Source organism: Macaca fascicularis, chromosome 15 (assembly GCF_037993035.2).
Source record: "Macaca fascicularis isolate 582-1 chromosome 15, T2T-MFA8v1.1".
Classification (NCBI taxonomy): Eukaryota; Metazoa; Chordata; class Mammalia; order Primates; family Cercopithecidae; genus Macaca; species Macaca fascicularis.
In genome coordinates this window covers 85,988,285-86,132,463 of record NC_088389.1, presented here as the reverse complement: position 1 = coordinate 86,132,463, position 144,179 = coordinate 85,988,285, and the positions used below count along the sequence as shown (strand labels likewise).

The 144,179-nt window shown below is 36.5% G+C and overlaps 1 protein-coding gene across 1 annotated transcript; it reads left to right on the top strand.

The window, feature by feature from the left end:
- Positions 1-33,394: 33,394 nt before the first annotated feature.
- On the top strand, positions 33,395-80,857 carry LURAP1L (leucine rich adaptor protein 1 like). The gene is made up of 2 exons (XM_005581731.5): positions 33,395-34,388; positions 80,110-80,857. The coding sequence occupies exons 1-2, from the start codon at positions 34,083-34,085 to the stop codon at positions 80,482-80,484; spliced, it is 681 nt and encodes a 226-aa protein (XP_005581788.2). The 5' UTR covers positions 33,395-34,082; the 3' UTR covers positions 80,485-80,857.
- The last annotated feature ends 63,322 nt before the right edge of the window (positions 80,858-144,179 follow it).

The following is a 144,179-nucleotide window of genomic DNA, read 5'->3' as shown; positions in this document are numbered from 1 at the left end:
ATTTTGTATCCCAACACTTTGCTGAAGTTGCTTATCAGTACAGGAAGATTTTTGGCTGAAATGATGGGATTTTCTAAATATAAAATCATGTCATCTGCAGAAAGAGACAACTGGACTTCCTCACTTCCTATTTGAATACTCTTTATTTCTTTCTCTTGCCTGATTATGCTGGCCAGAACTTCCAATACCATGTTGAATAGAAGTGGTGAGAGAGGAGGACATCTTTGTCTTGTATCAGTTTTCAAAGGGAATGCTTCCAGCTTTTTTGCCCATTCAATATGATACTAGCTGTAGATTTGTCAGAAATAGCTTATCATTTTGAGATCTGTTCTATCAATACCTAGTTTATTGAAAGTTTTTTAACATGAAGAGATGCTGAATTTTATCAAAGGCCTTTTCTGCATCTATTGAGATAATCATGTGGTTTTTGTCTTTGATTCTGTTTATGCGATTGATTACATTTATTGATTTGCATATGTTGAAACAGCCTTGCATCCCAGAGATGAAACTGATTTGATCATGGTGGATCAGTTTTTTGATGTGCTGCTGGATTCAGTTTGCCAGTATTTTACTGAGGACTTTCACATCAATGTTCATCAGGGATATTGGCCTGAAGTTTTCTTTTTTTGTTGTGTCTCTTCCCGATTTTTTGCTACAGGATGACACTGGCTTCATAAAATGAGTTAGGGAGGAGTCCCTCCTTTTCAATTGTTTGGAGTAGTTTCAGAAGGAATGGTAGCAGCTCCTCTTTGTATTTCTGGTAGAATTCGACTGTGAATCCATCTGATACTGGGCTGTTTTTGGTTGTTAGGCTATTAATGACTGCCTCAATTTCAGAGCTTGTTATTGGCCTATTCAGGGATTTGACTTCTCCCTGGTTTAGTCTTGGCAGGGTGTATGCATCCAGGAATTCATCCATTTCTTCTTGATTTTCTAGTTTATTTACTTAGAGGCATTTATAGTATTCTCTAATGATAGTTTGTATTTCTGTGGGGTTGGTGGTGATATCCCTTTTATCATTTTTTATTGTGTCTATTTGATTCTTCTCTTTCTTCTTCTTTAATAGTCTAGCTAACAGTCTATTTTGTTAAGTTTTTCAAACAAACAGCTCCTGGTCTGTTGATTTTTTGGAGGGCTTTTCATGTCTCCATCTCCTTCAACTCTTCTCTGATCTTGTCTGTGGATCACATAAATAGAACCAAAGACAAAAACCACATGATTATCTCAATAGATGCAGAAAAGGCCTTTGATAAAATTGAGTATCTCTTCATGTTAAAAACTCTCAATAAACTAGGTATGGATAGAACAGATCTCAAAATAATAAGCTATTTCTGACAAATCCATAGCCAAGTTGTCACTTGTCTTCTGATAGCTTTTAGATTACTTTGCTCTTGCCTCTCTCTCTCTCTCTATTTTTTTTTTTCTTTTATTTTGAGACAGAGTCTCTGTCAACCAGGCTGAAGTGCAGTGGCATGATCTTGGCTCACTGCAACCTCTGCCTCCCAGCTTCCACACCCGACTACTTTTGTATTTTTAGTACAGATGGGATTTCACCATGTTGGCTATGCTGGTCTCAAACTCCTGACCTCAGGTGATCCCCCTGTCTCAGCCTCCCAAAGTGCTTGGAATACAGGCATGAGCCACTGCGCCTGGCCTCTCTAGCTCTTTTAATTGTGATGTTAGGGTGTTGACTTGAGATATTTCTAGCTTTCTGATGTGGGCATTTAGTGTTATAAATTTCCCTATTAACACAGCTTCAACTGTGTCTGCAAAATTCTGGTATGTTGCCTGTTTGTTCTAATTGGTTTCAAAGAATTTGTTGATTTCTGCCTTAATTTCATTATTTACCCACGAGTCATTCAGGAGCAAGTTGTTCAATTTCCATGAAATTGTGTGGTTTTGAGTGAATTTCTTAATCTTGAGTTATAATTTGATTGCACTGTGGTCTCAGACTGTTTGTTATGATTTCAGTTATTTTGCATTTGCTTAGGAGTGTTTTACTTCCAATTATGTGGCTGATTTTAGAATAAGTGCCATGTGGCACTGAGAAGAGTGTATATTCTGTTGATTTGAGGTTGAGAGTTCTGTAGATGTCTACTAGGTCCACTTGATCCAGAGCTGAGTTCAAGTCCTGAATATCCTTGTTAATTTTCTGTCTTGTTGATCTAATACTGACTGTGGGTTGCTAAAGTCTCCCACTACTATTGTGTGGGAGTCTAAGTCTCTTTTTAGGTCTCTAAGAACTTTTTTGATGAATCTGGGTGCTCCTGTATTAGGTGCATATATATTCAGAATAGTTAGCTCTTCTTGTTGAATTGTTCCTTTTACCATTATGTAATGCTCTTCTCTGTCTTTTTTGATCTTTGTTGGTTTAAAGTCTGTTTTCTCAAAGACTAGGATTGCAACACCTGCTTTTTTTTTTATTTTCATTTGCTTGGTAAGTTTTCCTCCATCCCTTTATTTTGAGCCTGTGTGTCTTTGTGTGTAAGATGGGTCTCCCGTATACAGCACACAGATGGGTATTGACTCCCTATCAAATTTGCCAGTCTGTGTCTTTTCATTGAGGCATTTAACCCACTTACATATAAGGATAGTATTGTTATATGTGAATTTGATTCTGTCATCATGATGCTATTTTGTTATTTTGCATACTACTTGATGCGGTTTCTACATAGTGTCTTTGGTCTTTATATTTTGGTGTGTTTTTGCAATGGTTGGTACTGATTTTTCCTTTCCATATTTAGTGCTTCTTTCAGGGGCTCTTGTGGGGCAGGTCTGGTGGTTACAAAATCCCTCAGCCTTTGCTTGTCTGGAAAGGATTTTATTTCTCCTTCACTTATGAAGCTTAGTTTGGCTGGATATGAAATTCTGGGTTGAAAATTATTTTCCTTAAGAATATAGAATACTGGCCCCTATTTCTTCTGGCTTGTAGAGTTTCTGCTGAGAGGTCTGCTGTTAGTCTGATGGACTTCCCTTTGAATGTGACCTGGTCTTTCTTTATGGCTGCCCTTAACAGTTTTTCCTTCATTTCAACCTTGGAGAATCTGATGATTATGTGTCTCAAGGTTGACATTCTCATGAAGTATATCATTGGTATTCTCTGTATTTCCTGAATTTGCATGTTAGCCTGTCTTGCTATGTTGGGGAAGTTCTGCTGGATACTATCCTGAAGTATGTTTTCCAGTTTGTTTCCATTTTCCCTGTCTCCTTCTGGTACACCACTCAATCGTAGGTTCAGTCTTTTTATGAAGTCCCATATTTCTTGGAGGCTTTGTTCATTCCTTTTCATTCTTTTATCTCTATTTTTGTTTAAATGTCTTATTTCAATAAGGTGGTCTTCAAACTCTGATATGCTTTCTTTGACTTGGTCAATTCAGCTGTTGATACTTATGTATGCTTCATGAACTCCTTGTGTTGTGCTTTTCAGCTCCGTTAGGTCATTTATATTCCTCTCTAAACTGTTTATTCTACTTAGCAATCCTTCTAACCTTTTATCTAGTTTCTTTGCTTCTTTCCATTGGGGTATACATACTTCTTTGCACTGGGGTAGACATGCTGTCTTAGCTCAGCATAGTTTTTATTACCTATCTTCTGAAGCCTACTTCTGTCAATTTGTTCATCTGATTCTTTGTCCAGTTCTGCGCCCTTAAAGGAGAGACATTGCAATCATTTGGAGAAGAAAAGGCACTCCGGGCCTTTTGGGTTTTCAGCTTTTTTTTTTTTTTTTTTTTTTTGATGATTTTTCTCATCTTCATGAGTTTGTCTAGTTTTGGTCTTCGGGGCTGCTGACCCTTGGATGGGGTTTATGTGGGGGCCTTTTTGTTGCTGTTGTGGCTGTTGCTGTTGCTTTCTGTTTGTTTTTCTTTCGATAGTCAGGTCTCTCTTTTGTAGGGCTGCTGCAGTTGTTGGGGGTTCACTTCAGGCCCTATTCATCTGATTTTCTCCCGTGCCTGCAGATGCCACTCAAAATGGTGCCTTCCTTGCCTGGGGGAAGGGGGTTTCCCTTCCCCCTGTGGCTCTCAGATGGACTGCCACACCACACCATTCTTCCTTCTCTCCATGAGTCACACCAGCCTTTTAGTCAATTTTGATGAGATAACCTAGATACCTTGGTTGCTGGTGAAGGAGTCACATGCTTATTATGTTATTTGTTTTTTTTTTCAGTGGGAGCCTCCAAAGGTCTCTGCTTCTAGTCGGCCCTCTTCAGAAGGTGTTTTATAATGTGTGTATCCATTTATCTATTCCTCCGTCCATCCAGTAATTCATCTTCTTTGATGCATTTTAAAGTAAATTGTGGACTCCAGCATACTTCCTACTAGAGACTTCAGCGTGCATAACATTAAATAAAATGAATATTTGTCCATCTTTTTTCTTTCGATGAAAAAGTTCTTTACATAATATAAAATTCCTATGTGTACATTCTCTGAATGCTGACAAATGTATACATCTGGGTAACTCAAATCTCTGTCAAAATATAGACTATTATCATCACCACAGAAATATTCCTCATACTCTCTCCCATTAAATCTCTACTTTCACCTTCCCAGAAGCAACCACCATTCAGGTTTTTTCCATTCTAGAACTTCATATAATTGAATTCATACAATTTGTACAGTTTTGTTACAGATTTCTTTAGCTCTTTATGGTTGTTGCTTTCTATGATACAAGTAATCTTTGATTACCACCAAATCAAAAAGATCCCTCCAAGTTTTCCTCTAAAAGCTCTGTAAGTTTCTAGAGTAATATATATATATATATGTAGTTCATTTTGAATTCATTTTTGTGTATGAAGCAAAAGTCAAGGTTCTTTTTGTAATATGAATATCTAGTTATGCAGTATCATTTGTTGAAAAGACTTCTCTTTTCTCCAGCAAGCAACTACCTTTCCACTATGTATTGCTTACCTTGAATTGTACTACTTAAAAATGCCTTTTATTCATTTGCATATTTTATATCTTTATTTATTTTTAAGAGAATTGTAAAAGGAGCAGTTTTTTTACTTAGTCAGTTCTATAAAACCTGCCTCATTCCCTCTAGCAAAAGCCAGTCATAATTGACCAGCTGAATCTGGCATATGTTGTCATTTCCCTATAATGGACAAAGGATTTTTTATTACACAGAATACAACAGCATTATACACTCTGATGAGTCAGAGATCCAGGAAAATTATGATTTAGTGTTGATTCACATGATACTTTCTTTAGTGCTGCTTACTAGCTGTAGTTTTATGGCTCAATTCTTACCACTCCCTGAAAGTTACTCTGCCCTCAACAATTCTGAAGAACTTATTCCCAGAAAAGCAGGTTTCTCTCACCTCCAGAGATTTGTACGTGCTCTTATCTTTGCCTGTAATGCCTCTATCCTGATTTCGGAGCAATTCCTTTTACACCAAAGGAAACCTTTCTCAATCCCCCATCAGTGTTAAATATTCCCTCCTAGCTTTCCTTGTGGCTCCTTGGCATTAGATATATTTATTCATATTCCTCAAATTATTCTTCCTATCTTTCTCTCTCCTCCCCACACGTAGCCTCCTTAACAAAAGCCTCGGGAAAGCATAAATCTATTCTGTCTTTCTTTGCACCCCTGTAAATTACAACAACCACAACAATAGTAGATTTGCTGGATGAAAGAATTTGAGATTTCTGAGGTAGTTTAAATTTCAAGTCTCTTCTACCTTATCAATCAGTATATTTATATTTACAAGATCGCACAGCTTGATCACTTAGTTTGCGAATTTTAGGCATCTTTTTATATCAGAAACTGGCAAAAAAAATCTCCCTTAAAAGAATTTTAAAAAGACATTTGTAAATGTACCTAGTGCATAGTCTCAAGTTTCTTTATACATGGATATCGAACTAATGATTGTAGAAACACATTTCAAGTACATATTCTCAAAGAACTGTGTTAAATGTAGCCTACTGTTTTCCAAATGTTGTTTTCTCCTGGTATACTATTTGAGGTTCTGAAGAGAAAACACACAAATAAGTAGATGGGAGTCCCAATTTTGCTATTTATTCTCTGTGTGAATGTATCAGTGAGGACAGTCGGGGTGATGTTGCAATAACAGAGAAGCTGAAAAATCACAGTGGTCTCACTCCCACAAGACTAATCATAAGTCAGCTGCAACCCTATTTCTTGTTGCCATCACTCTGGGAATCAGGCTAGTGAAGAAGCCTGATTTTTAATTGATTTAAATTAATATTTAAAATATTGCCAGTCATCAAGACAAAGGGAAAAGAGACATGGAGAACCACACTGTTACTCTTAGAGCTTCCTGCTGGGAATGCTGCATGTCACTTCCATTTCTAGTAGCCACCTCTGAGTTCATCAGGGCAGGACACATAATCCTCATGCAGAGAAGGAAGTTGAAATACTATGTTTCACAAAAGCAATTTAGTCTACCAAATAAATAATCTTGGAGAAAACATGTATTCTGTGTCAGTTTCCTCATCGATAAAATGACAATAATGCAATGATGATAGTAACTACTTCATAGGGTTATGTAGATTAGCAGAGATAATGAATACAAAACACTTAGCATAGTACCTGGCATGTAATTATCACTCAGTAAGTGTTAGTTTAAAAAACAAAAGGGGAGGAATCTCAGTTTCTGTATCTGTCAAATAAGTAATAAACTAATTGATACCCATAATATCTGGGACTTCAGCTAGGTGGTTAGAACAACTAGAGATTAGTAGAATGGCTCAGTTGTGGACATATGTCTTGAATCTCTATTTTTCTCCATGTGGAGTCTGTTGGGGTTGAAAATATCCAAAACGACTCCCTCACTCACAAGTTCATTCCCTGATCTGGGATAGCTATAACAGCTGGGGGCTGGCCAACATGGCTCTCTAGCCAACACATGGTGGGCTCAAGGTAGCCTTACTTCTTATATAGCAGCTGGCTACCCTCAGAACAGATATTTCAAGAGAGAGTATTCTAAAAGGCCCAGAAAGATGTTATAAGGCTTCTTAAGACATAGCCTGCGTTCCAGAACCTCAGTCTCACTGCATACCATTAGTCAAGCATATCACTAAGGCCATTAGGGTTTTTATCTCTTTACCAAAGTTGAGTGAGGAACTTGAGTGGATGTTGTTAGGGGAATACACATTATAGTAGCTGTGTGGTGGTTTATTTAGTTTTTGTTTATTTATTTTGCATTCCTTGTGCTTACTTGTCATCTGTATATCTTCTTTAGTGAAGTGTCCATTCAGATTTCTGGCCCATTGTTGAACTGAGCTGTTTGTTTCCTTATTATTTTGAGTTTTCAGATGTTTTAAAAGGTATAGTCTAAATAGAAGTCTTTTGTCAAGTATATGATTTACAATTATTTTTTCCAGTCTGTAGTTATCTTTTCGCTCTCTTTGCAGTGCTTTTGTAGAACAAAAGCTTTTGCTATTGATGAAGTCCAGTTTGCCAAGATATGTTTTCTTTTTCTAGATCGTGGTTTGGCATTATATCTAAGAAAATTACTTAACTCGAGGTCACAAAGATTTTCTGCTATGTTTTCTTCCAAAAGTTTTGAGGATATATTTTAAAGTTAGCTCTCTAAACCATTTTGAGTTAATTTTTGTATAATGTGTGAGACAGAGGTTATGGTGCTTTTTTTGTGTTTGTGTATAGGATGGCCAATTGTTCCAGTACTATTTGTTGACAAGACTATGGTCTTTTCCATTGAATTGCCTTCACGCCTTTGTCAAAAATCAATTGCCCATATTGGGTATATTTTTGAACTATATTCTATTCATTGATTTATATGTCTATCTCTTTCCTAATATCACACTGTTTTATTACCATGACTTTACAGTAAGTTTTAAAATAAGATAGTTTGAATTCTCTAACTTTGTTTCTCTTTTACAAAAATGTTTTTGGCCATTCTAATTCTTTTTGCCTTTCCTTATAGATTTTAGAATCAGTTATTTAAATATGCAAAAAAGTACGTTGGTATTTTGATTTGAATTTCAATTAATCTATAAATCTACCTGGGAAGAATTGGTAGCTTAACTGTGTAGAGTATTCCAATCCATGAGCCCTCTATATCTCTCCATCTATTCAGGTGTTTTTTGTTTCTTTTTTTAAGTCAGAATTTTGTGCTTTTTTGTGCACAGATCCTGTACATTCTATTATATTTATACTTAAGTATTTCACTATTTGGAGCTACCATAAAAGATATTTTATTGCAGTTGTTCATTGTTTATGGCATGTAAAAAGAAATATGATTTTTATATACTGACCTTGTATAAGAGGAAATTTTTAGACTCACTTACTAGTTCTAGAAGTTTTTGTGTAGATTCATTTGGATTTTCTAGGGAGACCATCATGTCATCTGAGAATAGGAATAATTTCATTTTTCCCTTTCTTATGTGTAAATTTCTGATTTTTTCTTGCCCTATTGTACTGGCCAAGACTTCTGGTTAAATAAACATGAAAAGAGTGAGTATCCTGCCTTGTTCACCGTCTTAGAAGTAAAGAGTTTGGCCTTTCATCATTAAGTATAATGTTGGTTAAAGGTAGATGCCCTTTATCAGCTTAAGAAAGTCCTCTTCATTTTCCTAGTTTCTTCAGAGATTTTACCATAAATACATGATAAATTTTATTAAATACTATTTCTGCATGAATAGTTGTAATCATGTGGTTTACCTTTTCAACCCATTATCATGATAAATTTTATAAATAGGTTTTTTAGGCTTATTTATTTAAATAGAGACAAGGTCTCACTATGTTCCCCAGGCTGGTGTCGAACTCCTGGGCTCAAGGGAGCCTCCAGTCTTAGCCCCCAAAGTGCTGTGATTGCAGGCATGAGCCACCATGCCCAGCCTGTTTTTTATGCTGCATGCTGAACTACCTTGCATCTCAAGATAAATTTCACTTAGTTGTTATGTATTGTTCTTTTTATATGAGTCTAGATTTGATTTGCTAATATTTTGTTGAGGATTTTTGTGTCTGTGTCCATGAGGGTAACCTGTCTCTAGATTTCTTTCCTTGTACTGCCTTTTTACATAAAGGTCATTCTGCCCTCATAAAATAAATTTGGAAGTACTCGCTCTTTAATTTCCTGGAAGATACTATATAGAATTGGTGTGATTTCTTCTTTTAAAAAATTTAATAGAATTCACCAGTGAAATCATTTGGGATTAGAGATCTCTGTTTTGGAAAATTTTAAACTACTAATTCAACTCCTATAATAGGCATAGAACTACAAAGTGAGAGTGAGTTTGGTATCTTGTGGCTTTCAAGAAAATGATCAAATTTATGTTGTTGAATTTATATACTTAGAGTTCTTCTTGGTTTTCCTTTATTAGCCTTTTAATGTCTGTAGTGATACATCATCTTTCACTGTTGATAGTAATAATTTTGTCTTTTCTCTTTTTTTACCTGGTCATTCCAGCTATATGTTTATCAACTTTATCAATGTCTTCTAGAAAAAAAGCTTTTGAGTTCATTGATATTTTTTCTCTATTTTGTTCTTTTTTCTATTTAATTGATTTTGGACTTTATGTTTTTTTCTGCTTTTTTTGGGTTAGTGTTGCTTTTCATCTGCTAGTTTCTTAAGTGGATACTTATATTATTGATTTAAGACTTTTCTTCTTTTCTAATGCAATCATTTAATGCCATCAATGTCCCTCTGAATGCTGCTTTAGCTCCATTCCATACAGTTTTATATGTTATATTTACATTTTAGTTCAGGTCAAAGTATTTCCTAATTTTCTTTGAGGCTTTCTCTTAGATCTCATGAATTATTTAGAACAATATTTTAACTTACACTTATTGGAGGATTTTGCAGATATCTTTCTGTTATTGATTTCCAGTTTAATTATATTAGTATCAGAGAATATAGTTCATATGAATTCAATTTTTAAACATTTGTTAGGTTTTATTTTTTTGACCTAGACTTGGCCTATCTTGGTTAGCGTTTCACGGTCACTCAACAGGAAAGTATAATCTACAATTGTTTGGCAGAGTATCCTATTAATGTCGTTACATCCAACTGGCTGATGGTGTGGTTCAGTTTTTTATACTGGCTTTCCTTCTGTCAGCATGTTTCATCAACTACTAAGAGAGAAGTATTGAAGTCTTCACAGCCATAATTGTAGATTTACTTATTTCTTGTTTCAGTTCTCAGTTTTTGCTTCATGTGCTTTGAAGCTTTTGTTCTTAAGAACATACACATTTAAAATCACTAGGTATTTTTTGTGAATTAACTTTTATTGTTATGTAATGCCCTTTTCTATTCTTGAAATTTTTCCTTGCTCTGAAGCCTACCTTTTCTTATACGAATATACTCTTCCAGCTTTCTTTTGATTAGAGTTTGAGTTGTATATCTCTCTTCATGCTTTTATGTTATTTTTTTTTTTGAGACAGCTTCTTACTCTGTCACCCAGGCTGGACTGCAGTGACGTGATCTTGGCTTATTCTAGCCTTGATCTCTCATGTTCAGGTGATCCTGCCACCTCAGCCTCCCAAGTAGATGGAACTACAGGCACACACAACCATGCCTGACTAATTTTTGTATTTTTCGTAGAGATGGTGTCTCGCCATGTTGCCCAGACTGGTTTCTAATTCGTAGGCTCAAGCGATCCTCCCACCTTGGCCTCCCAGAGTGCTGGGATTGCAGGCATGAGCCAAGGCACTCAGCATCCTTTTATGTTTTAAACCTATGTAACCTGTTTAAATCTAACAGAGAATATTGATTTGTTGTTGTTTTAGCAGGTTGATTAGATTCTCCACATATTTTTGATTCACATTCTGTGGACTATGATTCCAAAGTTAGTTCACTATCCAAAGTGTTTGCAATGCAATTTGCATCTTTCTTATGTGCCTGCCACCCAGTGACCAGTCTGGGACCTAGACTGTAGTCTACCCCACAGTTCAGTTGTCAAAGCTTTTGATGTACTGTTTAGCATCAGACCCACCCTGGCTCTTGGATGAGCCCAGGAATTCATACACATTTCATGAGATTGTTTCCTCAAGCTGCTTCTCTTCTGGATCTTTCCAGCACTCCCCAGCACTCAGGGGCCCTCTTTTCTGGCCTTCTGGCTAGACAGCCTAGGGTTTCATCGTTCTGCTCTACTGCATACTTTCCATGACTCAATTGGCCTGCAGGGCCAAATGGCAAGAGGATAAAGAGGGAAAAAAAGTAACAGATTCTCCCCGTTCTTTTTGGATCATAAGTCCTCTGGTCAGAGATAAGAATCCTCCTTCCTTAGAGTTTTATGCTTTTGCTCACAGCTGACACCATCATTGCCCCATAACAACTCCAAATGGTGCAAACATCAGAGCTCAGCAAGTGGGGCTTCTTTGGAGGCAGGGGTGGGATAGAGAGAAAAGAACAAAACGAAATGAAACCAAAAACACCAGGTTTTATTTCCCAGTCTCTCTGTCCCTAGGAGCTCTTTTTGTCATTTCTTAGACAATAAAAAGAGATTTCTTTGGAACATTTAGGACTTTTACCTAGTACACAGTTTCCAATTTGGGCTTTGCTTAAAGTTCAAGCAGGAAATATAGAAAAAAAAATTAAGCAAAACAAGACAAAATAAGGAACTAACCATGAGATCATTTATACGGTGTATTATTTTCCTTCCTAATCTGCCTAATACCACCTGGGTCTGAGTTCTCAGAGGCATTCTGTTTAGATTTTCAGTTGTATGCAGTGGGAAACATGAAGTTAAATATGCTTGCTCTATCTTATCTTGAGCTGCAGAATATTATATCAAAAGCAATTTGAAAGTGTAAACTTTTGTTGCTCCTTGCAGGTTTTCATATATTTTGTTTTGACATGATATTAATTCCAAATATGAAACTGTTCGAGCTGCATAAACACAAAATAAATATATATTTTTTATTATTTTGATAAAATGTATCTCAAAATGTATTTAACAAATAGGATTCCTAACTCTACTTATTTGAATCTATGTTTAACTGTTTGGGTTTAACGTGCATATTTGTATTGGAAGGAGGGGAGAAGACTGAGCTCATTATCAATATTATGATTACTTTATATATTTTAGAGACCAGACTTATGTTTCTGAAAATCACATTCACCAAAATTTTAATAGCATTTAAAGTCAACTCATGTGCCTAATATGGATTAGAATACACATATTTACTCAGCTGGATGATAATAATATCAGCATTGGCAGTTTAGGATTGGGGATAACAGATTAACTTTAGTCTGTTTATCACAAAGCATAAGGGTTGTGTATCTAGAGAGTATCCTCTCTTTGTAAAGCTACTTATACATGAGCAAAAACATAACTAATGAATTATGTAGATCATATGAAGCTCAATTCATGATATCTGAAGTAAAACATTATATGCAATGCAGGGTTTATAAAAGAATCTCAAATTGGTTCCAAAAATAGGAGAAAATATTCAACAAACACCATAGCAGAATTTTAGGAGAAGTGTTAAACCTCTCTCCCTATAGGCTCAAATGACTTTTGCAGATTTTGTGGAAACGTTTTATTAAATGTTTTTATAGGAAAGTTAAACGCATTACATACAGTCTTTATTGTGTGTCTGAAAGAATACTAGCTAAGCACTCTTCAACATTTAGAAATGAAATGAATAAATTACATTTTCCATGGCATTTGTCTATTCTGAACCTCTTTTTGAGATTGAGTCCTTAAAAAACTAGAGTAGTCACTGATAAGTTTTGGCAGTTATAAATCTTTGGAAATTTTAGGCCCATTTTTGTTCAATTTTAAAAAGTTTGATAATGGGTTGACAGGTGCAGCAAATCACCATGGCGCACATATATCTATGTCACAAACCTGCATGTTCTGTACATGTATTCTGGAATTTAAAATAAAATAAAATTAATTTTTAAAAAAATGTCCATGTTGTACCATTTTTAATATTTTTGTTAATGAGTGGTCCCTAGTATTATCAAGTTCATATAACAGACATCCAAAGAATATTAAGAACTTCCTGTCCAGAGACAACATAGAATGGAACCATGAACACAACAAGGAGTCTTCATTTATTTTCCTGCTTCCATCTATTCATGTAGCTTTGGACAAGTTACTTTCCCAGGTTTTCATTTTCTTTTTTGGAATCCCTGAAAATCTCATAATATGGGTTCTACAACTTTACCTATATTCAGTGTCCTCTTTTCAAACTTGGACCTATAGCCTAGGCTTTCAACCTAACTTTCGGCAATACTTCCAATTTCTTTGTTTATTTTTCTTTTTAATCCTACCTAAGTAGCAAAACATCAACCTAACCATCCTTGTTCTTCACTTCAACTTCAGTTCTCCCGAGGCTGTTAGGGAAAATCACCAAACTTTTATATCTGTGCTTCATGATTTCCCACTAAATTCCACTATGGTGGTTAATATCGGGGGTCAACTTGATTGGATTGAAGGACGCAAAGTATTGATCCTGGGTGAGTCTGTAAGGGTGTTGCCAAAGGAGATTAACATTTGAGTCAGTGGGCTGGGAAAGGAAGACCCACCCTCAATCTGGATGGGCACCATCTAATCAGCTGCAGGCTTAACCAGGATATAAAGCAGGCAGAAAAACGTGAAAAGGTAGACTGGTGTAGCATCCCAGCTTACATCTTTCTCTCATGCTGGATGCTTCCTGCCCTTGAACATCAGACTCCAAGTTCTTCACCTTTGGACTCGGACTGGCTTCCTTGGTCCTCAGCTTGCAGATGGCCTATTGTGGGGCCTTGTGATCACGTCAGTTAATACTACTTAGTAAATATATATATATATATATATATATATATATATATATATACACCCACTAATACATCTACCCTCAATGCCTCTTAGGAATTTATTGAGTGCTTCCCTAGTCAGTTCCCTTTTCCTTTCCTCACGATGAAACTCTCCAACATCTCCAACAGAACAAACTGGACACTTTTAGTGACTTTTGCCTGACAATGACTTATTCTCACTTTCCCAATCAAGTTCATCAGAGGAAACGTAAGTTGACATCCCATTGGCTAATCTCTCACCTTTTTCATAGCCATGAACTGTTATTTTTTATGCACACTACACCTAAAAACCTACCATCTGAATATCGGAACTGGTCCTAAATGAGATGCTTCAGTGGGAGATTTGTCTTCAGTTGCCTGCTATATCCGCATTCCATTTGCAGTACCTTTTTCTGTCCTCTCAGCACTTTGCTCAAACTATTTAACTAGCCAGAATCCCCAGCCTTTCCAGTTCTCTTTTATAAGACAAGAAATTAATTTAGGACAAATGAAAGTATATTCAACTGCTAAAGTCATCCTCTTCAGGGAGCATTTGCATTTTAAAATAAGCTTGCCAAAACAGGTTGCTTCTTTGTTAGAGAATGAGTCCTCTATTTGGATTTTCTAGTATACTTACTTACAAAAAGAGGGGTAAGTATGAGGCAGAGGCACCCCTAAAATAAAAAAGCACCTCTTCTGCTAATGTAAAGGATTGAAAGTGAGAATATATTGTTTCGTTTCATTTTGTGGGGGGTTAGATTTTGTGTGATTGTATGAGAAAGATGATTTGTATATTTTGTTGTCCACCATATTCTAAGCTTTAAAATACTTATAAAATCAGATGGAGAAATGAGTAACACAAAATTATTATATTATCTAAATGCATCTCTGATTTACTTACTAAACTGCATAAAAACTCATCACATGCTGTGCACAGTAATAATACAATATAATAATGATCTATAATGATTCATCAAACACTTTCTATTCCTCAGTGATAGTCTTATAAACACAGAGAAAAATCCATTTCACCCCCAAAAAGCTATTATAACTACTTACATATGAGTCTTATGTGTTTTTACTTAAACTGTAGAAAAGTAGTACACAACATATTTTATATAGAACAATAACCTCACAAAAACTTCTAAGAAAAAGGGATTTCATGGCTATGTAAGCTTAGGAAGAGCTATAAACTACATACCCTCTTGGAAATTTAAAATGCACTTGACCCTATAAAATGCTCTGAATTGCTCTACAGTAAAGAAATCTATCTTTTTTGCTAAAACTTTCCCCAAATTGATTAGACCACTGAACTCTCCATTTCACATAATGCCCATTAACATTCTGAGCCAGTACACTTCATAACATATTTTGGGAAACATTCTGGTAGACTCTTGTCCATTGGGAGGGATATATTCTGGAACTCTCGTAAATCCCCAAATTCATGAATATCACTGTAGCATATAATTTCTATCATAAAATACACAAACGTCGATCCTTATTGCAAGTCACTGAAAGACTCTGCTGAATTGTTTTCCCTGTCTCTGTGAGCAATATACGGTAGATTCATTCATGTCATAAAGTCCAAATACCTTCATTGAATTAGGCACTAAACTCTTCATTTACCCCAAACTTCATTGGTTAAAACCTGCTATTTCCTTGACTTCTTTATTTTTCCTCTACTTGTACTACAAGGATTAGCAAAGGAGAGTTCTGAGGACAATTTCTCTCTCTTTCTCTCTCTCTCATAAACACACGCATACACATACCACACACAGAAACATACACACACACAGAGTTTTCTTTTGTTGTTTTTGTTTTGCATTGTATTCTGTGGGGCAAGAGGGTAAATTGTGATGCAAGGTCTCAAGGCACTACATGTCTATAAGTGGAAGTAATACATTAATATATATTATGTACATATATGTGGGGAAAAGAAAGAAAGATCAGACTGTTACTGTGTCTATATAGAAAGAAGTAGACATAAGAGACTCTATTTTGTTCTGTATTTGAGATGCTGTTAATCTGTGACCCTACCTCCAACCTTGCCCTTGCAAGAGACATGTGCTATGGTGACTCAAGAGGATTTTGGGCTGTGCAGGGTGTGCTTTGTTAAACAAGTGCCTGAAGGCAGCTTGCTGGTTAAAAGTCATCACCATTCTCTTAATCTCAAGTACCCAGGGACATGCACACTGCCAAAGGTCATAGGGACCTCTGACTAGGAAAGCTAGGTATTGTCCAAGGTTTCTCCCCATGTGATAGTCTGAAATATGGCCTCGTGGGAAGGGAAAGATCTGATCGTCCCCTAGCCTGACACCTGTGAAGGGTCTGTGCTGAGGAGGACCAGTACAAGAGGAAAGAAGGCCTCTTGGCGGTTGTTGGCAGTTGTGATAGAGAAAAGCATCTGTCTCCTCCCGGTCCCTGGGCAGTGGAACATCTCGGTATAAAACCCGATTGTATGTTCTGTTTACTGAGAAAGGAGAAAACCGCCTTAGGGCGAAAGGTGGGACTTGCAATGCTGCTCTTTATGCACTAAAAAGGTTTATGGAGATGTTTACATATGCATATCAACGCACAGCACTTTTCCTTAAACTTATTCATGTCACAGAGATCTTTATTCATATGTCTTATTGCTGCCTTTCTCCCTATAATGATCCTATTATCCTGCCACTTCCTTTTCTTTAAGATGGTAAAGATAATTATCAATAAATACTAAGGGAACTCAGAGACCCGTGCCGGCGTGGGTCCTCTGTATGCTGAGCGCCGGTCCCCTGGGCCCACTTTTTCTTTCTCTATACTTTGTCTCTGTGTCTCATTTCTTTTCTCAAGTCTCTCGTTCCACCTAAAATGAGAAACGCCCACAGGTGTGGAGGGGTAGGCCACCCCTTCACATATATGCATGCACACACATATATATGAAATCAAACTTTCTGTTTAACCCATGATGATAAACCAATGAAACAGGAATTTGGGGAAATGCTGGTGTCATACTGGAAAAGATTTTAGAATCAAAAGAATTGGGTGTACCCTAGGCAACCTTAAACAAGTTACTTTATCTCTTTAGGATGTATTGTCCTCATCTGCTAAACAGCATTACAATAGTTCGACAACTAGCCGAGACAAGGTATATAAAGTATCTGGCACATAAGAAATTATCAAAAGGTAGTAATAATTATATAAGGAACAGCCACATATCTGAAATGAAGTTGAAAGAGTTCATGTGTGCCCACCTATATAGACACCAAGGCTAATAGCATGTTTGATTTTTGCAACACCTTTTGCAAGCTAGTTCAGATTTAAATAATACGAAAAATTCAATAAACATCTCTTCCAGCCCTAAATAAAGGGGATGATATTCCCTAACCCAGATTCTGAAAGTAAATAGAGAATGACCTCTCAGAACCAGTGCTCTTCTCAGCATAGAGGCCAACAGCACACTAATTTTACATGCTTCTCCATATCGTGTATCATCTTCAGGAATTAGCAATCTTTTTCTTTGAAAACATAGCTGGATGCTAACTTTCTACTTATTCCTAGTTAGGTCAATGCTCAGTAAGTATTTTGTAAGAAATTAACATTAGATGAAATTACTGACAGTCCAAAGAGCAGAGATTTATAGCACTGACTGACAACAGACAAAAGAAATGACAGTCATATGCGTATTTTTCCATGTAGAAGTTATTCTTTTTTTCTTCTCATCCTCTGTCTGACCTCTCAAATACTCTCCATCTAGCCTGAAACAAAAGATGTGAATATAACATAATAGTAGAAAACTTTCATGTTCAGTCATCCTTTGTTCTACTCCCCTGTGTTGTGGCAGTGAAACAGAATCTCTATGAGGCAATGTGTCACAAATGGCAGGAATACAATACTTAATACACCGTCATCTCTCTGTCTTATAAACACACACACACAAGTGGAAACCCATAGTATAGTTGATAGTGTTTCGTGTGACTGAAATCAAACAAAACACAAACAATGGCTGGATTATTTGTGACAACAGAGTCCATGCCATGGTTTCTGGGAACCTTTGGCAGCTATTTGCAATTTTAAGTGCTTGTTTTCCTAACTTTATGTTAGCAGGACTGTGAGCTTCAAGATGCGTGCCTTATCCATTTAAAGAAGTTCCACTCATTCTGTGCTCTTCTCACCATATGAAAATAAGGCCAGAGCAAATAAATAATGCTCAGGGCTGAGTCACTTCACAAACCTCACTCAGAAAGAGTCTAGAAGGTCTTCTCACTTGCCCTGTATGGTATGGTAAAACCATAATATTAAGCTTGTTCTGTTTACCCTTTTTAAGATTAATTATTGCAGAAATCCTAATTTTGGAGGGGTATGGGGTAGGTTTTATTTGCTGTCATCTTGTCTTTTATAGATAGAACATTGATACGAAAGAAGAGGTCATCTTTCTTAAACAAGGTTAGGTAACATTTGACCCTCCAAACAATCCTGCGATATAGATAGTATTAGCTTTCTAATACAGAAAATGAAAATTTGATTCAACGGTTAAGCAACATGTACCAAACCCTTAGGAGAACCTAGATTGTAGTGTGTCTGGAATTGGTGGCTTCTTGGTCTCGCTGACTTCAAGAATGAAGCCGCCTACCCTCGCCGTGAGTGTTACAGCTCTTAAAGGCAGCCCATCTGGAGTTGTTCATTCTTCCTGGTGGGTTCGTGGTCTTGCTGGTTTCAGGAGTGAAGCTGCAAACCTTCGCAGTCAGTGTCACAGCTCATAAAGACAGTGTGGACCCAGAGCGTGAGCAGCAGCAAGATTTATTGCCAAGAACAAAAGAAAAATCTCCCACAGTGTGGAAGGGCACAAGAGCAGGTTGCCACTGCTGGCTAGGGCAGCCTGCTTTTATGCCCTTATCTGACCCCACCCACATCCTGCTGATTGGTCCATTTTACAGAGAGCTGATTGGTCCGTTTTGACAGAGTGTTGATTGGTGCATTTACAATCGTCTAGCTAGACATAAAAGTTCTCCAAGTCCCCACTAGGTTACCTAGATACAGAGTATTGATTGGTGTATTTACAAACACTGAGCTAGACACAAGAGTGCTGACTGGTGGGTTTATAATCCTTTAGCTAGACACAGAGAGCTAGACATAAAAGTTCTCCAAGTCCCCACTAGGTTAGTTAGATACAGAGTACTGATTGGTGTATTTACAAACCCTGAGCTAGACACAGAGTGCTGATTGGTGTGTTTACAATCCCTTAGCTAGACACAGAGTGCTGATTGGTGCGTTTACGATCACTTAGCTAGACATAAAAGTTCTCCAAGTCCCCACTACACTCAGGAGCCCAGGTGGATTACCCAGCGGATCTCCCACCCGGGTTGGAGGTAGAGCTGCCTGCCAGTCCCGAGTGGTGCCTGCACTCCTCAGCCGTTTGGGGTCAATGGGACCCGTCGCTATGGAGCAGGGGGCAGCGCCCCTTAGGGAGGCTCGGGCTGTGTGGGAGCCCACTGCGGAGGCAGGGTTCAGATATGGCGGGCTGCAGGTCCCCAGCCCTCCCCTACGGGGAGGCAGCTGAGACTCGGAGAGAATTTGAGCGTGGTGCATGTGGGCCGCCAGTGCTGGGGGACCTGGCCCAACCTCCGCAGCTGCTGGCCCGGGTGCTAAGATCTTCACTGGCCTGCCAGCAGCTCCGAGTGCAGGCCCGCCCAGCCTGCACCCACTGGAACTGGCGCTGGCCTGTGAGCGCCCCCGCGCAGCCCGGTTCCGGCCCGCTTTTCTCCCTCCACACCTCGCTGCAAACAGAGATAGCAGGCTCTGGCCTCGGCCAGTCTAGAGAGGGGCTCCCACAGTGCAGTGGCGGGCCTAAGGGTTCCTCAAGCACCGCCAGAGTGGACTCTGAGGTCAAGGAGGCGCCTAGAGTGAGGGCTGCTAGTACATTGCCACCTTTCAGTAACACAGGTAATCTAAAATCCAACTTAATTCTTCCCAATTTATGCCTTTGTATGCCTTTTACTGCATTCATGAGCATGGTTCAGAAAATGTTTAGGAAACACCTTTGCCTAAGAAATATTTAATGAGGGCAAACAGTACAACTAAGAATAGTGTTATTGTTGGCAACTTCTACTAAGTCTATGTGTATAGTATAAGAAGGTAAAAAAATCAGTGAACACTTTTGAAGGATGATAGTTGTATTTAAAAAGCGAATAATAATCTTCTTTCACAAACACCTCCAAAGGTGCTTAATGATAAATGAGAAGGTGTGAATGTTATGATCTCAGCTCACATTGAGGATTCTTGTAACTATACTGAAAAATCCTTGATAGATCTATGTATTAGCTTTCCTAATACAAAATCAAAATTGTACAACTTGGGTGAGTGGTAAAAAGAATGAGTAACTCCATGATGATACACTTAAGTTCACAATATTATTGCCTGTAAATTTCATGTGAATACACAATCAACTGACAATCCTTTATTGCCCACATCAGTTCTAGATGTGGTAAGAGATCAAAACAAACATATGACACACGTCATCCTGGAGGAGCCTACAGGAAGTTGGCGAGACAAAATTTACAGACATAAAGAATTAAAATGCATTAGAAGATAATATAGAGTTAAATTTTATGAAACATCTTGCCCTATCTAACCACTATTGTTATCCACATTTTTCCCCAAAAAACAACTAAAGTTTACCCTGTGAAGACTTTTTGAATTTTCTAGCTTATAGAGTCCTCTCTTGGGCACTTTCTAATTAAATCACATCTTTATCAATTAGCATATATCTTTGCCTTTTTAATTTTTTAAAAAATATACGATCTACTCCTCCGATTAGATTATGTCTCTTGCTCAAGGTCCATATATTATTCCTTCTCATATCTTCAAAGCCAGATGCTTTGTTTTGCAAAATGAAGGTACTACTCATTTTTTCCAGATTATCAGAAAAATGATGACGATTGTTAATGAAGTATAAATTCACAGAACAAAGCAACCACAAAGACAACAGCAGGTACCACTGAATTCACTTTACTGTGAGTTCCAGCAGCATGATAATTTTGTCATTTTCATGTCTTATCTCTTGTTTTTGTCCTAACATGATGCCTGACACATATTAGATATGTCAATTTTTGACAAAGGAAGAAGAGTAGAAAGGGAGAGAGAATTGAAGGAAGGGAGAAATAAATCTGGGTATTAACAAATGGACTGGAATATAAGACAAGGTGTGAATTCTAGGCAAGAGGAATATTATCAACAAAGGACAGGTGGTTGAAATTGACAGTGTGTGAGTATGTGTATGTGTGTGATGTTATATGGAGGTCATTCCAACTGGAACAAAAATTTATTTTATTATGGACATTATGTTGAACAGGTGAGATATGCTTTATGCTGTGGAAGTCATACTATGAAAATTAGAATAAATAATTTAAAATTGGAGCTAGAGGCAATAAAGCCATTATAGATTCTTAAGATGATGAAAAGTATTTGTTTTAAATTACTTAGAGCATCTTGCAAGTTAGATGAGAAGGCAAACATTGAAGGAGAAAAATACATTTAGATCAAAATGTGATCATGGAGTGATAAACTAGAACTACAGCAGGATTTCCAAAATAGAAAAAAAATTACTGAAAGAAAATCAGTGGGGTTTCATGATTAACTGAATGTAATAGTAAAAGAGATAGAGACATCCTAAATATTACCAAACCTCTAGATGGTGGGAGAGGTGGAACTCACAAATTGTGGTGCCCATATATTAAAATAAGGAAGTACAAAAAATAGTTGGTTTGAGGAAAGTTATAAATTTAATTTTGGATGTGGTGATTTTATAGAGTGATGCATAATTCAAAGGTATATACTGTGAATTTTAAAAATAAAGGGATAGATAGAATGAAAAGCCAGGGAATTGGGAGTTGCATGAGGTAGTAGAAAGGATGTCATATTAGAGATGAAATTAGCAAAACCACAAGTTCTGTTCAGAGCAACGGAGAAGGTATTTAGGGTTTGAATTATTATTTTCTTTAAGTCACTTAACATCTCTGAGTATTTATGTTTCTTAAAATATTAAAAGGGCACATTAATTTCTGCTACAATTATCACATTATGAGGATAAAATAAAATGGCGATTATTGGAATTCTTGGAAATTGTCAAATCTTATGTAAGTCAAAATTAGAGATCAGAAGCAGAGGTATGATCTATATAGAGGTGGATTATCTGCTTTTCCTAGGATCTTACAGAGGAATATTACTCTCCCACATCTACTTTCAAAGCAATAGAAGATAGCAAAACTATGGAAAACAAAGAATTTATTTTCTGAAAAAACAAATCCTAGGATTGGTTGAGTTTTCTTCTGTCAAGCAAACACTTTTATTTTCTTAATTATAAAATAAAAACAAGACACCCCTACACATTTATCGAAACTGTTTTACAGGCTTCAGCAAAGGGACCTGAACAGGTACAAAAACAGAGACCCTGAGTAGGTAGAAGAGAGAGGCAGTGGTGCTGGTGACAAGGCTACATGGCCCTCTGAAAGCACTGATCTACAAAGAGCTAGATCCACGTAGAGACCTGATCACTGGGGATTTTGACTAAGAAAGGGGAGAAAGCATTTAATAATTATTAAGCACATGAACTCTGGATTCAGACAGAGGGTGTTTATCCTCAGCTAAACCACAGCTTCTAGGTGTGTAGCAATGGGACATTTACTGGTGAGCTAAGCCACTAATTATAATATGGACACATAAGACAACCTACCTCCTGATGTTGTTGTGAAGAAATGAGATACAGAGTAAGTACTCCATATCCACTAGTTGACATTATTAAAAGGAAATAGAATTAAATCTGCATTGACCAGCATGATGAGGACATCACTCTTTTCTACTTGAAGTTGTTAAATATAAGAACAAAGAAAGGGAGAAGAGAGAAAATGGCAAGAAAGAAAGAAAGGAAAAGAGAGAGCAAGCAGCTAGCATGGGTAAATAAAGAAGGGGAAATGGGATAAAAATGAGAAAGAATGAAGAGGCAAATAATGGGAAAATTTGAAAAGAGCAATGATAAAATAAACCAGGGAAATAATGATTTAAATTAATACTTATAGCTTCAGATTTCTATATATTTTTCCTTGGCCATTATAATAGAAGCAGGACAAAATAAAATATAACTGGGAATGAAACTGGATACAAATTTTATGGGAAAATTCATGGGAAGCAGAAGGAAAGGGGAGAAAAGAGCCTTGGTGTTGGACCTATGGGAATTGATTGAAAGTGTAAAATATAACTTCATGTAGTTCTTTTCAAGGTCTTTTTTCATATCTCTATCACTATTTAAAACTATTTCTTAAATAATGTACAATGCAAGCCTTCTTAGTCAAATATGCCTTGGCCTTTATGCACTACTTTAAACAAAGTACACTTACATAATTAGGAATGGTGCTATAATACAAAGCAAAGGTATTATATTACACCAGGAAACTTCAGTTCTATAAAACAGAGGTTATATTTTAGCAAACTAGCAAATCTTTTTTTTGATCCCTATTCATACACAATTCAGAGTGATGTAATGCCAGGTTATATATCAACTAAACTATTCTTTTAAGGAATCTCTGACCCAAATGCCTATGGAATCTGTCTGGAGTTGATAGCATGCTGAAGAAATGAATAAACTCTGTGCTCAGTCTACTATAGATTACCACAGTTCTCATACAAGAACCAAAAATAACTCAATATAAGATGCTCACATTATGCTTAGAAAGTGAATACTAGTAAACGATGCAAGCTCATTGAGTTGGTACTTAATGCAGTTTTCTTATGAATTGAGATATCCTTCATATAGTCTGAGATTTACATATTTAGTAACCAAGAGACTTTTGGCTTTGTTTGTTTGTTTGTTTGTTTTTTCAGAGACAAGAGCATTTTTTTCAGAGACAAGGGCTCTCTATGTTGCCTAGGCTGAAGTGTCCTGCTATTCACAGGCGTGATCCCACTCCTGATCAGCACAGTTTTGACCTGCTCCTTTCTCACCTGGCCCAGTGTACCCCCCTTTAGGCAACCTGGTGGTCTTCTGCTCCCAGAAGGTCACATTATTGATGCCAAACTTAGTACAGACACCACATCAGCATAGTACACTACAGCTCAGAACTCCTGAACTCAAACAATCCTCCTACCTCAGCCTCCCCAGTAGCTTGGACTATAGGCAGACACCTGCCTTTGCAAACTTTCAGTATGTAAGATGTGTACATTTAAGGTTGGCCAGAGACAAAATTGTATAGTACTTGCAGTTGTATTTCATGACTCATTACCTCTCAAGCCCCTCTCTTACTCATATACCCAGACATATATACACATGAACTCATCTATCTCCTTCTACACAGGGCTCCCAATCAAGTCCCTACTCTATAGTTTTGGTTTTGGCCCTTCCCATGATACTATCTTCTATCTCATTCTCCCTCCAGCCAGTGATTTGCTAACTATGATGGCATGACACACACCAGGCAAAGAGTTCCTGAATATTCATGAATTGAATTTCTTTCTAGTTATTATATTTGCAATTGAAGGGGAAAGTTAACAAAAACAAAGTGCAATGGTAATACTGTGGGTGAGACAATATTACTAGATCATTTATTAAAAATACAGAGTTTTCATTATTTAATAAAATAACATGTACTCTACTTTTGATTATTTTAGTCCACGTAGTTATATTATGCATTTGGCAATCATCTTGCACAATTCATAGAGTTACCCTTTGTTCTCTACTTAGGTTATTCCAAAATCAAATAATGTGCCAGAACAGGTAGCTCAATTAACTATGGGAGAGATATAAAGCAAATTTGTTTTGAAGTACCCAGAGAATGACCATATTATTGGCACTTTATAGAGCTAGGCATTTTATATTTAGTATACATTTAATATTAACCAAGGTTATTTAGAAAACTCTTTATAATCATGATACAGAGTTGTCCAGTAATGATATTTTTACTTGTTAAACACTCAGGATTCCCCTTCAAAAATATACTACTAATTTCTTTCTTCAGGCTTAGGAAAAAAAAAAAAAACAGCTGTTAAATGTCACGTATAAGCATTAAACAATAAAGACTTTCCTTTATTGCAAAGAAGTTATAAGTCTATTTACAAATAATACAAATTTGTCTTTTCAGCATTCTATTATTCTCCTAAATCATCTCTAGCGCAAAACCAAAACTTAGAGAGAGAGAGAGACAGATGTGTTTCTGCTCCAATTTATACACAGCTGTCAAATGAGATGGGTTACTGTTGTAACAGAGTGACCATTTCTGTACGCATAAAATTGTTAGATGTTTACCTCTATCAGAAGGTCTCTCTCTATTTCTCTCTCCCCTCCATCTCTTCCCCACTCCCTCCCCTTTTCTTAAAACAAGCTTTGAAGTGTTTGAACAACCAAAGCCAAAGTTTATTATAGAATTGAGGGTCAGCCACTGCAAAATCAGCTACGGCACATGGTTGACTATAGGAAAATCACCAAAGACAGAAGGAGTTGAGCAATTGCACTTTCAGCTGCCTTTTGTCTTCTGGAGTGGCAGGGTGTCTGGGACTCCAGCCTTCCCCTGTGAATTTGCCTTGCCCGTGGCATTTGCCACGTAAGACTGACAAGGAGCAGTCACTGTGATCAAAAGGTCATAAACCCCTCTTTCCAGCTGCTTCTTGCATAAACTTTCATACAGCACCCTTTCATGCATGGGTTGCCTTCCCATCTTCACCTTTCTTTTAGAGCCATGACCTTGTGAACCAAAGAATGAATTCCCACATCTCTTCAGATCTGGGCTCCACCAAATGGCAGAATCAGTCTCAAATATAGGTCCTGTGTTAGAGGAAGGTGTGATAGTTCATACAAAATCAAAGGCAGAGAATGGGAACAGTCTTCTAGAACACTCTAATGAGTAATTATAAATGAATCTTCCAATAAAACATGTATCTCCTTTTTTCTTTTTTTCCTTTTGTTCATCTGTCTTTGACCTCTACCTCACTTGGAATATGAATTATCCAAAATCATCATTGGTAGTAACGACTGTGGCTTCTCAACTATGCAGTCATGTGCTATATAACATTTCATTCGAGAACAAACCACATATAATACGGTGGGCCCATAAAATTATAATGAAATGGCCAGGCACGGTGGCTCATGCCTGTAATCCCAGCACTTTAGGAGGCCGAGGCAGGCGAATCACCCGAGGTTGGGAGTTTGAGACTAGCCTGATCAACATGGAAAGGCCCCATCTCTACTAAAAATACAAAATTAGCTAGGCATGGTGGTGCATGCCTGTAATCCCAGCTACTCGGGAGGCTGAGGCAGGAGAATCTTTGAGCCTGGGAGACAGAGGTTGTGGTGAGCCGAGAATGCACCATTGCACTCCAGCCTGGGCAACTCCATCTCAAAAAAAAAAAAAAGGAAGGTGAAAAATTCCTATAACCTAGTGACATTGTAGCTATCCCAATGAGGTGGCACAATGCATTACTTTTTCTATATTTAGATATGTTTAGATACAAAAATACTTACCATTGTTTTACAATTGCTGACAGTACTCAGTATAGGAACATGCTGTACAGGTTTGTAGCCTAGGAGCAATAGGCCATCTCATATACCCTAAGTGTGCAGTAGGCTGTCCAATCTATATATGTGGAAGTATACTCTATGATGTTTGCATAGCAACTAAATCACCTGATGATGCATTTGTCAGAGTATATTCCTGTCATTAAGCGACATGTGACTATCTATGTTCAGAGGTAGAACTCTTAATAGTTTTCAAAGAGGACTAATGCCCGTTTGTGGGTAATGGGAAAAACATGGGTTTGCCAATAAAATATATTTATTTTATTTTTTAGAGACGAGGGTTCTCACTATGTTGCCTAGGCTGGTCTCAAACTCGTGGGCTCAAAAGATTCTTCGGCCGAAGCCTCCCAAAATGCTGGCATTACAGGTGTGAGCTGCCATGCCTGGCAGAAAATAAAATATAATTTAGAACAAATCTCAGCTTTCTCACTTGATGCCAGTGGAACATTGTATGAGTGATTTCACCTCTTGGAACTTCAAATGCATCTTATTAGAGGAGAGTTAATCACGTTCGTTTTCCTGGTTTGTTATGAGAATTAAGCAGTACAAAATAGTGCTCAATACAACCTTTCATAAAATGGTGCTCAATACGTAGCAGCTTCCCTTGTAGCCAGTACGTTTTCAGTTTCTCCCACATTATTTTATCATAGTGATTTATGCTACTTTGATGTGAAAGTGTTTTCTGATTTTAAAAAGGTCCCTGTTGATTTACCAAATGAATATGACCAGTAACTATCTTTCTTAATATTTTCAGGACCTAATTACAGTATTTATCTTTTATATAAGATGCATATACTCAATATGACTCATGATCACAAAGTATTCTCATTGAATCATGCATACTTCTGAAAGAAAATCACATACATACACACACACAGAGAATGAGGCTAGTTAATAGCTTAAGAAGGCTAATTTTCAAATGTAGAGTAATGCTCTTAAGCCGTAAGACTAGGATCTGCAATTCTAATATGGAGGGTTCTTGAGTTTTAACTCCCAAATAATGTCAGCTAATTCATGTATGTCTTTGCATAGAAATTTTGTGTTCTTTTTAAAATGGAAAAATGCATAAAGATTTTTGTTCCTTGTTCTCATTCTTCCAGGGCTTCTGAAAAGAAGTTCTACCCATCCTTCCAAGCCTATAGAACCAAGGATAAGGAGAAGCTGGGAGCCTAAAATATAGAAAAGAAACGATATATTCATAAGACACTGCCAGAAAAGCATAGTAATCACAAAATCATGACATTCGAGAGGGAATTTTATAGCATGTGCTGCATCCTGAGGTCAAAACCATAGTGGAATAGCATAGCTCCCTCTAAACCTCTTAGACACCACCCTCTCTGTGAGTAGTCACCATTGCTTTGCTTTTTTTCTACCCTCAATAGGGTTACAGTTTCAATTGCATAGCCTCTGTGTTACATTTATGATAACAATACTTCAAAAAAATCTGTCAAATCCTTTTTAAATCAAAGTTCAGAGGATTGCTTCTAAGCTAGGAGATAGAAATGGAGTGTTTCTTTAGGCCTTTTTATCTTTATTTTAATGATTATACTATAATTGTGAGGGCCATCTCAAATGCAATTTTAAACATCATCAACGTATTCGGTGAAAGATATCAAAGGTGGGTTGTGTGAATTGTCTATGACTGTGCCACTGGATGGCAAAATACGGATGTCTCTGTGATTAGTTTTCTAGCTCATAAAAGCACACTTTTCAAAAAAGGCTAACAGCGGTTATTACCTAATTTATAAGTAATTGTATGTAGTGATGTAAGGTAGCCTGTCATTTTTAATACTTGTTTTGTGATTAAGTAAAAGTTTGTTATCTATTCTTTGCAGTGACTTTAAGTGTTCTTGGCTGTTCTTTGTTTGTTTGTTTGATGGAGTCTTGCTTGGTCACCAGGTCACCAGGCTGGAGTGCAGTGGCAGGATCTCAGCTCACTGCAACCTCCACCTCCCGGGTTCAAGCAATTATCGTGCCTCAGTCTCCTTAGTAGCTGGGACTACAGATGTGTGCCACCTTGCCCAGCTAATTTTTGTGTTTTTAGTAGAGACAGAATTTCACCATGTTGGCCAGGATGATCTCGATTTCTTGACCTCATGATCGGCCCAACTCGGCCTCTTGAAGTGCTGGGATTACAGGTATGAGTCACCATGCCCGGCCCTTGACTGCCTTTATACCTCTGCCAAATAAAAATAAAAGTATGAAACAAAAAGAAGATTCCAGTTATCTCATATTATTCACAGCCTCATGTCTCAACTACACTTCCAAGACCCCTCTACAGGGTTATGATTTGAAGTCTGTCCCCCACAAAAGATATCCTGAAATCCTGACCCTATGGTACCTCAGAATGTAACCTTATGTGGGGAATGGGGTTGTTGCAGTTATAATTTGCTAAATTAATCCAATATGGCGGGTGTGCGTATAAGAAGACAGAAATTTAGTCATAGGCCCAGAGGCAAAACAGCCATGTAAAGACAGAGGCAGTGATGGGAGATATGCAAGCACAAGCCAAGGAATGCTGGGCCTCCCAGAAGCTGGAAGAGGCAAGGAGGCATCCTTTCCTAGAGGCTTTAGAGGGAGCATGGACCTAACCACATCTTGATTTTGGACTTCTAACCTACAGAACTATAGGACACTAAATTGCTGTTGCATGATACTTTGTTATGGCAACCCTAGGAAACTAACATACACAGTTTCACAAGTTCACTAATCTTCCTGCTTTCTGACCTTGGGAGTCATATTCCCAATTATTTCTTTGCCTAACCCTTACACTTAAAACTGCACTATGTTTTCTGGCTTTGAGTTTTTATTTTCTTTCTTAACCATAATTAGTGATTGCCGTTCAATGATTTTATGAAACACAGGTGTCCTGGTGCCAACCAATCCCAGTTTGCAGGAGACAATTGTTAAAATTTGGAAATGTTGCAAGCTGGTTGCTAAACACAGTCATTATTTTAAAAATTACACTGTGTAAGCTTTAATATAGGGGAATGAAAACAAAGGTAACAAATAATCAAAACTCATGACTTCCTAATTATTTGAATACATTTTACTACTCTCTGTGCTTACTATTCTTGCTGCTTTTGAGATTATTTACATGTGTTTTACCTGTATAGTGGAAACACTATGTAATGCTGAACTGCTTCCCATCCTCTCCCAACTCACATCTCACATTGGTAGCTTGATATCAGCCATGATGACAGTATTTATACCATGAATGTTGCTAAAAGCTACAAATCAATTATTTTTATATTTTCAGAGAGTTGGTTGTAAACATAAACCAGCACAGCATTGAAATAACCTATAAAGTCCATTCTATAGGCCAAATTGGGATGGCTGTAGAGGAACAGACCAAAGTTAGCTGTAGAGATCTCTTTTCTTGGCCCTGCATTGTACCTTTCAGCAGGAATTTAGAGCTCAGGATAGCAAGAAAAAGCAAATAAAGTATGCTATTACAAATAATGAAGGCAGAGAGATTTGACAGGGATTGTGAAGAGGGGATAAGGAAGACTTATATGCTGGTGACCTACTTTTAGTATTGTCTACTAAATCCTCAGGGAAGTGTTTAGCTCTGATTATAAATATTAACTAGATTTCAATCAGAGACTATTTAAAGGGTCTGTACACCTTAGAGAGAGATATTTCAGACAGATTAATTGTTAAATAGATATAGAGATATAGTAATACATATAGCATTCTCATGTACAAGTGGTTCAAGTTGGTAATAAGTAGATGATTTCACATAGTAAAACAGACCCAAGCCAGCTACAAAATTATAGGTAAATTAAATGACTCTATAAATAAGCAGGATAAAACCTTAGTAACTTTAGCAGATATATAATTCAACTGTATATGGATAGGGTCAACATTCTTTAGCTTTGCTATAACATCTTCCTTGTTATGCATATAAACCAAACAAAAATATTTGTAGAAGCAGCAGCTCTACACATTTAAAAACAAACAGTGAAAGAACCTGATACTTATTAAATAGTGACTTCCTAAAATTCTTAGGCGTAATTTGAGGCTGTTGGCTGCTTGATATTATTCTGCACTGTGGGGAGTGGAGTCTCAGGTAAGAGACCCTGCCCTAGCCCTTGAACTCTGTGCCAGCAAGAGTTGGGAATGCTGCAAACTTGCAATCAGTGCCAGAAAGAAGGTGGAAGGCTTTTCTTCTTTTAACCACAATGCCAGCAGCAGACTAAGGAGTGGTGTTACCCACACTACGTGAAGCGTTGTTGAGTCTACTCTTGCTGGGAGTATTGTGTCTCAAACCAGGAAGTGTTCTAAGTGTGGAATGAGTGAAGCATGCATCACATCAGTCTGTTGTGACTGAGGCATTCTTTCAAAACCTGTCATCTGAGTCCAACAATGTTCCTATTAGCCACTAGTTTTTCTTTCTTTTTAATGATAAATAAGAGGCTCCTTTTCCTTCTCCGTGAACACAACATAACTAGGGAAGAAACTCAGTCTCTTAAAGTCCTCCATAGTTTAACACTCATTCTTAGACTCCTTATGCATTTTGAATAGGAAAAAAAAGGCAAATCCAGCTTATACATATGGTGGTCTTAAAATGAAGCACATAATAAAGTATAAAAAATTATATCACAAATAAAAACAATACAATAACCATTTTGACAATTTTACTCTGCAGTATATTATTAGGCTTAGAGAAACACTGTGAGTTTAGGTGTTTGTTGACATGGCAAATACTACTAATCAAAGAAAGAGAGGTAGTTGGAGATGGACAAGAAAAGTATGAGCAGCGAGGGAGCGCTACTAAGAGTGATGACTCAAGAATTTTTCCCCGTCTTTCTCAGTCCTCCCTATGTTCCCTCTCCTACTTGTTGCTGAATTCACTCCTACCCCAAGCCCCCATCCTGGACTCATTACTGCAAAGTCTTCTCAACTGATTCCCCAAATCAGATGTAATTAACTTCTCAGGCTAAGAGCAATTGGTGAAACATCTCACACATTTTTGTCCTTCTTGTTTGTGGGCATTTTTGTCTGTTTATTGTTTTGTTTTTGTTTTTTGAGGCAGTTTCTCACTCTGTCTCAAAGACTAACGGACAGTGGCTCGATCATAGCTCACTGCAACCCTGAACCCCTGGACTCAAGCAGTCTTCTGGTCTCAGTTCCCCACCCCTAACCCCTTAGCTACGACTACAAGTGCATGCCTGGCTAATTTTTAAACTTTTTGAAGAGGTGGGGTCTCGCTATATTGCCCAGGATGACTCAGTTTCTTGAGAATCTTGAAATAAACAAACAAAATCATGCTCAAGAACCAAAGTAAAAAAATATATATATTTTCAAATAGAGTAAGAAATGTCCTCAGATCAAACCACATAAAGCAGTTATGGTAGCACTAACAACACTCTATTATAGATCCATAAACATTCAATGATTTTAATATATTCTGAAAACCAGTTAAAGCATCATTCAAAATGTCTCCATTTTAAACTAAAATGTCAATAGGCATTTAACTGAAAAAAATTGAAAGGCTTGACATACTAAGCTTTTGTTCAAAAGTTTGCATTTTTAAAAATTTCACTGGAACTAAAGGTTACTTTGCATATACATCACACTTTTACTTTCAGAGGAGTTTCTTCTGCAGACTTCTTTAAAAAACTATATATATGTGTGTGTGTGTGTGTGTGTGCATATATGTTATCCTCAGCCTCAAATACTGATTTTACAGTCTGTGATTCATAGCAAAGGAGGTGTCCCATTTTTCTATGTTGACACACAATAATTTGACTTTTTTTTTACTGATCAATTTCAAGCTAGATATTGCATCTATAAACTGCACTTAGCCAGCCCTATGGTGAACTTTGTAATGGTTTTGTAATAATAAACTGTTCTTGACTGAAACACAAGCCTTTCATAATTACATGTCATAGTGCAATTCTTATGCAATGAGCTTGTGTTTCTCCAAATTTAGGACCAAGCATGTAGTTTTATCAGTGAGCTGAGATTTGGTCTTGTTTTCTCGTGATTCTATAAGTGGTAGTTCTAACTTTGAAATGGGTCACCTAACTTATAACTATTTTCTTCATTTCTTTTCAAAAGGGAGAAATAGCATGCAAATTTCTGGCATGTTGATAAGAAAGTTCAGCATTTTTTTATCTGACACAAAATATTTCCTTTAGAATGCCTATGTTTCCTCTCCGTATAAGCTGTCCTAGAGTCAGATATGATAGAAACAAACTCTGAGATGTATATATCTATGTTCTTACAAGTGTAAAACTTGAATGATGTCTCTGGAAATGGAGCCTCAGAGTGACCAGGAACACAAATACTTATTTGTCGCAGAAATAGAGGGGCACATACTTTGAAATATTTCAATGGAAATCAAAAATTGTAGTTTACTGGACTGAAATTAGTATCCTCTACTAATACATTTTTGACACAAACTCAATGCTGATTCAAATCTGTAATCCATGTAGCTCATAATAACTTACTTGGTAGAAGTATCACAATTAATGAATTGTACAATTGTACAAATTAAAAAATTATACAATTTTTCAACTAGACAATTAATTGTACAATTTGTATAGTTGAAAAAATCTATAAATTAATTTATAGACAAATTATTAAAGAAGACAACATCTTAAACAGTCATTCCCGATATTTTTTCTTTCATAATTAAAGTAAGTAGCTCAGCAACTGTTCCCTCTTAAAACTGCTGCTATCTCAGGAGTCATATAAGTTATCCTGGCTAATTAATTCTTCGCTTTTGTTTGCATACGGTAACAGTTGGTAGGATAATTAAGTTTGATTGTACATTTTCACTGAACTTTTGATGAAATTGTTTCACTCTTTTTATTAGTATAAAATTGCTAGGAAAGTCTTCTGAAGAGAAGTTTTTTGTTTGTAGAGAGATGGGAAACGAACGACACCAAATATGAAGTCATTCCTCTATCTCTCATTTTAAAACCTGTTTTAAAGGTTGTAGCCACCAGGCGATTTAGTCAGGAAAACTGAAAAATCAACTGTTACTCCTAACTAAAGCAGGACGTTAAAACTCTTCTACCAGCGACAGGGTTGGAAAAATTCCTCTTGCTCTTCTTATCTGTGATATACGGTACAAGGGTTGGCCCTGGTTTGGTCCACCTGCCAGCGGAGTTTAAAGTTTCCGAGGCTAAGAGGAACACAATGACTTGGATCAAACAGCCTAAATGGGAAGAAGGACATTTTTCCTGCATCAAGGAAGCCGTTAAACTCCTGCTAAGCTAACTAGCTCTTTTTTATGCGTCCATGCACAAGACTGAACTCCTCTTTCACTGACCAGAGATTATTTTTGACAATCCAGGATATCCCGAAAGCTTGGAGACATATGGCTGGAAAATGAAACGACCCAGGACATCGTTTCTGGCTGCATCATTATTTTGTGTCGCGTAGTACCAGATGGGCAGTCAGTGAGCGGCGCAGGGATGTGAACGGACGGTTTTATAATGTGAAAATTTTCCCTTGGTAAAGCTAAAACAGGTTTCATTTCCCTCTCTTTTCTTTCACTACTTGCTTTATTCCCCCTCTCTCTGCAATATCAGTGAACTCAACTTTGCAGTGAGGTGGCCAAAAAGAAAGAGAATGAGGCGATCTTGGTCATCTTAGTGTCGGAGGAGTCGCAGCGACCAAGGAACTGCAGCTGCAACCCCCCGCGTCCTGTGTGGATTTCAGGGCTGACACCGCGAGGGCGGTTATGGAAAGGATGGTACACCGGAGCCGCGGAGGATAGAGACCCTGGGGCCCGGAGAGGTCTGCTGATCTCGCAGCAGCCTTCGAGGCCGAGGCTGCCTCTCATCTGCTGCGTTTTATTACCATTATCGCCGTTCTCGAAAAGTCATGGAAGACAACCCGCTGCCAGACCTCAGAGACATCGAGCTGAAGCTGGGGCGCAAAGTACCCGAGAGCCTAGTGCGCTCGCTCCGTGGGGAGGAGCCGGTTCCCAGGGAAAGGGACAGGGACCCCTGCGGGGGGAGCGGTGGTGGCGGCGGCGGCGGCTGCAGTAGCGGCAGCAGCTGCTGCAGCTTCCCTCCCTCCTTGTCGTCCTCCTCTTCGTCCTCCCCAACCTCTGGCTCCCCACGAGGTAGCCACTCTAGCGCCCTGGAGAGGCTAGAAACCAAGCTTCACCTCCTCAGGCAAGAGATGGTGAGTGTGGTGCGCCAGCCGCGGGGGCTGGGACCTGGGCTGGGCCAAAAGATGGGGGGATCTAAGAATGGGGCTGGGAGATAGGAGGGCAGGAGCTGCAGAGCGGAGCGCTGGGCGCGTGGGAAATGCTGGGTGGAGGAACGCGCAGGGGGCGCTCATCCGAAGGCAGCTGCTGCGAGACTTGTTTATCACGGACTTTGCTCGGTCATGGCTTGCAAAGACAGCACAGTCGGCTGGCTCCAATGTGTGTACTTTCGGACAGCGCCGACTCACTGCGCCGGGCTCTATGTAGCTGCCAGCCCGTAGCCTCTTAGGCACCAGCCCGTTGAGAGTTTGCAGTTACTGCACCCTTCTAAGGCCTGCTGTGTGCTGTTAACTCTTTGGGTAGGTTCAAAAGGTGGCTCAGCCCAATGCACTTACTGCAAAAATACTTCCTGGTTTGCCGGGAGGTGGCGTGGCAGGGTCCTTGCAGCCCTCCCTCCTAGCTCACCCTTCCACCAGTACCGCTCCGCCCTCCTGCCCTCCCTTCTTGGTGCAGCAGCCGCAGCTGTTCCAAGGCCACTGTTGAGCAGATTCTCCACAGCTGGTTCTGAAAAACAATGGCCCACTCGTCCTTGATGTACTTATGAATAGCTTTTTTCACTGTTTTGATCTCTGCGAGCAGGTGATCCCCAGGTCCAGGGATCTGCTAAAGACCATCTCCCACCCTTCTCCCTCAAGTCTCAATCTGCAGTTGTTTTCCCTGCTGTTTGCAAACGTTTGCCCGAGCATAGGACAATGAAACAAGTACAAGGTCTAAGAATACTCATTCTGGATGTATTTAGACTAAGACACTATTTACTTGTCATGAGCTCTTGGGCACGTCACTTCACTTCTGTAGACCTCCGTGAATTTGATGAGCTGGTTAGAGAAAATGATCCCTCCCTAAGTCCTTTGCAGAATCTGACCACAAAGCAACAGCATTTTCTACCAGCTTGGAGATGAGGGAAGTTGCAACAGTGGGCCTCAAAAAGAGAGGATAATTTCATTAAATTAGCTTCACAGTTGTTTTGATTTGCTTCAAAGTAGGCTAGGAGATTTCTGTCACGCCGAAAGGATGCTGGAAATGATTTCTATCATTCTGTCATTTAGTTATTATAGAGTTCTGTCATTTAGTGATTATTAGTTTTTAGGTTGGACAAAAATTTAAGGAAAATCCTTAGGTACATAATGGAGAAGTTGGAAAGTAGAAGGCATCTTGATGAGTTTGCAAAATAGATGAAAAGATAAAATGGGAAAGAAGACAAACCAACAGGTCAGGGGATGCCTGATACCATATCACAAAGATCAGACATACGTGTGGAGACAAACAGGTAAAATTATTTTCCACAGGAAAATTCCTTGTACAAGGTATTAAGAATGTTGCTGACTCTGCAAATTAAGGACTTAATATGAGGGATGAAGATATCAAGGAGATGAGGACATTTTATTCCTAACCATGTCTTCTGTAATTTTGCCCATGGAATGTTAATATATTCACTTAATCTAATAAATAAATCTTGTTGAAACATATTTTCTTACTCAGTAGCTCACTGATAGCACATCAAAGACAATACTGTCGTTTTGCTGGACACTCAGACACAATTTAGAGTATTTATGTATAACTTGAAAACAGTAACATTTCCAAAAACCGATGAACCCCACCCTGTCCCAAGGAATGATTGGTATGTATGTGAAGATCATTTTCTGACAAAAATAATTACGTTCCACTTAGGATGCACAACCATGCTGTCCTGTAGAGAAATTACAAGTTTTGTGAGAATTTTTAAACTGATGACATTTATTTCCATGATAACATAAGAGTATACATTTTACCTTCTATGTGATGAATCACAATTAGTCTTTTTTTATAGGTTGGTGGAAAAGTAATTGCTGTTTTGCCATTGGTTTTAATGGCAACCACAGCTACTTTTGCACTAACCTAATATATAAAGACTTTATGAGACACAATTTCTGAAACTGGGATTCATGATGAGAGTCTCTAAGGTCCCTGATAATTTGTCACGTTTGTTGTTGTTTTTTGGAGAATATTTCGTCACTACTCAAATGATGGTTCTCTGGTTTAGTGGAAGCTTCATAGGCTTTGGAGTCAGATAAGCCAGGGTTTCAGGCAAGTCTAAAGCAAGTCAGGATATCAATAAGACCTAATAGGATGTCAGGGCTGCCAGTCTATGTATTTATCTTCCCTGGCAAAAAGGCTGGGCCCACTCTCTGTGGTCCTCATTCTAGTCATGGCTTTTACACTCACTAGTGTGTGGCATTGAACAAGTTATATAACCACTCTGAGACTCAGCTTTCTTGTTAACATAGGAATGAAAGCATCTCCATTAAAGCATTTTAAGAATTCAGTGAAATAATGTAAGAAAAACAACGATTACATAGGCATTCAAAAACAGTAAGGATGCTGGCAGTAATAAGCATTACGTCAATGACATGGGCTCTGTTGATCTTACAAAAGCAGCCCTAGATGTTCAATGTGGCTTTGGGACCGATGAAGGGCTAGATATTTTCTCCACCAGACTGACTCTATCATGGCGTCTCCCATGTCATTAGATACTCTCTGTAGAGACGATGTTTCCAAACTAACAAATAAAATATGTGTAGGCTTCCCTAGCTTCAATTCAACTGGAAATCTTGATTTTTATTTTAGATTTAATATTTATTAAACACATGCTATGTGCTAAGCATGCTGCTGATTGAAGTAGCATGTATTAAAGAATTGTGGAGCCTAATGTCAGATAGCCGAGGAAATCTGAGGAACTTAAACTAGTACAGTAGCCCACCTTATCGATGGGAGATATGTTCCAAGACCTCCAATGGATGCTTCAAACTGTGGATAGTACCAAAACCTATATAAAGACTGTTTAGTCCTATAAAGACATACCTATTACACAATTTAATTTATAAATCAGTCACAGTAAGAGATTAATAATAACTACGAATAAAATAGAACAAAACAGTATATTGTTATGTGAATTTCTCTCTCTCTTTCTCTCTCTCAAAATACTATAATATTTTCAGACTGCAGTTGACTTTAGGTAACTAAAACCATTAAAGCAAAGCCATAGATTAGGGTGTACTACTGTATTTGGTTACTTTAGTGAGACTTTTCTATGGGTAAGCCACTGTGATAGTTAAACATTTTATATGTATTTTCCCGTTGGAACTTATAATCTTTTAACTAAATGTAATTGTCACCACAATTTTATAAAGCATTGAGGTTTATTGAGCTAATGCTCAAGATAGTAAGGGGAGGAGCCAGAATGAGGTCAGAACCTGAGATTTTAACCATGCCTATGCTGTCACTTCTTACACTTTAGAATACCTCCATGCTCAAGTGGACACCCAGGAAAAAATGAATATTTCTGTTCTTCTTCCAGAATTTCAAAACATTAAACATGTTAAACTGTATTTTTGTTTACCATTAGCCTTCCCAGGAGGAACAAGCACTAATCAGTCTCTGGCTTAGGATTGGATGAACATATTCAAAAGCCCTCTGCTTCCCAGCAATCACAATCATACCGTTTCCTTTTGGCCACTATCACCAAGATCTCCGGTAGCACTTCTTCTCAGTCCAGAAGAACTGCCATGAGCAGTTCCAGGTTCTCCTGACATGACCAGTTCAAGTTTTAGAGCTCTGTAATATTCATGATGTAGGAGTGTCAAGAGCTTTTCATTGGTAGTATTTTAGTTCCGCAAGAGATTCTGTTCAGGATAAAACTTAGACCTTAGGTAACTCACTGGAAAGAACTAGAAACTTGGAATCCTGACACCATCTTGTGTTCATTTAAGCAGTACTTTCAAACTGCTGTTCTTCCAACAGGAACTCAGTTATCCTCTTCTTCTCAAATGATATCAGTTGCACAGAACTGTGTGGTGACTTCCCAGGTGTGCGGTTGAAAACACATCCATCTGAATTGTGCTCATGTAAACTGTACTCATAGAATTCACAAGGAAAAAAATCAAGGTTATATTTTCAAGCGTATATTTCAAAGGTCTCGATGTTAGACCTCTAAATTAAACCTGAATTATTCATTTTCTTACAAAGGGGCTAAACACTGTGGTGGATGTTGAGATATAACTAGGATAGTATTATTTCATTTTACAGATACAGTAACTATGGCTTACAGAGATTAATTAACTATGATTCCCAGCCCGTCATTCAAACAAGATCCACTGTTAGCCTGGCTATCTGCTTGATCCAAAGTGATCCTAAATTGTACTGTATCAATGCACTATGAAATGTGCCCATTTACTGTGAATGAACATTCTTATAGTAATTTCATCACATATCTACCAATGGATCTTTTGGCATTCCCTTAACAATATTGTTTCTTTCTTAAAAAAAAATAAGTTTCTCGTAAAATTTCCAATAATACAGTAATAAATTGTATAAATAAAAAGAAAAGTTCACTTAATCTTACTCCTCCCCATTTTACTCTGTCCTCCAGAGGAAATGCTGCTGACATTTTGTTTGTTTGTTTAATCCATGAGCTCAGCCATTTATCATTTCTTTGTGTTACAAACATTTCAATTATACTTTTAGTTATTATTATCATTTGAGATGGAGTTTCCCTCTTGTTGCCCAGGCTGGAGTGCAATGGTACGATCTCAGCTCACCGCAACTGCTGCCTCCTGGGTTCAAGTGATTCTCCTGCCTCAGCCTCCCGAGTAGCTGGGATTAAAGGCATGTGCCACCATGCCCGACTAATTTTGTATTTTTAGTAGAGACAGGTTTTCTCCATGTTGGTCAGGCTGGTCTGGAACTCCTGACCTCAGGTGATCCGCCCCCCTCGACCTCCCAAAGTGCTGGGATTACAGGCACAAGCCACCGTGCCAGGCCCCTTTTAGTTATTTTTAAATGTACAATAAATTATTGTTGACTGTAGTCGCCCTGTTGTACTATCAAACATTAGATCTTATTCATTGTATCTAATTATATTAATATATCCATTAACCATTCCACTTCCCCCAGCTCACTACTCCTTCCCAGCCTCTAGTAACCATCATTCTACTCCCTAGCTCTTTGAGTTCAAATGTTTTCATTTTTAGCTCCCACAAATAAGTGAGAACATGCCAAGTCTGTCTTTCTGTGCCTGACTTATTTCACTTGACATGAAATCCAGTTCCATTCATGTTGATGAAATGACAGGTTCTCATTCTTTTTTTGTGACTGATTAGTGCTCTATTGTGCGTACATACAACATTTTCTTTATCCATTTGTCTGTTGATGGACACAGGTTGCTTGTAAATCTTAGCTATTGTGAATAGTGCTGCAATGGACATAGGAGTGAATATATCTATTTGATATATCGCTTTCCTTTCTCTTGAACATATACCTAGTAGTGGGATTGCTGGATTAAGTATTAGTTCTGTTTTTATTTTTTTGAGGAATCTCCAAACTCTTCTCCACAGTGGCTATGCTAATTTACATTCCCACCAACAGTGTACAAGGGTTCCCTTTTGTTCATATCTTCACCGTCATTAATTATTGTTCGTGGTTTGGATAAAAGTCATTTTAACTGGGGTGATATAGTATCTCATTGTAGTTTTGATTTGCATTTCTCCGGTGATCAGTGATGTTGAGCACTTTTGAATATACCTGTTTGTCATTTGGATGTCTTTTGAGAAATGTCTATTCAGATCTTTTGTCCATTTATTAATAAGATTATTAGACATTTTTCCTACTGAGTTGTTTGAGCTCCTTATATATTCTGGCAATTAATTCCTTGTCAGATGGGTAGTTTGCAGATATTTTCTCCCATTTTGTGGATTGTCTCTCCACACTGTTGATTGTTTCCTTTGCTGTGCAGAAGTTTTTAACTTGATGTGACCCAGTTTTTCCATTTTTGCTTTGGTTGCCTATGCTTATGGGATATTCCTCAAGAAGTCCTTGTCCAGAGCAATGTTATAGGGAGTTTCCCTAATGTCTTCTCTCAGTGCTTTTATGTTTTTGATATAAGTCTTTGATTAGATTTTGTATATGGCAAGAGATAAGGGTCTAGTTTCATTCTTCTGCATATGGATATGTAGTTTTGCCAGTACCATTTATTGAAGAGACTATCTTTTCTCCAATGTATGTGCTTGGCGTCTTTGTGAAAAATGAGTTCACTGTAGGTATGTGAATTTGTTTATCGGTTCTCCATTTCGTTCCATTGCCAATGTGTCTGTTTTTATGCCAGTATCATGGTGTTTTGGTTACTATAACTCTGTAGTATAATTTGAAGTCAGGTATTTCTCCAGTTTTGTTCTTTTTGCTTGGGATGACTTTGGCTATTCAGGTTCTTTTTTGATTATAAATTTTAGGATTTTTTTCTATTTCTGTGAAGAATGTTATTGGTATTTTGATAAGGATTGCATTGAATATGGAGACTGTTTTGAGTAGTATGAACATGTAAAAAATGTCTATCTTCCAATCCATGAACATGGAATATCTTTTCATCTTTTTGTGTCTTATTCAATTTCTTGCATCAATATTTTATAGTATTTGTTGTAGAGATCTTTCACGTCTTTAGTTAAATCCTAGGCATTTAATTTTATTTGCAGTTATTTTAAATGGGATTACTTTCTTGATTGCTTTTTCAGATTGTTTGCTGTTGGCATATAGAAATGCTACTGATTTTTATGTTAATTTTTTATCCTACAACCTTACTCAACTTATCAGTTCTAATAATTTCTTAGTGGAGTCTTTAGGTTTTTCCATATATAAGATTATATTATTTGAAAGTAAGAATAATTTGACTTTTTTCTTTCCAATCTGGTTTCCCTTTATTTCTTTTTCTTGTCTGATTGCTCTGTCTAGGACTTCCAGTACTATGCTGATAAACAGTGATGAAAGTGGGCATCCTCATTATTTCCAGACTTTAGAGGAAAGGTTTTCAGTTTTTCCTCATTCAGTATGATACTAGCTGTAGGTCTGTCTTATATGTCTTTTATTGTGTAGTGGTACATTCTTTCTATACCCAGTTTTTTGAGGGTTTTTATCATAAAGAGATACCAAATTTTGTCAAATGTTTTTCCAGTATCAACTGAAATTATCATATGGTTTATTCCTTCATTCTGTTGATATGATGTATCATATTGGGTGAATTTGCATATGTTGAACAGTCCTTGCATCCCTGGGATAAATTCCACTTAGCCATGATGAATGATTATCTTAATGTGTTGCTGAATTAGGTTCACTACTATTTTGTTGTGGATTTTTGCATCAATGTTTTTCAGTGATATTGGCCTATACTTTCTTTTTTTTGATATGTCTTTGTTTGATTTTGATATCAGGGTAATACTGGCCTCATAGAATGAGTTTAGAAGTATTCTCTCCTCTGTTTTTTGGAATAGTTTGAATAGGATTATTCTTTTTAAAATGTTTGGTAAAATTCAGCAGTGAAGCCATGAGGTCCTGGGCTTTTTTAAAAAAATAATTTTGCATGCTTCATTCTTTTTTATTATTTTATTTTGTCTCCCCTCACTGTATATTTTCAATTAGCATGTCTTCAGGCTCACTAATTCTTTATTCTGCTTGATCAATTCTGCTGTTAAGAGACTCAGATGCGTTTTTCAGTATGTCAATTCAATTGTTTAGCTCCAGAATTTCAACTTGATTTTTAAAAATTATTTCAATCTCACTTACATTTCATTTTACATTTTCATTATCCTATATATTGGATAGGATTCTGAATTCTTTTTTTGTGTGGTTATATTTTTATCTTTCTTTTTTTTTATTATTATACTTTAAGTTCTAGGGTACATGTGCACAACGTGCAGGTTTGTTACATATGTATATTTGTGCCATGTTGGTGTGCTGCACCTATCAACTCGTCAGCACCCATCAACTCGTCATTTACATCAGGTATAACTCCCAATGCCATCCCTCCCCGCTCCACCCTCCCCATAATAGGCCCCGGTGTGTGATGTTCCCCTTCCCGAGTCCAAGTGATCTCATTGTTCATTTCCCACCTATGAGTGAGAACATGCGGTGTTTGGTTTTCTGTTCTTGTGATAGTTTGCTGAGAATGATGGTTTCCAGCTGCATCCATGTCCCTACAAACGATACAAACTCATCGTTCTCTCTGTTATCTTGATTTGTTTAGTTTTCGAAACCAGCTATATTGAGTTATCTGTCTGAAAGGTCACAGATCTCTGTCACTCTGGGATTGGTTACTGGTGTTCTTATTTAGTTCATCTGATGAGGTCATGTTTTCCTAAATGATCTTGATGCTTGTGAGTGTTCATCAATGTCTAGGCATTGACAAGTGAGGTATTTATTGTAGTCTTCATAGTCTGGGCTTGCTTGTACCTGTCCTTCTTGGGAAGGCTTTAAAGAAGTACATAAAGAAAATTGAGTGTTCAGATCTAAGTATTTGCCTATTGCAGCCATATCTGCATTAGGGGGAACCCAAGCCCACTAATAATATGACTCTTGCAGACTAACAGAGGTAGCACTTTGGTGGTTTGGGGTACTACATGAGATAATTCCCTGGATTACCAAGTAGAGACACTTGTTCTCTTACTTTACCCCAAATGAAGAAGTTTCTCTCTGTGTCGAGCTTCCTAGAGTTGGGGGAGGGGTGACACAAGTACCTCTGTGGCCACCACTACTGCGACTGTGCTGAGTCAGACCTGAAGCCACCACAGTACTTGGTCTCACCCAAGGCCTGTGACAACTATTGCCTGGTCACCACTGATGTTTATTTAAGGCCCAAGGGCTCTTTAGTCAGCAGGTGGTGAATCATTCTAAACGTGTGTTTTTCCCTTCAAGGTGGTGAGTTCCCTTCTGGCCCAGGGAGGGTGTAGAAATGCTGTCCAGGAGCAAGGGTCTGGAGTCGGGAACTTTAGGAATCTAGAATCTACTTGGTACTTTATTTTACTGTGGCTGAGCTGATAACCAAATTCTGAGACAAAGTCTTTTTTACTCTCCTCTCTTACTTCCTCAAGCAAGAGTTTCTCCTCATGGCCACCATTGCCCTAGGCCCATGGCAAGTACTGCCTGGCTACCACTCACGTTTACTCAAGGCCCAAAGGCTCTTATTCAGCTTATGGCAAATCTTGCCAAGCCTGGTTATCTCCCTTAAGGGCAGTGGGTTCCCTTCTGGCCCAGGGTGTGTCTAGAAACGTCTGTTGTCCGGGAGCTAGGGCCTGGCATGGGGGCTTCAGTACTCTGCTTCGTGTTTTATTTTACTATGGCTGAGCTAGTATTTAAGTTACAAGACAAAGTCCTCTTTACTGTATCCTCTTTTCAAACAGAAGGTGTCTCTGCCAAAACTGCGAGCTGCACTGTCTGGGGCTGGGGGAGGGGGTGACACAAGCACTCCCTTGGCTGCCCCAGCTGATGTCTCACTAGGTCCTGTACACCCTAAGTCTACTGGCTCTGAGCCCAGCACAGCACCAGAACTTGCCTGCCAGCACAGCACCAGAACTTGCCTGGGAACTTTACTTCTTGAAAGGCCTAGGTTACCTTTCAAGTTTATTTATGACCCCAGAGCACTTTGGCCTGCAGTGTTGATGCTAGCCGGAACTCAAATTCTGACTGCTGGCATAGAAAATTCCCCTCTAGCTACGTCCAGTCTGAATGCTTCTAGTGTGGGAGCTAGCTAAATTCTGCCCTGTATGACTTTGCACTGTGACAGTTAGCACTGAGTTCCAATGCAAAGTCCCATAATCACTGTATTCTCCCTCCCTCAAGCACACAGATATTCTCTCTCTGCAGTGCTGCACTGCTAGGAGATGGGGGAGAGGCTGTGTAAGCAATACAAGAGTCTTTTCTACCCTCTTCAGTGCCTTCTTCCTTGATATGATGTTAAAACTGGGTACTGTGATCTCTGATCGTTCACCTGATACTTGGTTCCTATGCAGGTACTTTATTGTTTAGATAGTTGTTCAATCTGATGTTTCTCTGGGGGTGACAATTGCTGGAGGGTTCTATTCAGCCATCTTGCATCTTGCTCCGCCTGTCTCAGATCTTTTTTCATGTCTTTGCCTGCATATATTTGCATTTTATATACAGACTTAATGTTGGTATATTTGGATATCATTTTTCTTATTTTACATAATATTTTTATATTACCTGGTGTTTATTAGATGACTACAATATGACACATAGTATTTCAAACACTTTTCAAGTATTAGGTCATTTCATTCTCATGCCTCACCCACTTATGAGGTAGACACTATGGAGTGTTAGATAATGTAAACAAATTACTGACAGAGCTTAAGAAATTCTTATCTAGTCAGATTTTATATTATTCTGTCACTTCTATACAAACCCAAACTAGTTACTAATTATATAGAAAAGGTAATTACTTCATATTTTATAAGTGATTATTCAAACATTTAATAGTTGTTTTCTAAAGCAGATTCTGTTTACAGAGATCTGACTTAATCAGAACACTGCATTCTTCAACATAAAAAAAATTAAAAGCCTTCAAACTGGACCGTACTTAAATTATATATCATTTTTTAATGTAATTCAGTGATTCTTTTTCTGGTAATAATATTAATGAACCCTCTAAAAATTGGACTAAATGGCTAACATGTATATATATAATATATATGTGTGTGTGTGTGTGTGTGTATAAAACCTTGAGCCTTAAGTCTTTATGGCTCAAAATCATCTTAGATTTACTCATGATAAAAATCTTCTTAGATTTGCTCATCTGGGATGCTCATGATAACAAAACAGATTCTGTTCTTAGAGATCAGACATCATCAGAATATTTGATTCCTCAACTAAAGACATAACATCTCTCAAATAGGCTCTTATGAGAGAGTGATGTGTAAACTAGAACTATAATATATAACTAACTAATGTCACCTCTCTTTGCTGACCATACCATGGAAAGTTAAACGACTGGGAAAGCATAGAATCAGGGTAAGAATGAGGTAAGAATTTACTTGTCTACTGTTACAATTAGACCCATCATTTCATTTGGCAGTTTCAGATTTTTCTCTATTTTTGGTGAGCAGAATAAAATTGCTATGTTTATGCCCACCTTAGTAATTTCATAAAAAGGTTTTAACACAAGCATCTGTAACAGTGAACTATTACAACTTATTATTAAAATGATACATACTATTACTAAAACAGGCAGAGTACAAAAATATTTAAAGTAGAAGATAAAAGTTCTTCACATTCCTCTTTCCAATTCCCATTCCCTAGAGATGACTCTATGATGTCTTGTGTACTTCCTGGAAATGTTCTAAATGCATACAACCATATCTAGTTTTATCTATAACTTAGCTGTAATTGTAGACATATAATTGTGTATGTTTAATTTTTAAAATTGAGATTCTGAGAAGTTCATGATGCAGCCATTTTTCTAGGTTCAGCAAATACTCTGCTATTGATTTTATGCACGCGCGCGCACACACACACACACACACACACACACGGCTTCAAAGCACAACTTAAAATGCCGTGACTTTGAATATATTGTTGGCAAAAGACACAATTCAGAGAGAGTTAGTCTATTAGTATAAAAAATTGCAGCTGATGAGGCAAAGAGACAGAATCAGTAATCTCTAGAAACAGACAAAAGCGTCACAGGACCATAGCATGGAAAGAAACTTTAGAGGTTATCCAGACAAATTCTCCACTGTCATCCTAGCCAGTTGATCATCAACTTTTGGTTGAACTTCTTCAGCAATGAGCACTTCTCTGGCTCCCAAGGCACACCATTTCATTTTCAGATACTTCTATTCAGTATATTTGTTAATTGGCATTCCAGTTGTTCCTCAAAAGACAATTCCATAATCATTCACCATGGGACAAAAAATGCTTCAGCATGTGTGCCTCAAAGTCATAGGTTCATAATTCACGATGGAAACTTTGTTGGGTATTAAAAACATAGAAAGCTCAGCCAGGCGTAGTGGCTCACGCCTGTAATCCCAGCACTCTGGGGGTTGAGGCAGGTAGGTCACTAGAAGTGAGGAATTCGAGACCAGCCTGGCCAACATGGTGAAACCCCATCTCTACTAAAAATACAAAAATTAGCTGGGTGTGGTGGCGGGCGACTGTAATCCAAGCTACTCAGGAGGCTGAAGCAGGAGAATCACATGAACCCAGGAGGCAGAGGCTGCAGTGACCCAACATGGTGCCAATGCTTTCCAGCTTTGGTGACAGAGCAAAACTAAGAAAAGAAAGAAAGAGAGAGAGAGAGAGAAAGAGACAGAGAGAGAGAGAGAGAGAGAGAGAGAGAGAGAGAGAGAGAGAAAGAGAGAAAGAAAGAGAGGGAGAGAGGGAGGGAGGGTGGGAGGAGGAAGGAGGAAGGAAGGAGGGAGGGAGGGAGGCTGGGAGGAGGAAGGAGGAAGGAGGAAGGAAGGAGGGAAGGAGGGAAGGAAGGGAGGAGGAAGGAAGGAGGGAAGCAAGGAAGAAGGAAGGAAGGAAGGAAGGAAAGAGAGAAAGAAAGAAAAGCTCAATGTGTTTCTTATAGGTTTGTATGTATATGACTAAAATAAAAGACTTTCATGCGTTTGTTGCAAAATGAGAAAAGAATGACAATACCTTGCATTGGCAAGGATGGAGAAAAACAAGCACTATTCTGCACTACTGCTAGAAGTATACGTTGAAAAGCACCTTTAAAGGTAAAGTGACACTATATTTTTAAAAAATAAAAATAAAAAATATACTCCTTAATTTGGCAATTCTGGTGCCAGTAACAATGTAGAAATTTATCCTACAGAAATGATAATGAATTGGTACAAAAATGTAGTTAGTGTATACATTTGGTATAATGTATAATTAAGAAAACTGGAATGACCTAAATGGCCAATAATGGCAAATATGTTATTTATGTGAATATGATAGAAATTTTTGTAGCTATTAAAATTATGTTGTAAAAATTATTTATGGAACAGAGAGAATGGTTATGGATGTATAAAGCATAGAAAAAAAAGCTCAAATGAAATACCCTGTAATGTTAACAGTGATATCATAGAATGATAAGGTTAGGGTTATAGGTTACTTTCTTTTTCTTAAGCTCCTTTATTTTGTCCAGCTTCTCTACACTAAGTACATATTATGCTTAGGTAAGAAAAACTATTTTGAGGTCAGTTCAAGACCAGCCTGGGCAACAAAGTGAGACCCTATATCTATAATTTTTTTTTAAATTAGCGGGGTGCAGTGGCATTTGCCTTACTCCCAGCTTCTCAGGAGGCAGAGGCAGGAGGATCTCTGGAGCCAGGGAGCCAAGATCACAGTGAGCCATGATTGCACCATTGCATTCCAGGCTGGATGACAGCAGAGTGAGGGTGAGATCCTGCCTTCCCCATCCACTCACCCCCCAAAAAAGAAAAGAAAAATTATTGATAGATAAATAGATAAAATAAAAATTAAAAAGTGGGGCTGTGGAATAAGGTAGAGTATAATTCAAGGAATCACAGCTCTGTATTTTTCTTTTTCTTTTTTTTTTTTTTTTTTGAGATGGAGTCTCGCTCTGTCGCCCAGGCTGGAGTGCAGTGGCTGGATCTCAGCTCACTGCAAGCTCCGCCTCCCGGGTTTACGCCATTCTCCTGCCTCAGCCTCCCGAGTAGCTGGGACGACAGGCGCCGGGCCAGCTCTGTGTTGTTCTAGCAATGTGATTTTAAGCACTTAATTTAAATAATGAGATGATATATGTAAAGTAGCTGAGATTCTGTCTGCTAAATAGTAACTACTTATTAAGCATTAGTGTTTTTGCTCTTCCCATTTGATTAGTGGTTTATCTCTTTGGCTCAGGAAAAGATGAGACTAGATTTTTTCTACCCTTTCTCTTTCTTCCTTTTATCTTATTTCATAGAAGGGTGAATGACAATATACAAATAACTTGTTTTCCTGAACATGCTACATCGGAGTCCCTAAATTTGGTATTGAGTGCCCCTGCACAGATGCAGCACCTGGAGTGATTAGTGCCCAAGTAAGAATTGGCCATTTAAGGTTTGGAGTGTCCTCTCTCTATAGAATCAGGTGAATTAATAACTAACTGGCTCTTTATGATTTTAGTCATATTGGCTAATGCTATATGGACAGGTCTATCGGAAGGCAAGGGAGTTGACAACTACTTTAAGAAATATTTACAAACCATTCTACAGTTTCTTCATAGGGCATATAGGAGCCTGACGCTTCTTACCAGAAATAGGTGAATAAAATAGGACTCAGATAGATGTTCATATAGATTTTTAGAAAAAAACAGTAGTCCTTTCCCAGACAGCGGAAAAGATTACAAATAAATTAGGACTACAGATAAAGCCCTTTTTAGGATTATGCAGGAACCATGGACAAGAATCTGAGACCATACTTTAGTCTTATACAATTTTTTAATGGGTGATAAAATTGTATTGCAAATAAATAATAATACATGAGAAGCCACCAAGTGGCTTAATTTTATCACTTAGATTTGTGATTTTAGTCACATTGTAAAACTTAATGACATATGATAAAGTAAATTTTATGCATTGACAAAAATCTTTCTGTGGTTAAGTCATGTTATTTTTAAAAAATATTTGTAAGTCTCTGGGGCTAAAGATTTCCAAAGAGTGAAAGTCTGTGGACAAAATTCTCTATACATGACTTCATCTATCATTTTCCTATTGTGCCAAATTTTAGGCTCTCTCTCTTATCTTGGTTAATAATATTGCTCACTATCTTTTTCTCCTGCACCATAATCACCTTAGGGCAGAACTGTGACTAATCAATGCTTGTATGTCCTTAATGCCTGGCCAGTTATTTAGGGACTACACATTTATTTAATTTCTGATTTAAAGTATTCCTTAATTCTGCTTCTAATTTTTGTGTTTGGACTACACTAGCAACATTTGCTTTTTCTGTAGTGGATCACAGAAATTCAGTGCCTCCTCTGCATCTCACCAGCTAAACTCAGTCATCTGGAACTTACGTTCCTGGTTACAGAAAGACTAAAATATCTTTCCCCTGTCTATTACTGTAACGATTCACTAAAAAGAAAAAAGACAGTAAAGAAAGAAAAGAAAAGAAAAAAGAAGAGATAAAAGAAAAGAAAAGAATTTACTGCCTGCTTTGAAACGCTGCAGGAGAATTTCTCATTGGTTGCAGGACCTGCTCTTTCCTCAGATATTGTCACTCTCAGGAACCGTTGTTCTCAGAGCTGCTAGCAGACTATAGAAATGAAAGGTAGTGGCCGGGCGCGGTGGCTCAAGCCTGTAATCCCAGCACTTTGGGAGGCCGAGACGGGCGGATCACAAGGTCAGGAGATCGAGACCATCCTGGCTAACACGGCGAAACCCCGTCTCTACTAAAAACACAAAAAATTAGCCGGGTGAGGTGGCGGCGCCTGTGGTCCCAGCTACTCGGGAGGCTGAGGCAGGAGAATGGAGTGAACCCGGGAGGTGGAGCTTGCAGCGAGCTGAGATCTGGCCACTGCACTCCAGCCTGGGCGACAGAGCAAGACTCCGTCTCAAAAAAAAAAAAAAAGAAACGAAAGGTAGTATTTTTTTTTCATCCCTATGTCCACAAAGAATATGCACATGTTAGTTTTTGGCATCTTCTTTTACTATTCTAAATGAGGTTTTGAAGTTTTAGGATCAGAAGAACTTACAACAGCAACAACAAAACATTATTTGTAGCATTGTACATTACACATATTGACAAACAGTAAAGTCTGTGTGGTTTTAACTGAAAATAAATAGACATTTAATTTGGTAGCCTGATTTATTACCTAAGTAGCATTAATCACTAGGGCATTAATTCCCTGACTATCTTTGGCACAGCCCTCAGTATAGACTTGGCAACTTTTGATTGAAATGTGATTTGGGCACATTGTACCTGCGGTGTTTGAAGCAGTTATTAGCAAGCTTATAGTGAGCATCACATCAGTAGTGTTCACATAGGTAAGATGGATAAATGGAATGAGGAAGATTAGGTTTCTTGAGTGTTCATTATAAGATTCTAGAATTAGAATGAATTTTAAGGAATCAACCTGTTTTTCTCTTTGTGATTTGAAAACAGATCCAAAATACGAAAAATGGCTACCACATATTCTAGTGTTGCAACCAAACCAGCAGCTGTGTGGGTTTCCCCCTAGAATTTTTTGTCTCTACATGAACTTTTTAAATACCCATTTTCCCCAAGGCATCCGTTTTACCACCTTGCAAGAAGCTACAGTACATACAATATTGCTGGTTTAATCTCAGTATTTTTTATTTATATCATCCAGAGGAGGATTTCCTACTAAGTGGCAGGCATTTTAAATTTTTTGTTTTGAAATAATTCCAGATTTTATGTAAAAACTGCAAAAGAGTACCAAAAATCACGATGTATCCCTTACCCAGATTCCCCCAAATGTAAACACTTTACATTTCCCCTTCTCATTCTCCCCCTCCCTCCTCTCTCTTCTCTTTCTCTCCTGCCCTCCTCCCTTCTTTTTATGCACACAGACACACAGACACACACACACACACACACACATGTTTTCTTAAACATTTTTCAACTTTCTTAAGAGTTTTGCACATGATATCACTCTTCCTCAAAATACTTCAGTGAGCATTCTCCTTCTCCAAAAGAACAGTTGTGGGGTATAAATGTCCTTCTTCCATCCTGTGTACACTGTTGTCACACAATTAATGAAACAATTAATGACTTACGTCACTTTTTTTCTGCTGACTTCAGACCCGTCCTAGGAATATTTTTCAACAGAGCTCTGCAAGTGTCACCTCCTATAAATCAGAAACATACCTGAGGCCAGCATTCACTTAGATAATACAAGTGGGTCTGCCTGAAGCATTGGAGGGTTGATTAGAAGAACATGCCCTTAATTTCTCACCTTTTTATTATTGGCTTAATGCCAGAAATTCAGTTCTTACAAAGTCATCTTTTCAACCAGAGCTTCTGATCCATATGAAAATATAAAATAGTAGCTGGGAGGTTTGGGACCATACGTCGTATTTAGTAAGTATATTTTGAATGTTAGATGAAGTAACACAACAATTGCCTTGCAAAAGCTGTATGGAAGCAAGAATTCTGAGAACCACTTTTGTTAGAAGAGGAAAATGAGAATGAAAGACACAGGAAAAAGAAATAATTTCTTAGCACTTTTGTCTAAAAAAAAAAAAAGATTTCTCCTGTGAGACTTTATTTTGCATTGCACATATTTTGCATAGTGTACAAAGCACTTTGATGTGTGCCATCTTCTTTCCTCAGTCCTGAAGTTATGAGGGTACAATGATTAAATAATGAATGTAACATTTGCAGCATACATTTAAATACAACATTTGCAGCATATATTTGCTAGGATAGAGTATTTGTCCAATAAATGTGTCTATTAATAATGGCCTTCTCCCTGATGTTACAGTTGCTTGGTCAAGGAAGTAAAGAATCAAACTATGCTATCACTATTACCATAAACTACATTGGATTTAATTTTTTAAAACTCATACAAACTCTTTTTGGGTATTATATTTAGTAGTGAAATCCACATATTAAATTGACTGTTGAAAAATATCCACTTGTTATTTCTTGAATCTGGCTATGATTCGTGTTTTTCAGGAATCCTGACCCTGACAACCCTGAGAAATGAAACAGAATTTTACCATTTATGTTTGTGCTTCTTTTTAAATTTGCTTTTGTGTTTGCTTTGTAATATAGTACTAGTTCCAATTATTCCTTATTTGGAAGTTTCTAAAAATTAGTTTGAAGATGTCAGTATAATTATGCGAGAAGAAACTTAGAATAACTAAGAGATTTATGGTCTTCTCTCTATATGTGTTTTTGTCCATGGGGAAAAATGAACTAGAATATGACAAGGACTATTTTGGTAGTCACTGGGCTCATGCTGATTAACCCATATTGCATGTTACCTTAGTAGGGGTCAAACTTATAAGGATTTAGAAGTAGATCTTGAAATTTCCCCTACTCTGTCTCATCCCCCTCCCTCCAATTATCATCCTTCAGTAGCCTGAGAAATTATAAAATAAAGTTACCATTCCGTCTTACCAATATGCATTCTGCTTCAGGGTAATCTTACACCACAGGGAAATGAAATCTAGATTTTTCTATACCAATATGTTTAATATAAAACAACTATTTTCTTAGATATCTGTCTGTTTTGATATGATTTTGGTTATCACTTAATGAAGTTGATACTTATCAGTGTACTTCTATTTGTTGTCCATGACTTAACCTTATAGAATTAGACTGATGCATGTCCTGTCTTTCCTAGCAAAAAATGCTAGGCATTTTTTGGACTTGTTTGGTTACTCAACAGCCGTGTTATTTTTTTTTATTGCCCTCCTTTCCAACAATGTCACATTTTACATATACAAGTGGGATTATAAGAGACTAATTTTGTAAAAGGTGGAAAACATATTCAGTGAAGCAATTGACTATTTCCACTCGAAGTTGAAATCTTAATGGGAATTCATACATGGTATGTTCAAAAATTTTGAGAAGATCTTAATGAACATTGTGCATTACGCTAAAGACAGTGAAAAGCTGCTTCAAACGGTATCCCATCTAGTCATAGTACAAAGAAATCTCTTTAGTGAATGGTAGCTTTACTTAGTACCAAAGATGGAAAACCACCATGCTTTGAAGAGTGGTGCCTGCACAAAATGGAACTGCTCAAACATTTTGATTTAATTAATAAATAAAATGAGCTCAAAATATGGTCGTTAGTAGTCAATAAATAAATAACAAGGCTTAATTCAAAAAATGGATGCCGCTTTCTGTGTTAGAGGCTTTTAAATAATTATAGCACAAACTTGTCATTGGCATTAATAAACAAGTCTGTTGAAGTGATTATTGTTAGAGTCAAAACCATTAACCATTAATTAAGCCTCCTAGGAGCAATATCAAATGTCCACATTGTTGAGTTTAAAATGGAGATACAGAGACTGAGTGATTCACAGTGGACAAAAACAAAGGCAGCTTTCCCACTTCCTAAACTGGTTGTTCTGGGTGCCATGCAGCAGCCAATATAAATAGAGAAAATGTATTTCCATGTATACTTTAATTCCAAAAGTCCAAACATCATTACTGAGAATGCTCAGTAATTTCATAACATTAAATGTTGGGTCATTTTTGTTTGCTTTCGGTCTTAAGACAAATGGATTCTATTTGGATTTCACCCAATTCTGTTACTTTTTTTTTTTAACATCATTAAGTTGATTTTGTGTCAACAAGATCAAATAACTTGAAAACCGTACCCTCTACATGTAAATTCCCCAATGTCCTTTTGTAAACAAAACTTGGAACTACTCAAGTGTATTAACTCTTCTGAGAACAAATAAAATAAGTTAAGTATATGCTGAGAATGTCAGATCGGTTCATACACTTGGAAATGAATCTAACAAGAATCATTTGCCATCTCTGTGACCTTACACATGAAATTACTTTTGCCTCAGCCAAAAATCTTGTTTGCTACAATTAAACACCGATGATGCAAATCTATAGTAAATATACACATTTCCAAATCCTCACTCCTTGTTGAGCAATTGAGACAGATGGAAACTCAGCTGCACACCATTTAGCTACGTAAATGTCCACACTTTGGATATTACTCCCCATCTCTGCTTCCAGAAGTGTTTGTGTGATAGGCATGAAGTAACTAAAGATATATTTTTAGACATCAGCTATATTCCATTCTTGTGATAAGCCCCAGCAGTAATACAGATGATGTGGAAGATATGTATTTCAGGTTACTTACTTATCAATCAGTTAAGTAAAGTATGAGGTTGCTACTAAAGGAATTTAACCTCCATGGTATGGAAAACTCTTGTTTAATCTCAGAGGTCCCATGGTCTGTAAAAACAAATGATTTTGATATGAAATAAATTATAACCTAGTCATTTAATGCTATGCTGGGGAAGCTGGTCAACTGCTTCTCAATTTACAACCTAAGCCCCATCTCAGTTTCTCAGACTTGCCCTATGCACTTTTGCCCCTTAACATTTGTAGATGATGTTGCTTTTGCCTGGGTCTTTCTTCCTGTCCCACTCCTATTTCCTATACTTCTTGTAGTTAACTTTAACTTGTTATCTTTCAGGTCACACCACTGATTACTGTATATATCTTACTAGACTATCAGTTCTTTCATGGCTAGAACCAAGTCCAGTTCATTCCATCTTTAAAGTTTAGCTGAGTGTAAGAGGTCAGTATTGGAGGAACAAATTAATAATGTATTAATAATAAATTAATTAATGATCCAGAAATTTCTTTCTTTGAGAAATTCCTTCTAGAAAAATCTTCCTTCAAGGAAGTGATTAGAGAAATAGGATAGCTGTAGGTGGTGGTAATAAGGTAGTGATAAGCATGGACTGTCTAGGAAACCACAGTGAGATTGAGACAGTTGTGATGGTTATGTTGGAGTTAATAAAAACAAGATTGAAAAGGTAAAATAAGCCTAATTAATAAAGAGTACTGAATGCCAAGCTAAGAAGTTTGAATATGGTTTGAAAGGCAACATGACCACTTGTAGTTGTTATGTTAGGGAAGTGATACAATGAAAGTTGTCTTGTATTTTTGCACACTTACTCTATTTTTTTCTTACAGTTCTCTTCTTGAGATCCAAATAGTCTCCATGTGTTTTCTGTATTATGGGATCATTAAGGGATGCTGTGCTTTTGGAATAGTCACAAACAAGAAAGCATACTGTTGATTACTGAGGAATGAAAATATGCAGTAAAATTAAAAATGACAAAAATATTTTTGGAACAAGAATAGAAAGAAAGTGAAAAGATTATACTAGTATAAGATAAATAAATATTTTTAAAAGTTTGTTTTCTTCCTATCAGATACAGTTCAACAATTACACAGATTTTTATGGTTTCATAGTGTCCTCTCAATAAATTAATCATGGATGCTTGTGACCTTTGTAACTATGTTGAAGTTTTCTAAACAAATATTTAAATGTTTTAATCATCCAAAAAACATTTATCTATGATTTCCCATTTATATAATTCTGTATGTTCATGATGGTTTCATTTTATAATTAAAGATCTTTTCTATTGAAATGTAATGTACACTCCTGATAAATATTTTAGTACATAAAACATAAAGAAGAGTGACAAAAACACCACTGAGTTATCCAGAGGACATTTTTGTTGCCATTTTTAAAATTTTATTGAAGTGTTTATCTTCTGTAATTTTCTGCATTGTTGAAATTATAATTTATAACTTGTATCTTTTTTAGTGCCTCCTTCTTTGCTTGACATTGTGTTATAAACCCTTTCCTGTGTTATTTTTCTAAACTTCATTTGTATTTCCTGGAAAATATTCTATTTTATGTGCATTTCTCTAATACTGGATATTTAACTTGTTTTTTATGCTTTTGTTGTGATGTGCTTTTCCACATTTCAGGTTATTTCTGTAATAATTTATAAGCTGGGGGAATATACCTCGTTCCTTTTATGATATAATTTTGCAATTCTTGATTTATTTTTCTTTTGTCAACTGAATAGTCTAGTAGTTTTTTAAAAAGAGTGCATAATGCTGTATTTACTGAGCTCTCACATAGGGGTGAGGAAGCAGGTTAAGCATGTGAACTTCAGAGCCAAGTAAATCTAGGCCTGAATCCCAGCCCCTTCACTTTCTAGTTGTATGACTTTAGTAAGTTACTTGAGTAACTTGCTTGAGTAAGTTATCTTCAAATTGCAGTATGAAGATAATCATTTCTACCATTTAAGGTTTGAATAAGATTAGGTGGGGTGGGTGGAAGTATTTAAAGTATCTGTCATTGTACCTGGCACTTGTGCTTTATTAAAGGCTAGAAGTTATTGTTTATGCTATTATTATTATCATTGGGGTTCTTTTTTGTCACTGTGAAAGTCAACATGGGTTAAAAATTTCTGCATGGGATTATCAAACAAAAACAATAAGATAAACATCATACATATCATCAACAGCCAAAACCCCCACTGCCTCTGAAATGCATTGCTACCAGGACTCTTTCTATTTATGTGATCCACCAAGAGCTTTACTTATGGAAACTATACTTATTTCCTAGAATGCAATACATCACCACCCACTGCTCCTTATCCTACTTCCTGAGCAGGGAACTCTGATAACTACAAAACCAGCCTAGAAAGACACTACTGCTGTGATTGAAGAGTGACAATAGGAATCACACTGCGATTACTTTATAAAAGCAGCACATACAAAACGTTAGGAGGTACCAATGCCAAGTTTTATCTAGCTAAAACATTATATTTCTGAATCAGATGATAGACACTGGGGAAGAAAAAAAAAGACCTTTTTACAACTTTGGGTGTGGGATAGGTATTATAAAATATGGACTGTATTTTTTAACCTGCATCCGCCAGGATTTTCATTATTAGTAGAAAAGTATCTCAAATTCTAGTAATAGTTTGAGCAAAAGTTTGAGCTTTTATTATTGTAACTTTGTTTTTTTTATCTGTATTAAAACCTAGGAAAAGATTTTGGATTTTATTTTAACTTCAGAAAGTTCTCTAAGGATTTTATGTAAGAATTACATATTTGCTTTAATAGAGAAATATCAAATAAACCCAACAGTTTTTTAACAAATTCATATCCAATGGAAAACATATAATTTGACATTATCTTTGCTAATTATAGGGCAAACAGTTATGTCCAATAAAATCCAGCTATTACTTAGTTTCACATGTATTTGAATATAAATTCTTTTTGTTTGTTTTCTTTTTTATCTTCTGAGTTTATGAATTATATTTATGGAACCAACTTCAAATAGATAATGAAATATTCCCTAAAAATGAACAGTAATTTAGGTGCTAGTTCATGGGGCAAGCATTTGATCTTAAGATATCTCAGCAGGGTTTTATGGGTATTGAATCAAAGTTTTAACATAAGCATCATTTTTATTTCTAGTTTACAATAAAAGCATGTATAATTTAATATAAAATTGTAACTGCTTCATAGGTAAAATTTTAGGCGTAATATTAGGATAGGGCAGCATCTGAGCAAGAATAATAAAACTTGATATTATAAAGCTGGGCATCTGGACATGTCCCGATGAATTCATCATCTCATCTGCTTCAATAATTCTGGCCACCAGCAGACATATTTTGCCAGTGAGTATTGTACAATCCTACCTATAGTTGGTAGAATCCTTTTTTATGAATATTTCTACCTGGCTATAGACAACACTATGACATGAAACATACTAGCAAACTACAAGTTACGTATTTTAATAGGACATTTTAAAACTGAAGGACAATTAGGAGTCAATTAAGTCTGCATTGCCTAGATTGTTTCCTTCTCCATTCTTTTCACCTTTTGTAGTAAGAACTGAGAAAAGTAAACCAAGCTATTCCCAGTAGCTTTTCTTAAATGTGGTGACCCATCTGTTGCCATATGCTAGGCATCTGCTTTTATCACCCTCATTTGTGGTCCTTCAAAGCTAGAAGTGATGAATTAACATCAAATTTATGCTAATTTGTGGTAAGAGAGAACAGCTTTTTGTAAACTATTTAATCTGGCCATAGTCATTATCAGATATAAGGAATACAGGAGAATAAGAATAGAAAGCAGAAATACTTTTGTGAATTAGTACATGAATTTTAGGTAACTGTAGCACCTTCATGGTTATATTTCTGTATTAGCAAAATGTGCACGTGACCCTTGCTTGCAAATATTTGTTGATTTTACATCCAAGTGACTATGATATCAAATATAATAGGATAGAATCATTTATGAATGCTCATGCAGGTCAGTGCCTGTTTAACTTCAGTTGCAGAATTGCTTGTTTCTTGAAAAAGATTATTCTTTTTTTAAATCCAGTCCTAAACTGTCATTAGAAAATGTTCACAGAATATGAAAGGCCAATACTACACTGAACAGACCATAATAAAAATATTTTTCTATTCTTTAGTATTGTGGAAAAAAGGGAATTAGAATCAGAAGATCAAGATATTTGTCCCATTTCTAGCACTAAGTGGTAATACAATTTTGGCCAAGTCATCGAGCCTGTGTCCACTTATGTATCATAGAATGCGGTACTCTGACTCCAAAATTAACTATGGTTTCTTTTAGCACTAGAAATCTGCAATTCCTCTGTCTGTCTTTAGGGTATATTTTCATTGTGGCATGGAAATCATAACTTACGCATTTATCAACCCAGTTTTTCAATGCACACATGTAATTTTTCAGAACAATACATGTAATATCAGTGATATTTAGATTTAAATAACATTTTAAAAAGTAAAAATTAAATTAATGTGTATTGGACAGGTTTTGTACTCTAAAACCATATATAAATAATCATTTTGAAAAAGAGAACAACCAGAAAATTACTGAAAACAAATTGTCAGCTTAATTAACCTACTTTATTACATTATATTTCTACATCCTTGAATGTGGAAGACATTTAAAAAAATTAGGCTGGATGCAGTGGCTCACGCCTGTAATCCCAGCACTTTGGGAGGCCGAGGTGGGCAGATCACAAGGTCAGGAGATCGAGACCATCCTGGCTAACACAGTGAAACCCCATCTCTACTAAAAATACAAAAAATTAGCCAGGCGTGGTGGCGGGCATCTGTAGCTCCAGCTACTTGGGAGGCTGAGGCAGGAGAATGGTGTGAACCTGGGAGGTGGAGCTTGCATTGAGCTGAGATCATGCCACTGCACTGCAGTCTGAGTGACAGAGTGAGACTCTGTCTCAAAAAAAAAAAAAAAAAAAAAAAAAAATCCCATTTTATTTTATGGTATATACTCTATGTATTTAATTATACCACATAATCTTTTGGTATACATACGGAAATGGTTACTGGTTACTACCGTCGAATGAATTAACCTGTCTATTATCTCATATAGTTAACTTTTACATTCTCTTTTTGGGGTAGTAGCGCCTAAAACCTACTCTCAGTAAATTTTCAGAATGCAATACAGTATTATTAACTATAGTCCTCATGCTGTGCATTAGATTCCTAGACCTATTCATCCAACAGAGCTGCAACTTTGTACCCTTTGACCTATATTATGGCAATTTAAAAGTAGAGGAGATAACTAAATTTTATTAAGCACTGTCTAGTGAGGCTTTATGCTACATGCATATGTTATCTTGTGCAGTTTTCCCAACTGCATTGCCTTGTCATGTACATAATATATACCACTTTTTGGATTAGAAAATTGGTATAGAGAAAATGTTAAGTAACTTAACCAACTGACAAAAATCCAAGAGCTAATTAATATAAGAATAACATATCAACCCCAGTCATCTGAGATCCAAGATCCAAATCATGTCTTTTTATAGGGTGTCCAACTGACTGGAATACCATTTACTAAACTGTCTTCATTACATTGGGAACTTCATAGGAGTTTAGCAAAACAACAAAACAAAACAAAACAAAAAACATATTGAATCAAAAAGAAAAAATCTATTACTCATTTGTTGAATTTAAATTTCTGAGCAAGAATCATTCAAGAGTATCTGAGTATTTGATAATCTAGTAATTTCCACAATAGAAAAGAAATAATGACTGTATGATAGTATCTCTTAATGAGCTCAAATCATCACCTTCTGCCATGATTGTAAGTTTCCTGAGGGCGCCCCACAAGCTGAGCAGATGCCAGCATCATGCTTCCTATACAGCCTTCAGAACCATAAGCTGAACGAAATTCTTTTTTTTTTTTTAAATAAATTACCCCGTCTCAGGTATTTCTTTATACCAATGTGAGAACCGACTAATACACTTAGTAACCTGCAGCACAGCAGTGAGCTAAAGCTCCTGTCAAGTGCTTCTGTTTAGGATAATGTGGCAAGTTTTTTATGGAATGAACGGTCACAGCATTTCTCAGGGTTATATTTGCTTAACTGAAAGACCTATCTAATTTTGACTAGGCATAATGTTAATTATGATACCTAGGTGTAAAAGCAACTGAAAATATTTAGGGCTTTTACATAATGATAAAAATCAAAATTATTACCTTTGGTGCAAAAATAATTTCCCAGTGAGTTGTATAAGCAGAGAATGTGGCCTCTTAATTGTAGCAATTATATTGCAATTTCACATGGCACCATTCATCCAAGAACATCCAACCACTCTGCAAGCTATAACTAACGGAGCCTAGCTGTATCTCTCCAAAGAGGCCTAGCATTAGGATATTATGTTAAATGTGGTTAAGTATATTAAAGATGGCTAAAGCTGTTAAGAAACTTGCTCATGGTGAAGTTGTGAATGAGGAATTAGAGAAATACATCTTAGGAATTCATACCCCAGTTCCTTATTATGGAGCTCCAGGCTATGTATATATGTAGCATGTATATGTATGCATGTATGTGTGTATTTTCTAAAGGGAAACATGATTTCTCAAACCATCTATTACTTTAATAAGTTTTTATTAGATCAATTTCATTAAACTGCTGTAAGACTACAATTTAAAAAGGAAATATTGCTTTATGAACATTTTTAAATGGACAAATGGATAAATTTAAAACAGTATGTTGAATTAAACTTGAGAATGAGTTTTATTGCATCTGAAAGTCATGTGACAAACTTCTTTTATGTTCATTCTTTTTAAAGGGCATAAACATAGACTTCAGGGAAATTTAAGAATGTTCCAAAAAGGGAGAATAAGTCAAAACACAAGAGGAAGAACATATTTGTCATGGGAATTTTAATAACTGTAATACTGGATTTATAGGGAGGAAATAGGAGATCAAGCCCTCTGAGTTTTTCTGGGTCATATATTTGAAAAGCACTTCATTGCCTCTGATTGAAACATGGAAAGCATCCATGATTCACATATACAAATTAACTCTTTGTGAATTCCCAGCCCATTTCCTTCTGAGAGTGAATCTGTCACTCTGGATTCAGGAGAATGAAGTAGTTTGAGTACTGGAAGAGTTAGCCTCCATTCCAGAAAGAGATACACATGATAAAGTTGTCCTGGTGTCAGTCTAAGCTGTAGTTTTATAAAATTTCCCTACACAGCCAAATTATTTTTTCTTTAACTTCCTTTGTTGTTATTAGTACATTTTACCCACACTAAATAATTGGCCTGAGATGCTAATAAAGCCTCTAAGCTATTTTGAGGGCAGCTCAAAGTCAGTGATATTGTTTGGATCTGTGTCCCCAACCAAGTCTCATGTTCTGTATTAATCCCCAGTGGTGGAGGTTGGGCCTGGTGGGAGGTGATAGAATCATGGGGGTGGTTCCTCATGGTTTAACATCACTCTCCTTGATGCTGTCACTGGATTAGTGAGGTCTCCTGAGATCTGGTCATTTAAAAGTATGTGGCACATCCCCAACCCTCTTCCTTCTGCTCTGGCCATGTGAAATGCTAGCTCTCCTTTTGCCTTCCTCCATGACAGAAACTTTCCTGAGGCCTCTCCAGAAGCTGAGCAGATGCCAGCATCAGCTTCCTGTGCAGCTTTCAGAACCATGATCCAATTAAACTACTTTTCTTTACAAATTACCCAGTCCCCTGTATTTCTTTATAGCAACATGAGAGCAGATTAATGCACTCAGTGACCTGCAGCACAGAAGTGGGTTAAAACTCCTGTCAAGTGCCTCTGTTTGGGATAATGTGTTGAGCTTTTCTATGGAATGAACTGTCACAGCATCTCTCAGGGTTATCTTTGCTCAATATTCCAGATCCTCCATGAATGCCTCCAAATTACCTTTCCACTTTTCCTCTACCACCACCTGTTCCCCTGGTTGTCTTGTCACTTTATTAGCACAAAATGAACATTTTCATCTCTGAGCCTTTGCTTATTTCTCTCATTCCAGATTCAAATTGAAATGTCCTTCTTGGCATGGATCACCCACACCCATCTGACTGACAGATGTCTTCTTTTCCTAACAAAAATGAATCCATGCTTACTCTCTGCTGTCTGTACCTGTTCTTCCTCTGTCATCCATTTCTTCATTCAGCGTGTTTATTGCTTCTCCATGTGCCACTTTAGAAACTGGACTTATTGGGTAGGATACAACCACTGCACTGGAAATGTTCATGCTTACCACCTCTTTGTCACTTGTCTTTATATTTCATTGTCACCAATGTGTTTGTTTTTCCTATATCTTGAAAAATTTCCTATCACTTCTAACATGCTATATCAGAGAAGCAAGACATTTTCAGGCTGAAAGGAATTTTGAAGATGATTCCCAATATTCTTATGTAACAGACAGGAGAATGGAGACATGGGAAGATTGGATACTTGTTATATTACAGGTTAAGTTACTGGTGGAACCAAGACTAAAACCAATGTTTTAGCTTTCTTTGCTATTGCCACTAAATGATACTGCCAATGGGTAGTTGAGTCATAGGGCATCATAGGTGTAAATAAATACAAAACACCTGTTATCTCTGTTTTAAATTTCGTTGTAAGTTATTTCTGCTGGAAATGGATCAGTATACATATAAACATGATAAATTATATCACCTGCAAAGGAGAGCAAACTCTCACATGTCCAGGTAAAATTGTTTACATTAATTAGACTAAAATTCTAGGAGAATACTAAATTAGAAAAGGAAATTGATATTTTAGGCAAGTTTCTTTCAATAAATGTAACATCATTTAAACTAACTCAAATACTTTAATTGTTCAAAACGGTAGCATGCCAAAGGACAACTTAAAACACTTTAATTTCTAAAGACTAGAGATAAAGCATAAAAATTTAGTCATTGATATCCTGTGGTGCCAGAGATATCATTAAGGTATTTATGGAAAATAACATGTAAACAGCTACATGAAATTATTAGCACTGCATCATCACAATATTCAATACTTGGTATATGCTGAATCGCATGTCATCTGAGACAGAAACCTATTAGAAATAAAGAGCAAATCTATTATTTCCTCATAGAATTCATTGTGATTCACACTGAAAAGACAAGGCATATTTAGTCATAGTTGTATTAAATTATGTATTTAATAAGTTCAGGGTATGAATTTTTCCTGTGCGACAGGGTGTCTTTTATTCTAATAAATCAATGACAAGAAGTGGCTAAATAATGACTAAAAAGGAGTTGAAGGTTTGGGGACAGATATTTGATGGGAACTTTTGTCACAGCAGAATCATAGTTTTAAATTCTTTTGTATTGTCTGCATAGTCTATACCGTATTGGCCCCATCTACATTTGCATCAGTTCTAATGAGATTTTTGTCTGTGGCTCTGTTATTTTGTTATCTGGTTATTATTATTATTATTATTGAGACAAAGACTTGCTCTGTCACCCAGGCTGGAGTGCAGTGGCATGGTCTCAGCTCACTGCAACCTCTGCCTCCCAGGTTTGTGATTCTCTTACCTAAGCCTTCCGAGTAGGTGGGTTTACAGGTATGCACCACCACGCCTGGCTAATTTTTGTATTTTTAGTAGAAATGGGGTTTCACCATGTTCGCCAGGCTGGTCTCGAATTCCTGACCTGAGGTGATCCGCTTGCCTCAGCCTCCACAAGCATTAGAATTACAGGCGTGAGACACCATGCCTGGTCCTCTGCTAATTTGATTCTATCAAATTTTTTTTTTTAAATAGTAAAAATATACAAATATAAAATGAGCATATGCTTAACATTTATTTGGCTCAATGAGGGAAATCATCAAGATGGAAAGATGGTTAAAGGAAGAAACAGAAGTCAAATAATTCATTAGGAAAGGTATTCCGAGTTAAATTAACCAGGAAGTGCTTTTTTTTCTTTTTTAATACTTGTCAGGTTGGGACCCTGGCAACTCACTGCCTAAATCCAGCCCACCTGTTTTTGTAAATACTTTTATTGGAACACAACATGCTCATTCATTTACCATGACCACCCATATAAGCCAAAAATTGTACCCAAATTTAAGATTGACTAGTGTCTTCATTAGAAAATAAATATAAATTATAAAAATTAATTTAAATGATGTTTTTCATAATGACCAAACAAGGAAAATTTTATTAACTAAAATTAGCAAACCAATATATGCCTAAAGATTCATCTTGATTCTTACATACTAATGATGCTTCTGAGGTAGCATTTTTATGAGGAAATTTATTTTTCCTTAAAAGACTAGAACATTCAGTATATTAGAGTTCAGTTTCTTTATTTTCTGAGAATTCAGAAATATTTGTATTTAAATTTTAAATACAAATTTATTAAATTTGTACAGGTGTTTAATAGCCTCTTAAATTAGAAAAAGCTGTTTTTACTGAAGATACATTGTAATTTAATTTATTGGTATATCCTAGAAGAAAATACTTCATATTCTTATGATAAATAGTTATATGCACATATAAATAGTAAATATGCTAAATAGTGGTAAAAGGTTTTTCTCAGTTAAATACACAACCACCTACAGGACTTGAAATTCAGTTCCACAACCTCAAGCAAAAGACACACAGTGTCAATGGTTATTCTCCTTTTCAGTGGAAAATGAACGTTTTCTTTATGGATTTAAGCAGACAAATAGACACACAAAAATATACAACAACTAACCATATTCTTTCTTCTACCACTCAACAAAGAATATATTCTCATCATCCTAATATAGGTTACCAAGTGATCTTGTCATAAAACCAGATTGCTAATTATTGTCATCTCAAAGGGAGAACAATTTATAGATTATATGACCTCTACTCACCTAGTTATTCAGCACCTACTAGTCTCTGGAACTGGCTGTTGTATACACATCTTTTATACATGAGGGTTCTCTTGATTACATAATTAAGCCCAACCTTGTGGTCCAGTATCAGTTGTGAAAATGGACATAATCCTAGACAATAAGTTAAACAAATGTGAAACTTCCTGGCCAAGATCAGGAGCAACAATGAAACAAACCAGTAAAAAAGAAAAGAAAAACAGAATCAGAAGACACATCTGACAGTCCAAAAGGGAAAGTTCTATTGCTATTTGTGATTCACTCCAGGAGTTTCTTAGGCAAGTTTGCGTAATAGCTCTAGCATGCGAGCACACTATGCATCCTTAGGGTGACCTTCAAATATGTCAAAATACAATTTTTTTTAAAAAGTTGAAAACATGACTCTCACACAAATATAGAGGGAACATTTGTCAAAGATTGATTTAGCTAATTTAATGAGAGAACCAGCAAGATGGTACAGCTGGTTCAAGAGTACTGGAGGAATAGGTTGTATATTTTCTCAGGAAAATCATATGAATTCGTTTTCTAGTATGCATATTAAATTATCAAACATCCAGTAGGAAAATAAAACTATAACCTTTGAGATTATCTTTTTTTTTCTGGATAGAAGTAATTTGCATTTCTTCAAGACACAAATCTACAAGTCAATTTACAGCTTCATAATGCTGGGCCAATTCAGTAGTAAATAGTAGGTCACACAAAACTATAACCACATAGATAATTAAATAATGCTTTGATGCGCCTCTTGGGCTATGCTCCATTTTCTCATGGAAGAGACATTCAAACTTTGCTTTATTTTCAAATGTTGGATAATTTTCTAAAACAATTTTATGTTATCCTTTTAGAAGTCTATAGATATTCTCAAGGAATTTTGAAAATTTTGAAAATTTTTGGTAAAAGTGGATTATACTAACTTACTTTTCTATTTTTTCTAGTAGGCCTAGAAAAAAAATAAGGTGTTGAGATTTCCAGTGTTCTTCAGTTGAGGTGACAGTGTTGTCTCTATGCTCTACCAGGGTCTAGGAGAATGTCATATACATACAGTCTCTCAATAAGTGTTAATAGCCTCTTTTTGCCCCTCAATTAGTTCTTTTGCCACTATTCAACTATATCACTCTACTCTTCTGAACAACTAAAGTCTTTTAAAAATGAGACTAAACCATCTTGGCTAACACGGTGAAATCCCGTCTCTACTAAAAACACAAAAAAATATTAGCCGGGCCTGGTGGTGGGCGCCTGTAATCCCAGCTACTCAGGAGGCTGAAGCAGGACAATGTTGTGAACCCGGGAGGTGGAGCTTGCAGTGAGCTGAGGTCGAGCCACTGCATTCCAGCCTGGGCGACAGAAGTGAGACTCCATTTCAAAAAATAAATAAATAAATAAATAAATAAATAAAATGAGACTGAAAAAGAGAATTGGCTAGGGTAATCTGATGTATTATGAGTAAGCTTTGGAAGAGATCATCTGTTTCTCATAGCATGGAATATAAAAACCCTTTCCAGGCAGCACAGTTTGAAGGAGAGACTACAGACTATGTAGTTAAGTAAACTTCAGTCTGATTCTGGCTCTGCCACTTAAAATCTGCAAGAACAGGATGCCTTACTCCTCTGAGTCGCATTTTCCTTCACCTGCATAATGGAATTAATCTATCTGTGACTTTATATTTAAGGTGGGTTTCTAATAGACAGACAAGATATAATTGCGTCTTATTTGTTTATCCACTTTGACACTCTTTGTCTTTTAATTGATGTAGTTAGACTATTCACATTTAAAGTGATTGATATAGTTGGACTAATAGCGATCATATTTGTAAATATTTTCTATTTCTTTCCTGTGTTTACTCATTCATTCTTACTTTTTTCTTTCTCTCTTTTCTTTCCTTTTTTGTTTTCCACTTCTCTGATTTTAATTAGGCAATTTATGATTCTACTTTTTCTTCTCTTGGCATATTAATTATACTTCTTTTTTAAACACAATTTTTAGTGGTTGCCCTAGAGTTTTTAGAATATGTTTACAACCAATCCAAGTGCACTTTAAAGTAATAATATGCCACATCATGATAGTACAAGTACTATATAAAACAGTATTCCCAATTCTTCTCTCTTGTCTCTTATAAAATGGCTATCATTCATTTTATTCACAAATAAGCTATAATCACTGAATACATTGTCATTGTTATTTTGAACAAACTGTTCTCTGTTAGATTAATAAATAATAAGAAACATCTTCATTTTTTCTTCAGTTTTTTCTTTCCTAATGCTCTTTCTCTTTTTTATATAGATCTAGAGTTTCTGCCTATGTATTTTCCTTCTCTCTAAAGAACTTTTAAAACATTTCTTGCAAGGCAAGTCTACTGGTGACAAATTTCCTCCATTTTTGTTGGTCTCAGAAAGTCTTTAGTATTTACTACTTCACTTTAAAAAAATTGTGGCAAAATATATATAACACAAAATATACTATTTTAACCACTTTTAAGTGTATAGTTCAAGGGCATATAAGTTCATTCACATTGTTGTACAACTATTACCACCATTCATCTCCAGAAGTTTTTTATTTTCCCAAACTTCTCCTTCATACCTGAAGGATAATTTGTTGGACACAGAATTTTAGGTTAGTAGGCCTTTTTTCTTTTTTTAAGACTTTAAATATTTTACTTCACAATCTTCTTGCTTATATGGTTTCTGAGTAGAAGTTTGATGTAAATCTTATACTTGTGCCACTGTTGGTAAGGTGTTCTTTTTCCTCTAGCTTTTAAAGAAGATTTTCTATAATTTGAATATAATATGCCTAGATATAGTTTTTTGGTATTTATCCTCCTAGATGTTCTCTGAGTTTTGCAGATCTGTGGCTTTGTGTCTGTCATTCATTTTGGGGACATTCTTAGTCATTGTTGCTTTAAATGTTGCTTCTGTTCCTTTTTCTCTCCTCCATCCAGTATTCCCATTATACATGTGTTATTCTGTGTCAGCCCATTTGCATTGCTATAAAGGACACAGGCTCGCTAAAAGAGTGAGCTGGTTAATGTATAAAGAAAACAGATTCATTTTGGCCCATGGTTCTGCAGGCTGTACAGGAAGCGTGGTGCCACCATCTGCTTCTGGTTGGGTCCTCAGGAAGCTTACAATCATGGCAGAAGGAAACGAAGCTAACAGGTCACATGCTGAGAGAGGGAAAGTGACAAGATGCAACATTCTTTTAAACAACCAGATCTCACATTAATGTAGAATAATAACTCATTCATTGTCGTGAGTAGGGCACTAAGCCATTCCTGATGGATCTGCCCCTGTGACCCAAACACCTCCCACCAGGCCCTACCTCTAGCATTGGGGATCATATTTCAACATGAAATTTGGAGGTGGCAGAACATCTAAACTGTATCATGTAACTTTTCTAATAGCCCACAAATCTTAGATATTCTGTTCTGTCTTTTTATTTCTTTTTTCTTTTTTCACTTCAGTTTGGGGAGTTTCTATGGACACATCTTCAAGCTCACTGATTCCTTCCTCAGCTATGTCCAATCCACTTATGAGTCTATCAAAGGCATTATTTATGTTACAGTTTTTGATTCCTTGCATTTTCTTTTCTTTCTTTCTTTGCATTTTCATTTCTCTGCTTTTATTACTCACTTGTTCTTGCATGTGCCCACTTTTTCCATTAGAACCATTAGCATATTAATCATAGTTGTTTTAAATTCCTTGTCTGATAGTTCCCAAATCAGTGCCTCACCTGAGTCTGGTTCTGATGCTTTGTCTCTTCAGACTTTGTTTTTGCCTTTTAGAGTGGCTCTTAATTCTTTGTTGAAGGCTGGATATGATATAAAAGGAAGTGTGATAGATCGGCCTTTAGTGCAAGGTTTTATATTTATGTGACTAGGAGTTAGATTCTTCTTACTATTTGCTGTAGCTACAGTGTTAGAGACTAAAATTTCCTGTAGTATCCTTGCTTCCATCTACTCTATTGTCTTTGGGTTTCCTTTGACACTCTTTAAATACGGTCAGAGGCCTGCAGTTCTTTTTGCTGTAATCCCCTGTTATTATACAGTAGCCTTATTGATGTGGCAAGGTATGGGAGAAGACGAAGTGTTCTACTGTCCATAATTAGGTCTCAGTCCTTTAGCGAGACTGAGTTGGGTATTTTGTTGATTCAGCTTTGGTAAAACTCCAGTCTGTTAGGTTCTAGTAAAATAGGTTCCCTTAGGGACAAGCTTTTTTAAGGAGATTAGAGAGGTCTGGATATATTTCCGCACTTTCCTCTCCCTGCCAGAAACACAGGGGATATTGAGAACCTGGTAGTGTTCCTGGAGGTAAAACTCATGAAAGTGTGGGGTGCCCCTGAGACTGGGACCCCTTGGGTTTTTTAACTCACAAGCTAGTCCACACTAACCTTCCAGCAATTCATCAATTACACTTAGTGTTCCTACAGAAAGCTAAGGCTTTCTGCCTTCTGCTTCCAGTTTTCTGTTCCTGTTAAGCTATGATTCTCTGTATCCATCTATCTGTCTTCTGGGGCTGCAATTTACCCAATGACTTCAATTTTCTGATGAACCTAAGAATAGTTGTTGATTTCCAGTTTGTTCAGCTTTTTTTCTTGTTATGAAGATGGGAGTGATGACTTTTGAGCCCGTTACATATCAGACTGGAACCATAATGAGAATAATAATCAGCTTCTTCACCAATTTGTTGTAAGAATGGCACTACATTTATTAGATAAATTAATATTTAAGGCATCTAGCTAAGTACACGGCACATAGGAAGCATTTGATAAATGGCAGATACTATTATCAATATTCCTAAAGCCATTTTAAAAAGCTAAAAATGAATAAATCACTAGACTGGAAAGTTAATGTATTATCAGTGAATGTTGGAATATGTCAGGTGTCTCTTATTGGATGCTCTTCAGATCACCACTTACAGCTAGTGAAACTCTCCCATCTGGACAGTCCCACCCAAAAGTTTCCAAATGAAAATATTTAGTCAGTGTTTAGACACCACATGAAAAACAAAACAAAACTGATCTTAAGCATCATAAAGTATTCCAAATATTACCAAATTATCAATGGCAGGTGAAAATAAATATTTGCAGTAAAATATCTGAGCCTTCATTACATTTCCTACGCAAAGGGCCATTGTACAGGTCTTTCCAAAAAAAAATGTTAATCTATGAAAAAGAATTAACTCCTAGAAGGAAACTCAATAAACATAAGTAACTTTTATTATCATCCTAATCACTTCCTCTTTTTCTCCTACTGGGGCCAAGTCAAAGCACATTTTCAAATAAATGAGGAATTCTGAAAAGCAAGACTGCAACTTAATAAAGTTGTCAATATTGAAAATTCAGTAATTTCAGTTTAGTTAATCTCACTGTATTTTAAACTCTTTAAATTATATCTGAATGTTACTAAGTTTAGTCTATTATCTTATCAATGTATGCCCTACTTTCATGACCCTCAGATTATAGGGGATATAATTTATAAATGAAATATATTGAAAGCATCATTTTTGTCATTAATTATCAAACATAAATCATCTGTCATTTCTCCTTCAGGGTAAGAAATCAATTTCTCTTAGGGGAAAGAAAAGCTGTCCTCTGGTAGATGCGAATGGCTCTTCCAATAATGACCTTCAGTTTCCTTGAACATTTTTTGTTTTTGTTAACAAATATTTAACTGCTTACTCTATTTGTTCCTTTTTTTTCAAACTACAAAGCAATATATTGATAAAGTAGCCTTCCATAGACGGTGATTCAGCATCTATCAACAAAATTATCCACAAATGGAAAGATCTCTAGGACCTTGCTAAAAAGTGTGATCTGTATACCAACAGCATTGGTGTATTAGTTATTCATGCTGCGTAACAAATATCCCAAAACTTAACAACTTAAAACAACAAACATGTATTATCTCACAATTCTATATTCAGGAGTCTGGGCACATATTAAGTGAAGGCCCCTGGATCGGTGTCTCTCACAAATCTGCCATCAAGGTGCCTTGATGAGGCTGCAGTCATCTCAAGGCTCGATCCAGGGACGATCCACTTCCCAGCTCAATCACATGACCAGTAGCAGTCGACAGGTCTATGTCCTTGCTAGCTGTTATCCAGAGATCTCAGTTCCTTACCTTATGCATCTCACAAGGGGCCGTTCACAGCATGGTAGATTGCTTCATTCAGAGCAAGCATTTGAGAGAGTGTGCACAAGGCAGAAGCCACAATCTTTTTGTAACCTTTTCTCAGAAATGACATCCCATCACTTTTGCCATAGTCTATTATTTAGAAATAAGTCAATAGGCCCATCCAATACCAGGACAGGAAACTACATGAGGATGTAGATACCAGAAGAGGGTGGTTATTGGGAGATATCTTTGAGACTGCCTACCACAATTGGTAACAACTAGGAACTTGTTAGAAGTACAGAATCATAAAACTAGTGAGCAAAATTTAAATTTTAACAAGATTTGATCCATAGGTCCATTCAAGGTTGCAGATGTCTGCTCTAGGAGCAGGGCCCATCCATTTTATTCTGTTGCAGAGATTGCTTCCTCACTTAATTTTACTCACTGTCTGTTGCTTTATAAAGAAATACAGAGATCACTTTTGTTTGCAACTCAGTTCTCTCCTACAAAGAACTTTACAAAGTAAGTTCACTAAAGCACTACTGGGCTGCACATAGCAGATAGGAAATAGAATTGGGAGAATGAAGAAGAAATATGAGGCATAAGATACATGGCAAACAGATTGAATTATAGTATCAAGAAATTACTAAAAGAGAAGATAAAGCATTTGGATAGAAAAGATGTCAGGAATCATGTAAAAATAGGGATTATAGTCCTATCTCCTCAACAATCTTTAAATGCATTGCTGAACAACTGTGCATTATAAAGCCTACTGTTTATAACAGTGGCCTCTTATTTTAGAAATATAACCATCAAAAATTATAATACAAAAACATAAATGTTCAACTGAGTTCAGATACCTGGCTTATTCCCTTTTTCAGTATATTTCATGTCTCAACAATGTCGAGTCATTTATATTCAGTATTTGAAATCTTTCCATAAAAGGCACTAAAAACTCTGGTATAAATATTTTACATCTACCTCAAATTTTATTAAATGTAAAAGATAAGATTACATTCAGATTTTAATTATGTCTAGAAAAATAAAAGCCCCAAGGGGTAAAATGCAAGTCTCTAATCTGCTTATCACAAAATGCAATCAATTAAGTAAAGCCTTCATTCCGCACCTTCTCAATGGTATACTGAAGCCAATACCTCTGATATGTGTGAGCTCTTTGTTAAATTTTCAGGAGTTTTGTGAACTAGTTGCTAATTACAGACATTATTAAAATTTAAAGTATTTATATAAACTTACAAGTATTTATATAAACCTGCAATTTAAAACAAATGTAATAAAGACTCAAAATTCATCACCTCCTACTTATTTTACTTTCATTATTTTTTGAGGTCATTTAAAACATCTATTGTATTTATAGGGTGAAAATACCATATATGCTGCAGTACTGAGTATCTCTTATCAATCCCATGTTTATGTTTAAGGACATCCTATTGATAGCTTAAAATTGGCTATATAGGAGTATTTATGCTACATAAATTTAAAAACACGATAAAGCAGAACTTGATTTTTATTTTATTGATTGTCTAGACTTAAGAAAGCGATAGAGAAAATGTTAATACTGCAGATTCAACTTGAAAAATGTGGCATGTCCCTAGTTATTACATGTCCAATAGTGTCAAAAAAGGGAAATATTCTCCATGTATTTGAAAACTGTTATTCAATTCAGTGAAGAAGTTGCTCACATCATTGATGACCCAGTAAAATTCCAACATAACCAGTGCTGAGGCTGAAACAGGTTTCAGTTTAATTAATGTATTTTTCACTAAGTGACAAAGAATTTAACAGTGGATCACATATCAGGTGTAACGATAACAATTATTGAGGAATTAATTACCAATTAACTGTATTTGTGAAATTTTGTTTGAACTGCATCCATAGTTTGCTATACATACAAGAGTCCAGCAAGAATAAATAAAAGCATTCTCTGAAATCAGTTGGTCATATGAAATTGACAATAGAAAGTTCTGTATATTTTATTATTATCTGTAAAATGTGTTATACATCTTCTATATCAGCACATTTGTATTGTATGTATATACACATGCATGTGTGTGTGTGCATGTTTATTTTTCCCAGGAAGCTGCTTGTTAAACATTTACTGGCACACTACCCTGTGTCCTTCCCGTACAATGTAATTGCGGCCACTACAGATCACAGAGGAGCACATTAACATGCCCTGGTCTTCCATGTGAAAAGAAGAATATTTTAAGTTCTAAAACTGAAAAGACATGCATGCACAATACTTACTATAAATCAGTGGAAACACTTCTCTGGTCTGTGTTCAATGTGAATAAGCTTCTCTGCTGTGAATATGGGGAGTCCATGTTTTTGTTAGATCATTCTAAATGAATTTTGGCTCAGGTGATTTATAGCCTATTGCATCAGCCTAAATTACACTTTGCACATTCATGTTGAAAATATTCAGGGAAACAGTTTTCACTGTATTAGAATATGGAAAAGGAATTGACATCACAAGCATCTAAGTATCAATTGGACCTAGAATCTGATGAAATCATACTGAAAAGCTGCATGTCTTGCTTTGGCAATCAGATGACTCACCAGAAGAACTGTACAGATCTCACGAGCAGGCCTGGTGGCCGGAATTTATGCTTATGATTCACGGGAGTCACATATGCCCCTTTCAAATACACCACATACAGCTTTCTACTTTATCAAAACAACATCAATCAGTCCACTGTGCTGATGACAGTATTTTTATGTATGTAATTTAATCTTTGGGGAAATTACTCTTCTATAAGGTTCTGGGAAGAGTGAACTGTTTTAGTTATTGTTCAGTTCCACATATAAACAACAGAAATGGAGGAAGACAAAGCTGACTGATATAAAAATGGAATTCTCTGTTGCCCAATTAGAAACAAATTTTGTTGTAAATTTTGAACTGACTGAGAAAGTGAAGGAAAGCTTTGGCGGAAGGAACAGCACTGATTTTTGTGTAATTGTAGGCTTTTCACCTGAACTATTCCAAACCAAAAACAGTGAGTGGAAATGTTGTACAGTGTCTTCTCAGACTGCAAAAAGATGATAATATTTTATGGATCTTCTGAGAAACCAGAGGAGTGCTTTATAAGTATAGATATTGAAAAAACTGCTGGAAATTTTAAAGATGGGTAGGCAGAAAATCTTCTGTGATCATCAAATTGAGGATGTGCTGAGTTTGGAGAGAGGATAAATTTGGACACAAGAAGGTTATGCAAAAGGAACAAGCAAACAAACTGGAATAAATTTCTGGAAAAACAACATTCCAAGTGCTTTTACAACAGCTCTTCAGTTCATATAGACTTTTAAAAATATATTCTAAAATAAATGTGGGTAGAAAAGAGGCCTTGACAGAACTAAACTCTCTTCCACCAACTACAAGTCAGAGAGAATGATGATTAGTTTTTCCTAATGAGAAACCAGGATTAGAACATCACATTAAAAAGCAAGTCTAATCTTTCTTCCTTCAATGTATGTGACTATGGACTGGCAAAGAAGTTCTTCTTCCTTATAATTCATATTACAGCTTGCAGAATGGTTGGGATTTACATCTTGAATATTGTGGATTTTGCAGTAGAAATGCCTAAGTAGCAGGTGACCTGCTTTTATCTGATTAGTTGACATTCATAAATAAAAGGGTAACAATAATGGAGGAGTGCTTTATGAGAAACATAAGTATATGATGCTATCCAAGTCTCCAGTATGGCGAGAAAGGCAAAAAATGTCCCTATTTGGAAGATACATTCAGCAGCTCATGTGCACACTTCAGTTAATATATAGACATATTAAAGATGATATGCATGTTTGTCGTGGAGTGGAATACAAAAAATAACTTTTATTCAAACCCAAATAGTGAGAGCAAAAAGTATTATTATGACAAAATTTCGGATAAAGTACCTAAAATTAACATCAAGCCCAAACTTCCGGCCTTAGCCATGAGTTTTTACCAGCTACATCTTGTGCTGGAGTTACTGAGCAGCAGAATTGACTGTTCTGTCTCCTCTATAGCCTGCATAATTTTCTCCATAGTAGAGACAATTTTGTAATGAAATGGTCACAGGAATGCAAAATATCAGAGAATATATCAAAATGGAAGGAAATCCTGAGATTATCTGATCTGTAGAATCTTCTTACTAAATTAAACATTAAATGCCTGAAATGTTATAAGACGTTATTAAACATCTGAAAGGAAATCTCAGTATGAAAAGCAGGTATGTTAGGTGGATGCCTCAGTTGAATTCAGTCTTCTTATTGGGTAAGATTAGTCTTTGTTCACAGAACTACTTTACCACCTTCACTGAGTCCCATGGTTCACTGCAGCTCGGAATGAAATCTCCTAATTTTTCTTCATGTATAAGGAAACTGAGGCCCTGTATGCCAAGCCGCTTTCTCCAGAGGTCAAATAAGAAGATAGTGGCAGTGGCAGATTGGAGTCAGTACCATGGTTCTCATACAACATCACAAAGAAGTCAACTTGATTAGCAACCAAAAATCCGACTGCATTCTTAGATTCCATTGCGCCAACGTATAACCTTTGTATTCTTTCAGTATTAAAATGGCAGCCTAGAAGAAAAAAAGGTGTCTGGGAAAGTTTACTGTTAAGAATATTTTCTCCTTCAAGATTCCTCATTTCAAGTTCTACCATAGACTCAGTTCATCACCTGTCAAAAAAAAAATGACATGAAATCTCCGCATTCTCCCTAAAATACAGAGACCTGTGACAACACAATCCTGAAGCCTGAGAGACTAAGTAGGAAGCTGAACCATATGACATAAACTGTAAGGACAAGTGTGGAGGAGGGGAAATGAAGAGGAAAAGAAGAAAGGACATCCACATATCTTTGGACCTTTGGATCAATCAGTCCAAACCTTATTTTTTTGTTGTTGTGTTGTTTTTTGGTACATGTCCTGGTTGTTTGTTCCCTTTGTTCAATTCATTTCGCCAAGTGTTTACAGAACACCCACACTGTGCTAGTACCGGTTATCACCCTTGAACAAATAGAATAATGTTTGGAGTGTGACTCACACCTTGAAGTCCACTTCCTTTTAGAGATACTATCTCATACTCTGTAAATTTAAGCTAGGAATAACCTCACACCAGTTACTCAGTGTTTGAATCTGGAGAAGGAATAGAAGGGATTATCTGCTGGGAATGCTTCAATATTGAAATGTTCTTTCCTGAGGCTACTTTGTTTCCCCTCTCAAGTCACATACTACTGACCCACAGCAAAACCCCAGATTCCAACAGATAATCCAATCTGAAGCAATGTTTGTTATTCAGGTGTTGGACAGGTACTAATTTAGCACCTACTTTGTGTGAGATACTCTTCTAGGTCTTGGCATAGAGTGGTGACCAGGACAGATCAAGACCCAAGCACTCTGTGGTGCTTCCATGCTCATGGGGGAAACAGAAAATAATAGGTAAATCCATGATAAAGATTATGATTTCAACTAGTCATAAATATTATGAAGGAAACAGACATGAAAATGTAATATTAATCTAGGCATGGGTATTGCATACTATGATTGATCAGGAATCAGGTTCTCCTAGGAGGTGACATTTAAACTCAGACCCTTAGGAGATCTCAACTCTCAGTATCCTCAAAGTCAAGTTGCGGGACCTTGTAAGACTCCAACAGAAGGAAACACACAGTTTCATGCTGCCAGGGCAAGGCTACTCTGTGTTTAATTGATGGCTAGACTTCATAAAGACTGAAATGAATAACAGTGAGGAAAGGCGGAGCAGTTACTAGAGACAGAAGAGTCATTGTGATTTAGTTCTTTGGTGCATTGCTCATACTTTCAAGGGTCATCGGTAGCATAACCGCACCTTGGTGCTTAGAGAAAGCAGAGTGCAGCAGCTGGGCCGGCCCAGGGCTCTCTGTGCCTGGAGCTCCTGGTGATGGACCTGCCAGCGTGTGAACCTGCATGCCCAGCGCTCCCACGGTGGGAAGCTGTTTACTCTCTCCTGGGAGGACACAGGGTTAGACACAGTTAAATCTATAATCATTATCAACCAGATCAACACGTTCTAACCAACTTGCTTTCGTCGTTTTTTTTCCCAACAGTGGTTCAATGGCCTGTGAATGTTTTCCTTTCAGTTAAAAAAAAAAAAAAAAAAAAAGATTTTCCTATTTAAATAAGGCATTTCATGGTCAAAGGAAGCTTTTGTTACTTCATAGTCCACTCCTCTTTTCTTCTCATTGCTTAATAAAACTGAAAAACTTGCACTTGATGTAGCCACTGTGTAAGTCAGAAAAAAATTGCTGACAAAAAAAATGTATTCTAAGTATGTTTTAACCCCTGGTGGCATAGTTGTTATGAACATGTATTACTACTGTCTTAAGAGCTAAACTTTCACAGTTCCTAAAATTATGGCTATTTCCAAAAATCAACTAATTATGACTATTCCCAAAAATCAACCAATGCTTAGGACAGACCTTAAGATATAGAAGAAATGTGAGACATGGCTTCTTTCTTTTAGGAGCTCACAGCCTAGTTGAAAATGCTGAAAGACAATCATTGGCAGTATATGAGAGTACAAAGTTAAGCTATGTTGGGAGATAAGCTAATAGGACTGTAGTGGTGAAGCAGGCCAGCAGAGGAGGCTGGAGCCCTCAAGTAGTGCTTGATGAGAGAAGTATGACTTGGAGAATGGAGAGTATTTGGAGAGGAAGAGAGTGAAGTTTTTCAAGAATGGGGAATGACAGAGGAGCATGCCCAGAGCTGGGAATGGGCTGGAACATTTTCATGGGAGAGGGTGGAGATGTGAATAAATGCAACTGTGATTCATTTGGGGAGTTGTTGGGAAATGGTCAGATTGATATTGTGTCATACCTTATAAGGGGCCAGCATGTTTTATCTGCTACAGATGACTGCTGAATAATTTTGCAAAAGTTTGACTCATACTGATTTTTCTGGGCTGCTCAGTGGACCTAGGCAAATTGTTGTTGATTTATAAATATTTGTTGTATTACTTGTAACTTGACCATCGTCTTCCTGGCTCATAGGATGTGCGGATGAATTTAAACATAAAGACTGTCAGAAACCCTCCTTCCTCAACATAAAGTCATTGCAAGGTTATTGAGACACCCCAACAAATAGAGGGGCATCTCAAGGCTAAGTTCACATCCTTCTGTTCATGAACGTCTCAGTGAAAAGTAATTTTCTTTGTTACTCCCTGTGCAATTTATTTTTAGTGCTTTGTTCAGAGAAGACGAAGAAGTCACTCAAGTCACTTCAATATTCCAGTAAAATTAAGGGATTTTAAATTGTACTTTATGCTTTTTGTATTCATAGATATATTTTTACTCTTTTGAAACCTGCACAATCTTGCATCTCTTGGAGTTATTAATGGAACTTCCACCTCTCCTAATGTTTGTTCATCATGTTCCCTCAATCCTTCAGTTATGGATTAACTCCTCACATGGAAATATTTTTACAATACAAATGAATACTTTTGAGGACAATTCGCTCTTTTCTTCCTTACAGTGTGAGTCATCCAAGAATGAATGTTAATTCAGATAATTCCAGAAACTGACATAAATCTGAATTAGCTCTGGATCCTACGAAAGAATTAGTATGACTGAGACTTTTGGGTCAATAACCCAACTGGAGGGACAGAAATCAATTTTTAAACCATAGAGAAGGCCAGGTGTGGTGGCTCACACTTGTAGTCCCAGCACTTTGGAAGGCTGAGGCGGGCAGATCACGAGGTCAGGAGTTTGAGACCAGCCGGGCCAGCATGATGAAACCCTGTCTCCACTAAAAATACTAAAAATTAGCTGGGCATGGTGGTATGTGCCTGTATTCTCAGCTACTCGCGAGGCTGAGGCAGAAGAATCATTTGAACCCAGGAGGCAGAGGTTGCAGTGAGCCAAGATTGCGCCACTGCACTCCAGCTTGGGCAATAGAGCCAGACTCTGTCTCAAAAAAACAAACCAACCAACCATAGAGAATGTGACTAGGACCTCTAGTGGCCAAACATGGCCCTGCCAGGCTCTGGACTCAAGAGCCCTATCTCTTCTGTTTCAACAGAACAATCATGGGAGTTCTTACAGCACCACCTCCCCAAACACCACCTCTTGATATTACCAAATGTTTACAGTAAACTGTGGGACCTGCGAAGAGACTCTGCTTTGTGGCTGTGGAGATAGATATCCCGGAAGTAACTTAGATCTATCAGAAGGACCACACACCTAGAAGGCACATAAGGGAGATCTCAGACCTTCCCAACATCTGATATCCCACTTTTGATTGCGATGCCCTTGATACATCTGAAACAAATAGTCAGATCTACAGAAATATTTGTTCACTTCATCTCATAAATTGGATCAGCCTAGTGTATCACCATCCTTTGGATTCAGGGAATATTAGAGCAATTTGTTTCTTAAAAGCAAAAGCATTATTCAGCACTGTCTATGTTAATATAGTCATTAAGAATACAGGCCTTTTTCTTGTACTCTTAACTCTTTTCTATAGATTTATCTTCTTCATCTGTAAAATGAAGACAAAAATAATAATACCTGTCATATAGTGTTATTATATTTTGCTAATGAATGCTGTACTTTTATGATGACACTTGGCACATTATCACTCTATAATCAGAGGCTTTTAGAGTCTTCCATGAGCTGAGGATGACTCCTTAATTTCTTCACCTTCATTTTCTCCCCACCCCTCAGGACTCACATATATACTACAATGTAAACATTAATGAACTTAATCTGGCCAAAGAGAAAATAAATTTTGTAGTAGAGAACTTGCCATTCAATATGATATGTTCAGGTCACTTGGTTAGGGTCAGGGATGCAGCAGGGGTTTTGTTGTACCTTTTGGAGCCTGATGAATCTGGCAGGAAGTGAGTTTTTTTATTACAACTCCTACCATCAGTCAGCAATTTTCAAAAGTTCCTGAGATCCAGTCCACTTATATTTTTTTCTGTGAATTTAAAATTCTGAAATGCAGCAGAAAGTCCCCAAATGAATTTGAAGTCTTTCAAGAATGTAAAATAACTGGAATGTCTTTTTTCTCTCCTTCTCCATAGATTAACCTCAGAGCCACAGACGTCAGGCTCATGCGCCAGTTGCTTGTAATCAATGAGAGCATCGAGTCCATCAAGTGGATGATTGAAGAGAAAGCCACCATTACCAGCAGAGGCAGCAGCCTCAGTGGTAGCCTGTGCAGTTTGTTGGAGAGTCAGAGCACCTCCTTACGTGGCAGCTACAACAGCCTACACGATGGCAGTGATGGGCTGGATGGCATTTCCGTGGGAAGTTATCTGGACACATTGGCAGATGATGTCCCAGGCCATCAGACCCCTTCAGACTTGGACCAATTCAGTGACAGCTCCCTAATAGAGGACCCACAGGCACTACACAAGCGTCCTAAATTGGATTCAGACTACTACTGCTTTGGCTAGTGACACAGTTTTTTGCATGGGACTGGTGTGCAATTAACTTGTATTTATCCTTCTTCTCTGCTGCTATATTTTTGGTGTGATTTTTATTTTAATAAGATGACCTTTTTAAAAGAAGCTGATTTTGAAACTGCTTAATGGTATTTCTGTTGCTCCTAATACTTCTCATCTGAACTGATTTATTTTCCTCTGTTATATCTCTATTTTTTATTTATTACAATGATTTTCTCCCTTCTTTTACAGTAGCACAAACAAAGTAGGGGGAAAAGTATAAGCAATAATTATGTTTTTGCTTTTGTTTTCAGAGCAACGGGTCAGGGATTACAAGAAAAACTTTGCTAAATTTTACAATAAACCGAAGTCTGATAACAGTTAATTTTGTTGTTGTGTTCTTAAATGATTTAAGGTTTCATCTTCCAGGAGACATTGAGATATATTACTGTTTGCATATCAGGTTGAACAAAATGCTTGGAACAAAATTAAGCATTATTTCTAGGCCACAACATTCTAGTGTATAATTAACAATACTGTTAGTCACACACGCCCACATGACAATCATTTGGAAGTCCCCAACTACACACAGTCTGTTCAACCAACTCACCCTTGTGTTGGTACTTTCGATTAACATTTTGTCATCAATGATTCTAACTCATATCATATGTTTATTTGTGTTATAATACATATTATTCTTCCAAATTTCAAAGAATAATTGAGATTAAGTATGGAGCCCATTCAAGGCAAAAATGTCCTAAATTTAATTGTATTTTGAGATTTTGTTGGCATTTACTTGTATGCATTTTGCAATTCTGATAGGATGTACAAATACTTAGATGCATACAAGCAGATGGATAGAAAGACAGATAAATATCCCAATAGTAGGGAAGCAGAATTGTTATTCATTTAAGAAGTCCAGTATGATATTTGTTCATCCTAGTATAAATAAATAATCTCTTAGTTTTCTGAAATAGAATATTGTAACTCACATAGAGAGTGGACATTTAGTTTTGATATAATGTTATTAATCCTCTGCATTTCTTTTATCTTGATAACTCCTAGTGAAGGAATCTAATTAAGATTTCATGCTGTTCTTTGTAATGATAAATGTTTCTGGACTGAACCCTCTACAATACAAATAAAAAAGTCTTCCTTCTTATAAGTGAGAAATGTCCATACCCGAAAAATATTTCACCCAAATTTCCTTTATTATTATATGCTTACTACACATGTCAAATTTATTGTTTGTTTCCAAGGCATATATTATTCAATTTCTAATTAACATATATCAGGGCTTATATTTTGCACTGATCTTTTCCCATAAATTGCTTGATATAATCCTCATCACAACAGTCTCATAATGTGAGGACTGTTACCAGCCTATGTTTGAGGAAATTGAGGCAAATAGAAGGCAGGCTACTGAGACAAGTCTCCTGGTAAGTGTCAAATCTAGGATTTAACTTGCATCTGTCTTATTACTAACAGTAAAACTCAATAACCTCTTTGGTAATTATTGATGTTAAATAACAAAATCGGAATGAGAAAGCAAATGTAAGTCTATAACAAAAATTAAAAATGTAACCAACCAATTTCAAACAGAAGATAATGAAATATGTAACCATATGTCTATAGCCTTGCAAGGAGAATATCCTCAACTACAGAGAAGTGGCAGGCAGCAAGAGTATGAGCCATCAAGGGTAAATTCTAACTTCTTTAAAACCCGCCCTTTGCCTTGAACAAGCCATGCACATGAAAGGCTATTTCTGTTCTCAGATCAGTTTCAGATCGTGAATACAATCTGGTAAATTTCTGTTACATTCTTCTCATGCAACCCGCTTCCCCTGCTATATGTCCACCCCATGCCCTCTATAAATTTTCCCTCTGGAGAAAGGAAATGCAAAAAGCACAAGAGCATAATGTGGAAGAAGTGTCTGGAATAGGTTTCATTTATATATTGTATTTTAAGAAACCTATAATGAACATTGGCAGAACACTTGAGAACGTTTTTGGTTTTATAAGTTTCAATATTTTATATGCTTTATATTAATTCCAATATTTTTTGCAAGACAGCAAATATAGATTCCACCATTTAAAAATATGGAATCACATGTAAGCCAACAAGTTTTTTAATAATTGATTTTACTAAAAGGAAGTCAATAAACAATTAAGTAACACTATTAACATATTCATTGGTCTCAAGAGAGTGAGCGCATAGGAGTGCTTCATTTTTAACTGAAGAATCCCCATAACTAATCTCTGAACTGGCTTACATGGAACCACATGGAAGCCAACAATTTTTTAATAATTGATTCTACCGAAAGGAAGGCAATAAACAATTAAGCAACACTAACTATTAACATATTCATTGGTCTCAAGAGAGTGAGTACACAGGAGTGCCTCACTTTTAACTGAACAATCCCCGTAACTAATCTCTGACCTGGACCATTTGATATTTCACCTCTGTCAGCACCAGAAGGAAAAGGAGTAAAAAGTTGTAGTATCTTTCAAACTATTCTGCCTACACTGAGTTGTGTTTTCCCAGAGAAGATGGAATTTTCCTCAGTTACATTAATCTCTCAATTTTTATGGACTTGTTAGTCTTTTAATAGATGGAAAATAATTAGATGTAAGGAATTTAGACAAGCTAAAACTAGTACATTTTTGGAGTTTTGCAAATAAAGGAACTCTGGAAGACCCCTAGGAGTCTTAACTAAACTTCAAGGAAACAATGTTTATACTACCAGTCACCCCCAAAGTACATAGTATAAAGTTTTAAGTATTCATCAATGTTTGGAAATGCAAAAAATATTATTTACTGTGGGTGGACTATAAAGGTACTTGGAGCCCCACATATAATTGCATTCAGGCATTTGTTCTCCCAACTTCATAAAAACACAATCACCTCCACGAGGACAAAATAAACTTTTTTTAAAATTTTGTTTTGTTGAGACAAGGTATCACTGTGTGACCCAGGAAGAATACAGTGGCACCATCATGGCTCACTACAGCCTCCAACTCCCGGGTTCAAGCAATCCTCCCAAGTTAGCCTCTAGAGTAGCTGGGACCACAAGTATGCACCAGCATATCTGGCTAATTTTTCATTTTTTGTAAAGATGGAGTTTCACTACATTGCTGAGGCTGGTCTCGAACTCCTGGACTCAAGTGATCCTTCCACCTCTGCCTCCCAAACTGCTGGGATTACAGGCATGAGCCATCCTGCCCAACCAACAAATGATTATTAAGCCTAGCATAGTGGCACATGCCTGTTGTCCCAGCTACTCAAGAAGCTGAGATAGAAGGACTGCTTGAGCCCAGGAGTCTGAGTCCACCCTGAGCAACAAAGCAAGACCCTATTTCTAATAAAAATAAATATAGATCAAATAAAAGAAAACAAAATAAATGGTTATTTCAAGCTCCTCATCTTACTGATCTCACAATAGTTGACATATTTGATCACTCCTTTTTGAAAGAATGTCTTCATTTTCTTCCAGGACAAGACTTTCCCCCATCCCCCAATGCCTGCATGTTTGCAGACTCCACTGCTGGTTTCTCTTCATTTTTTCTGACCTCCAAAGGCAAGAGTGTACTTGGGCTCAATTCTCTTCCAAAATTGCTCCCCTGGAGAATCTATTCAGTTTCGTAGTTTTGAATGTCATACATGTGCTGAGATTTCTAAATGTATGTGTCTAGCCCCAATCTCTCCTCTACACTCCAGTCTCCCATGTCCACCTACCCCTGCAGCATCTCTATTTGGTGTCTGATAGCATCTCAATCCGAACATATCCAAAATGGAAATTTTGCTCATTTTGAAATCTTTCCCAGTGTAGTAAATGGTGCTTCCACTCATCAATTGCTCAGTTCAAAACCTTGAGGTCATTTTTAACTATTCTCTTTCTGTTATACAACATCCATATCGTATGAGTTACATGTTAGAAATATATCCAGAATGCTACAGATTCTCATCATCATCACCACTGCTATCACTCTAATTCAAGCACCATCGCTTCTCCCTGAAACTACTGCAATAGCCTTGTTTCCTTCCTCCCATCCCCATCTTCCTACCGTCAGTGTTCAGCACAGCAGAGTAATCTTCTAAGACACAAGTCAGATTTTACCAGCCCCTATTCAACCCTGTAATGAATTTCCATCCTCTTCAGAGTTTAGTCCAAATCTTTATTGTGGACTACAAAACCCCGTGCAATCTGCCATCCTTCTGCCTGACCTCATCTAGTACAACTCCCCTCCTCTCTCATTGTGAAGCCTCATTTGCATCCTTGTTAGTTCTTACAAATCTCAAAATCCAAGCATGTTCCTATCTCAGAATCTTTGCATTTCTCGTTTCTTCTTTCTGAAATATTCCCCTAAATACACGTAAGTCTTGATTCCCTAGTTCTTTGTGGTCTCCAATCAAGTGGCCGCTTGTCTGAGAGGACTTCTCCCAGAGTCTCCCGGCACTGTTTATCGTCCTTACCCTGGCTTATTTTTCTTCCTAACCCTTATCAGCACTTAACGTTTTGGGGTGCATTTTCTGCCTCCCCACACTAGAATGAAAGGTCTGTGAGAGGAATAACTTTATTTTGTTCACCGCCATATCCCTCGGAACCCAGAAAAGTATCTGTCACATAGTAGATACCAAGTAAATCTTCTTTGACTAAAGCAATTATTACACATTTCCTGAGTGCCTTTTAGGTGCCAGGCAATAACTGTGCTAGGTCCTGGTGTTAGGAAGATGAAGAAGGTATGAAACCTGCTCTGAGAGTTCATCTGTTTAGTACGTTTCTCTGATTGGAAGAATAACGGTCTCCACTCTCACCCCAAATAAGTCCATTTCCTAAACTCTTGAACCTATTAAGTGGCAAAAGGGACATTGCAGATGTGATTGAGTTAAGGATCTTGAGATAGAAAGATGACGCTGGATTATATGGATGGGCCCTATGAGAGAGCAGTAGGAGAGTCAGAGTAAAAAAGTGAGAGAGAATGGAAGAGAGAAGTGAAGACATGCAAAATGATATATTGCTGGCTATGAGGGTAGAAGAAGAGGCCAGAGCCAAGGAATGCAAGCAGGGTACAGTTTCTATTTCTCAGCTTGAACTGCTGTATCAATCTTATGCTATTTCTATGTAATCACTGTTATCATTGTTCAAATATTTAGTAGAGAATTCCCATTAAACACAAAAACTCAAATATTCTCACCTATCATTGTGAATTATTTTTATGTAACCCAAGGCCTGGTTGGGTCAAATCAGAGCTCTGGGATTGTTTCACATCTACCTGTATTTGAGTGCTAGTGACATTACAAATATGGTCCAAGTTTGCATTCTTTCAAGTCATCAACACTGTGTGCAGGGTCTATTTTCCAATATGGGAGGAAGAACTGTCAGAGGCTGCATTATTTCACTCTTTACTAATGAAGGATCCTGTACCAATAGGAAAATGTATGCTTTCTTGAAGTTTTAGATTATTCTCAGAGTAATTTACTACAATTATTTTGACATCAGCCAAATGCACCTATAAATCAAATATACTTCCAGCTAGCAACTCTGCATTTTTTCACTCTCATGCAAAGGAATATTCCTTACTCTTTTATTGCTGATGCATTCCAGCTTCTTGTCACTTGGCCTTCCGCTGAAAGCAATTTCCTTGTGATTTTTATACAAAAGTATTAGTGAAGATTCCCTCAATCAATCCCTGAAAATTTTGTTCATCACAAAATAATGGACTGAAATTATTATATATACATATTCTGCTAAGTCCTCAAAATCTAGTTTTTTTTTTTTTTTTTAATTCAAAGATTGCATGGTGTTAGGTGTGAAAGGGCTGCTAGAGGACACGTAGAATAGTACAAATAAGGAAAATGAGGCATTCTTGGGCAACTTGTACCTTTGATAGACAATATGGCCATACTGTGTGTCTAAATTAAGCTTCAGTAAATTAAGCTTCAGAAAATCATCAGATCCACACTTGCAGCATAGAATGAGTGGCTCAAGATGTTTTAATGCAAAACAAAAATAATTTATTTTATTTAAAATACAATTGATGTAATATTAAAGGAAAAAGAATGACATTTAAGAAGTAAAATGGCATAATTGTTAACTTGCAATTAAGGGATAATATAAACTATCAAGGCTTAGGGTTCAGGGTATCCCTGTTTTACCACTCATGATTATGTTTAAGTAATTTTGGAATAAGTAACTTTGCTTCTTTGTGCCTCAGTTTCCTCATTTGTAAAACGGACATAATGATATCTGCCTCATAAAATTGATGGAGAATTAATATTTAGAAAGTGCTTGAAATGTAACCTAGTACACAGAAACACTTAATACCTTATGTTATTATCATTATAATAAACAATCAAGTAATCTGTTTTATATCTAAGAAGGAAGAAATTAAGACTAGCTCATCATAGTGCATATAATTTAAGTATACATACCGTTGTGTGACCAATCCAATAACTTGTCAATCTCTCTGGAGAATATCTTCCATAAAGCCTGCAGAAATAAAATAGTTGCATTTTCAGCCCCCTAGTTGCTAACCATGGCCATAGGACAAAGTTTTGCCCAATAAACTATAAGCAGAACTCTGAGAGAGGTTTCTGGAAAACGTTTGCTGACTTTGAGCTGTCTATATAAGCCATTCTTGAGCTAACAATATTTTGAGATTTTCACATCCTTATTTCCTATGGCAGTTGTAAACTCTTGCAGGAAAAAAATGTTTAAAGTGCAACTTACATTTTAGTACTGTTAATACACAGTGCTAGCAGTGAATTAAACAAACAAAATACAGTTGTTTTTATTCCATCCTCAATGTTACCATAACACAGCTAATTGATATGGAGACTTTTTTAAAAAAGCAAAACAAGCTTTCACCTTTACAGTACATGCTTTAGAATAATAGGTCTTCAGAATGATGACACTATGCTAAATTCAGCTTGTTTTCTTTAATTTACTTTCTGGAAACCTACAAAGGTGCATAGAGAATTCTTTAGACATGAAGACTTTGTAAAGCATTGTTAATTTGCTGTCTCAAATTTCACTTGGAGCTACGTTTTAAAAAGAGGAAAGAAATATTTATATAATGTGTCACTTTCTTCTTTTAGATCACTTACAAATATACCACCAGTTAAATGATAATGTCTTACTTTGATAGATTTATTATAGATACAAAAACAAAGCCAATATTAATAGGAGTAGAGTTTTAAATGGAGCTGTACCTGACCTACTTTTTCCTACTAGGTTTGTCAAATCAATCAGTGAGACAATAATAGGTGACAAAATGATGGCTGGTGATACTATTTATAGTATACATATCACTTACCATAGAGATTATTTTGATTGAATAGATGTTCAAAATAATTTATCAAAAATCTGTCATGACTCTATCTTATTCCAAATTTGTACTACTGATAAAACTTTAAAATACTAAAATCCTTGTAGATTTCATTGGCATGGTTCTAGGCAAAAATATCTGCCAGCATTCAGAGTGAAGGTCTTCATCAAATTGAGGGCTAAGTCTCCCACTTTTCATGACAGGCACAATGTGAATATTCCCAAATCCCAAGACCAGTAGATCTATGAAAATGACTGCAATCTAATGTAGTGTGTCCCAAGATGGCTGACTAATTAGAAAAAGTGAAAACTTTGAGCCTTTCAGAGAATTTGCAAAGTTAGACAAGACGGGTCCATTAAACACTATTTTGAAAAAATGAAAATATTACAGTAAAAATGTTATTCTTTTTCTATTTCAGTTTTCTATTTTGATGAGGAACATATATGGACTCACAGGTTTTGAAGGTCTTAAGAATTCAAGTTTGAGGTTTTGCTCTGGAACGGGGACCAGAAAAACAAATGACATACAGTTTTCATCACAAGTTTTTCATAATTTTTATCACTACATCTGACACCTGATCCACTGATATGTGATCCACTGTTATCTTAAGAGTACTATGAAGAAATCCAAATTGCCAATTGCTGGTGTCGCCATTATTTGGTACCTGGGAATTATTTGGTTTTAAGTTGAACAATTCAATTTTATATTAACACTGTAATCCATTATTTCTTGTAGTGATGCAAATACTTCCACACTCTTCCATTTCACCCTTGTGTTTCTAATTATGAAAGTCTACCCTACTTCATATTTCACATATTAGGTTAGTGCAAAAGTAATTGTGTTTTCAGGCTGTGAATCTGAAATCATTATTATAACTAGGCTCAAACACACATTTATTAATCAAAATAGGAAGCATTACAATCAACAGATTTTTGCCAATGAGAAATAAGTTTGTTTATTCCTGTAGCATAAAAATCCATGCTTTGGGATTCGACAAACTCTTGGAAAGCATTTTCTGTACCCTGCTGGTTGTGGAAGCATTTTCCCTGCAAAAAGTTGTCTAGGTGTTTGAGAAGTGGTAGTCGGTTGGTGAGAGGTTGGGCATGTATGTCAAAACCTCATAGCTCAATTCCTTCCACTTTTGAAGGGTTGGTTGTGTGACTTGTGGTTGGGTGTTGTCATTAAGAAGAACTGGGCCCTTTTTGTTGACCAATGCCAGCTGCAGGTGTTGCAGTTGTTGGTGAAGCTCGTTGATTTGCTGAGCATACATCTCAGATGTAATGGTTTCACCAGGATTCAGAAAGCTACAGTGGATCAGACTGGCAGCAGACCACCAAACAGTAACCATGACTTTTTGGGGGTGCAAGTTTGGCTTTGGGAAGTGCTTTAGAGCTTCTTTTCAGTCCAGCCACTGAGCTGGTCATTGCTGGTTGTTGTATAAAATCCATTAAAATCACTGCACGTCACAATCAGGTCAAGAAATGATTCGTCCTTGTTGCATAGAATAAGAGAAGAAGACACTTCAAAACGATGATTCTTTGGATTTTCACTCAGCTCATGAAGCACCCCACTCTTTGAGCTTTTTCACCTTTCCAATTCACTTCAAAAGGCACATGACCATACAGTGGCTGATGTTAAGTTCTTTGGCAACTTCTCGCGTAGTTGTAAGAGGATCAGCTTCCATGATTGCTTTCAATGGGTCATTGACAACTTCCAATGGCCGGCCACTGTGCTCCTCATCTTCAAGACCCTTGTCTCCTTTGCGAACTTCTTGAACCACCATTGTACTGTAAGTTCATTAGCAGTTTCTGGGCCAAATGCATTGTTGATGTTGCAAGATGTCTCTGCTACTTTATGACCCATTTTGAACTCAAATAAGAAAATTTCTCGAATTTGCTTTTTGTCTAACATCATTTCCATAGTCTAAAATAAACAGCAAATAATCTGTAATCAGCAAAACAAACAAAAACTGAGAAATGCCCATTAAAATTATGTATAAGATAATCACATTTATTTAAGAATGTATTCCAATATCAAACGGCAAATTCCAACAACGTAAAAACAGCAATTACTTTCCCACTCACCTAACAGATTCATTTGGAAGCAAGGACTACAAAATATTTTTAATGTAAAATGTTTCTTTAGTCACACTTATTCTGTAGTTCTATACTCTAATGTAATCCCTTTAAGGACCTTCTATTGCAGAATCATCTTCTTACCTTGGAGGTCAAGCCTACAACTTTATCTGCCCAGTATCAGCTTTTTGCAATGTAAGATCATTCTTCCTTCTCAATGAGAGGGGCAAAAAGACTAAAAATGTCATAAAGATTTAAGAAATGAAACAGATAACCAAACCTTTACTAAAGATTTTATTAGTAACAAACATCAAAAATAAGGGCAATGATACAAAAAGTTATGCAAAACTACAAATCATGCTCAACAGCCAGTAACCAGAGACCAGAAAGATCATCAGAAAAAGGTCACATTGGTGAGGACATGAGGATACAAAGATAAAAGTGTGTAACCTTGATAAAGGAACACAGGGAAAGAAGTCTAAGTTCAAACGGAGACAAAGAGTAAACTCTTATCTACTAACGTCAGACAGTTCTAAAGACCAGCAGAGGCATGGCTCATGAGCAGGTCAAGCTAGATTAATGAGCCAGGGAAAGGCAAATATCCACTGTTCCCACCACGAATGTTAATCTCCCTATTTTCTGAGTATGCTCTGAGAGTACTACATTGATGTCATCACTTTTTCTTCTCCATGCTCAAGAATGTCCTTCTCTCAGTTCTCTGTCATCCAAATCCATTTATCTTTGAAGATCTATCTTCTCCAGGTAGCAGTCAGCTTTTCTCTAAACCTATAATATTCATTGATTGTACCATATGCTTTGGTACTTAAGAATTTGCTCTATTATGATGTGAGAATGTGTGTGTGAGTTTACTTTCAAATTGCTTGTACATAAATTTTAGTTTCTTATTGTCTGTAATATATCTCATAATATTCACTGTCAGTATATGTCCAACAGATATTTCTAGAATTAAATTAATTGAATTTATTTTTTAAGATCTACCAAAAAATAAAAGTAACTTCCCTGCCGTCAAAAACAATAGAAAAAAGTATTCATACCATATTATTTTTATTGCTATTTATTTATTACTATGATTTAAATTGTATTATTTTATATATTACCATTATTTAAAATGTTTAAATTATCATAAAAACTATTATTTAAATTGTTTTTCCTATATGGTAAAGAATATGGGAGCAAAAATAAAAGGTAGCAAACAAAAACATTAGGAAGTTATATAATATTTTGACTAGAAAAGCCAACTACCAAATTAAAAATTTTAGATTAATAAAAGCATTAATAAAATGAATAAATAGATGAATATTTTTAAAAATCTGCAGTTTTGTTATATGCCATTGTCATTTGAGAGACGTGACAGGATCCCATTCACAATAAGAAAAAAATACATAAAATATTTAAGAGTAATTGCAACAATAAATGAATTTTACCTACTTGAAAAAAGCAATAGACCTTTCCGAAATATATAAGATACAATTTGGAAAACATCAAATATATTGTAAGAAGTTAAATTTTTCTCATTAATTTATATTTAATGAAAGTAAATAAGAAAGTAAAATAGATTGTTGTAGAAGAAAAAAGGAATAAATAAATCAGTTTTCAATTTCACCTGGCTAGAAGACCAAGCAAAAATATGACAGTATCTATTCAGCAAAGGAAGAATAAAGAAAAATTTCCTATGTGATAGTAAACCCTTTTAGACCTATAATAATTAAAACAATGTGTTGTTGGAACAAAAATAGATCTCTTAGAATAGAATAGATTATATATTATATATAAAGATTATATATAAATATATAAATATTTAATGTTTATAAAATAAGTATCTGAAAACAATAAGGAAAATAGTTTATTCAACAGTATTGACACAATGTGTTAGAAATCTAAAGACAAAATATGTATTTGTTGTTGTTGTTGTTTATTTTGAGACAGAGTCTCACTCTGTCACCAGGCTGGAGTGCAGTGGTGCAATCTCAGCTCACTGCAACCTCTGCCTCCCAGGTTCAAGCAATTTTCCTGCCTCAGCCCCCTGAGTAGCTGGGACTACAGGCACGCACCACCATGCCCAAGTAATTTTTGTATTTTTAATAGAGACGGGGTTTCACCATGTTGGCCAGGATGATCTCAATCTCTTGACCTTGTGATTTGCCCGCCTTGGCCTCCCAAAGTGTTGGGATTACAGGCGTGAGCCACCAAGCCCAGCTGAAAATCTGTTTTAGACTCACAATTTACATGACAAACCAAAATAAATCTCATGTGTATTAAATTGTTACTTTTTAAAATAACTATAAGAAAACTAGAGAAGACATTTAGTTTTAAACATACTGAGATAAAAATCAGTTATTAACACAATGAAAATTTTTATATGTAAAAAAGTTAAAACTATGAAATTTAGGAAAAAAGACGAGTATGTTGAGGAAAATAATTGCAGCAAATAGATATTATAATGAATGTAATTGGTAAGAAATAATCAAAGTGCTGGGATTACAGGGATGAGCCACTGTGCCTGGCTAACAAAGTCTGTTTTACAATCATATACTGAATCTCTCATGTAACTTATTAAATACTGTACTGAAAGTGAAGCACAGAATGGATACGGGTGCTAGATATATGCTTTCAACTGAATGTGCACCACTTTCACATCATCATAAACTCAAAATTAATGTCAAACTATTGTAAGTTGGGTACTGTCTGTATGTTATTTAATTTTATTTTTGTGGATTGGATTTGATGGATTAAGTTTTAGATTGTTTATTATTGGAAATATCAGATTTCCCTTATTATAAGTGTGAAGTTCATATGCTCTAGTGAGAATTTCTTCAGACTCATGGTCTACTGTATTGGGTTTAAATGTGAAGATTCCAATTATGAGCTACACGATTATCTGCCAGCATGTTTTCTCATGCATCAAACTGAAAATTTATCTTTCAAGGTTGTGTGAGTGGTACAGCAGACAACATTACTATAAAATGTTCCACAAATATTAGGGAACATATCTCCTGCCTTACTTATGAAATGGTTCTGCAGTCCTCCCCAGAAGGCAGCTTTATAGGGAAGTGCTTATCAATTATGTATTATTGTTTCATGATTGTGATTTTTTTTTTCACGATCCATCTGAAAGACTTGCAAATGAAATACTCCATAAAGCAAGACAACCTTGAAAATGCCATAGTTTCAGAAAAGTTGGATAAGAAAATCAGCTGTTATTGAAACTAAGCTCGATGTGATTTGATATCATGCTCTGAGCTTGTCACTAAGAATATTTGATCTCTACCCATAAACAAACTGTTTAAAAACTAGTTAAAAGCTATCAGCACTAAGAATGATTGAATTTATTTAACCTAGTGCTGAATACACTGTAGATACTAAACAAGTACATACTATACGATCAATACCAGAAAAATATTCCAACTAGTCAATTTCTAGAAAACCTTTCAATGTTGTTTGACTAGTTTTAAATCAAATTCATAATTTGATTTTGTATAACTTGATTTTGGAATAATGCTTCTTGCATCTCAGACTTGCCCAATTACTTTTTGATTTGTGTATTATCCATGTGTGGCTCTGCTTGTTTTTATAAATAAAATCTGAATAAATGGTTCTCACTGAAATTGCACTCATTTGAGAATGCACATGTCTACGCGTTTACAGATACTGGCTTTCTTCTCTTAGCTTGACTTACCAAATTGACTGCCACTTGCTATTTATGTTTGAATTTAATCTGAATTAAATTCTTACAAAAGAAATAAAAACCTCATTTTAACACGAAGAGTTTGGTAGAATCCCTTGAATAAGGAAGAGAAAATATATTTATATATAGATAAATGAGGCTGTAGGTGGTTTTATGAAATGGTGTGGTTTTGTGAATTAAAATGTTACCCTATTTTAAGATTTCTGACAAAACATGAAATCTATAATTATTTACTCAACAAACATATTTATGATGAGCTGTAACAGAGGTGGATGGCAGAATCTGATTTTAAGTTTTTCATAGTTGCACAAACAAGCAAAGTAAGTGCAATAGTGACTGTGGCAGAAATCACAATAATTTTTTTTTAAACCAGGTATTTGACTTTCTCCCAATCTTCTAAGAAGTATCATTTGTAAGAAAAGTCTGATTAAGTGGGTTACTGCTTTTCTAAGAAGAGTCATGACTGGCTGTTCATAATCAGTAAACCCAAAGAGGCATTGACTAGCTTTAAGGTTAAGATACAAGTACATTATCTTACCTCTGAAATACATAAGAATTGGCAAGAAGGTTGGAGGACTTAGGGCAATGATGGAAGGGAAGAGTTAGAAAAGAAAAACCAAATTGCAACACAATAGAGAAAATGTGGAGAAAGACTGAGAGATGAAGAAGCTGTTATGAACAATGCATCATTAGTTGGTAAAGCAAAGAGAAAATTTAAGTCAAACTACTTACATTTTTAGCTTCTCAGCCAGCCTTGGCCTCTGTGCTTTGACATCTCAAATTAGCACAGCTTCAGCTATCTACTACTTGACCTACACATAGACTGAGAAATGCACTTAATGAAGTAAGTAGAAAACAAACAAACAAAAAAACCCTGTCATTTGGTCCAGTAATCTCTTTCAGAATTAAGTTCCCCTCTTGTGCCTGCTTTTTTATTCTCAGTACCCTTGATTATCACCTACATTGTAAAGGTGAGCAGTCAGATAGAGATTTCTGCGGAAACTGTACTCTGACCAAGAGGGTCTCATCTCCTGGTTCTCTTGTTTCCAAGATTCCCCAATTTCTTAGCTTATCTTTCAATATTGATCTCTGTTCTTTACTTCCCTGAGCCAAGACAGTAAGGCGGAAGTGTTCTTCCATTGTAACAATGTTCTATAGAGTAAATGTTTGTGTCCTCCCAAAATTCATATGCTGTGGCAAGGTGTAGTGGCTCATGCCTGTTATCCCAGCTCTTTGGGAGGCCAAGGCAGGCAGACTACTTGAGCCAAGGAGTTTGAGACCAGCCTGAGTATCATGGCAAAACCCCGTTTCTAGAGCAAAAAAAAAAAAAGAAAAGAAAAGAAAAGAAAAATCCAAAATTCATATGTTGAAACCTAATCCCCAATGTGATGGTATTCCCAGGTGAGGTCTTTGGAGGTGATTAAGTTATAAAGGTAGAGACCTCATGAACAGAATTATTGCCATTACAAAACAAGTTCCAGAGAGCACCTTTGCCTCCTTTAACCATATGAGGTTACAGTGAAAAAGACAACCACCTACCAACCAGGAAGCATTCCCTCACCAGACACCTAATCTGTAGGCTCATTGATCTTGAACTTCTCAGCCTCTAGAATTTTGAGAAATACATTTCCATTGTTTATAAACCACTCAGCTATAATAGTTTGTTATAGCAGCCCAAATGGAGTAAGGCACCAATAGGAGTAAAGAAGTGCTCTTGGGCAAGAAAGTGGCACACAATCTTTACTTCTTTGAATTTTAGATTTTTAAAGGTACATTCTCTTCCAGCTTCTGTATGATCTTTGATTCTTTCCCATACCTTTAAGGGGTTGTATTTAATATTTTGTCCATACTCTGGTTTCTCTTCAGATTACATAAATATTTCACTTTTTTAATATTTCGAGCATATTTTGTAATTATTATATATGGGAGAGTTTGCGTAACCAAATCTCTTCACCACCATTACCAACAGTTGTCCAAGCTGGAGAGTCTTAATACAAGACACCAAGAGAGTCCATGTATTGGCTTACAGAGGAGCAGACTCATGAATACTGTAACTGATAAAAAAAAAATTGTGCATGGATATGAATATATGCATTATTGTGAGGAGAGGGATCATTACTTTTCTCAGATTCTCAATGAAGTACGTGACACACAGAAAGATTAAGAACCACTTCTTTACCAAGAATTAGACTCTAACTATGCTTTTACATTTTATTATAATTGTGTTACTAAAGTAGCTTTCATCTTAGTTATTCCTTTGTAGATAATTCAAGTTGATTTAAAACTATTTTTAAATGACCAATTTCACTAAAAGTTTAAATCAAAGAAAAAAATACATAACTGCTCCCAAGGTAGTAATCTCTCCTTATTGATGATGGCCTGAGTGCCAGGACACATATGCTTTTACTCATCTGTTCCAAGTACGAATATGAAAAAAGCCACAGAGGTTTGGGTTCTGCATCCCAGTCTCCTACTGTGTTCCAGGAAATGGACAAGGTTCTCCATAAAAAGTTGTGTGAACCTCCTTTACGCACATCATGACATAGTGGTAATGAAATCTAAACAGTGCTAGCTGACTCCTGGCCTTGAATGCATCAGGCTTAATTTAATTCACCAGAATGGAATGGAGCAGACTCAGTGTTTCCCTCAAAGATTATATGCAAACATTCATTTTTAATCTCCTTAAATAAGACTGTTCCATTCCATTTTAAGATGATAGAATGAGCCTGGTTTAGAACTAGCTATATAGACAGCTCAAATTGAATCCATATTATTTATTTAACTGGACTTTAAAGAACTTAATTAAAAACAGGCAAATCAGTGTGTTGGTTCTTTATTTTCAACTGTCTGGAACTATAACATAAATTATGAATTAGAACTGTATTTTCTATCATATTGTAGAATTTCTGATTACTTTTGTTAGTTTTAGTTCTATAATTGTGAGCACGTACTTTCCAATACTACTCTTCAACCTAGTGCAGTATTTGCGAAACAGAAAAAAAGAACAGACGACCAAATACACTGTGATAATTATATAATACGTGCTGTATTAGCAAAGACAAAGAATGATGGCATCAAATTAAAGAGATAGTTAAGAATATTAGGGATAATATCTAGTGAAGAGATGACTCTCTGAGATTATTCTTATATGACTAGAAATGGATCGTAAAGCATTTATTCTGGCATTGCTAGGAATAGGTGATAGGGCTTGTTAGAATCAATTTGAACAAGATAATATGTCAGTTTGAGTGAAATGAGAAGCATTAAATGTGATTAAAACCTGAGATACAAGTGGTGGGAAATGAGGTTGAAGGGTTTGTGTAAGAAAGATTATGAAAAGCCTTGCAGACTAATGAGGATCCATGATCATTAAGAATTTTAGATACAGAAACAATAAATAGTAAAAGAAAAATTAGTCTCATCTTTCGTACAATTTCATGATTGTCTTCTTTACTGAAGAGAAGAGGATCATCCAATCTACAGCTGAAAATGTCACTGTTAACAAATTTATGAGCAATATGAAAGAGAGAACTTGAGCAATCAGAGTTAATTCATATTTCACGTGCAACTCTTGGGTATGTTTTTTCACATTAACCAAGTGGCTCAAATATATATAATATCCTTACTTACATCACCTCAATTCCTTTAACTCCTGTCCTCAAGTGAACTTTATTTCATAGAGGAGTTCTGTTATAATAAAAACCAGAAGAGACTCTAGATGTTGCCTGGAGAAGAGAAGATTAAAGAAACCATGTAAAGTCTTCACTGAGATGAAATTAGTGTCAGGATAATGTGTCCTATTTCAACCAAACTAAAACTCTAACTTCAGCCTTCTCAGTTCTTTGCCTTTCAGGAATATCAGGGAACTGCAACTGAAATAACAAAATACATCAGCCACAGAAAAGAGTGATGTCAGTTTTCTGGAGAAGTGAAGATGTCTGGATATAAGATTGGATAGATATTTATTAGAAAGAATCCCTCCAAGAAGGCTGAAGCTAAAAATACAAAACTTAACCCTAAGAAGTATAAGAAAGTGGTATGCATGATGTTCTGGTCAAAGTATACAAAAAGGACATTCCTTTTTTTAAGAAGTGAAATCTACAGATGAATTACTGTGTAATTGATTTACTGTGGAATTTACTGTGTAAAAAGAGAGTGTTGCTTTTTAGTAATTATTATATATATACACACACACCAGGCTTCTTAAGCTGGCAATGACTATATTTCTTTTCTTCTCTCAGTAATTATATTACATAATTACTGAATTATATTAATATATGTATACAATTCTATAATTATATATGTATATAATTCTAATCCTAATTATATTATATACACATATATAAGGTATAATTATATGTAATTATACTTTTAAATAATTTTATAATTATATATGCATATAATCTTAATATTATATACATATATACAAAGTATAATTATATGTAATTATACTTTTTAGTAATATGTGTATACACATATGTGTGTATAAATGTATAATTATATATCTATATATTATATATCTATATAATATATAGATATATATTATATATCTCATATAATATGTAATATATATGACTGATATAGAAAATAGGGCACATTTTAATTGGAAGGCACAAACATATGATAAATGGACTCTTCCTCTGCGAATTCTAGAGAACAATTAGAGTGAGTACTGTTGAACTCCCCCAGTTTGCCTTATTAAGAGTGAAGTTGGCACTTCATTTTATAATCATTGCCTTATGCTCCTTACCACAAATATCACAATTGCACAGACTCATGATGCTTGCAATTGTTTAATTTTGGGGAAAAAACAGTGCCATTCATCATCTTTTAGTTTTGAATTGTTCCATTGGTTCCAGTCACTGAGAAAAGTAAACAAGAAATATAGTCACTGTCAGCCTAGGAAGCCTCATATATAATGCCATAAACAGACAAATGGATTTGGGCAGAATGTAACCAGTTGGTAAAAAGAACAAAACAGACTCTACCTTAACAGTAATTTATAAGCATTCCTTTTCCCTTTCTTTATGTATTATTTTTGCATGCTGTATGTTTGTCTGTGTATAGGTGTACCAACTCTTAGCAAAAAAAATCTCCTTCAGGGATATTACGGGAGTAAAGTATGTTTAACTGTTTAACAGACAATTGCCATAAATACTTATTGTAATGCATTTCTCACCAGGATTACACATTATTAAATGGCTACTATTTATGATCAATGTGATGTCCATACCTTCTACCAAAAAACTAATTGTGATAAAAAGCTGAAGACAACTTTCCAGTTTTGGTCAGAGGTATAGAATTAGGCAATCCCTAGCAATCAACAGGAAGAAAAGGCTATCCTCTTTTTGAATTTATATAGGAGATAACACATGAATAAATTGTTACAATGTGAAGATTATTTAATCCTAAAGTCAATACATTGGTTCTTCCTTCCAAAAACATTTTCTACTGAAAACAAATAGTGGTCATAAAAATATACATAACAAGCTTGGCAGTCATTTGCCTCTTTAAAATCAAGAATCTTTAAATATTTTTACCCTTTGACCAAAGAATTCCAGTAAGAGAATGTTTCTGTAGAAATAGCTTTACGTGGGGAAAAACACATATTCCCGGAGGTGTTCATTAGAGTGCTATTTATAATGGAAATAAATCTGGAATAACCAAGAAGCCCTAAAAGAATAGCAATTATGTACGTTTTGCTACAAACTAAAATATTATATTGCAATTATTTTATAATAATATTTTAAATGAAATACATATTAGCTCATAAATTTAAATTAAAAGTTAAATTTAAATAGTTAAAAAACTCACCCACATAAGTAGCAGGATACCAACACAAGAATTCTCAAAATAGTCCCACATTGAAAAGATCCCAAATGTCCATAAACAGTAGAATGAATAAATAAATTGTGGACTACACAGACAAGGGAACCTTATTAAAAAACCTAAGTTAACTATGTACAAATGAACAAAATTGATGAAGCCTATTAATATTACTTTAGGCAAAAGACGTCACAAAATATGTATAGTAAGATTCAAGGATAGAAAGTTAAACAACAAACAATGTTACTTAGAGAAGCATATATAAGCAGTAAAAGTTCAGATTAATAAATAAAAGGAAGGATATGATTATTACAAGGTCAAGATAGTGATTACCTCCAAGTAAGAACAAGGGGGATATGATTAAGAAAGTACAGATCATATACAGGCTTACAGAATGCTGACAGTGTCCTATTTCTTGACCTGAATGGTGGCTGTAGAGATAATTCTCTTTAAGTCAGTCATTACTTGAACTGGGACTTGAAGAATAGATAGAATTAACATAAGTAATGATGGGATGGAAGGAATTTCCAGAGTTTGAAACAGTATAACCAAAGGGAAATGTATTAGTCCCTTCTCATGCTGCTATAAAGAACCACCCGAGACTAGGTAATTTATAAAGAAAAGAGGATTAATTGACTCACTGTTCTGCAGGACTGGGGAGGCCTCAGAAAACTTACAATCATGGCAGAAGGAGAAACAAACACATCCTTCTTCACATGGTGGCAGGAAGGAGAATAATTATAAACCCAGAGCAGGGGGAAGCCCTTTATAAAACCATCAGATCTCATGAGAACTTATTCATTATCACGAGAATAGCATGGAGAAAACCACTCCCACGATTGCATTACCTCCCACGGGGTCCCTCCCACCACATGTGGGGATTATGGGAACTATTATTCAAGATGAGATTTGGGTGGGGACACAGCAAAACCATATCAGGAAATATGTAGGGAAACACAACAGACAAGTTTGGCTGTATCAATGAGTATACAAAGAAAAATAAGGGGAAATTAAACTGAAATAAGACAGCGTAAAAAGTCCCTGCACACGAAGCAAATCGGTTACAACAGTAGGAGTTATGTAGTGGTATTATAAATAATTCATTGACCTGGACTATTCCTTTGCTTCTGATTTTTCTATGTTTCCCTGAAACTTCAGTATCATTCTGATACCCCAAACCACTGAGACACGGAACAGGCAAGGTTGTAACAGCCTTGTCAATCCCTTCCTTCCAAGACTGACAGGAGTTTAACATACCCACTTTCCAACACCATGGAGTTTTAAATCCACCAACTCTTATTTGTCCCGGTCTCTAAGACTGAAATACTGTTTTGGTTCTTATATGCCATTATTTTTTGTTTAGTTCCTATTCTAGAGGAAGCGCTAATGTGGTTGAGCTTTCAAGTCACAACTACATAAATTCAGATTCACTCCCTCCATGTTTCATCTGCCTAACGGGAACATCATTTTCACACTTGGAATTCAGTGTGGAATACAGATTGCCTTTGGATGGTATATATGCTTATCTCCCTGATAGCCCCTGATAGCTGGGCCTGCTCTCCAGTTAATGTGTGACTAGTGCCTCCTCCTCCATAAGCCTGCCTGTTAGAAGTGTAGAAAAGTTCCATAATTTATTGAGTCTCCATTTCCAACTTTCAGAATAAAAATGATACGTGTTCAACAAATAACGGGAATGCAAATCAACTGCTACATATGTAAAGAAATTGAAACCACATCAGATTGCTATTTTACATTAAAAATGTTTACATCATTATTTCTAGAAGTAATGGAAAAACAATTAATATAAATTGCAATTATTAAAAGTAATATTTTAAAACCCAGAAGTCTATTTATCAGGAGAAATGAAATCACACTTGCCTAAATATTTAATACAAATTGTGTTTGAAATGTACTCTTGTAGTATAATTCCTAGATAAGAAATAAGAAAAATTCAAGCAATTTCTAATGATCCTATACTGTTCTTCTATTTACAAGTAGAGATAACTCATAGACAGCATTTTCCTTTCCCTTGAGAATGAAGGGCACTTTGTTTTTGTATATTTTTTAAAAAAATATTTTCCCAGTAAAACAATCATAAAAGAGGGTGGTGCAAAGCAATTAAAATATCTTTGGTTATAAATTCTTCCTTTAGAGACTATGATTTGTAGTGATTCATCTGGTTTCACAAATAGTGATTATAATAACATTGCACTACTGATTTTTTTCTATGTAAATATTTGTTCCAATCCAATTTATCCTGAGTTACTCCCATTGAAGCAGCTCTCATAGTGTGCCTGAGAAACCAGTCGGTTAATGTCTTCTGTTCTCTAGTTTTTTGATTGTTGCATGAGCCAGTGTGCAAACCAAGGGATTTGTCAACTCTCAATTATTGTCCACCATGTGCTGCATATTATTAAAGTACAATGTTTTCCTTAGACCATTTTCTGTGTAAAATTGCAAATCAATTCCAATTTTTGAATGGGCATACAAAAGAATATATCTACCTTTATTAACTTATGTGTTACTATTAGTCAAATCTCTTTGACAGCAAATAATTGGCAGTTACTCAGGCTAGATCAAGCAGGAAAAAAAAAAAGAGAGAGAAATTCAGAAGTCCTCTGAGAAAGACAGAAAAACCATCAGGAACCTTAGTGGAATTCTCTCAACTTTCTTACTTTCTGTGAACCTCTTTGTGAAGATTGGCTTTCTCTGCTTTCAAGTCCACATAGGAGAATATGGTTGTCCCACACTTCTGAGTTCTTAAGTTCCACAAACACACATAAAATACAATTTACTGTTTCCCAGTCTCTCTTCTCATTATTATTATTATTATTATTTTTAGACAAAGGGGTTGCTCCAATCCCATCCTGGTGTTCAAGTCTTGCCTTTACCAGGGGTCAGACCAAATATGGTAGCTTATGGGGGTGACAGATGTTTCTATGATAGATCTGGAGCCCTTAAGTGTGTCCACTACAATCTATCTCATCCAAAATCAGCATTCTTGCTTCTTGAAATACATGTCTGTACTCTTATTACTACATCCCTCTTCAATTTGATTTGAGGCCTAGAGCCTGAGAAGAGGGCCTATAAGTCTACACAGATACATTTTGCAATAATTAGTACCTTTAAAATAAAACACAAAAGACTTCCAGGTCTACTTTGATTCAGTTCCCTCAGGTGACTTTGGCATGTACAACATGTAGCTATTAAAGACTGCTGCTTCAATTTTCATACACAGCCTCACTAAGCAGAGAGACAATCTGAAGCAAACGCAGGAATATATGTTACGAGGAGGAATCTGTGTGGGTATTAGGATAAAACAATGTGCAATTCAGTCCTCTTATTAACGAGCCATTTCCCCTTCAGGCAAATTATTTCACTAACATATGATAATGAAGGACTTCAGTCAGGCCTTTTTCACAAATTGGACATGTTGTTGGACAGGTGCCACTGTCTTGGAAATAACACAAAGCTTTTTCAGCAGAACTTTCTCACAAAGCAACCTCGGGAGAGAACGCACAATCCCATCACTCCCAGATTATCTGATGTGAAACTTCGGAGGCTTTCCTTATGGGATGAAAGAGACAAGAAGGCATTTGGGTAGTAAAGGAAAACTAAGACTTTCAGAGAAGAACAAAAAAGATGAATGTAATTAATGATAAAAGATATTAACAAGACATACACTACAGAAAATAGAAATATTATCCTCTTAACCTCTTTTATTTTGTTGGTTGTATAAAAATCTATAGCTCAGAAGCAGTAAGTTTGGAAAGATGAAGTGATCTACTCATTATAGCAAAGTACTACTGAAAAAGCTCAATTTTATACGTATTACTTTAAAAACTGGCACATATTTAACAAACAAAACATATTTGATGGGATTAAAATTCTTATGTCACATGGGCAACAGAATGAATTTTAGAAAATCATCTTCTTTGCTCCAAAGAATTGCAAAATTACAATGAAACATCTGTCAGCAAAGTATTCATTTGTAGCATCGTTTGGAAGATGGGTAATTGATGGCAGTATGACAAACTGAAAGCCAAGTATCTCTGTGGAATTTTACCAATGAGGAGAAAAATATTATAGAACTATAATACATTTTAAAAGAGAGAGAAGGGAAAAGGAGCTGAGGAAAGCAAGAAAAGAAGGAAAAGAGGGAAGCAGGGAGAGAGGAATGGAGGGAGAGGAAAGTAAGAAAAAAAAAGAAGCAATGGTGAGAATTGTGCATTATTGCTTTGAGAAGTCCCACAACCAATATCAATTTCGCAGATTCTCCCTTTACTCTGTCCCATTTTATAAGATTTTATGGCTTTAATTACGTTAGGGACAGAAGTACAATAAAAAAGCAGTGTGAGTTTCTAAAAACACAGACTCCAGTCATTCCTGTGAGACCCCTGTCAGGATTTTGGAATAGAGAACATACCTACTTTATGAGAAGTATTCACTAAGGACAGCCCATTTGTTGCTTTGGTTATTATAACCAGCATTTACATTGTACCAAACAGTATCAAGGTGCTAAACCACAAAATAAGCAGTGCATAATATGTGCTTTGCCAGTAGTGCAGACTCAAATAGCGTATCTACTTCAGATTAAATTTTACCCATGTCTTTCATCCTAACATTCCATCCACTCTAATCATTGGGGTATGAGATGCTGATGTTTCAGTCCCTGGGATTTTCATCAAAGGTAATGTTAGAATATCTTAATGTCCAGAATAAGGAAGCCAATTCCCTTTCCCTTTAAAGCCGCACTCCAGGACAATTTAGAGGAGAACGGACTCAGCTACACCCTGGCACAGAGAACTACTTCTCAGTGAAATGATGCTAAAATGAGAGGTTTGGACAAAAGCATTTTATCTTTCTCCTATGTGATGTTATTATTGCTGGGAAGCCACATTGGATCCAATCTTCTCTAACTCTGAAAAACATTCTGCCACAAAAACTGCATTAGCTTCCTACCTGACCTGAAATTTTTTGGACCAGCATTCCTGATCTAGACTATATTACTATTCCAGTTACAAATTAACTGCCCAATTTTCCTCATATGTAAATTATTTTGCATATAGAAAATGGTTTCTGAAAGACCACTGGTATTTGTGGCAACTGGTTTCTGTACTGGATTAGGAATTCTTTGTGAGTGGGGGCTATGTCTTGTATTACTGTATCTTCAGTTCCTAGCACAACACTTGGAACAGAGTAAGAGCTCAACAAGTAATGGAGGAACAAATGGGCTCCAAATGAAGCATCATATAGAAAGAGGAGACCCTCATTGCTCTCCCATTAGACAGTGACACCACGTAGGAAGATAAAATTCAGTTTGCATTGAGTTTTCAGTATCTATTTCAGCCACAGACCAAGATCACAAGAAGACAGCACATGTACAAAGACACCTGACACCAAAATCTCAAGAGTAAAGACTGGGTTAAAGATGAAGGAAGGATTGACAAGGCATTCAAAACTAAGCTTGATTGTTGTGACAATATATTAATAACGAAGAAGGAGCAAATTAACTGCTGACAATTGGGAAATGTTGCAGTGGATCTGAGCACATCAATGAAATAAAATAGTATACATTCATGAGAAATGTTAGCTTCAAAGAGTCTTTAATGGCATGATATATTAAATACCTCATGGAGCATTGCAGATGCTATTGACTTATTAACCTTGCCCTTTGGATGTTCCAGCTGTGCTGCTGACTGAGTCACATAAGTTCAAGCTGACAGAGCCAATACAGAGCTTCTTCCTTCTGCCCAAGGCTTCGCTGTTGACAATGAGATGTGGCTCACCACTGACATACATGCAGAGGAATTAATAACCTGCACTGCAAACTACAGACTTGTGGGAAAGAGTAGGGGGTGAATAAATTCTTTCCTTTTTACCCCCATGATTGATAATCCTATGATAAAGACTGTAAGCCTTCTTAGAGAATGTTTCCATGAAACTGAGCCCTCAGTTGTGCTTAGCAGCTGTTAAATTGATAATATTTATATTGGTTTTCCCTCCTTCGCTGTTTCACTCACCCTTTTCTTGTTTCTGCTCCCTGAAATTGCACTCCGTAGTGAAATAATAGCACATAAGGCTTTGCCTCAAATTCTTCTTTCTGCAGAAACTAGGTAAAATATTTAGACTGATCCTAGAAAGAAGACATTCATGACAGGATTTATGAACTGAAATATCCAGTTTTTGAATGGCACCAACCACTTTGGCCAATCCCTAGGGTTGTATTACTCTCCAGCTACCTATTATTTTACCTGTGGAGTCTTAGACAGTCTTTAATGGAACATCATACTGGCACATAAACTTGATGATATCCTACTTATTTGAGTTGGTGAGCAGGAATGACAAATACATGATATGCTTTAGTAAGATACATGCATGTTCGAGGATTACAAATAGACTCCATGAATCCTCAGGAGTCTGCCACATTTGTAAAGCTTTTCTGGGTCCACTGGCCTGGGGTCTATTGGGTAAAGCATGTGGTTGCACCTTAAATCTCATACCACGAAGAAAAAACAAAGCAGTTATACACTGTTTAAATTTGAGAGGCCATATATATTACTTGTGCTGAAACCCATTTATTTGGAGACTTAAAAGACTACTAATTTTGAATGGTAGTCTGGGTGAAAGAGAAATCTATAGCAAGTCTAGACTGCTTTAGGGAATACTGGTCTTGCCGTTTGAACCATAGACTAGTTAATAAAAGGGATGTCAATGGTGAATAAGGTTGCTGTGTGGAATCTCTGTCAAACCCCAATGAAAGATGCACAGTGTAGACCCCTAGGATTTTGGAACAAAATCTTCTTGGACAAAATGTACCCTCTGTTTGATAGTTCCTAAGTACCTGGGCATTCATAGAGCCTAAATGAGTAATTGTGGTTTACAAAGTGACTATACAACAGAAACTGCCCATCATAAACTAAGAATTATCAGATCTGGGTCAAAGTACAGGGTATGTTGCACTATGAACAGGTTTTTGGTTCTATGATACAAATTGTATTTTGGGGATTGGGACTGAGCAGTTTCAGAAAGCATAAGTAACAGGTGATTGGGTTCTCATATCGATTACCCTTATCACACTACAATGTGACTTCAACTTACACTGATGGCCATATAGGAATTTTGTTTTATTTTGTATTGTTTTTAGAGATGGAGTTTCACTACGTTGTGTGACTGGACTCAAACTCCTGGGTTCAAATGGTCCTCTCACCTCAGCCTCCTAAGTAACTGGGACCTACAGGTGCATGCTAACGCACCTGACTTGGACGGGAAATTTTTGTAATTAACAGTATCAGAGAAGAAATGAACCTGAGTTTGGTTCATGGATGAATTGACACAGTATGTTAGTGTTGAAAATTAAATTGCTACCACGTTGAAACCCTGTAGAAGGTGGTCCTAAGACACCGTGGTGAGCTGTGAGCCATCGGGTTTTAGCTGAGTCAGTGTGTATGTGAAGGGAGAAGTGGTCGGAGACCCAACTAGAAGCAAGGACTTCCAGGCAGTGACAGCGGTTTTGGATTGTTGGTAAAGGGCCAGGAAGGAAAAAAAATTGGGAAATTAGATATAAGAAAACATGAGAGAATACCAGGAGCTCTGGGTTGTGCAAAATGTATTACACCCAAGAGGGACTTCAGGTTTTCTCAGTCACAACTGCCTCTGTTCCAGCTACCACTGTGGTAGCAGATGTATGTGTTCTGACCAACCTTAGGTAGGTGCAAGCTGACAGTTTCACACCTATACATGCCCCTCCTGCCTCCTACCTGGGACTTCTCTGTTGAAGCCAAGACTTAAGACACAGTCAGACCCCACTGTGCCCCATTTTGTACCTAAGCACACACAATGCAGAAATATGGGGAAACGTATATCATATGGTGAATTGGCCAGCAAAAGTGGAGCCGGTGTATAAATGTTCTCCCTTTTTTCCCTGAGATGAAATGTGCTAATACAGAGGTTATGAAATTTCCCAGAGGATAGACCCCAAGAGCATGTAATCTTATTGTCAGCCAGCTTAATATCGTGTCTCTGTATTAGCATTTTCTCTTCCTTGCTTTTATTTCCTTTGCCCCCTAGATTATAATACAAATTAAAGTCCCAGACTCTTCTTTCTGAGAAACCTATGGTAAGGGACATGGGAAAATCATCATGGTATAAAGTTATATGACAAAAGCAAGATATGAAATTCTATATTAGAATGATTCCAGTTTTATATAATTGATGTCTAGAAAATAGTATTAAGAATACTATATTGAACATTAGAGCATTAACAAGTATTACTCAGGAAAGCAGGATTAAAAATAGTTATTTATTTATTTTTAAATTCTCTGTTTCCCAAATTTCTTACAGTGAACATGTGTGCTTTCAAAACCTGAAAAAATTTCTATGGGAAAAACTGTCAGTAGATTTCTACAACAGTAAGGGCATGATCATGGCAAGGAACCCAGCAAACCAAATGTCATGGTAAACAAGTATGGAAATCAAAACCAAGCAAATCCAAGGTCAAAATGTCAGAAGCTAACAAAGGGATAAGGCTGAGGGATAAGAGAAGATAAGGAGTTTGGTCCTGTATAGTTTACAGTGGCTGTCTTATTTGGAGGACCTTTCGATATATTACCTGTTGCATGAAACCTACCATCTGGGTGAACACCTAACAGAGGTATGGTGTGATAAATATATGTTGTAATTAAAAATTAGACAGCACCTGTGACTGTAAGTAGAGGACAATCATGTAGGCTATGAACAGAATATTTAAAATCTGGGCCGGGCGCGGTGGCTCAAGCCTGTAATCCCAGCACTTTGGGAGGCTGAGACGGGCGGATCACGAGGTCAGGAGATCAAGACCATCCGGGCTAACACGGTGAAACCCCGTCTCTACTAAAAAAATACGAAAAATTAGCCGGGCGTGGTGGCGGGCGCCTGTAGTCCCAGCTACTCGGGAGGCTGAGGCAGGAGAATGGCGTAAACCCGGGAGGCGGAGCTTGCAGTGAGCTGAGATCCGGCCACTGTACTCCAGCCTGGGTGACAGAGCGAGACTCCGTCTCAAAAAAAAAAAAAAAAAAAAAAAAGAAAATAAAATCTGAAAAAGTCTCAGAAATTATAGACTACAGAAGAAATAAATTATATTAAGGGAAATTACATGTATAATTAGATGAAAAATATTATTATAGTAGTATCTGTTACAGGACCACAACTTAGGAAGGCAAATGCATTTAGAAAAATAAGTTCAAGATTTGGGGATACAAGGAACTAGGACATAGGCAAAACTGTTCTTGTTGGGCATAAGAACAAGGAACTTGCTTGTTGCTTAGAGAAGGGGATATGGTGTGAGGGGTTAGGTGGCAGAGATAAGATGAGAATGAGTGAGGGGGCAGATGGATGAAGGCAGGAAGTATGAAATGATTCTTTCTTTTAATCTACAAGTCTTCGATCAAGTTTTCAGAACCCTGTAATTTTCTGTGGGACTTGTAGAACAATGAAAACGAGCTGGATTAAAGAACAAGCTAAGTTTGTTGCAAAGCACTGAAAGAGGCAGGAATGCAGAAGGAGAGAGAGGAGAGATTTGCGGAGATGAAAGAGGGCCTGTGGGCTGTCACAGGAGGTAGTGCTGGAGCTAGAGACAAGCATAACCAGATCCCTGGGTCTATTAACTTCATGGGGGCTGGAGCTGGTTGCAGAACTCATGACAGGAGAAATCATGTAAAGCCAATGTAAGTTTGGGATACGCAGCGGTCAGGACGAGGAAAATCAGCCTGCGTTAATAGTCAGGAAACAACATAAGAAAACTAGGTCTCAGAAAAGATGCTGCCTTATGAGAAATAAGATTACTTATTTCTCATCATGTTTCCTGTCACCCCTCTGCCAGATTTGTAAAGTAGAACCAGAAATGTACAGCAGCCATCTCGGAAGAATTTCCTACCATAATTTATTTTAAAAAATAAAGCTAGCCTGGGTGTGGTGGCTGATGCCTGTAATCCCAGCACTTTTAGAAGCCAAGGCAAGTGGCTCACCTGAGGTCAGGAGTTCAAGACCAGCCTGGCCAACATGGCAAAACCGCATCTCAACTAAAAATACAAAAAACAGCCAGGTGTAGTGGTGTGCACCTGTAATCCCAGCTACTCGGGAGGCTGAGGCAGGAGAATTGCTTGAACCCGGGAGGCAGAGGTTGCAGTGAGCCGAAATGTCGCCACTGCCCTCCAGCCTAGGTGACAGAGTGAGACCCTGTCTCAAAAAAGGGAGGGAGGGAGGGAGGGAGGGAAGGAGGGAAGGACGGAGGGAAGGAAGGAAGGAAGGAAGGAAGGAAGGAAGGAAGGAAGGAAGGAAGGAAGGAAGGAAGGAAGGAAGGAGGGAAGGAGGGAGGGAGGGAGGGAGGGAAGGAAGGAAGGAAGGAAGGAAGGAAGGAAGGAAGGAAGGAAGGAAGGAAGGAAGAAAGGAAGGAAGGAAGGAAGGAAGGAAGGCAGGCAGGCAGGCAGGCAGGCAGGCAGGCAGGCACCAGTAAATGAAGTTAAGCAAGTCATTATAACTTGGAATTTTATTAAAAGAATGCAGTTTCAAATTTAAATAATAAATACTTGGTGAAAGAGATGATAATTTTACCAACAAAATCAGATAAGACCACAAAATATTTATATTTCTACTTTTTACGCTCAGTCAGTGATGTCAATTTGACTAATCCAAAAGATGGAAAAAATTCTGGAGGAAGAAAAGAGACATGGTGATGTTTGTTAGACACACAGGTAATAGGGATGAAGAGAAAGGGACTGAGAAAAATAAGAAACATGGCCAAGCACGGTGACTCATGCCTGTAATCTCAGCATTTAGGGAAGCCAAGGCGGGTGGATCATTTAAGATTAGGAGTTCCAGACCAGCCTAGCTAACATGGTGAAACCTTGTCTCTACTAAAAATACAAAAATTAGACAGGCGTGGTGATACATACTTGTAGTCCCAGCTACTTGGGAGGCTAAGGTAGGAGAATTGCTTGAACACACGAGGTGGCGATTTCAGTGAACTGAGATCGCGCCACTGCACTCCATCCAGCCTGGGTGACAGAGCAAAACTCCATCAAAAAAAAAAAAAAAAAGACACCGGATCAAATTAAAGAGGAGCAGGGCCAGCTTCCCAGATGTGTGCCAGATCCAGTCGTACAGGACCCTACACTTAGAAAGATTCCAAGTTTGGGTATATGCCCTGCTATCAGGGTCTTGAAATTCTTAGTAGTAATTTACTAATAAGGGATCTCCACTTTCATTTTCCACTGGGCTCCACAAGTTATATAGTCAGTCCCAAGGCTGAGTTCAAATGGAAAGGAGCAAATAGTTTTTTTAAATTTGTGTTAAAATTAAAGAAACTGGAAGTCAAATGAGCATTACATAGCAGTCGCTTGATGAATATGTACTAGGCAGTACCGATTATTTGACCCTGTTTCATTGTCATTAACCTTTTGCAAAGTGAGACCTCTTTGTGGCATCCCCTTGAGTTCTCTAGGCCCTATGGCATGGAGAAAAGCTAAACAAATATGCAAGTTTGACAAGGGGAATAAACATCAACACTCACGTTGGAAAAGTACACAAGAATGTGCAGGCATTCGGAGGTGATCCTTCGACCCAAATGATGAGGCCTGGGACACCTATAGGACCCCAGAATCAGCCACTTGGAGAATAGGAGAGGGAGGAACCACACAATAAATTGAAGTGCCTTTACACCCTCTAATACTAATAAATTAAAATGCCAAAATTCCAACCTGAAATAAATCTACCTCATGCAAATTTTCCTTGAAAATGTAATTACGTGATAGTATTTTATTCTAGTCACTGTGCTAGACTCTGGAAGTTTAGTGGTAAAATAGACAGACCATGGTGTCAATTTTTTTTAATTTTTAATTTTTTTAGAGATAAGGTTTTGCTCTGTTGCCTAGGCTGGAGTGCAGTAGTGTGCTCATAGCTCACTCTACCTTCTAAGTCCTGGGCTCAAGTGCTCCTCCCCTTTCAGCCACCCAAGTACTACAGATGTACTACAAATGTACATTATCATGCCTCGCTTTAAAAAAAAAAAAATTATAGATACTAGATTTCACTGTGTTGTCCAGGCTTGTCTCAAACTCCTGGGCTCAAGTGTTCCTCCCACCTCAGCCTCCCAAAGTGCTGGGATTACAAGTGGGAGCCAACATGCCTGGCCATGGTGCCAGTTCTAAGACAGTCTATAGCCTAGCAAGTCGAGGTACACAAGTAACAGTATTGTTAATATTATGCTTTGAAGAAAATACAATGTTATGAAAATTTATACATTAGAAGACTAACCTAGTATGAAGGAGAGGATTCAGAGGTTGCTGAAGAAATAGCATTTAATTTAAGATTTGCATGAATAGGGGTCAGCCATGTTCGGGTTAAAGGATCTTAAAGGAACATTTTAGGCATATAGCCACTATAGTGCTATGGAAAATTATATGAGGTCTAAAGTCCCCAAAGCAGACAATTTTGCTTTTCTTTTGTTCTCCACTGTGCCCTACCATCCAACAGTGCTGGGCACACAGTAGATGCTCAATAAGCATTTATTGGATGAATGAATTAATGAATTGTATGTTCTAGGAAAGCACTAAAGTTTGAAAAATTCTAAACCAAAGGGGTCGTGATAGAAACAACCCTACAAGGAGTAAACAGACTGTAGGAAATAACAAGTAGAAGTGAAAATAAATTCAGAAAATTGTGTAGAAGGCATCACTACTCAAGGTCTGAATGAGCTTGAATCATTCCGTTTTGGAATCTCAATCCTGAGTCCAGCAGAATGGCAACCCTCAGGCCATACATAAAGGAAGTCTACAGTTTAAAAAGTTGCATAACCTACACATATTTTATGCAACTCTAAGTAATGAAAACTCCTTTATAGAAACCCGCTCTACCTTAGTAACTCCATCTAACTTTGAGTAAACTTTACCATGCATTGCCTATGAGTAGTTAAGGCTTAGATAGAAATGCTTCTCTTTCATTTTTTTTTTTTTTCAGTCTAAGATAGGCTGACCACTGATCAAGATGAGGGTTTTTATTGCCTAATTCTTAAATCAGTTTACTGGATTGTTTGACTTGGCCAGAAATATAAAGCTTAACACAGACTCACTGTAGTGTGTGATTCAGGACTTGCCTCCCTTTTCTTTTCTATGATTCTATTGTCTCTACCACAGTTACCACACCCAAAGAGTCAATTTCCTGCAAGAGTGACTTCAGTCCTTGCAATAGAAAGAAAAAGAAATTGGAACCCTACTTAAATTATTGTTTGCTCTTTCAGACTTTATAATCACCTAAAAGAGAACCTCCTCTTTTCACTGGCTAATCTTTCTGTCTCTACATGAACACAGTATAATTGAAAATATTTGTTAATTAGTATGCTTTGCCTTTCACATGTAATAAATTACAAAAACCAGTAGGATCTATTTAAAAATCACAATATCTTTTAATCATTTCCTTGATGAAGCCCATTATATGTATAACAAATAGAGCAAGGAGCTCCTAAAGGAAATAATTATGTCTTACACAGTTTTTAACTATTTTAAATTCATTTTAATATGCCTAGTACATATTTTTCCCTATTTACAGCCCATTTTCTCATTAAACTATTATTAAAATATATTTTTATTTATCATTTATTTTGTACCAGATTTGAACAACCACATTTACATTACCATTATTATATTAAATAAATAAGTCAATACATATAAAGTTTTGAAAACAGTGCTGGGCATAGAGTAAGCACTGAATAAATGTTGGCTATTGTTTTCTCATTTAATCTTGACACCTCTAACAGTATCTGACAAGGTGGGTCTTATTATCCCACACCACACATGGGGACACAGTGCTTGGTGAGATAAAGTATAAGGTGACTTGCCCACAGTGATCCAGGATCATACCCTGTCATGCAACCACCTCTCACTGTACATGATTTTAGAATATTCTTGGAATATACAAAAACCTGAACCTAGTTCAGAAATATGGCATAAGGCAGAGTCCATGTGGATACAAGACTATTGATTCTTTTTCTGTGGACAAGTGAAGGAGACCAGCAGAGTAAGGAGCATGGGATGCAAAGGCTGCTGTAAAGGCAAAGAACAATCCAGCCTTTTGTGTATGTGGCTGTGCCACAGCACAAACCACCTGAGAGGGCTTATTCCTCCAGCACATGTACACAGCGCTGGCTCTGTACAAGGAGCTATATTGGCACTGGGCAATCAGGCAACAGCAAGTGAGTCAGAAGCGATAACTATGCTCATGGAGCTAACAGACTAATAGCAAAATATATCCAAGACAAACAGATAAAATAACTGCAAAGTGTGACAAATATCATGAAGAAAGCAAACAGGATTCTGGGATAGAGACTTGGTTACAACTTTAGCTGTTCAGGAAGCAGTCTTTGTAGTTTTCCTTTTTTCAAATTAACTATTAAAATATGATCAATGCTACTCAGAGCCACTAAACATACATCATAAATAAGTGGAGACTGCCCCTTGAGTTCAAAAATATTTTAAAATTACTATAAAAAATCCATTAATTCTGGCCAGGTGCTGTGACTCACATGTCTAATCCCAGCACTTTGGGAGGCTGAGGTGGGTGGATCACTTGAACTCAGTAGTTAGAGACCAGCCTGGCCAACATGGTGAAACCCCATCTCCACTAAAAATTCAAAAATTAGCCGGGTGTGGTGGTGCACACCTGTAATCCCAGCTACTCAGGAGGCTGAGGCAGGAGAATCTGAATGATTAAAAACCAAAAACCATATAGTCTTAATGGAGTCAGAAAAAAAAATCGATAAAATGTGACATCTCTACATGACAAAAACTCAGCAATATTTTAACAAGTTCTTATAACCAAATGATATTCACAGAAATATCTAGAATAGCAGTCCTCCCACTTTAATTTGCATGAGAATCACCTGGAGGGTTTATTGAAACACTGATTCCTGGGACCTTCCGCTTTCCCGCAGAGTTTCTAATTCAGTAGGTCTGGGGTGATGCTCAAGAATTTCCATTACTAACAACTTCCCAGGTGATACTGATATTGCTGGTCCAGAGCAATTCTTTGAGAACTATTGACTCATACTCTTAATTGTAAAGTACTAATATGGAAGTATTTATGTTGAGGTCAGGATCAAAATAAGAATTTCCATGGATCAAAATAAGAATTTCCACTTCTATTTTATCACTCCTAGACCCTATATCAATGAAGATAAATGTAAGAATGTTCAATATAGTAGTGATAGCAATAGCAAACAAAATGAAATAATTTGTTTCCATCAAAGAGGTATGGATAAGTTGTTGAAAAATTATATCATGAACAATCTACAACTACCCACTAAATATCTGTGCTAACATAGACATATGTTGTTAAGTGGAAAATATCAAACTGCAAAATGAGGACATTTGTGAAGGTTTTGAAAACCTATAAATTAAGGCAACACACGTTAATACAACACATTTAAGGTAAAAAAGCTATTGCAATTGGGGCTAGAAGGCTACCCATTAACTTCAGAATAGTGGTACCATTCAGGAGATGAGAGGGGAAACAGAGCTCCCTTCTGAAATCCCAGTACGGCTCCTTACATAGTTTGCATATTCAACCAGTTCACCATGAATGCAAGTTAGTGAAGGTTCATGCAAATAAATAAATAATGTTTTCTCCTTTATGATAATGGTGATTTGACAAACTTCTTGAAAGATCTCAACTCTTTTCTCTGAAAAGTTTCTTTGGGAAAATGTGATGAAGTAGAACCCTGCCATAACCACTACTGTTGGCAAGTTGCCTTGATTAAAATCGTTACCATATTGTGATAAACTTCTGGTAGTTGTGTTCATCGAATTGCAAGAAAATGTTATTCCCTTAAAGGAAATATTTGGTTTCATTAGCCTATAAACCTGTATTAGTTATTCTAAGTCACTGGTTCAAACTGAAACCTAGTACCTGGTTCATAATAATCAACTGCAGATAAATCAGTTTGAGTCACTATCATTTGTCTGTCCTCTGTAAGAGACACCGTTAATATTAAAATACTCAATAGCACCTGCTTACCATGTTTTCCTTCATACGAGATTTCCAGTTTCTTTGTAAGTTTGCCAAGTGTTTTCAAATGAGTCCCCTGGGAAAATGACCTATCAGTAATTTTTTTTCTGCATTTTCTCAGGCTGATAGCAGAGCAGCTCTTTGATCATGCTGAAGGTTGTACTTCTTAGCTTTCTAAGAACAGAGAAACCTTATGCTTGTGCAGCTAGGCAGAGCTTGCCAGCCCTGGATATTTTTATGTCTTACGTAAAGTTAAAAGCTAACCCCGTGGACTGCAGTTTGGAGGAATAGAGAGTGTCTCAATATTTTAACTAAAATTATGCTAAGCACTTCATTTCAGTTTTATCTTTTGAAATGCCAGTCATTTGCTCTTTTTCGTTATTTTTTCCTCACATAAATCCTCTTTCTTTCCTACCCGATTCCTCCTCTTACACCCTATCTCAAACTAACACAGAAAATGATTATAGTTCTTTCACAAAGAAGTATTTTGTTTCCATGACCTGTAGTAATATCTGATAATATATGAGTAATTATTTTCCATAAATTAAAATAAAAGTAATCTTTCTTTTTCTTTCTATCTTGAAGTAGTGGGAGGAAAAATACTATTTAGAAGTGTCATGCCCTAAAATAGTGGAAAGCATTAGAGGAATGGGTTTCACATCAGGAAATCTAGGGAGGAAAAATCTCTTCCTCTGCGACGGTGTTAGGTTTCTTTTTCCAGAGAGGGCAAAAGTTCCACTAATTAAGATAAAAGCAAAACCCGGATGCCTGTAACAGCAGTAAAGTTCATTTAGTTTTCTTTTAGGCCAGAAAAGAAATCTGCCAAATTAACTCTAAATTTTATCTGGTCAGATTTAATTTTCTGATTGAATTTTCCTCTCTTTTCAGTGTCTTTGCATTTAGAAATAAAGCATGTTCAATTTCTAAAAAAATGTTTGTTTGTTTCACTCTGATTCTTCATAACATCATTGTGAATTGGTTTCCCTACCTGCGAAGTGTGGCTGTTTTTACCATAGAGACTAATTATAAAGCTCATCTCCTGGGAGCATACGAGCTGGTTTATGAGTTCTAGGAGGTAACTGAAATGTGATCATCAGGATGAAAGCACAGTCAGCTCTGTGGGATTTGGGATAAGCAAGTATGCTCACGAAAGCATTTTTCTTTCTTAAAAAAAGTTATTAACAATATGCCAGACAAACAACACATCTTTGACAGCACCCAAATAATGGTTTGCAGCCCCCATAGTAATGAAAGAATGAGCTCTGGTTTGAGACCACCTGAAAGCTGGAAATTAATTCGAAGTACAGGTTTGACCTAGTACTCAAGTAATTTAGGGAAGTTAGTTACATTCTTTAAGTCTCTATTTCCCCAGTTGATAACACTGTACCATAATGTTTCCACAATGAAACACAAATATAATAATAGCAAATCCCCCCTATGGTGCTTGCAAAATGAACAATATCATGCACACAAATGCTTTACACAGAGTTTGTCATATCCTACTTCCTCAGTAAATGTTATTTGTTATCATCATCTCATGAGAACTATTTTGTACACAACAATGTACTATACAGATTTAAAGTGTTTGGTTTGTTTTACTATATTTAGCTGCATAATATTTAAATAATAAATTTAAAATAGCAAATCAAATAAAAAGTTTAGATAAGTCAATCACTTCCAGAGTGGAGTTGGAGAGACAACATTTTAACTGATAATAATTTTACATGCAGATAAATGTTGATTGCAATAATTTTTTTTTTAATTATTATACTTTAAGTTCTGGGATACATGTGCAGAACGTGCAAGTTTGTTACATAGGTATATATGTGCTATGGTGGTTTGCTGTACCCATCAACCCGTCATCTACATTATGCTAATGCTACCCCTCTCCAGCCTCCCACCCCCTGACAGGTCCCAGTGTGTGATGTTCTCCTCCCTATGTCCATGTGTTCTCATTGTTCAACTCCCCCTTATGAGTGAGAACATGCAGTGTTTGGTTTTCTGTTCCTGTGTTAGGTTGCTGAGAATGATGGTTTCCAGCTTCATCTATATCCCTGCAAAGGAAATGAACTCATCCTTTTTTATGGCTGCATAGTATTCCATGGTGTATATGTGCCACATTTTCTTTATCCAGTCTGTCATAGATGGGCATTTGGGTTGCTTCCAAGACTTTGCTATTGTGAATAGTGCTGCAATAAACATATGTGTGCATGTGTCTTTATAGTAGAATGATTTATAATCCTTTGGGTATATGCCCAGTAATGGGATGGCTGGGTCAAAGGTATTTCTGGTTTTAGATCCTTGAGGAATCACCATATTGGCTTCCACAATTGTTTAACTAATTTACATTCCCACCAACAGTGTAAAAATATTCCTGTTTCTCCACATCCTCTCCATCACCTGTTGTTTCCTGACTTTTTAATGAGCACCATTCTAACTGGCGTGAGATGGTATCTCTTTGTGGTTCTGATTTGCATTTCTCTAATGACCAGTGATGACAAGCTTTTTTTTTCATGTTTTTGGCCAGACAAATGTCTTATTTTGAGAAATGTTTGTTCATATCCTTCGCTCACTTTTTGATGAGGTGATTTTTTTTTCTCATAAATTTGTTTAGGTTCCTTGTAGATTGTGGATATTAGCCCTTTGTCAGATGGATAGATTGCAAAACTTATATCCCATTCTGTTGCCTGTTCACTCTGATGATATTTTCTTTTGCTGTGCAGAAGCTCTTTAGTTTAATTAGATCCCATTTGTCAAATTTTGCCTTTGTTGTCTTTGCCCATGCCTATGTCCTGAATGGTATTGCCTAGGTTTTCTTCTGGGGTTTTTATGGTTTTAGGTCTTACATTTAAATCTTTAATCTATCTTGAGTTAATTTTTGTATAAGGTGTAAGGAAGGGGTCCAGTTTCAGTTTTCTGCATATGGGTAGCCAGTTTTCCCAACACCATTTATTAAATAGGGAATCCTTTCCCCACTGCTTGTTTTTGTCAGGTTTGCCAAAGACCAGATTGCTGTAGATGTGTGGTTATTTCTTAGGACTCTGCTCTGTTCAATTGGTCTATATGTCTATTTGGGTACCAGTACCATGCTGTATGGTTACTGCAACCTTATTAGTATAGTTTGAAGTCAGGTAACGTGATGCCTCCAGCTTTGTTCTTTTTGCATAGGATTGTCTTAGCTATACAAGCTCGTTTTTAGTTCCATATGAAATTTAAAGTAGTTTTTTCTAATTCTGTGAAGAGAGTCAATGGTAGCTTGATGGAGATAGCATTGAATCTATAAATTACTTTGGGCAGTATGGCCATTTTCACAATATTGATTCTTCCTTTCCATGAGCATGGAATGTTTTTCCATTTGTTTGTGTCCTCTCTCACTTCCTTGAACAGCAATTTGTAGTCCTCCTTGAAGAGGTCTTTCACATCCCTTGTAAGTTGTATTCTTAGGTGTTTTACTCCCTTTCTAGCAATTGTGAATGGGAGTTCACTCATGATTTGGTTCTCTGTCTATTATTGGTGTATAGCAATGTTTATGATTTTTGCACATTGATTTTGTATCCTGAGACTTTGCTGAATTTGCTTATCAGCTTAAGGAGATTTTGGGCTGAGACGATGGGGTTTTCTAAATATACAATCATGTCATCTGCAAACAGAGATAATTTGACTTCCTCTCTTCTGATTGGAATACGTTTTATTACTTTCTACTGCCTGATTTCCCTGGCCAGAACTTCCAACACTATGTTGAATAGGAGTGGTGAGAGAGGGCACCCTTGCCTTGTGCCAGTTTTCAAAGGGAATGCTTCCAGATTTTGCCCATTCAGTGTGATATTGGCTGTGGGTTTGTCATAAATAGCTCTTATTATTTTGAGATCTGTTCCATTGATACCTAATTTATTGAGACGTTTCCCTAGTTTAGCATGAAGGGGTGTTGAATTTTATTGAAGGCCTTTTCTGCATCTATTGAGATAATCATGTGGTTTTTGTCATTGGTTCTGTTTATGTGATGGATTACGTTTATTGATTTGCGTATGTTGAAACAGTCTTGCATCCCAGGAATGAAGCCGACCTGATCGTGGTGGATAAGCTTTTTGATGTGCTGCTGGGTTTGGTTTGCCAGTATTTTACTGAGGATGTTCGTACCGATGTTCATCAGGGTTACTGGCCTGAAATTTTCTTTTTTTGTTGTATCTCTGACAGGTTTTGGTATTAGGATGATGCTGGCCTCATAAAACGAGTTAGAAAGAAGTCCCTCTTTTTCTATTGTTTGGAGCAGTTTCAGAAGGAATCCTAGCAGCTCCTCTTTGCACCTCTGGTAGAATTCGGCTGTGAACCTGTCTGGTCCTGGGCTTTTTTTGGTTGGTAGGCTATTAATTACTGCCTCAATTTCAGAACTTGGTATTAGTCTATTCAGGGATTCGACTTCTACCCGGTTTAGTCTGTGGAGGGTGTATGTGTCTAGAAATTCATCCATTTCTTCTAGATTTTCTAGTTTATTTGCATAGAAGTGTTAATAGTATTCTCTGATGGTAATTTGTATTTCTGTGGGATCAGTGGTGATATCCCCTTTACCATTTTTCATTTTGTCTATTTCATTCTTCTCTCTTTTCTTCTTTATTAGTCTAGGTAGCAGTCTATCTATTTTGTTAATCTTTTCAAAAAAACCAGCTCCTGGAGTCCTTAATTTTTTTTGAAGGGTTTTTCGTGTCTCTATCTTGTTCAGTTCTGCTCTGATCCTAGTTATTTCTTGTCTTCTGCTAGCTTTTGAATTTGTTTGCTCTTGCTTCTCTAGTTCTTTTAATTGTGATGTTAGGGTGTCAATTTTAGAGCTTTCCCACTTTCTCCTGTGGGCATTTAGTGCTATACATTTCCCTCTAAACACTGCTTTTGCTGTGTCCCAGAGATTCTGGTACATTGTGTCTTTGTTCTCACTGGTTTCGAATAACTTGTTTATTTCAGCCTTAATTTTGTTTTTTACCTAGCAGTCATTCAGGAGCGGTTCGTTCAGTTTCCATGTCGGTGTGCAGTTTTGAGTGAGTTTCTTAATCCTGAGTTCTAATTTGATTGCACTGTGGTCTGAGAGACTGTTTGTTATGATTTCTGTTCTTTTGCATTTGCTTAGGAGTCTTTCACTTCCAGTTATGTGGTCAATTTTAGAATAAGTGTGATGTGGTGCTAAGAAGAATGCATATTCTGTTAATTTGGGGTGGAGACTCCTGTAGATGTCTATTAGTTCCACTTGGTCCAGAGTTGAGTTCAAGCCCTGAATATCCTTGTTAATTTTCTGTCTTGTTGATCTGTCTAATACTGACAGTGGAGTGTTAAAATCTCCCACTATTATTGTGTGGGAGTCTAAGTCTCTTTGTAGGTCCCTAAGAACTTGCTTTATGAATCTGGGTGCTCCTGTAATGGGTGCATATATATTTAGGATAGTTAACTCTTCTTGTTTCATTGATCCCTTTACCATTATGTAATTTTTTAAAATAAGGGCATTATGTAATGCCCTTCTTAGTCTTTTTTTAATCTTTGTTGGTTTACAGTCTATTTTATCAGAGACTACAATTGCAACCCCTGCTTTATTTTGCTTTCCATTTGCTTGGTAAATATTCCTTCATCCCTTTATTTTGAGCCTATGTGTGTCTTTGCACATGAGATGAATCTCCTGAATACAGCACACCGATAGGTCTTAACTCTTTATCCAATGTACCAGTCTGTGTCTTTTATTTGGGATATTTAGCCCACTTACATTTAAGGTTAATATCATTATGTGTGAATTTGATCCCGTCATTATGATGCTAGCTGGTTATTTTGATGCAGTTAGTTAGTTGATGCAGTTTCTTCATAATGTCGATGGTCTTTACAATTTGGCATGTTTTTGCAGTGGCTGGTACTGTTTTTTCCTTTCCATATTTAGTGTTTCCTTCAGGAGCTCTTGTAAAGCAGGCCTGGCCTGGTGGTGACAAAATCTCTCAACATCTGCTTGCCTGTAAAGGATTTTATTTTTCCTTTGGTTATGAAGCTTAGTTTGGCTGGATATGAAATCCTGGGTTGAAAATTCTTTTCTTTAAGAATGTTGAATATTGGCCCCCACTATCTTCTGGCTTGTAGGGTTTCTGCACAGAGATCCGCTATTAGTCTGATGGGCTTCCCTTTGTGGATAACCTGACCTTTCTGTCTGGCTGCCCTTGACATTTTTTCCTTCATTTCAGCCTTGGTGAATCTGACGACTTTATGTCTTGGGGTTGCTCTTCTTTAAGGGTATCTTTGTGTTGTTCTCTGTATTTCCCGAATTTGTATGTTGGCCTGTCTTGCTAGGTTGGGGAAGTTCTCCTGGATAATATCTTGAAGAGTGTTTTCCAACTTGGTTCCATTCTCCCATCACTTTCAGGTATACCAATGAAACATAGGTTTGGTCTTTCACATAGTCCCATATTTCTTGGGGGCTTTGTTTGTTCCTTTTCATTCTTTTTTCTCTAATCTTGTCTTCTCACTTTATTTCATTACATTGATCTTCAATCTCTGATATCCTTTCTTCTGCTTGATCGATTCGGCTATTGATACCTGTGTATGCTTCACAAAGTTCTTGTGCTGTGTTTTTCAGCTCCATCAGGTCATTTACGTTCTTCTCTAAGCTGGTTATTCTAGTTAGTAATTCCTCTAACCTTTTTTCAAGGTTCTTAGCTTCCTTGCAATGGGTTAGAACATGCTCATTTAGCTTGGAGGATTTTGTTATTACCCACCTTCTGATTGCATTCTTGAATGAAATATATCCTTGTGGGATATATTCCTTTGAATTTTATCAATAGAAAAGTATTCCATTTTGGCACAAATAAAATTATAATAGAAATATTCATGTGGATTCACATGTATTAACTTGTATAAAATATAAATAACTCAGTTTGAATGTTGGCCATCTTTACATTTTCATGTTGTATGTTTTATGGTTTATAAATATTCTTTTTTTTTCCATTTTTGGATCAAGGTTTCATTCTGTTGCCCAGGCTGCAATAGAGTGTCACCATCATGGCTCACTGCAGCCTTACGTCCCTGAGACTACAAGTCTCCCGAGTAGCTTAGACTACAGGTGCATGCCACCACATTTGTATTTTTTGTGGAGATGGGGCTTCACCGTGTTGTCCAGGCTACTCTTGAACTCCTTAGCTCAAGTGATCCACCCACCTCGGTCTCCCGAAGTGCTAGAATTACAGGCATGAGCCACTGCACCTGGCTGGTTTTTAAATTTTCAATGGCAATAAAAGTAGATCTAAAAAGCAGAATCATTTTGTATACTTCAGATAGTAAAGAAGAAAATATTGGGCATACTCAATCAAAAAGCCATGAGAACTATAAAGACGCTTTTTTTTTTCTTTTGAAATATATCTTACACATAGAAGTGTATGCAAGAATGTATAATAATATGGAGAATAAGACTACAGTTGACCTTTGACAAAGTGGGGATTAGGGACACTAACCTGTACACAGTCAAATGTCTGCATATAACTTTTGACTTCCAAAAACTTAACTACTAATAGCCTACTGTTGACCAGAGCAGTAATTGACTGTAATATAGTCAATTAACACATATTTTGTATGTTATGTATTAATATTGTATTTCTATAATAAAGTAAGCTAGAGAAAAAATGTTAAGAAAATAATTTATATTTTTATATAGTTTTTATATCATAGGATTTTTATAAATTAATATAATTTAAATTATATTTATATTTTACAATTACAAATTAAAATTTCATATTTTTTAAGTAAAGAAGAGAAAATATGTGTACTATTCATTAGGTGGAAGTGGGTCATCATAAACGTCTTCATCCTCATCATCTTCACATTTGTTAGGTGGAAGAAGAGGAGGTAAAGGAGAAGTTGGTTTTGCTGTCTCAGGGGTGGCAGAGGCAGAAGAGGTAGAAGAGGTGAAACGAGAGGCAAAAGAAGCACGCACACTTGATGTAACTTTTATGGAAAAACATTTGGGGCCTGGTGTGGTGGCTCACACCTGTAATAACAACAATTTGGGAGGCTGAAGTAGGTGGATCACTTGAGGACAGGAGTTTGATACCAACCTGGGCAACATGCCAAAACCCCGTCTACTGAAAACAAACACACACAAAAAAACGCATGGTAATGCACACATGTATCCCCAGCTACACAGCAGGCTGAGGTGGGAGGATCACTTGAACCCGGGAGGCAGAGGTTGTAGTGACCCAGGATCATGCCACTGGACTCTAGCCTTGGTGATGGAGCAAAACTCTGTCTCAAAAAAAGAAAAAAAGAAAAAGAAAAAAATTGGGGTATAAATGGACCCATGCAGTTTAACCATGTGTTGTTTAAGTGTCAGCTGCAAAGCAAGCATCTCTGTAGCCACCATCCAAACATCTATATTATAGGAATTAACTATAAAAAGTAAATAGGAAATTATATATGAAAGTGCTTTGTCAGAATGAGCTATTCACAACTAAGACATTTTTCAAAACAACTTTCCTTATTTTTTATTAATGGATAATACTATAAACATTTTGCATGGCTAAAATCTATATGTAAAGTACCTAAAACAATAGAAGCCATATTGGTAAGCACTTAATGAATGTAATGTATTACTATCATTTAATACATTAATGGTATTTTTGATAACAATTACACTTATCAAAGATACTTAACTCTGAATCTGTATTCTATGTTACAAAAAAGATAGTACAAGTTCACAATTCCAATATTGAAGGGAAGTAAGGTAGAAATAAAAGAAATATAATTATATAAAATAACGTTATTAGGATTAAAATTTACTTTAGACAACTATCTTACACATACTCCAAATATTTTTATTTCTCAGTTGGGTGAAATAGACAAAAATGTTGTTGTGGGATGTTCTTAGAACCTCAGGGCATTCCTTGTTCTCCTGACGGGATAAAATCAGGCTAATTAGAACCCCATAGACAGCTTTTGAAGAGAAAATAGGATTCAAAAGAAGTAAATATGGTAATGTTTTTATATGAATCCCAGATGTGATTAGCACAAGCTTTCTTTACTTTTTCCTTTAAGCCACAGCCCCACTGGCAGTGACTTTAGGTAAGGGAATCTGTACTAGATCACACAATATCAGAACTAGATGTATGAGCAGGGAGAATTTTGGCCTGGCCTCTGAGATTTGTTCAAGCAGATTGGTTTGGAGAGAGCGACAGTTGCTGACATGGTAGTTATAAACATGGCAGACAGTCAGGGAGGCAGTATGGATGCTAATAAAGAAAATCAGGTTTGGAATCTTGTAAAAATTAACAAACTAAATTATAATCCTACTACTTTTCATGTGAGCCATTGTGAATAATATTTATTCACTTCTAAAATGGGGTCGTTAGTAGACCTGAGTACCTTACTGGCTCACAGCAAAGAACAATGGGATAAAAGAGAGCTTTGTAAACTAGAAAGGGCCTGACACATCAGGAGACAAAGAAGGATTATGTGATAGCTAAAACCACCTGGACAAAGATGCTGCCTGGCAGCAAACGGACTTTGTAGAACACCTAGTTTAGGAGGGTTTTATAAATATAGAACTGTGTGTAAAATGTAGAAGATAGTTTCAGGGAAAGAAAGATAAATAGAACTGGTTATTTTACTCTAAGTTCTGGGGCAAAAATCAATGTCCTTTTCAATGTGACCTATTCTAAATGTCTTCTGATCTGATTATCCAGTGAAATGCTGATATCGATGTGCCTTTGTAATTTATTTAGTGCTAAAAATAAAAATGCCCATTGTCCTCATCGATGATGAAAATAAGGCCTTTAGTACCAAACAAAGAGCCACAAGTCCTTTACTGTTGAGTTTACCTCTTGATTGTGAACAGATTCCCTTTCAGTGGTATTGAAATGGAGTTGAACAGATTTTTACTTATCTTAGAAAGGTATGCAAAGTAATTGTGGGGAATCAGTAGATTGGTAAAATGAGGCCAGAAAGGAAGTTTCTAATTGAAAAGAATACAAAATTATATTCATGTGTAAAGATAAATATTAATATGTAGATGATACAGGATACTCTAATACTATAATTGTGATGCATAAACCATGTTAATTCTGGTATAGAAGTGAAACACAGAAGTTAAAAAATAACTATAACTATAAATATATATTAATGGTACAAAATACAAAAAGGTGCAATTTGTGATGGCAAATTCATAAAGTGTTGGGGGAGGAGAGAAGTAAAAGTGTAGAGATTTTATATGTAATTAAAGTTACATTATCAGCTTAAAATACATTATTATAACTGTAAGGTGCTTTATGTAAGCCCCATGGTAACTACAAAGAAAACACCTACAGAAGATGTAAAAAAGAAAATGAGAAAGGAATCATAGCATGCCACTACAAAAGAAAATAGGCTGGATGCAGTGGTTCACGCTTGTAATCCTGCCATTTTGGGAGGCTGAGGTGGGAGGATCGCCTGAGCCCAGGAGTTTGACACCAGCCTGGACAACATGGTAAGCGCTGGTCTCTACAAAAATTAAAATAGTGATCAATGAAACATAAAGGAATACAGCAAGAAAATAAAAGAGGGTCAAAAGAACTACAAGGCTGACAGGAAAAAATGAACAAGATGGCAATAATTAGTCTTTCCCTGTCGATAACTACTGTATTTTTGTTTGTTTTGGGGTTTTTTGGAGGGGGTTGTTTTGTTTTTTGAGGCAGGGTCTCACTCTGTCACCCAGGCCGGAATACAATGGTGTGATGTTGGTTCACTGCAACCACCATTAAGATTGTGCACTAGAATCTACCTGCAAACAAATAATATTAGAACTTTATCTTTTACCACACAGAAAAATAAACTCAAAATGGACTAAATATTTAAACATAAGACCTGAAACTATAAAACTCATAGAAGAAAACAGAGAAGAACCTTCATTACATTGGTCTTGGCAATGTTTTCATGGATACAAAACCAAAAGCACTGACAACAAAAGCAAAAATAGGAAAGTGGCACTACAACAAACTAAAAGCCTTTGTGCAGGAAAGGAAACAATCAACAGTTGAAAAGGCACCTTACAGAATAGGAAAATATTTGCAAACCATATATCTGATAAGGACTTAAGATCCAAAATATATAAATAACTTCTTGTAATTCAATAGCAAAGAGGTGAATCCTCTGATTAAAAATGGATGAAGGAACTGAACAGATATTTCTACAAAGAGAGCATATAAATGGCCAACAGTTATGTGAAAAGATGCCTAATATCCTAATCATCAGGGAAATACAAATCAAAACCACAATAAGACATCACCTCACACTTTTTAGGATAGCCATTACAAAAAGAAAAAAGAAAAGAACAAATTTTTGCTGTCTTGGAAAAATTGAAACCCTTGCACGCTGTTGGTAGAAATGTGTAACAGTGCAGCTGTTCTGGAAAACAATAGAAAGCTTCCTCAAAAAATTAAATGTAACTACCATATGATCCAGAAATCCCACTTCTGGGTATTTATCCAAAACAATTAAAAATAGTATCTTAAAGAGATATCTGACACTCGTATTCATTGCAGCGTTATTCACAATGGCCAAAATGTGGAAACAACCCAACTGTTCACTGAAGAATGAATGGATTAAACAAAATGTGGTGTCTATATGTACCATGGAATATTATTAAGCCCTAAAAAGGAAAATTCTGTTCTATGCTACAACATGAATGAATTTTGAAGACATTATGCTAAGTGAAGTAAGCCAGTCATGAAAGAATTAATACTGACTTATTCTACTTATATAAGGTATCCAAAGTAGTCAAATTCATCATATCAGAGAGTAGAACGGTGATTGCCATGGGCTGAAGCAAGCGGGAAATGGGGAGTTGCTTTTCAGCAGGCATTAAAATTTCAATCATGCAAGATGAAGTTCTAGAGATCTCCTGTACCACACTGTACCTGTAGTTAGTTAACAACACTGTACTGTCCACTTAACACTTGTTAAAAGGGTAAATTTCATGTTATATTTTTTTCCATAATAGTTTTTAAAAAAGATTGATGGTGCTCTCTTTCCCACTGTTACCTTCTAAGACAGTATCTCTTTCTTTCCAGTGTCTCATTACTGTTTTGTCATACTTCACTTCATAATTGTTGATTGAGTACTCTGAGTATATTGTATCTGTATCTCTTATGTTACCTAGTATAGTGCTTTGAGCACAGAAGACACTCAACGAATACTTGTTGAATAAATTCATTTATGCATTAGTAAGGAACAATTCTATTAAGACTTTCCAAATGTTACAGATTACATAATTTGTGGTATTCACTTAAAAGACTGATTTCTGCAACTGTGGAAAGCTGTTCACTAGGAATTAAAAGAAGATAGTATGATTACTGATTAAAAAAAATAGTTGGGAAAAACTTAATGAAAGATGTTGGTCTTCATTCATACATACATCAGACATGTTGAGGAACTACTAGGCACCATGAAGATGAAGATGAAGATAGGCTCACAGTCTAATGAGTAGCCAGACATATAAAATGAAATAAGTGCAAAAAGAAGTCAATATAAATATTCATAGTTACAGCAAGATTAGAGGAACTAAAATTATCAATACCTTAGGAGGTTGCCTAAAGCTTTATATCTAAAATGAATTTTTAATAAATTATATATATATATATATATATATATATATATACTCATGGGGTTAAAGAAGGGCCTTCTGGACAGAAGAAACAATGTGTACAAAGATGAGAAAACATGAAAAAGCCTGGCTAATTAGGGAATTTGTAAAATCTTCAAAAGATGTGGAGTATAGAATATAAGTAGGAAAGTATCAGAGAGCATGCAGTGGTCAGATGGTGAAGGACTTTAAGGTCCAAATAAGCAATTTAGGAGAAACAGATGCACAAAGACTCATGTCAGAGCTACTCTCATTTCCTTTCTAATCCCAACTAAATCCAAGACTAACAATAACCACCACTACCACAGCAACAAATCCTGCTAATATTATATACAGCTATGTGCTGCATAATGACAGGCAACATATGGGATGGTAGTCCCATAAGATTAAAGTAGAGCTAAAAATTACTATCTTCTACTATGAAGTCGCAGCCATCATAGTGTCATAGAGCAAGACATTACTTAGACGTTTGTGCTGATAATGCTGGTGTAAACAAACCTACTATACCGCTAATTGTATAAAAGTATAGCACATATAATCATGTATGGTATGTAATACTTGATAATGACAATAAGTGACTACATTACTGGTTTATGTATTTGCTATACTTTTTATTGTTATTTTGTAGTGTACTCCTTCTACTTATTTTTTTAAGTTAAAAACAGCCTCAGACAGGTCCTTCAGGAGGTATTCCAGAAGAAGACATTGTTATCATAGCAGATGACAGCCCCATGCGTGTTATTGCCCCTGAAGACCTTCTGTGGGACGAGATGTGGAGGTGGAAGACAGTGATACTGATAATCCTGACCCTGTATGCTTAAGCTACTCTGTGTGTTTGTGTCTCAGTTTTTAATTAAAAAGTCTAAAAAGAAAAAAGAATAAAATGTTAAAAATAGAAAAAGCTTATAGAATAAGGATATAATGAAAGAAAATATTTTTGTACAACTGTAGAATGTGTTGTGTTTTAAGATAAGTATTATTAAAAGAGTCAAAATCTTTTGTCTTTTGTACCTTATATTTACTGCAACTTTTCTATGTTTAGATACACAAATACTTCCCATTGTGTTACAACTGGCTACAATGTTCAATACAGTAACATGCTGTACAGATTTGTAGCCTAGGAGCAATAGGTTGTATCATACAGGTTTATGAAATACACTTTATGATGTTCACACAATGGTGAAATCAACACATTTCTTGGAATGTATCCCTGTGGTTAAGGGATGCATGACTGAACATTGTGTAGGTCAATGTATGTGAAAATTATACTCATTTGTTCAGTTCTAGAACATGTATTTGATTCTCCCAAGCAGAAATAATCTCTCCTCTCTTTGTGTGTGTCCTAACACTTTTTTACATTTGACTTTTTACTCTACATATGGATGAATTGTACTATGTAATCTACTACCTTTTTTAGCCCTTTGTTTATCTCTGTATCTACAGTGAAGGCTGGGTTAATTGAATGACATAGACTAGAATTGAAGTAACGCATTTTTTTCTCATAAATTCTACAATCTTTGGTCCTTAATGTATAAATGTGGTCATAGAAAAGATATCTTTCTCACTATGGTTTACCTACATTAAAAAAAATAAGAAGAAGAAGGAGCACCGTGCTTAGTTACTGACACCTAATCCTTTGTTTTTCTTAGACTTAGGTCAGCAGAAATATGAAGCCTGGCAAGATGGCCTGTATTTCCAGCTTTTGTGACCCTTGTTTATTCATCAAACTATTGTGAACTTTGGCCCAATCATGTTCTTTTGCAGCCTGTATATTTGTTTATCATTCACATATATAGAAGAGATACCAACTATTGCAAAGAATTTGTTTACAGAAATTGTAGAACATGAAAGGAGGCTGGTTGGTCAATATACATATTTTGTGTTTCCCTATAGAATGACCAATTGATTTGTTTCAGGGTAATCTCAGCTCTAACTGCTAATCCAGAAAGGAAGTGCCTAATCTTTACAGAACTACTGGAGTAAAAAGGTATGTTTTTCTTTGCTTATCACAGGTTTAATTATAGGATAAACCACCAAAGTGTGTACCAAAGCAACCAAAGGACTTAGTGTGAAAAAGAACAATTCTAAGAGTTCAAATGCTAAGAGAATGCAATACTATGTAAAATAAGCCACAAGTCAGGCTTCAGACAGAATGTGGACATCAGGAAAAATGGGTAAAATATTTACCTTTGTATACTAGAATCTCTATTTCCCTATTTGTAACTACTACAATCTGCACTCCCTATTAGAAATACTTATGTTAATTTACCCTGCTCTAGTTAAAAGCCATTTTAAGATTCTTTAAGTGCTGAATTCAAAAGGATATACATTCTATCACTGAAAAATCTACATAGCTAAGGATGTTCCATTTCATAGTCAGAAATTTGTGGCAAGCTCTTGATCATCATGCCTGTCATTTTTGGGTCATTATCTGATTAGGTATACAAAAATAATAATTTAGTTTCCTAGAGTAATTAATATGACTTTTTAAAGTATCCATAACCAAAAATATGTCTTAAACTCTGGAAAAATTTGATCAACAATTAAAGCCAGTGTCATCATTCTTGATTTCTTGATGCACTTGAGAAGGCACCAAGTTGAATTTGAGGACCACTTACCTGTGTGATTCAGAGAAGCGGCACTACCATGGGAGAGGGGGATGTTTCAATAAAGAGTTTTAGATTTCACAACTGCAAAGGGTTTAAAAGGATAGTCTTTCTTAAATCTCTGAAGCTTGTCTATTTGTCTGTGATAAATTATATGAATATATCTAAGTGGATATCTTTTGAAAAATAATATGCTTCTATCACCCTTTTGCTGCCAGGAAACTCAATGTAATTTATACTTTAATAGTGTCTGCTTTACATCAGACTAAAGGTAAAGTTAACTCTCCCCTTTTCAGTGTTTTCCAAAAAAAAAAATATATATATATATATATACACACACATATATATATTTCTGATGGCTTTTTAAAAGTTCCTTATTTTATATATATATAGTAATTATAGAATAAGGTGATTTGAAGAAATAAACAATGTATGTATTACCAAGCAAAAGAATCAAAAATACTGAATTATAATTCATTGCTTTAAAATATTCTTGTTTAATCACCTAAAGATGTAATTGTGTAATTTATTACATAAATATTTTGAAAGATCTGAGATTCCTTTCTCTTTCATTTTACATTTTTTCTGTTTATATGAGAAATCGCTTAGTTATACATTTTTTTCCACAGAGGACTTAATTCCCTTCTAATGATTTTTCTGTTGAAACAACTTTTAGAAACAAATGATAACAGCAGGGATGTAAATGAGGCTAGGAGTTGAAACTAAGTGAGTGCAAAGAATCAATGACTCTCGGTTTTGTAGCTTAAAAGGCTAACGGAAATTGATGCCACCCAACTAAGATACAGACTACAGAAGTGACAATAAGTTTGAAGAGAAATATAATGAGCTCTCATTTCTACCACACATCTGTGAATATTAAAAAGGAACTCTGACACTTTTATTCATTTTTGTAATGTTGCCATTACTTCCTTTCCTATTAATAGATCAACAATAGATCATTGTTGATGCCATGTATTTAAAGCAAGCTTAAAAAAAGAACAGAGAGAAAATATGTGTCTGTGTTAATTCACTGAACCCTACCATAAATGTACCTCTTCCGAACTCTAGATGGAAGACACATTTCAAGGGTTAGGTTTCCAATGCTAATGTAGAAAAACAGACCTCAGTTTAGGGGAAGCACATAACACTTTATAATATAGATCATCCCCTCCGGTTGAAATGTAAAGTATAATGTAACATATCCCATAGCCAGAGAATAAACAGGCTTGGGTTACCAGTGCATCATTTGGCTGCCCTCATCAGAAACATAAACCATCTCCACAAGTTTAAGATAAAACAGGAGAGGCCTGATCATTTGACTTAAACAAAACTATCGTTAAGTATAACTGCTATCTTCCTTCCTTACGTGGCTCACAACTCCTTGTCAAGCCCAGCTGGAAACTGTATCTAAAAGGATTACATTTGAGTTTTCTGAGGCTGCCCTTGTCTCTTACACACACTCACTAATCGGACCATCTTGTTTTTATTGAAGCGATGTGATAAAAAATCACATAAAATCTGTAAACGGCAACTAGGCATGGAGAAATTCTGCCAGGAGCAGTACCACCCTGAGACAAGTCCTGAAAGGTAATAACACTATGGTATTTGGCTGCCTGTTGATAATATTTCATGGAAGTTTCTACAACCAAGAAGAAATAGATAAATCCAAAGGATTTTTGCAGTCTTTTATTTACATTTTTCCCCCATATGAAAATACAAAGGAAAAGGCACATAATGCAGTCCTTTAAAAAACCCTTGGAGATTCTTTCTACCAGGATAGCCAAACACACGTGAGTATTAAAAATTAACTTTGAACTTTTATTCTTTATTGTAATATTGCCATTACTTATTTTCTTCCCCATTAATATTTTATACCCCACCCATTCTGTGAACCAACCCAGAAAAAAAAATCTACTCTAGGCAAACCACGTGTGCTTATCTAACAATACAAGCAAAGATAAAAGATTCAGGCAAAACTCCCACTAAAATATGAAACTGTTAAAAATCACTAAACTCGTGAAAGTTTTGTGTGTATGTGTGTGTATGTGTATGTGTATTAACAAAATACGTCTGCTTTAAAAATTTATCAGGGATTCACAGTAAACATTCACCATTCCAAGAAAAGAAGCATTCCCATTTGTATTACTTAATGAAGACAAAAATATATTTTTTATTTCAGAAACCTATATGTAGATCAACTATACAATAACAAAGTTAATTATTTGTAAGATTAAAAGAAAATATGTTATTTAGTTTTTGTTATAGCGATAATTGTTTCAAATGTTTCTTATCTAATTAATTAATTATTGAGCATCTGTTATATTTCAGGCCTGTATTAAAAAAATAAGTGTAAAAGTGTATTTATGAACATATATTATGATTATAAGTGTAAATGTATATTATTATAATTAAAATGTAAAAAAAAAAAAATGAAACAGAAGGGTTAAAAACAAACATTCCAAAAATAATGTCCTGCTTCAGCTACAACTTTTAATATCTAAGATTCACAGACCAAATATGATTTTCAGAGGAAAGTTTTTCTTTATGCAGTGAAGCTGAGAAGGGAAGTTGAAGAATTCTGTTAAAAGTGACTCAGATAATTAGAATGTACCTCATCTGTCGTTTTTCCAAATTTTTGATGTGAAAAAATCTCAAAACAGAAACAAGGCAAATACTATTGACTTGGCCTGTTTCTCTCTATATAGACTGGGTCTGGTGCCACTCTGACACACACAAAAAATCCATTTTAATTACTTCTATGAACTGGATTCCTCACTGGAGCACAACAGTGCTTATGACGAGTTGAACAGTTCCATTTCTCCAAATCTCCACTCTGGTTCTTTAATTTGGAGCTTTGCACAGCCTCTTATGGTATCACCAGCTGCAGTCAAGAAGGGGCTATTTGGAGGTCAACATGGAAAAGAGATCGCAGCTTGAGTGGGAATTTGTGGAGTTTTACACAATATCAACCCACCCTTTCCCTGTGGAATAGGAATTGTTGGCAAAGTAAACATTCTTTCATAGTCAGAATAATCTCAGCTTTCTTCTTGGAAAGTATACAAAAAAGAAAAGGAACATTCTAGCATGCAACCATGAGGAATGTGTATTAGGATCTGGTTCAGAGGAATCAAAGCCTGTGTCTTGAATCAGTATTGCTGAATGCCTTCCTACATCTGTATAAACTAGTACTTAGAAAACCCTATTCTTCATTTTTGTCTAGCAATATTTGAAAGCCTATGACATTCTCTGCACTATATTAAATAGCCAGTGAAAAGCAAGGATGAATGGAATGTTCCAAAGTTATTCAGCATATTCATCCTAAGAAAATAAACAGTTTAAATAATTCAAGAAAAGAAACATTCCATTACCACTCTTCTTTCTCATTAACAAGTTTATTTTGACTGCATTATTCTAACACCTATTGTATCAGGGTCAGAATGTATGAAAATATACTGTACTGAGTGATATTTTTACTGTAAATAATAAAATGTAATATAAAGTTTGTTTTCCTGTATTGGGAAACTCATTTTGGGAGTTATTTTAATGAATGATGTACTCTTACATCCTCTTACTTTAGAAACCAAACAACCTCAAAAGTTATGCCAATATGCTTGTTTTAAAATACAAAAAAAAAAAAAACTTTGTTAAGCTATGTTTGTTTTAAAAATTTATTTAAAAAAAGTTGTGCCAAGTAAGGCTGATAAACAGTGCTGAGGAATTCTGAGGATTCAGAAATCCTTAACTGGTTTGAGCAATTGCCTATTACAATTACTTTCATCTCTCTAAATTGCTACCTATCATTCAAGCAAGTCTAGAAGGAATTTAGATAAAATTTTCCTGGGATGATCATTTCTTATTTGTATGCTATAAGTTGCAGGATACGACAAGATTTTGGCATTGAGATATATGTGTCATAGCTGAGTTTTGTATTCCATAAAGATAATTTTCACTGCATACAAATGAAGCTAAATTGTGCATTTTGCATTAGTTGCACAGAAAACTCATCCCTTTAAAAATGTAGGAGTTGTTGACTGTAGTTTTCTTCAGGAATGGGAATATTGTGATGAAAACAAGGATCAGATACCCTAAGCTCATCACTGAAAGGTATCTGGTTTGCTCTGCAGTGCATCACCCACAGGTCAAGAGAAAAGAGATTTTCCTCACCCGTGTCTACTTTTTCCTTTCTTCTCTGACAATATCTTTTTCACCATCTCACCTAATGCAACACAGCACTGACAGATATTCCAGGACACTCGGCCTGCACGGGGAAAGTATTAAGATATCTATATAATTAAGAAATATCATAAAGTATGTATTATACTACTAATTTCCTCATCTTTTCCCTTCTCACACCCATAGTTCACCCAGCCCACGTCCTTCTAAACGCAATTCAATACTTTGCTGTTTAAAACTTTCCTATGACAACACATTAACTATGAGACACATACAAATCTACTGCAGAGCAAACAAACCCAACCATTACCTGGTTGCCACTCATCTTCTCTTTCACTTTATAATCCAGAAATGCCAGATTACTATAGTTCTCTAAGGCAACCATGATGAATTATGCACACTGTTGTCCAAAATAATTCCTCTGCTTGCAATCTTACAGACCTTGACTTTGTTGACTCATGCTTAAGACTTAGTTCATACTTATATCTTTCAGAAAGCTACCTATAACCCCTGAACTCCTGAGTCTTCACCGTAGACCCCTCATGTTGATCCCATAGCACCCTCTGCTGTCTTCCATTAGAGGATGTATCATAGTACTTTTTTCCATCTTTCCTTCTTAGGGGAATGGAACTGTGAACTCCTCAATGTCAAGGACAAATGTATTGACCAGTATTTTATTCATCTCTCTACTGTACTCTTCTTTCCAACTTTAGGATGGGGACAGGTGGACAGAGAGAGACAGAGTAAAGCAGAGACAATGATACCAGAAATATCGAGAGAGGCAACAGTGACTAAGGGAACTCTAGAGCAGAACTACTTGCTTAAAATAAGTCCCATTACCTACGATTGTGTGGGTGTGTCTCTGTTGCTTGCAATTAGAAAGAATAGAATGAACATAACCCTCAATAAATGTTAATGGGCTGGTCTGATGTGGGTTATCAGAGCAAATTAACATTAGTGTCACCGAAGTCAGTATACAACCCCATCACTAATAAATTTGATTGGTTTAAAAGAAATTAAAATAAATAAATAAATGTTCATGGAATAGCTTTCTGCTAAGCAACAAATACACTTTCTACTTCTATCACATGCTCTGTTTCTTCATTCTGATCATTTTTTCCCCATCTGGAATGTCTGTTCCAATTATCTATGCCCATTCAGACCGAACTCTTCAAGCCTAAGTAAAATCCTATTGTCTCTAGGAATCCTTCTCCAATTACTTCAGGAAACATTATTTTTATCATGTCTGAAACCCTAGAATACTGACTCTTACTCACCATTCATAAATATTTTAGGGCTTTCTTTCCTTCATGTTTATTTAATCTCAAAAAGTGCTGTCTGATTAAACATATTGATAATTGTGTTGTGGCTGATTCCCATATTTGGTATTGACGATAAATGAAATTAATGATTAATTGAATGTTCTTCTCTTTTTCCTGATTTTCCTTTCAGTTAGAATATTTGTAGACCTATAACTTTAAAAGTTCAGATGTTTAACTTTGAATGTATTTAGACTTTTGTTTACTCTTCCATGTGCTATTATGAAAAACTGGTATTTTTAATTTCTGTTCAATTTGCCACAACTTCTCTAGGTGACCTTGGTAAAAAATATTTTTTTTGGATTTTAGTTTTCTCCCTGTAAAATGAAGCAATAGATGGCAGAGTAATATTTCCAAATGTCAATTTTCAATGTGTGTAAACCCATAATTTCTTGCTTTATTTGGTATTAAAGAGTAGTAGTAAATGATTAAATCGTGTGGTCATTGAACCTGAAGGTCATTGAACACATGTGGCAAATATGAGTGTCAGTCTACACCTCAAATGCACAAGAAATATGTTTATTTTCTTTAATTGTGTATAATTAAACAATTTTTATTTTGTGCCTCATTCTCTCTGGATGGCAGTAACCTACTCCTAGTCAATTTGGGGATTCCTTCCCTATTTTTTCCAAGACGTCCCCTGTGGTCTGGAGTTTATAGAATGCCAGAGCAACAAGAGTAGCTGGGATCAAGTGCTCAGTGATAGTTATCCACAGTGGTATTTGCTGAAGCACCAGTCTTAGTCCATGCTATGTTGTTATAAAGGAATACCCACGCCTGGGTAATTTATAAAGAAACAAATCTTTATCTGGCCCATGATTCTGATAGTTGGGAAGTCCAAGATTGAATATCTGCCTCTGGTGTGGGCCTCAGGCTGCTTCCATGAATGAAGGAACAGGAAGGTGAACCAGCATGTGTGGAGATCACATGGCAGGAGAAAAGGAAAGAGAGAGGGGGAGGGTCTTTTCAACAACCAGTTCTCCCAAGAACTAATAGACCGAACATCCCAAGGAAGAGCTTTAATCTATTCATGAAGAATCACCTCCCCAACCCAAACACCTCTCATGAGGCCCCACCCACAACATTGGGGGTCAAATTTCAACATGATGATTTGGAGAAGACAAACATCTAAACCACAGTAGTACCCAATGCTGCTACACTGGTCACCACAGGTTTTCTAAGTCATTCATTCCTCAGTCCTGTCTGTAACACACCTTAAAGGCCAGGACCTTTCTCCATATGTCAAAACAGAAATCATTCTGCTGTTCCCATAAATGCTCTGGATGCCAAGAAACTCTACAAATCTATCTAAAGATCCATCTGTCTAAGCACACACATAACCAATTTTTTACTAGGTTTCCACCTCTTCACTGCAGCACTCTCCCTAGGGAAGATGTAGCTCATTTCTTTTCCTCCAAATCTACCAACACCATTGTCTCTGCTCCTATAAGTATCATCACTCCTCCTATTAAATGTGTGAACTCTTCTTGCTCCTATCTAAAGCCATCCCCCCAAGTTTGCAGTAGAACAAGAATATAATATTTGATTCTGTACCAACTCTCTCTTGCATCATCTATGATGCCCTCTTGAACTGATCTTTCCCATCAGCATAAAAATATGCTATAATTCTTCCATTTTCATATATACACAATCTTCCCTAATCCCATCTAACCCACCAAGCAATGACCTTTTATTTCATACTTCTTTTTATGGGTATAACTACAATGATTTATCTACATTACTATCTCCGTTTTCCCCTCTTACTTTCTTTTCTAACTCCCCTTAATCAGGGCTTTTCCATCATGTTCATTCAAAACAGCTTCTGTCATAGTCTCCAATAACTTTCATTCCAGCAAATCCAGTGGCCAGCTTTCAATCATCTAATTACACTTCTCATCAGCATTTAAGGGGTAAGGGAGTGAAGCAAGATGGCAGAACAGAAGCCTACAATATTCACACCCACTACAGGAACACCGAATTTTAACAACTAACGTTGTACAGACACTCACCATCACGAGAACCAAAAATCAGGTGAGTAATCACAGCACCTGGTCTTAACTTTATACTCCTGAAGCAGGCATTGAAGAGGGTTGGAGAGACAGTCTTGAACTACTAAAGTCACCCCTCCACCATCCCCAGCATAGGCTATGTACATAGAGAGTCTGTGCACTTGGGAAAGGGAAAACACAATGACTGGGGGACTTTCCACTGAACTCAGTACGGTTCTGTTACAGCAGAGAGCAAAGCCTTGCTGGACTCATCCAATGTCCACACACAAAGGAAGCACTGGAACCAGACCTAGCCAGAGGGGAATTGCCCATCCCAGTGACCAGAACTTAAGTTTCTTGGTAAGTCTCAGGAGGCTCCGCTAGCCAAAGTGCTCTGGGGTTCTAGGTAGTCTTGAAAAGAAGTCTAGGACACAAGGACTGCAATTCCTAGGCAACTCCTAGTGTTGGGTGGGGCTCAGAGGCAGAGGAATAGAGTGTCGTGTGACCTAGGAAGACAATATCTGGGGTAGCTAAGGAAGTGCTTGCTCCACGCCTCCCCCAAACCAAGGCAGTACAGCATGCAGCAACAAAAATGTCTCCTTCCTTCTGTGTAAGAAAAGAAGAGTGGAAACGACTTTGTCTTGCATCTTGGATACCAGCTCAGCCATGGTAGAATAGGGTACCAGGCAGAGTCATGTGGCCCTGACTCCAGACACTAGCTGATGGACCACATTTATAGGCCTACAATGGGCCAAAAGGGAAGCTGCTGCGTTGAGGGGAAGGATTCAGTCCTAGCAGGATTTATTACCTGATAACCAAAGAGCCCTTGGACCCTAAGTAACCAGCAATGATACCCAAATAGTACACCATGGGCCTTGGGCTCTGAGACATGTTCACTATAGGTGTAACCCAGCACATTCCCAGCTGCAATGGGTACAGTGAAACATTCCTTCTATTTGAGAAAAGCAGAGGGAAAGGTAAAGGGGACTTTGTCTTGCACCTTAGGTGTCAACTCAGCCACGCTGAGTAGAGCAACAAGCAGTCGCTTGGGGTCCCCAAGTCCAGACCTAGGCTCTTGGACAACATTTCTGAACCTACCCTTGGCCAGAGGAGAGCCCACTTCCCTGAAGAGTGAGTCCCGTATTTGGCAGCATTCACCACAAGCTGACTGAAAAGCCCTTAGACTTTAAGTGAACATCAGCAGTGGCTTAGTAGAATCTCCCATGGGCCAGTGCAGGGGTGGTCACAGGGAGAGGTTTCTCTGCCTGTGAATAGAGGAGGAAAGAGCAAGAAGGAATTTGTATTGTGGTTTCAGTGCCAGCTTAGCAGAAGTAGAATATAACATCACATAAATTTCTCAGGTTTTTTTACTCCAATCCCTGGCTCTTAGAAAGCATCTCTAGATGTGGCCAGCACTTGGGGAAACTCACTGCCCTGAAGCCCTAGGGCCTTGAGTGAACATAGGTGGTAGACAGATCACGTTTAAAGTGGGTCTTGGGCAAGACCCAGTACTGTGTTGGCTTCAGATATGATTCAGTGCAATCCCAGTGGTTGTGGCCACAACGGTGCTTGCATCACCATGCTCCCAGTTCCAGGTGGCTCAACACAGAAAGATAGACTCTGTTTGGGAGCAAGTGAGGGAAAAGAACAAGAGTCTCTGCCTGGTAATCCAGAGAGTTCTTCCAGATTCTATTCAAGACCACAAAGGTGCTACCTTTATAATTCTGCAAAAACCACCATGTTATTGGGGTGGGGCTCAAGTCCTTTTGAATACCTGGAAAGCCTTCTCAAGAAAGACACAAATAAGCACAGACTGTGACGACTACAATAAATACCAACTCTTCAAGACCCAGACACTGATGAACACCTGCAAGTATTAAGATCATCCACAAAAACATGACCTCACCAAACAAACTAAATAAGGCTTCAGGGACTAATCCTGGAGAAACAGATACACGTCCTTTCAAACAGACAATTCAAAATAGCTTTTTTGAGGAAACTCAAAGAAATTCAAGACAACACTGAGAAGGAATTCAGAATTTTATCAGATAAATTTAGCAAAGAGAAGGAATTAATTAAAAAGAATCAAGCAGAAATTCTAGAGTTGAAAACGCAATTGCATCCTGAATAAGGCATCAGAGGCTCTTAATAGCAGAATTGATCAAGTGCAAGAAAGAATTAGTAATCGTAAAGACAGGGTATTTGAAAATACACAGAGGAGACAAAAAAAAAAAAAAGAATAAATAAGGATGAAGCTTGCTTATAAGATCTAGAAAATACCATCAAAGGAGTAAATACAAGAGTTATTTGCCATAAAGAAGAGACAGAGAAAGAGATATGGATAGAAAGTTTATTCAAAGGGATAATAACAGAAATTCCCAAACCAAAAAAGATATCAACATTCAAGTACAAGAAGGTTATAGAACAACAAGCAGATTTAACCCAAAGACGACTACCTCAAGGCATTTAATAATCCTACTCCCAAAGGTCATGGATAAAACAATGATTTTAAAAGTGGAAAGAGAAAAGAAACAATATACACTGGAGCTCCAATACATCTGGGATCAGACTTTTCAGTGGAAACCTTACAGGCCAGAAGAGAGTGCAATGACATATTTAAAGTGCTAAGGGAAAGAACTTTTACCCTAGAAGAGTATAACCAACAAATATTTCCTTCAAATATACATGAGAAATAAAGACCTTACCAGACAAACAAAAGCTGAGGGATATCATCAACATCAGACCTGTCCTAGAAGGAATGCTTAAAGAAAGTTCATCTATCTGAAAAAAAGGAATGTTAATGAGCAAGGAGAAGTCACCTGAAAGTACAAAACTCACTGCTAATAGAAAGCACACAGAAAAACCCAGAACAGTAAACACTGTAATTGCGCTGTATAAACTACTCTTATTTTAAGTAGAAAGACTAAACGATGGGCAGGGGGTGGTGGCACATGCCTGTAATTCCAGCACTTTCGGAGGCCTAGCCAGGTGGATCACGAGGCCAAAAGATTGAGACCATCCTGGCCAACATGGTGAAACCCCGTCTCTATGAAAAATACAAAAATTAGCTGGGCATGGTGGTGCATGCCTGTAGTCCCAGCTACTTGTGAGGTAGTAGGGGGTGCATGGGAGGTGACAATGGTTAATGCGTACCAAAAAAATACTTAGAAAGAATAAATAAGACCTAGTATTTGACAGAACAACAGGGAAACTACAGTCAATAATAATTTAATTTTTATTTTTATAATGTATCTGTAGATAAGCCTGGCCTCGATCTTCTTATTCCTGTATTTTTTTTTCCATCTCCTAAGACACTGTAATTGACCTAGCTGATCAGGAAAGAAACCTTTTTGATTCCTATACTTTTCTTATAATCCACATCAAATCAGCAAGTTCTGTTTTCACTACCTTCAAATGTAGTCTCAGTCTGACCACATCTCAACATTTCCAACTTACCTCCTCTAGTCTAAGCCCCTATCAACTCACCTAAATGATTCCAGCCCCTTATTAACTGGTTTCCTGGCCTGAACATTTTTTTAAGTTGCTGCAATCTACTCTCTGTACAGCATCTAGAATAATCTATTTTTTATCTTTAATTTTTTTCTTTGCCTTTTTCAGATTTTGAAACAATCATAAAGTTACAGAAAAAAAATTAACTCTTCTAACTAAGCACAGTACAGCCACCAAATCAGAAAATTAACATGGATACATTACAACCATCTAATCCTTAGAATCCATTCAATAGTTTTGCCAATTGTCTGAAGAAGGTTATTCAACAAACCTCCAGTTCAGAATGATTTCTTGCACTTAACTTGCTATGTCTCAGTATTCTTCATCAGTCTCAATTAGTTTAGCCTTTTCTTAGCTTTCACAACTTTGATATATTTGAAGATTACAGACCATTTAGCTTTTTATATTTTTATTCAATAAACTTTATTTTTAGAGCAGTTTAGTTTCACAGCACAATTAAGCAGAAAGTCCAGAAAGATCCTATATACTTGCTGTCCCAACAAATGCACAGACTCCCCAACTATTGATGTCCCCCACCAGAGTGGAACATGTTGTATGATTCCAACTACACAACACTCTGAAAAATGCAAAACTAAGGAGATGGTGAATACATCAGCAGTTTCCAGGAGTTAAGAGGGAGGGAGGTATAGAAAATAAAATAATAAATAAATAAAAAAGGAGGGGGTAGGGTAGGGAAGAGGGGATAGATGAATAGGCTAAGCACAGGGGACTTATAGGGCACTGAAACTATTATGATACAGTAAAGTATGTGTGATACTTCAGTCGTAGATACATGTCACTATATATTTGTCAAAATTCATAGAACATACAACACCAAGAGTTTATCCTCATGTAAACTATGGGCTTTGGGATATAATAATGTGTCGATGTAGGTTCATCAATTGTTAACAAATGTGCCTCTCTGGTAGCACACTGCATCCTTTCAGATTGCCTTCTTTTACTTAGTAATATACATTTCTGTTTCCTCTATATCTTTTCATGGCTTAATAGCACATTTCTTTCTAGTGATTAATAATCTTCTGTTGTCTAGATATGCCACAGTTTTATTTACCCATTCACCTACTTAAGGACATCTTGATTGCCTACAATTTTTGGAAATATGAGTAAAGCTGCATTTTTATAGAACTCCATTTTCTTTTCTTCCTTAGCACATAAATTATCATTTATTTTTAAACCTTTTTAGTAGTTGCCCTAGAGTTTGCAATTTACATTTATAACTAATCTAAGTCCCCTTTCAAACAACACTGTATCACCTCACAAGTAGTACAAGTAACTTATAATAGAAAAATCCTAATTCTTCCCTCCCACACTTTGTATCAGTTTGTGACCTATTTCACTTACATACAAGTATATATAATTAAATACATAATTGCAATTCTTACTTTGAAGAAAACTGTTAGATCAAGTGAGAACAAGAAAAATAAAAGTTTTTATTTCACCTTATTTTTCCTTCTCTTTCTTCTTCTTTTTTTTTTTTTTTTGTTGAGACAGAGTCTCGCTCTGTCGCCCAGGCTGGAGTGCAGTGGCCAGATCTCAGCTCACTGCAAGCTCCGCCTCCCGGGTTTACGCCATTCTCCTGCCTCAGCCTCCCAAGTAGCTGGGACCACAGGTGCCCGCCACCTCGCCCGGCTAGTTTTTTGTATTTTTTTTTAAGTAAAGACAGGGTTTCACCGTGTTAGCCAAAATGGTCTCGATCTCCTGACCTCGTGATCCGCCCGTCTTGGCCTCCCAAAATGCTGGGATTACAGGCTTGAGCCACCACGCCCAGCCTCTTCCTTTCTTTATATAGATATGTAGACTTTCTGACTGATACCATTTTCCTTCTCTCTGAAGAACTTATTTTAACACTTTTTGTAAGGCAGGTCTACTGGCAACAAATTCATTCAATTTTTGTTTGTTTAAAAAATCTTTATTGCTCCTTCACTTTTGAAGAATAATTTAACAGGGTAAAGAATTTCAGGTTGGCAGACGTTTTTTCTTCTCTCTCCAAACACTTTAAATATGTCTTCACTCTCCTCTTACATGGTGGTTCCTGAGAAGAAATTTTGTATAATTCTTTTTTTTCCCTTTAAACAAAGTCTCACTCTGTCACCCAGGCTGGAGTGCCGTGGTGTGACCTTGGGTCACTGCAACCTCTATTTCCCAGGCTCAAGCAATTCTTGTGCCTCAGCCTCCAGAGTCACTGGGATTACCAGCAGGTATCACCACACCTGGCTAATTTTCATATTTTTAGTAGAGACAGGGTTTCGCCATGTTGGCCAGGCTGGTCTTCAACTCCTGGCCTCAAGTGATCCACCCACCTTGGCCTCCCAAAGTGCTGGGATTACAGGTGTGAGGCACCATGTCTGGCCAATATAATTCTTATTTTTGATCTTCTATAGTTAAGGTGTCTTATTTCCCCTGGCTTCTTTCAATATTTTTTTCTTTATCTTTGATTTTTTGAAATATATGCCTATGTATAGTTTTTTGTTTATTTGTTTTTGTTTTGTTTTTTGCA

Bases quoted from the DNA above. Each gene is read 5' to 3' on its own strand.
- LURAP1L (XM_005581731.5), top strand. From the start codon at position 34,083: ATGGAAGACAACCCGCTGCCAGACCTCAGAGACATCGAGCTGAAGCTG. The intron at 34,389-80,109 runs GTGAGTGTGGTG...CCTTCTCCATAG, and splicing joins ACCTCCTCAGGCAAGAGATG to ATTAACCTCAGAGCCACAGA.